Genomic DNA, 142,775 nt, shown 5'->3' with positions numbered 1-142,775 from the left:
TGGATTCAATCTAATTAATATGATATATAAACTCAACTGAGGATCGCGCTTTCTCCTGCTATTTTGGCGCGGGATGGCCCTTGCACGAATACGGAATTTATCAGTTCAATTTTTACAGAATACTTCACCACATTGCACGGCGCTATGCCTGTTGTCTAGATTACACATGTATTTAAGATTCTTAGAAGCCAGAGGTGCATGTTACCGCTCGTTAGTCTCGGCTTCTCGTTACCCTCGTAAATTAAATAGCATTTGGTTCAACCCACTACATTCAAAATTCCTGTAACCTTAATACATTTAACATCTATACCTACAGGACACCGCCCACGACGAATTTAAAATCCTAGAGAAAACGAGTTGAAACGGCACTCTTCCTAGCCATTGGAATCCACCACGGGCGCAGGCATCGGATTTTACTATAAATTTCATACATTTGTACTGCGGTGAATGCTGGAGTAATATATGACAATAATGATAGCAGCAAGCAGCTGTCATCATTTGACAGGGCAACTGTGAGCGTGACGCACAAGAAAATTTGGGCACAAATAAAACGCACTTTGTATTTGGGGATTGTTTTCCCCAAATAATTGTCTCCAAAGTTCGGGGAGGAGGGCAGACGGCCTTTATCCGTATACAACGATGTGAAAAACGCCGTACGCTTTGTGTAACTATGGTGGGAGAAGCCATATTTGACGGCGTAAGAAAATGTCTGCAAGGGCTGCCATATTCGTTAAAAAAAAAAAAGCGATAAATGTACATCTAACAGGATGTCAGGCAAGGTGACAAAATCTTTTCCGAAGTCCCTACACCCCGCAAAAGGTAATTAAAGGTTTGGATTGGGAAGGACTGGGAAATAAAGGAAACGACCTTGTTATAACCTCAGGACGTTATCTTGCTAAGTACATCAGGGAAGGAATTATAGCATTATAGTTTTAGGACCTAAATATTCCCTGCAGAATGGCAGGACAACAAAATGAACGCAGAGAAGACTATGGAGGTGTATAACAATCTTGAAAAGAGAAGGTTTCACAACGGGCAGCTAGTTATGGCAAGCAGTGACTTTTGAACTCGACTGTGAGGTGAAATACTGCAAGGAGAATAGTAAGTGAAGCCAGTTCCGTATACGACTGTGAGGTCATGTATACCAGCTTACTGACATCTCTCAAGATGGGAGTATATCATAGTTTTGTTTTGCCTGTACTCGCTTATGTTTAGTAACTTGGAAGCTAAAGGAAAGGCATACCATTAAATTGTAGGAAATACACCCTGTTATCGCAAGGGAAAGGGTATAGAGATAAGAAGTAGAGGACGGAATAGAGCGCAGCTTGTAAGGGAATGAACTCACATAAACAGCATCCCAGACAAAATCAAGAACAGAAGAGGGTACACGGCCGGGGCTTGCAAGATGGATAGTAGATAACCGATTGGCCGTTAGAGTAATGCATGCAGTGGGTTTTACGATAAAAAAAAATTCAGCAAAGAGCGGTAGAGAGTAGGATGAGCAGATTAGATAATACAGTTTGCGTGGATTCGCAGGGGGTGTAGGATAAGGTTAATTGGAAATCAATGAGATGTACATTTGTCCTTTCGTGGATGCAGTCAGGGTGCTGACGAGGACACCATAGTTATGGGCGGTGGATTTTCGCTGGTGTGTAGATAATTTCTAAGTGGATTGATTGATTGGCTGATTGATTGGTTGATTGATTGATTGATTGACTGACTGATTGATTGCTTGATTGATTGATTGATTGATTGATTGATTGATTGATTGATTGATTGATTGATTGATTGATTGATTGATTGACCTACTGACTGACTGACTGGCGCAGATATCGACGTGTTCAGCGCCTCCTGGGGCCCCTCAGACGACGGCCGCACCGTGGACGGCCCCAAGCGGCTGGCCAGCGAGGCGCTGCGACGGGGAGTGACCCAGGGACGTGGCGGTCGCGGGTCCGTCTACGTCTGGGCCTCGGGTAACGGCGGCGCCAAGGGTGACAACTGCAACTGCGACGGCTACGCAGGATCGCCCTACACGCTCTCCGTGTCCAGCGCCAGCCAGCGCGGACGCTTCCCATACTACGGAGAGAAGTGCGCATCCACCATGGCGGCCGCCTACTCGTCCGGCGCTTACACCGACCAGAAAGTGGTACATGCCGTGCATGCATCTTGCTTCGCGGAGAAAATAAACTACTTTTAGCAGGCGCTATTTTATATTTACCTTAATGACAAGATTATAGCTCGCAATCAATCGCGTAAACAGAAAGTGTTCGTAACATGAATCGAAGTCATTTCTGCCTTCGAGTTACATTACTCGTGCTTTTCAGAAAGGTACTTGTCGTTGCCTAACAGCAACAATATCTTCCTCTCTGCGGCAACATCGTCGACTCTGCGCACACGCCATAGTCATGTACGCCTGTGAACACCTGCAAAAATTTTCAACATGTTTACACGACAACGAGGGCAGCAGAAGAAAGCTGGGAGGTGTGGGGACATAGGAAAACATTTGGATATAATGACTACACGAGAATGCAGCTGCCAGCACCAGGACGGTTTTGTGAAATGGCAGTGACTCTGGGTTTGGCTCTAGCGTGGTCTTTGTTTTACATCCGGTTGTAAATCGTATGATGTTGTTCAGCGCAATTATCACAAGATGGCTCCACTTAGAATCCGATAAACATGGTATTTTTCCTTACCTGCTGGAGTCATTTTCTTCAGTCTTCTCATGTCCTTGTCCTAAATTTTCTGCATATTGTTTTTTTCTTCCTTCTTTTCTGTTTTCATCAGTCAAGACAAACTGCAGAACCACCTGATACACGCACTCACTCCGACCCAATTTTCCATCCCATTCTACAGTAATAAGCCTGGTGGAACAATACAGGCTAACCTTCTAACATCTCAAATCGCGCGGTTCACGCATTGTTACGGTCAGCTGAGTCCCTTTGGTACGCAGTAAAAACAAACACCGCTTGGTGTCTGCATCAGTCCGTGTTCTTTGTCGTGCGCTGTGATGAAACGAAGCATGTAGCGCCATTGCAACTTGCCCAGCAGGCCGCCTTAAAAGCAGTGCTCTAGCGGAGCGTTCCGCAGCCTAAGAACTGTACAGATAAAGTTGCTGTACGTTTAAGCGTAAGTTGTTCAACTTAGGATATCCTCCTATACATACGTCCTCTTTTTTTTTTAGAAAAATGGAAACATTTTTCATTGTTGTTGATATGTAATCTGAATGTAAATTGCCTGAGATTTTAATAGGCGCAGCTTCACATCAGTGGAGGAGGCAATTATTGCAAATCATAACCACGAAGGCAGTTTCTGGGTTCTTCGTTTCTGGGTTCATAAGCGCAAAGGCCGTGGCGCTGGGTTCATCGCTTCGGTAATGTCTACGCATCTGGTTGGACGATCTAGAATAGTAAATTAAGGCAGACAGAAACGCTTCTTAAAACTCGAGTGCTTTACACTGAATATGAACGGTTGAATTCAAAGGTATGATACCTCCATGTGGCGGCTACACAATGTTTCTCTCGCAGGCCACCTCGGATCTGCACAACAGCTGCACCACCCAGCACACGGGGACCTCGGCGTCGGCGCCGCTGGCTGCGGGCATCGTGGCGCTCGTCCTGCAGGCAAAGTGTGTGCGCAACTCGTTTTGTTCCAGTATCCACCTTTCTCACATAATTAACGCGACGTTGAGGCGATGATACGACGCTTTTTGTTATTGCAGGAGAGGGTGTTAAGGGTGGTGCAATGATTTCATTAGAATTCTAATTAACTCTGATTCTTTTTGCACTTCGCGGTTATACCGATGCTCACGCTGTCGCTAGGATATTGCAGTCAGGTAGAATCAGATGACAAGAATCGGTTAAGATTGGCGGAAAACAATTTGATGGCAGCGGCTTTACATTGCCTGCTTACGGCATTTGCAAACTGAAAGCACAAGGCATGGTTGATAGCATCGCGAATGTATACTTAATGATAAATAAAGATTGATTATTGATTGATTGGGTAATCGATAGGTCGATCGATTTATTTATTTATTTATTGAATTACAGTACAACCAAACAGGCAAACTCCTTATTATCGCCTCATGTACACATGATTAGAAATGTACAGTTTATTTAACATTTTCGTTAATAAGTTTTACGGCCGCAAAAAGGGAAACGGTTAAAGGCCCACTGTCCACCCTCCGGTCGAAAATATTTTCTTCCCCGGTGACTGTGAGACTTTGCCCCAAGAACGCAAGGCCGCAAAATGTTTTTGAAAAGAGTAACTAATAACGCAGTTACAGCCACCGCAATCACCCGATTCTGTCATGCTTCTCTCCATCCGTTCCCTCGCAAAGGTTTTTCACTCTCCTGCCCGAGGTCGTCTAGCCTCCGCAAGACAAATTCCCCTTCCTCCTCCGCGTTTGGCGGGAGGTGGGGCGTGGCACTCCGCGAGCGCGAAAAAAAAAAAAAAAAAAAAGGCCGAGGGAGCGCGCGCCGCTGGATTCAGTCTGACCGTGGCGAGGGAAAAGCGCGCAGCGAGCGGTAGACACCCATCCTTCTCCCGTCAGTCAGCGAGACGGACCAATGGACGTCGTTCGCGGTACGTACGTCATTACTGTAACCCGTCGGGCCAGCGCAGGAAACGGGGAAGCTGGTTTCCCAAAGGAGAGCATGAGAGAGCTTTGAATTGTATTTTCGATGCTTTGCGGCGCGCGTGTCACTGTAGCATTTTGCACAGACTATCTCCGGTACCTGATCGAAACACTGGGCTTCTTTGCTTAAAAGGGCCTTTAAGCATTAACATTTTACGAAAGCAGACGCCCATCCGGGTAGTCGCCTGGCAGACGCCGAAATGGGCCTATGAGACGGTCGACGGGACAGGATCGGCAACATTTGGTTGGTGATGCCGTCGGCACGTGGTGCAAACTGCGGTCGCAGGCCGCTCAGAGCTGTCTGAAGTTTAATCGCTCGCGATTTATAACCGCGCGCCCATTGCCACTGACTGTGAGTGTATTGCGTGGTGCCGGAAACGCCTTTGACAAGCTGGCGTTTTTTTTTTTTTTTTTTTTTTTTTTTTTTGCGCAGCCCGAACTTGGGCTGGCGCGACGTGCAACACCTGGTGGCGTGGACGTCGGACTTTGCACCACTCAGCTCGAACCGAGGCTGGAAGCGCAATGCCGCCGGCCTCCTCTACAACAGCCGCTTCGGCTTCGGGCTGCTGGACGCCCAGGCCATGGTGCAGGTGACGACTCCACTGGAGCTATATATAAAACCGTGATTTTCCACGGCCATTCTTATTTATCACTATGATCAACTAATTGCGCGATTTAATCAGGTTACATATAATCGTACAGCTGTAGCCCATTGGCAACTGAATATTACGATGATAACTTAAGGTAATAAAATAAAAAGAAAATATTGAAAATAATGTAATAAAAATTTAATATAATAGAAGATAATAAAGTAATCACATTAAGTAGTAAAAGTAAAGTAAAAATTACAAAACGCGGCAGCGCTAACGCTTTCGCATTCTACCAATGCAGTTTCTGCAGTTACCGTGCACTCAATTTTTGCGTAGCTGCGCGAGTTCAACGCGCAACCCAATCATAAAATCAGGGCCATTGAGCGTGATGCCGGATCTCTTGAACGATTCGTGTCGACGAGCCGACGCTCGCTTTCTACGAAGCTCGCCTGCTGGGCATACCGCTTTGACACACTCGCTGGTATACGCCTTCGCCCAACCAATCTCCTTTGCCTCTATGGTAAAATGATGCATTGACCGAGCCACTGGAGGCAACTTAAGTCCCCTTTCCCGCTCCAAATGTTGCATACTGAATCGTGTAAAAATGCCTGATGTGGTGCCGTTTGCACACCTGCTTAAATCGAAACCAATTTCTCACGACGTGACTGCATTAATTACCATCCGCCCCTCTACAACATTGGCGATACCAGAGAACACTTCCATTAAATGGCAGCAGATAAACTGAACTGAGGAGGGCAAAAAGCGAATTCCCATGGAATTCGTGCACTCTGGCCCTCACAGGCATTTTTACTCTGAGATCGAAGCACGCCTCCATATTCGACACTGGAAAGTGCGAGCACCTAGCTATTATCACGAGCTTATAAACTGCTAGCAGTTCCTGCATGATGCTCTCCTCAGAGGTCTTCACGCAAGAATTTCGCCGATTGTCATGGCTACGTGTGTGTTAAACCAGGCGGCGCTGAATTGGAGCAACGTGGGTCCTTCGGAGCAGTGCCTGCTGTTTCCCGAGGCCCCGTGGGCGTTGCCGCGGCCCATTATGTCAGCCCAGAGGGAGCTGCAGCTTGCATTCGACGCCCAGGACTGCCCCCTCGAGGCGCTGGAACACGTACAGGTGCATCTGGACCTGCAGTACTCGCAGAGGGGAGCCCTCGACGCCTACCTGCGTTCGCCTGCCGGTATGCTGCAACCACCCGCTTGTGTGCGCATGCCGACCTTCTGCTTCTTTGTTTACCCGTTCCTCGTCTTCACGCCTACGAATTTTAAAGGAGTATATGGCTGCCGCTGTCTAACGCCCCGAACACAACGATCCTTATTGCGACACCTTGCTTATCTGCCTTCGTGACGTCTCCAGTATAGTTGTTAACACATTTGTAATTGACACCTCCAACTTCGAAGATATCATGAATTAGCACTTGACGATTAACGATAAACGTACCTAACGCTCACTATTTTGGAAACAGTTCTGAGTACGGAAAACGAATACAATATATTTTCTATGGAGTAGAGGTCTACTGGGCATTCATGTGTTACAATGTCGGGAAGGCAAATAATAAAGCAAAAGGAAGTGTTGAACCTGTAGCTGAACTGAGGCTATGCATGAAGCAAACCGTATTTATTTCGACCATCTTTGATTCTCTAACTTGTTCCGAAACGTTGACATATGATTGGCATCTACAGATGGATTCACATCGACGATCTCGAGCATCGTCGTCTCCGAGCCGCGTGAAACATGGCGCGGAGGACTGCATCCTTCGAATGGTTTAAAAATATCGCGCGAATTTCGGCCATTCACCTGATTAGTGCCCCAATGATGGCGCGAAGCGGCAAAATTCGGCGAAAGTTTCAGCATACGCCCGGAGGACCAGCCAGGGCGACTGAGGCTTCCTAAGATGTTCCTAAAGCAGCGCGAAGCCATCATAGTTTTTTCACTCTTATCGTGCTGCTTGTCACATTCGTTCCCACCAGGGGCGTTAAAAACTGGCAGATAGTGTCAGGCTCAGTAGGCGACGATCGAATCTCGACAATTACGGAGAGCACTTAAGATTACTTACATGCCTGAATGCAAAAACATAAGGACCCCGATTCAATCCCGGCCGCGGCAGGTATATCGTGCGTTACAGAACGTTAGAGAACGCTGGTCGAAATTTCCGGAACCTTCCGGCCACTACGCCATTCTTTATAACATGAGCCTATTCGGTATGTTAAACTCTATAAAGCATGTCAAAGCTATCGTGAGTTATGTTGCGAGGTTCATTGACCCCACGACATACATATGAACCCCACTTGTTCTGAAGGCGTTGGAGCGAGCAGTGCGTGCTGTAGTCAGAAGCGTGCCTGCCTCTCAAAATAAAGGTCGTGGATTCGAATACCGCCTAAATTTTCGTCAAATTTATATTGCAGCGAAATTGATTATTTGATAAAGTAAATAATTTGAAATATGCGGTAACATTTAGTTCGCAATGCATGCTATGTTTCAATCTCTTTCATTCCGCTCAGAAAACAGATGCAGAGAAAATAAGCTTTCCACTCGGGGCATCACTCTTGACGTGAACGTTGTGAAGTGTTTGAAATTCCCGCGCGAGGTCATGTGACTGTGTTGTCGTGAGGTTTTCAATGACGATTTTTCCCTGGTGCGGAAGACAGATTTCGTGGCATATGGGACATATCATGCTTTAGCATTAATAATGTCATTGACTCACGCGAAAAACGTAGAGTTCCACTCCGTCTCCCTTGTGCGTGAGTTTTTTCGGGCATTCTTTCCATGGTATCAATATCAAGCACCTGCTAGATCGCGGCTAACGGCTACAGTAAAAAGGACTCGGAGTTCGGCAGAATGCCGCGCTCGAACATTCGCTCTTCATGCCGTGGTGTAGCTATCAATTAATCAAAACTGACTATTTCAGCTCCCCCTTCTCACAGAAAAGTTCGAAACTAATCTTCCATAGCTTCTCTTGTTCTTATCCTATACTACCGTATATTCATTGTTGTCTTCCTTATGTAGTAATTTTCAAGCTAAATTCACTTTCTTAGCTTTCATTTTGCAGCTTTGCTAGAATACAATAGAATTATCGTAATATTTTATTATTCGAATTACTTAAATTAGTAATGCGGACGGCACAAACGCACAAGCGATCATAGGATGAGATCCAATAAACCTGGTTTATAGCAGTACAGTCTGTTCGTTCTGCTTCTACAACGAGCACCGCACTTTCTGGTTGCGTCTTCGAATCCGCCTTTTTTCATATCTCTCAGGAGAAGCGGAAATTCGTCTGCAACTGACTGAAAACAAACGCACTTGTGAGACGCAGCCTTGACCCATTTCCATGAGGCGCGAACTGGGCCTGCGAAGATGCGGTGTGTGTTCTTTCACATCTGCCGCCACCTGTCGCCTAAGCCTGCCGCGATCATGAACTGAACATGGGCAGCTAGGACTGGCGGTTCGTTTTCAACCAGTGGATGAGCGCGCACGCGCAGAGCGACCGTATGAAAAAGTCGGATTGATTTTGCAAGGTCAGCTTTCATAGGATTGTTTAAGCCATATAACCCTGCATTTTGCTGTGTAATTTGTACCATCAGACGGAAGATCGTAATTAAGTAATTTAATTAAAATGGTTTTACTGCCCCCTGCCCACAGTGGCCGGTGAAAAGGGAGAGGAAAACTCGCCCTCTCCATATTTAGGAAATATGAGGAGGGGGAAAAGAGCAAGGGTGGTAGGCTAAAGGGGGCCCGGCGACTTGTTAGGTTGTGGTGGTGTGAGAGGGGAGGGATGCTCACCATGAAGGTGGCTGTTACGGAAAGAACTCGGGGGGTGGACACCGTAAAAGTAAGTGGTTGTGACGAAGGAAAAGGAACCTGCGCTATCTGAGTGACGTTCCACGACATCATTCAGGGCCGCACGGATAAACGAAAGCTGTAACTGCTTTAGCTGGTTGATGCGCTAAGTCGGTGGGCCTAACTCTACATTTTTTTTTATTTCCACTACTCCGTGAGGAACATGAGAGGGGGGGGGGGGGGGTGTTTAAATGGTGGAAGTGAGTAGATGGGCGATGAGAAGAGCATTCCAGAGCCGGTAGACGGGTGGGCTGATGGCGGGTGGGGTCTTCTGGACATGTTATGTTGAGGCAGAAAAGGAAAGAAAAATAAAGAGCCTCGGCCCGTGCCACTTAGTATAACGGGCTAAGGGTCTTCTGGACAGTCAAAATGTGTAGAAGGACAGTGAAAGGTGGAAGGACAGAGGACGGTGGCCTCCTGAGGGGAGCGGCAGCATCGCACAACAGGAAGACCAATTTTCGCAAAAGTAACGAACGATAATTTCTGCTTTATGTGAGAGACAAATTACTCATGTCCCATTGACAATACAGCGAGGACCAGCGAGACCGACGCGAGCATCCACATGCTGACTGAATTAATGTTTAGGTATTCTAGCTAACTTTGCTCGTGGCTGTCACCTCTTAGCCGAGGTGTACACCACATAGACTTCGACTGGGTCCTTCCCCTGTCGCATTGAAATGTTAGCTTCTCGGTTTCATTCGCCCCCGAAGCGTCGTGGTGACAGTCTGAGGAGAGCAATGTGTCACCCTGTGCGCAGGCACCGAGAGCGTGCTGCTGTACCGCCGTGCCAAGGACACCGCGGGACAAGGCTTCCGCAACTGGACCTTCCTCACGGTCCACCTGTGGGGTGAAAACCCGCGGGGTCTCTGGATGCTGTTGATCCGGGACAAGGTACGTGAGCGCACTGCTACCCGCGGCCCCCCGATCGTATGCGCACTGAATGTTCACCCCCCACATCTGTGCAGTTCGGACAAGACAACGTGGGACGGCTGAATGCGGTTTCCATGACACTGAGCGGAACGCGAGAGCAGCCCGCCTACCAGGCGGACAGGAACGGACGTCGACGCTATGATGACGAGGAGCTGGCACAGGTGGTCATCGACGCGTTTCCCGTACGTTTTCTCGCGCTGACTTGTGATAAAGCTCGAATTTCAAAGTTGGGGTGGCCCTTTTATGTGAAGAATCTTCGAGCCGTATCAGGTTTAGACATACATGCGTTAATTAACGCATCAATTGTTGTGATTAGAGAACAAGATGCCACAGCCGCTTTGCAAGCAATACATATCGCATCTCAACTCTATTGGTTTAATAACGAAGTTTAATGCATGGATACGTCTTGCTTTTGTCCTTCCTACTCTGCTCCTGTAAGTTCGATTTTGACTGTACTTTCATCATACCCTTCACTCTGAATGGCTTTGCCAGACTAAAATTTAGCGCTGACTTTTGCTTACCTTGCTATTTTCCACTTTTACCTTGCACTCTGCATTTGCTTAGACTTTTCGGACATTTCTTCTGATAAGCTTTGGTTTACTTTTTGTTGCAAAGCAGGTTGTGACATGTCATTCCAGAGAATCGATTTTTTTTTTCTATTGCGCCTTGCCAAAAGCTCCTTTTTTTTTTTCTTTACATCCACGGTATTTTTTTTTTCTATACTGCTGCTCGCTTTTTTTCTCAGTGCGTATCCGTAGCGTATTCAAAAATTAAAACGTTTTGATCGTTTTATTGGGTTGTAGTGCGGCGGTGTATTTAAGTGTGCGGATTCTTTGTAATTACTCCAGTTGGCACAGCCCGCTTCCTTGTCATTTTTACTCCCTGTCCTTGTTTCTTGTGGACGTTGCAGTTTTCGCACTCACGATGAGCAATCATGAATGCCTCATCTATTCTTCAGGCGGCACGTTCAGTTATTGGGCGACCCCTCTAGAATAGTCAAGGAACGACAGAAAGACGGTGAGATATGTCGTGCAATAAACGCATGAAAACAACTGGCAAATGTTCCTTCGCACTCGTTTCCGTAGCGTTTCACCTCACGTCTGGGGTGTTTCTACAACGACAGCCGTTAACGCCACATTTCTCGCTTGTGCGGCGTTTACGTCGATATATAGTACGCCCCGGCCAAGGATGATTGTTCAGAATTGAGAGACGTCAGACATGACGTTATGACCGCGCGCCGTGATTTGGATTACAATGAAGTAACATCACACACGACGTAATAACACGTCACGCTGAGTGGCCGGAGTATAGTGGCGGTACACATTTCGCCATGGCAACGCGCCACACTGACTGCTCAGACTGCCATCATTGATAAGGCAAAGCTTTCCATGAATATCCAATGGAAATGCAATTGCTCATCGGTGGCTAGTGTTTCTTATAGTTCTGAATGGCTTGGCTAAGCTCGGTTGTAAATGCCGATTCCCTATCCTAGCCGTGGTGGATATGGATGTGAGGTTAAAGGAACGTTAAAGGAAAGAAAAAAAGAGAAGATTGTGGGAGATAGAATGCATTCAAGGAATTAGTCTCACCTTTAGTTGAGGCCCGTGTCAGCCCCTCCATTGTTTGGAACAGGATTGTGTCGTTCTCTGAGCGTGCTCTAGCTTGAACTGACTGTTTTTTTGTCGCGGAGGGTTCTGTGTGGTGGTCCTAAATGTGCGTGGAGCTACACTGCAAACTTAAGTTGTTACGGCCTTAGTAATTCTGTTAGCTGTGTCAATGCCTCATGACGTCGCTAGGGGTGTCGTTGTAGTCGGAGCAATCAATGACTGACAATCGGGTCGGTGAGTGTTGCGCGTTGTTGAACCTAGTCTAGTAACATTGGACTAATCGCTTGACACTTGCACCTCGTGTCTGTCGCCAGTGTGACTTGAGCCGCTTATAAACGAAAATTGTGACCTAGCTGAAATAAAGGAAGTGGTGTGGTGCTAAAAAAATAAGCGGGTATTGTAAAAGGACGTGCAACACCCCAGCAACCGTCGTCCCCATGTATCGTTGTTTGATGCAGGAGTATGAAGAAAGCGAGGACGAGGAGGCCCAGCAGCGAGCGGCGGCCGTGCAGCATCGGAGGAGCCGCCTGCAGCAGTTGCTACTCAGTGAAAACTTCGTGCACTGAGCCTCGGATGTGACGACGCCTCCTACCAAGTACGCACTCCATCGTTCTAGACAGCGTATATGTGCGAATAGAGCCCGGACCAAGGAGCGAGGACGTACACCTGGAATTGCTTTCTGTGGCCCGACCCTACACATAACCGGCCATCATTTGGCGGGCTGAAATAATAATAAAAAAAAATTAGAAGAGTTCAACACTGCTGAACCGAATATTGAGCGAAAGCAATAGCTGCGGATGACCGAGCATTGTTCTTCTTCTTCTTCTCCAGCCCACACATAAAGCCTCGCTTTAAACAAGCCGTATGAATGTGCCTTAGTGGCCTAGAGGGGTAACGAAATGCCAAGGTCCTGGCAGGCTGATTCTAACATAAGCGTCCCATGTGAAACGAGAGACCCAAGTTGGCAGCTCCTGCCAGCTTGAGGTCGTCTACGGGGGTCGTCTAAAGGTCAATGGGGGTCACCGCCGGGCCACGGCGGCTCAAACTGCGAGCAGTATTGCTTTCGCAATAAAAAGGCTCGAACTCCCTGTGAGGAAATGAAAGACGCATAGCTCTCTGCCTCCTCGGCGGACACCTCAACTGCGCCTTGGGAGAAGGCAGGAAATGTGGGGTAAGAATAGAAAAATAAATAGGTGCCGCAGAATGGAAGAGATTTGGATTCATTTCATTCGTCCGGTGCTCTTTAGCATGCACTGACACTGCGCAGAACACAGGCGTATCTCGCATTTCGCCGCCGATGAAAAGCAACCTCCGTAGCCGGAATATATGCTTCTATCGAACGCCACACCACGGTGTCGCCGCAGCGGGTAGAAGCTTGCGTTATGGGCCTCCACGAGGCCGGAACAAAGAAAAGGAAAACACACATTAGAAGAGGGGAAAACAATGAGACGACACGTACATCGTGCTGTGCGTGTGTCATTCTTCTTAGTCTGTTTTCTTTTTTTTTTTTTCTTTTTTTTGCCGACTCCCGCTGTCTTTAAGAAAGTGAAGAACCAACAGGCCGAGTCATCACTCACAAAATGGGGTGCAGATTGGCACCCCATCTTTGTACGACGTTATACATGCTCCGCTTGGGTGTAGACAAGTGTGTTCTGGCCAGCTCATTATCACTTACTGAGAACGCGCAGCAGGGACATAATTTTCGTCATATTTTTAACGCACTAGCATTAAAGGCCATGCTCTTCGTAAAATTCGAGGTCGTCATCGTCGGCGTTGTAAAACAAAAATCACGGTCATAGTAGCTAGCAGCTGAGAAGTTCGGGCACTGACAGGTTGTAGGGTTATGTGACATCGCGATATATATATACATATATATACTTTTTCTTCCGCTTTACATTTAATATTCTTTATCCTTCAAATCATCGTAAGACTAATGCTTGTCAATACCAGCTGCAAAAGATAAAAATAAAATATTCCAAACGTTTGCCTTCGACGCGTAGACTGTTGGCTTCTTTAAATTTTCTCTCTCTGTTTATATATATATATATATATATATATATATATATATTACGACAGCTTGTAAATGAATATCTGTGGGACAATAGAGATAGGAATTAAACTATTACTGATTAAGCGAGTAGAATACTGCATGTATGCGAACGGGGATCCGCAACGGGAGCCAGCCCGCGGGAGCATTTAACGATGTCGCGTCATATACTTGAAGGCAGAGCTTATGTGTACCCCATTTTTTTTTCAGCAGGATATGAAATTATAAAACAGTTCGGATGCCATCACCTTCACATGAAATTTGGCTTCACGACTGAGATCAGCAGAGAGCATTGGCATATTCTTTTTTCTCTTTGTCATTCTGTTACTGTATGGTGTACAGCGAATGACAACCGAGTCATAGATTATCTGTCAAAAAATATTATAAGTTCAGCGAGGAAGAAAAATGTGGTGTTGGTCACAGATTCCCCCGTTAGCTATAGGGAAGAGACGTCAGCAGACTGTAAATACAACTGTACATTTAGATATACTTCATTGTGTCGGTTTGGCCTCCCATAGACACCCACGGGGAAACATCCAACCACCAGCTAGATGACCAGAACAAATAACTGGTTGTGACACCGAACTCTATGTGAAGCCATCAACACCTTCTAATTGTACCGCATTGCCAACACATAATGTAATTAAATTTCTTATGAAGAGTTCGCTCCATATATAGCATGAATTTCCTGTCGCAAGCGCCACATACAAGAGGCAAGCGAACAGGACGGTACAGCACGATCCAATCACTGCAATAAAGAGCTTGTCTTTGCTAACTCTCATATGCTGGAGAAAAACTTCTGAAAAAGATTTATGGGCAACTGCCGAAAGGGCACTAAGAGTGGAGGTTTTATGAGCGCAGGGAACTTTTCTTTATTTGCTAAAAACTTTTTTCTAATTCCTCATAAAATGTGCGGAGTCCCGTCGCACTCACTGCAGGCCAGGAGGTTCCCGATCTAATCAAGAACTCTGAACCTCAGTGCTTTCACCGCAATTAAAGATAACCTGCAAGCCTGCGCCGAAAAAGGTCAGTAATGATGAATGTTACCGATCCTGGGAATGAGAAAATTAGTTTTTCTTTTCTATAATTTGGTAGTATATATGGAATGTGAGTGCACTGGGGCAACGCAAAATGAGATTTACGGTTGAACATTTTTATATAAGTTCGTTACCAAAGCAACGCTGTGTTCCGCATCAGAGGATAATATATTCTGTAAGAACCAGGCCTGAATTTAGAGGAAGGAAGGGGTGGTCGCCAATTCCTGGAATTAATTTTCGTTAGAAAAGCCATAAAAACAATTTATTTTCCACCAAGAAGTATCAAGAAATGCATCGAGCAAATATAGGACCGCCCTTTACAAGCCACGCAATAGTCGAATTTGGCACTGCTTCTCTTTGCCGCGCGCCCGAATCGATCGGCAACCCAACTGAAACTTACCGACGGCCGACCGTTGGTAAACGCTTGGGCAGAACGTGGTAGCCAGTATTCTCGGCTAGCCAACGCAGGCCCGAAGGTGGTTCCTGGTTGGCTTCCAATCACGCTGGTTGTGATAGCTGGTTAAAACTTCCCAGGCAACAATCGGCAAATGGTAGGGAATGCGTCGGCGCTCAACGCTCGGCAGCCAAACGTGGCCCAAAGCAGGACCATGCATGGCTGCCCACGAGGTTGATCAAATGTAGCATGCATGTTTTTAGCGAATGCATTTCCATAAAGTTCGCACAAAGGCGGCAGAACAAAGTTTTTAAATAATAACTATTACCAACATGAGCTAGCCCTCTTATTTTCCATTTTACCGTCGCACACTTAAAAATTATTGAAATAACTTCCCTCGACTTGTGAGAGTCATTGGATATAAAATGAGGGGCTCATCTGGGGCATATTTAAGCTCGCTGAAATTTCTGTTCTGTGTGTGCGCGCAGAGCGGCTGTGTCTTCTGTTTCATAGTGTTCCTTTCGTGCGTGATTCTTGTACGATTCACATGTTCCACCTAGCCGACATGGAAATGTTTTTTAATCACCCGACTAAAAAAAAACATTGGCCCTGTGTTGGCCGACCTTGGTCCAAACTAGGTACACAAAGTTGGGCTGAGTTTGGGATTGGCTAATGGTCTTACGCTGACCGACCTCCGACTGCCGACATAGGGCTACGGTCAGAGGAATAGTTTCAGATGCTGAAACAATTCAGACCATGTTTTGTTTTCATAGGATGGATGGTGTCTGCACGGTCGGATACCAGACTTGGCCCGATGTTATTAACCGAACATTCATTCTTCCATGGTTCCGGTACGTCGCAGTGCCTGGTGTCATCGACGGTACCGGAACCATGGAAGAATGCAAACATTATCCTCATTCACAAGAAAGGGGACTCTAAGGACCTTAAAAATTACAGACCAATCAGCTTACTGTCTGTTACGTATAAGGTATTTACTAAGGTAATCGCTAATAGAATCAGGACAACCTTAGACTGCAATCAAGCAAAGGATCAAGCAGGGTTTCTGAAACGATACTCTACTATCGATCATATCCATACCATCAATCAGGTGATAGAAAAATGATCGGAATATAACCAGCCCTTATACATAGCATTCATTGATTACGAAAAAGCATTTGACTCAGTTGAAACCTCGGCGGTGATGCAGGCATTGCGAAATCAGGGGGTAGACGAGCCGTACGTGAAAGTGCTGGAAGATATATATAGTGACTGCACAGCAACCATAGTTCTGCATAAACAAAGTAACAAAATTCCCATAAAGAAAGGTGTTAGGCAAGGAGACACAATCTCCCCAGTACTATTCACAGCTTGTTTAGAGGAAGTATTCAGAGACTTGGAATGGGAGCAGTTAGGGATAAGAGTAGATGGAGAATACCTCAGTAATCTGCGATTTGCTGATGGCATTGCCTTGCTAAGCAACTCAGGGGATGAACTGCAAATAATGATCGATGACCTAGACAGGAAAAGTAGAAAGGTAGGCTTGAATATCAATATGCAGAAGACTAAGATAATGTTCGACAGCCTCGGGAAGGAACAGCAGTTTACATTAGGTAGCGAAATACTGGAAGTAGTAGGCGAATATGTCTACTTAGGACAGGTAGTAACCGCAGATCCGGACCATGAAAAGGAAATAACAAGAAGAATACGATTGGGATGTAGCGCATTTGGCAAGCACTCGCAGATTATGACTAGCAGCTTACCGGTATCGCTCAAGAGGAAAGTATACAACAGTTGCGTCTTGCCTGTACTCACCTATGGGGCTCAAACGTGGAGACTAACCAAGAGAGTTCTACTTAAGTTGAGGACAACCCAGAGGGCTATGGAACGAAAAATGGTAGGGGTTGTCGTGACGCTGGGGCTATGGCGACCCGGCCTTCACTTGGTAGCGTGCAGAGACTCCGGGTTGAAGAAGGACTGAATCTTCGAAGTTGGTAAAATATGTACAAGCAGGTTTACTGGCACTTTGAGAAAACGTATTTACAAGAATATTTACATGAAGAAGAAGGGTACATCAGCAAAATGACAAGCGTTAAGAGTTCATAGCGAGAAGCGACTGGATGAGCCGTTTACCCAGGGCCCAGAGCGACATTTCGTGCTCTGCAGCGTCCTTAAAACCCCCCTATGTCCAGCCCCTCTCTGAAGATGTTGACCAACCAAATCCAGGGCACGCCCCTCAGGTATCGGCATCCAATCGAACACATCACTGCACTGATGGTCTGAAGCACTGACTGGTCCGGCATTCATTCGTTGGGCGTGATCACTTGTTGGCGGGAAAAGCTTGGGAACGGCGAGGAGAGGAGGTACATTTCTATTCTTCAGCAAAGAAACCACAGGCTGGTTCTGGGGGTTTTACTTCTCAGAAACCCGAGTGCACGTGGCGCCGCATAGGGCTCCCAACATGGTCCCTTTTCGACAATTGCAAATCTTTCCTGCATTCCCGGGAAATCACTTAATGGCCGTATGAGTCATGCTCTTCTCTTGTCCTGCACGTCAGCGGACATGTCACTCTGTCGTCTCCTTTGGATAGGAGGCATTCATCACTGGAGGATAGCACTTCTCGACTGGAAGGGTGAACAAAAGAAAGCACTTCCTGCTATTTCCCGCAGGGGGACGTTTCTTTGTGTTTTTCCAGACGTTCTCTTGACAGGGCCAATTTGGCATTTGCAGGTTGTCCACAAAGCAAAACATGCTTACAAAACAGGATTCCTGGAAACAGGCTCACTTAGAGCCAATGGACCATCACCACATATTCACAAAACTTTTCCATGCCCACAGGCGAACAATAGAGCGCGCAAATGCGGATGCTTGGTCGTAACAGCCTCCTCCCCCGCCAGACGAGACTCGGAGGGCAGCAGCCGCAGCTGCTGCATGAAGAGACGACTTAATGGCCTGCACGTGAACGCTTGAAGCTCGCTGTTGCTTGTCGCGTTGTCTTGATTGTTGTAGGCCAAATTGCTTGAGCTATCTGAAACTCAACCACATGTCGAAGCAAGCACTCGGCTCCCGTCTGAAGAGACCAGGTCAAAAGAAAACTGCCATTGTTGTTCGAGAAAAGCCCACTCTCAAGACGTTCAGGACCCACGTATGCCTCGAAAACCAAACGTGCTGCTTTACATAGTCATCTATATTCAAGCGCACGAAAAAAAAAAAAAAACCTGATTATCAATTTGGATACATGGTGAGGAACATCTCGGACCGCTTAGAAAGAGCGGCTAAGCGCGTCCGCATTCCCATTTAACTTCCCCTTTTTGTATCTTATTTCAAAATTGTACTGCTGTAAAATCAAGCTCCACCTAAGAAGGCGACTGTTCTTCGATGTCGCAGTTTGCAGCCAAGCCAGGGGACAATGGTCCGTCTCTACGGTGAATTTGGCCCCTCCAAGATAGCACTGCAATTTTTGAATGGCCCATACAATGCAAGCGCATTCCTTCTCTGACGCGCAATAAGCCCTCTCTCTAGAACTCAGTTTTCTGCTCAAGTAGAGCACGGGGTGCTCATTACCGTCGTCATCTCTCTGGCAGAGAACAGCACCTAACCCTCGATCACTGGCATCACACTGGACCGTGAATTCTCGGCCATAGTCTGGAGCTCGCAATACCGGACGGCTAATCAGCACAGCCTTCAGGTTTACGAAGGAGGCTTCCTTTTGTTCGTCCCAGACTACATTTGTCGGTTCTGTCTTGCGGAGAGCGTCGGTCAGAGGGCTAGCCAAAGCTGAATAGTTAGGGATGTATTGATTGTAGTACCCAGTCAGACCCAGGAATGCTCGAATTTCCGTCTTCGTGCTCGGCCGCGGGTAGTCTGCTACCGCAGAAATCTTAATCTCGCTGGGTTTCCTGAAACCTTGACCTACATTGTGACCCAAGTAGTCCACGGTCGCCCTTGCCAGGCAACATTTCTCGGCCTTTACGGTTAGTCCAGCTTGACGCAAAAGGCTCAGTACAGCTCTTAGATGTACCATATGGTCCGCCCATGAGTCGGAAAAAACCGCAATGTCGTCTAAATAAGGCACCGCGAATGTTTCACACCCCTTTAAAACCCTATCCATGAGTCGGGAAAAACAAAATGGAGCATTTTTGAGCCCGAAACTCATCATTGTTGGCTGGTAGCTGCCCGTCGGAGTGACGAAAGCCGCGTATCTACTGGCGCGTTCAGTGAGCGGTACTTGCCAGTATCCTCGAGTAAGGTCCAGCGTAGTCACATATGCCGCTCTACTGACCTGTTCTACTCTCTCCTCAATATTCGGAATAGGATACACTTGATCCCTGGTGAGAGAATTTAGCTTTCGGTAGTCTACCACAGGCCTAGGGTCTTTACCTGGAGCTTCTACTAAGATCATAGGCGAAGCATAATCGCTTTCCGAGGGTTTTATTACTCCCAATTCCAGCATGCGAGTTACTTCCCTATCCAGAATTTCTCTTTGCCTTGGAGAAAATCGGTAGCACCTTGATCGCACTGGCACGTCTGAAGTCAGCTCAATATCGTGCTCAGTCAAATCAGTTCTGCCTGGCCTGTCCACGAAGCAGGCCTCAAACTCTGTTATTATCTCGCCCAGATCGGACAGCTGGGATTTCTTTAGTTCTCCTCTCTGCTCCGTCTTTTTGAGAAGCTCCTGAGCGTTGCTTCCTTTTCCGCTGAGGCAAATCAAGTTGTCCCCCATCTCCTCGGGAAGGTTTAACGTTAGATTTACCACGGCTTCCCTCTGCACATAAGGCTTCATAAGATTGCAATGATAAATGCGCACTTCTTTACGCCTACCGGGAATTTTCACTGCGTAGTTAGTGTTAGAAAGCTTTGCAACGACTTCAGCCGGTCCTTCCCACTGTACTTCGAGCTTATTCTGCCTTGAACTTCTCAGCAACATCACCTGGTCCCCGATACAAAACGTCCTTTGACGGGCTGACTTATCATAGTACACCTTGGAACGAGCCTGGGCTGACTTCATGCTGGCCTCAACGAGTTCCTTAGTGTTATGTAAGCGATTCAAGAGGTTCAGAATGAATTCTACTACTGTTGGGTCTTCTCCGCGCCCCTCCCAGGCTTCGCGCACCATTCGCAAAGGTGAGCGCAGTGACCTTCCGTACACCAACTCGGCTGGGCTAAATCCAGTGGATTCGTGCGGCACTGACCGCAAAGCGAAAAGCGCTGCAGGCAGGCAGGTATCCCATTCGCGCTTGTTTTCATAGCACAGTCCCCTCAGGACTCGTTTGAGAACAGAGTGCCATCTTTCTACGCTGTTGCTCTGCGGATGATGGATCGAGCTATGCACTACCTTAATGCCGCATCGCTCGAGAAATGAGGTGGTGAGGACACTCGTGAAAACGCTACCCTGATCACTTTGTACCTCGGAAGGGAATCCAACTCGTGCAAACACTGACAGCAGCGAATCCACTACACTCTCGGACGTCACCTCGCGCAGCGGAACAGCCTCTGGAAACTTTGTGGCTGGGCATAACATAGTGAGGATATAACGGTACCCTGACTCGGTCACAGGAAGTGGCCCAACTATATCTATTACTAACCGGTGAAACGGCTCGGTAATGATTGGTACTAACACCATCGGAGCTTTCCACTTATCTTGCGCCTTTCCAACCCGCTGGCACGTGTCGCATGACCGTACAAAATTTTCCGTGTCCTTAAAACATCCAGGCCAATAGTATTCTTGCAACAGCCTCTGCTTTGTTTTCTTTATTCCAAGGTGACATGACCACGAGCTGCCATGGGAAAGTCGCAGTAAGTCTCCGCGGTACTTTTGGGGAACGACTAATTGGTCCCGCTCTACTCCGCGCTTATCCTTGAATAAGCGATACAGCACTCCCTTTCTCATCTCGAAAGAAATATTGTTTGCTGTCTTAGTGGCGCGGTGGCGCTCCCTTATCTCCTGTATATTGGGATCATTGGCTTGCTCTATAGCTAAGTCCTCTCGGGTTCCACTTAAAAGTCTCGTGAGATTACTAGACACTGGCGGCAAGAGGTTACTCTCAAGAACGTCCTCATTCCGCGTCTCATCAAGCTCACTTTCAAGTTGACTTATCTGAGATGCCTCGCTCTCAAAGTTTTCTGACCTGCTATCTTCCGCATTTACCATTGTTTTAACTGCCGTTTCCTCCGCTGTGGATTTTTCTGGAATGAGCAGTGTAGCTAGTTCTCGCGCCTTTGAACGTGTTAAGGCTTGCACAACTCTGTCTCCGAAAAGGATGCCCCTCTTTCGCAGCAGCATGTCCGATTTGTTGGAGAACAAATACGGATAGCACTTAGGAAGCTTTCCTGAAACGGCAGCCTCGGTTGTTAATTCGCCGAAAGGGCCCTCGATGACCACGTTCGCGATCGGCAAGCACACACTCTGTTCCTCAACTACCTGTCGGATCCATGCACACTGTCCTGTATAGTCGGAAGGCGATACATACGCCGGATGGACAACATCCATCGTTGCGGCCGAATCGCGCAGTACCTTGCAAGGCTTCCCGTTGACTACTAGGTCATGCAGGTAGGGTTCTAAAAGCTGCATATTTTCATCGCAGTCCCTGACATACGAGAAAGCAATCTTTTCTTTCCGGCAGTTGACGGCAATGTGACCCTGCTCATTACACCTAAAGCATGTGAGCGGCTTCCTAGCCTCAAGCTTATTCTTTGTGTTCTGCACGTTGGTCACTTCCCCACTTTTCTCACTGCCGTCCTTTCTAGGGAATTTGCCTGAAGAAACCTTCATTTCTTCGTTTCCAACTCTAGCAAAGTGCCTTTCCTGACGGTTTTTCACACTGAACTTGGGATTGCGGGGCCTATCCACTGCTGGGTTGCTGAATTGTCGGCGCGAAGCATACTCCTCAATAAGTTCGGCAGCTTCAGTTGCCGACTTAATTTCGCCTCGGTCCTGTAACCAATTTCTTTCTTTTTCTGGGAGGCAGTTATAAAACTGCTCCAAAAGAATTTGCTCGACTACAGCGTCCCTATCACTGTAGGAATCTGTGCTCTTTAGCCACTCGCCCAAATTAACTCTTAAATTGTACAGGAATTCAGGGTAACTCTCGTCCCTGGACTTAGTAGCTTTCCGAAAACGTTGTCTGAACGCCTCGGCGCTAAGCCTATACTTTCTCAGAAGGCAAGCTTTGACCTTCTCGTAGTTGTCCGCGTCCTCCTTGCTTAGCCGCGCGACAACCTCCGCTGCCTCGCAGGGCAGAACCGTCAATAATCTCTGAGACCAAGTGTCTCGCTGGAAGGACAGTTTTTCGCAGGTTCGCTCAAAGTTAGCCAGATACAGACCGATATCCCCTGATATCACATATGGCTGCATGTACTTTGACATCTTGAAATCTGCCTCCTTGTTGAGAAGAGGTACCGCTAGCTGGGGACAATTGCCCGACCTCTTGCTCAACTCTAGTTCTAATTTCCGGAGCTCAATTTCTTGGTCCAGCTTTTTTGCTTCTCTTTCACGCTTCTTTTCCTCTTTTTCCCACTCACGTTCGCGCTCCCTTTCCTCTTTTTCCCTCTCAAGTTCACGCTCACGCCTCTTTTCCTCTTTTTCCCGCTCTTTCTGCTCTTTTTCCCGCTCCTTTTCCTCTTTTTCCCGCTCTTTCTGCTGTCTGAGCTGTTCCTTTTTTTGACCGATGAGGTTCCATGCTTCACTGAGCTCCTCATCATCGGCTCCCAAATCTGTGATTGCCTTTATAATCAAAGGTTTTCGTGCCAAACCACTTGTATCAATTCCCAATTCCTCACACAATTGCAACAGTTCCGGTTTCTGCAGCTTTTGTAGGTCCATGATCGCTCCGAGTGTCGGCTACTTCCAAAACAACAGTGCAAACTACCAAACCTAAAGGCGTTTCCACACTCTCTTTACCAGTTCTAAAATCTAACCCTGTTCTAGAACCTGGTCCACATCAGAAGAAAAGCCAAGCACTCACCTACACATGCGATCGATGTTCCGAGCTGCCCTCTTGTTGGCCGATTGTTGCTCCTGCTTGTTGCTTGAGATGCCACCTCCGATCACAAGGTGTTGTGGCTTGTAGCTTCAGATCCACCTCCAATCACCAGATGTTGTGGCTTGTAGATTCAGATCCCACCGCTGGTCACCAGTTGTCGTGACGCTGGGGCTATGGCGACCCGGCCTTCACTTGGTAGCGTGCAGAGACTCCGGGTTGAAGAAGGACTGAATCTTCGAAGTTGGTAAAATATGTACAAGCAGGTTTACTGGCACTTTGAGAAAACGTATTTACAAGAATATTTACATGAAGAAGAAGGGTACATCAGCAAAATGACAAGCGTTAAGAGTTCATAGCGAGAAGCGACTGGATGAGCCGTTTACCCAGGGCCCAGAGCGACATTTCGTGCTCTGCAGCGTCCTTAAAACCCCCCTATGTCCAGCCCCTCTCTGAAGATGTTGACCAACCAAATCCAGGGCACGCCCCTCAGGTATCGGCATCCAATCGAACACATCACTGCACTGATGGTCTGAAGCACTGACTGGTCCGGCATTCATTCGTTGGGCGTGATCACTTGTTGGCGGGAAAAGCTTGGGAACGGCGAGGAGAGGAGGTACATTTCTATTCTTCAGCAAAGAAACCACAGGCTGGTTCTGGGGGTTTTACTTCTCAGAAACCCGAGTGCACGTGGCGCCGCATAGGGCTCCCAACATGGTCCCTTTTCGACAATTGCAAATCTTTCCTGCATTCCCGGGAAATCACTTAATGGCCGTATGAGTCATGCTCTTCTCTTGTCCTGCACGTCAGCGGACATGTCACTCTGTCGTCTCCTTTGGATAGGAGGCATTCATCACTGGAGGATAGCACTTCTCGACTGGAAGGGTGAACAAAAGAAAGCACTTCCTGCTATTTCCCGCAGGGGGACGTTTCTTTGTGTTTTTCCAGACGTTCTCTTGACAGGGCCAATTTGGCATTTGCAGGTTGTCCACAAAGCAAAACATGCTTACAAAACAGGATTCCTGGAAACAGGCTCACTTAGAGCCAATGGACCATCACCACATATTCACAAAACTTTTCCATGCCCACAGGCGAACAATAGAGCGCGCAAATGCGGATGCTTGGTCGTAACAGGGTATTATTAAGAGATAGAAAGCGTGCAGAGTGAGTCAGAGAAATAACTCAAGTTACCGACATTCTAGTAGAAATTAAGAAGAAGAAATGGACATGAGCAGGACATGTAGTGCGAAGAGAGGATAACCGATGGTCGCTGAGGGTAACAAACTGGATTCCAAGGGAAGGAAAGCGTAGCAGGGGGCGGCAGAAAGTTAGGTGGGCGGATGAGATTAAGAAGTTCGCAGGGATCAAGTGGATGCAGCTAGCACAGAACCGGGTTAAGTGGAGAAATATGGGAGAGGCCTTCGCCCTGCAGTGGGTATAATCAGGCTGATGATGATGATGATGATGATGATGATATTAACCGAACGACGGTCGGTTTAAGGTAACCGATTCCAATCTCACCCAACATCGTTACTTAGCCCACGTCAGGGTCGACTTTGATGTCTATTGACGGTGGACCACCATAGGACAAGGGGTGACTTTATTCGAGATATTGCCAAGCTATGGCTAATGTTGGCAAGGGCCGGCATCTGTCGACGTCGGACCAACGTAAAACCAAGGGCGATTTTTTCAGCAGAGAATAGCCAGGGCTGCGTTTTCTTGCCTACCAGTGTCTGCGCAGTCCTTGTATAGGGCGATCCACTTCTAGCTATAACACTGTCACTGCTTTCAAAGCAGCATTGCGTCGGATGCAGGCGCTTATCGAAGCAAAGCGATTTATGCGCAGTGGGACGCGGAGGTGATGCTTCGCATGGCCTGCCGCCTAGCTTTATGGAATGGCCGGGTCGGACGCAATGATGCTTTGAAAGCAGTGGCCGTGTTATAGCCAGAAGTGGATCATCCTGCATGTATAATGTGTTCGTCGCAACTAACCTAAAAAAAATATATGCTTGCCGGTTTTCACCGTAGTTTTGTCACGCAGGGCTCCTCCCCGTGTGCCCCTGAGTGATCCCACTGCATGGCACTACTGGATAGCCGGTGTCAAAGCTACGCCCGTGCCGTGGCCAAGCCACCGCCAAAGGTCGCAGCAAGCTGTGATCACCGACAGAAGGCAGAGACAGTGTGTTGTTTCCTGTCCATGCGTCCGTCGCCACAAACGCGAATAATAAATGCAACGCTGTGCCCCTGTCACCCATTTCAGCAGCCTTTGTTAGACGCTTGATGTGGACCGAAAGGGTGGCCACACGAAAGACGTATACAAGAAAACATATAGAAGAACAACATAGAAGATGCGACTTCAGACGGGATTCCACTATTCCTTGTACCATCCGCTGACATTTTAAAGGACGACATTCTTTCAATTCCTTAGGGGGTAGTCGGTAGCTGATGAGGGAGTGTCCCCAAAAGTTAATAGAGCCGCACCCACCCACCACTTCTGCATTGCACTGGCAAAGATGCGCCGCCATCTTGTTCCGCGTAGTCATCGGAGCCATAAATGGCGTCACGGGGTCAACACAATGTACCATCTGACCGCCAAGCGCTTGGTGTCCGCGTATTCGACATTGACGGTTCTGTTCTTTCGAGTCATGTCATGAAATCAGGTAGCAACCAGCCTAAATTACCACGCTTAATTCCCATAAGATTCTTTCCGGCCGGTCACATATGTTCAATGCCAATATCTAATTGCCACTTGAAGGAGCCATGGAGGACGAGGAGGAGGCGGAAAAACTTTTATTGTTTATTTTCCTTGCACTTCCTGAGTGGAACCCTCAGTCAAGGGCTCCATGCGCCGCCACGATACTGCCGGCCCGCCAGAGCAGCTGTCGCTGGTCTTGGGGTTGTGGCTGGTCAGAACGGTCTCGGGAACAATTGTAAACAATCCATATAGCCCCGTTGTTCACAGCTATTCACTCGGTGCGCTCGATCAGCTGGCTCATATTCCCAAGATGAGGGAGTGGACAGAGTTATGGCCCTTGGAACACCACCGGGTGGTTTGGCAGTGTCATGACTTTGGTCCGTGTCCGGGTAACAAGGCTCCGAGTCCACAAGATGAGGTGAACGAGAGATGGTTCTATACATTATTTAGTCAAGGTACAGTGCACAAAAATATCGGCACGGGAGCCGAAAGCTACTGGCTACTCGCGACTGTCTTCGCACAGCGCCGGCCATGGAGGCTTCGCCACGTCCGCTCCAGGAGAGCAGCACTGCACCCGACGACGTTTATGACGGTCTCTTCTGACAAGCCTTCTTTATAAGCCACGAAGACCGTTGGCATTTGAGCTGTCCGTTCCGGAGGCAGGAGTTGGCGGCGGCACAAGAGGTCCAATAGGTAGCGCGCTGATCAAACGCTGCGGCGCGATGTGGAGAGGAGGGTGAGGCACAGGCGCTGAATTGTCTGGTCTGGCGCTTGCTGAGACATATGTCCGCCGGCGAGGCTTCTCAGTGCGAAGCTATGCAGCGCAGCACCTTGGCTTTTAAAGGGGAATCCGGCGCTCGCCGGCACCTGCTCGACTCTAGTCATCGGTCGCGGCAGGAGCCGCGCGAACCGCGGCCAGAAGCCCAGTCACAACTGCAGGTCTAGCCAGTATGATATAGTGTAGGTCGGTGTTGGCACGGAGGAATTGCAGTAAACATTGCCCCCCTAAACAGTCAGTCAAATTGCTTTGATGTAACTCTGCCCCGTAAGCGCTGCGGCCTTCAAAAGTGCTCATCCACATCCGCAGGGACTCAACATTCAAGACGTCATCTAAATCTAAACACCCTATCCCCTCCTCCCCCCCCCCCCCTCCCGGTGCTCTCTGTGACGTTGAAGCGCGGAGGGGAAACACCCACACTGCACCCCATAGCCAAGATTATTAATTGCGCTAGTTGTTTGCTAGGTTCGGACGTAGTGTATAGTGCACAAGGAACATGCACTCAGAAGGTAGGGGAGACTGTTCAAACATGTTTCGTAAGTGCAGTGGATGACGTAGCTTAACATGGCGAGGCAGAGCTAGTTCACCTACCTCCCATTTTATTAACGGCACAAACCGGCCGTTACTTTCTTTTTTTATTTTTTTTTTGGGGGGGGGGACTGGACGATAGCTCAAGGAAGTTACTTTTGCAACATGCGTCCATTTGAATCTATATTTTCACTGCACATTTCGCCATGACGACCGAAATGTTTACGAAAGCCAGACCGAGCAGGCGACTATTTTCTTCAATTTCAATGGTGGTGAACTGTGGTTTGAAACAAGCATGATCCTTATGAGCATACTCCGGACTGGGGCAGCCCGGTCGGAGGCATTAGCTGTGTTACGGAGAAGGGAGCAGACACAGCGTCTCCGAACTGTATAGTGACCGTATTCTCTACAACCGTGCAATTGTCGACAGTAATCTCTTATCTTATCGAGATACATGGCTAGGCAGTTGGGCAGGAACGCATGGGGGACGTTATATCGTACGCTTTCTCAGCATCAGGGAAGTTAACTTTTCTTTCCGCGCACTAGATTAACATATCAACCAGTCAGCGTTGACGTCGAGGGCGTTAGAACCATTTTTCTTCATCGATCCGCTGGAACGCACGCACGGTGTACGCAAAACAGCAATGGGAGGACTAGTTGGTTTACCATTTCAAGAATTTTCGCGCTACGCTATACACAGAAACCCAAGAAAGCAGGAACCACGTACACAGGACAAGCGCGCAATACAGTTCACAAGATAATACACCTGAGGAAGCGGTGGAAGGTAAGGAATGTTTAAGCCCGTTGAACTGGAAATAAGTGCAAGTAAAGCAGCAATGAGGGCTAGTTGGTTTTAGACTAGTTGGTATAGTTGGATCACGAACTCTGGTCACGGTGACTGGGCGGTAATTACTGATGTTTCTTCTGTCCCCGTCCCGCCTAGGCACGAGCCTGACCCTTGCGTGTTTCCCAACCTCCGGGATCGATGCTTCCTGGATACCTGTGAAGATGCCAGCTAACGGCCCTTCAACATCGAGACTTCCTGGGAGACTGGTTCGTGCATGATGTCATCCAATTGGCTGAAGACGCTGCCCGCACTCAAGGGCTTCGAGCCGTCGTCTAAGCGGATGGGTGACCCCATCCTTCTCTGCTGTAGAATAAAGTTATCTCAATAGGTCGTACTGTTGGTCATCCTGTGATTTGACATAGGGTTCCTCCAGTGATTTCTCGGATATAGACACGAACACGCTAACTGCCGAGGATAATTTTGGTCCCCACATAGCAAAACAGCTAAGACGCCGTAGTGATGTTGTCGTCCTCTAGCAAATGGGTGAATCCCCGCTGACTGTGGTTAAATAGACCGCAGGGCACGAACACACACAGGCAGTGCAGTTTATACAGGGAATAAACAGAATAAAAAGCACAAAAAATATTGGGATACTAAAAGAGCTATCAGCCCACATATCCAAGCCGTATGAATAAACATGCCTGCGTGGTCTAAGGATGAATGCAAGAGTCCTGGCAGGCTGGAATCACTGGAAATTTCATAGTACCGCATTCCTTTTCAATGCACCGCCGGTCCGTCTACTGGCTGATGCGGGTCACGTGACTTTGCGACGTCTTATCCTTTCCAAGCGCGCGTGTGGAATACGTATCTTGCGGTGGAGTTCCTCTTTTTTCCGGTACTTCGTCGAAGTGAACGAAAATTTTGGGCACACACAGACAACGGCAGCATGCCTGAATGCTGTGCCTTTGGGTGCGACAACAAGAATGAGTCAGGAAATGCGTTCTTCCTGTTCCGAAGGAAAAATTGATCTGCAACGGTGGTCACTGTGGATTCACAGAATCGGCCGGGAAAAATTTGTGCTATCAAAGATTCGTGCTTTTTTGCGAAATACGTGGCGGTTTCACATTTTAAGGTGAAATCCTTTCTAATATAATCATGGAGCTAAAATCTGTGCGCGGGATCTGTGCGTCGCCCCTGTACGCTGATATGTCACTCGCAAAGCGGACGTGTGAGGAGGGAGATCAAGAATGAAAACGATTCATGGTGATAGGTAACGAATAAAAGTTATAAACTGGCATTGGGATAGAGTGAATGAGCAATGCTGATGACTTTAATAACGATGATTAATATGATTAAAAATGACTTAAAGACCAATGTCAAACTACGACTTGTAAGACCGCAACTGATTGGAAATGAGTAAAAATGCTTAGCGATGAATTGTAACGACTGCAATGACTAAACATGCCTCATCATGACTATGAAACGACCAATATGTCAAATGACAACTTGAAATTACTGCAACTGTTTGAAAATGAGTAAAATGATTAGGCATGACTCATAATTACTGCTATAATGACTACGAAACGACAAATATCTCAAACGAAAATTTGAAATCAACAACTGACTGGAAACGAGTAAAAATGCTCAGCGTTGAGTGATATAATGATTGCAGTGACTAGGCATGACTCATCATGACAACAAACGAAACGACCAATGTGTCAAATTAACGACGACTTACGATAACTATAGGATAAAAAACGATAAAAGGCGAACGATGAGAGGCATAGAAGAGGAAAGGTAGGCTTTCGCCGTTCGAGACATCTAAGAGACCCTTAATTTTTTTTTTTTTTGCTTAGCAGCAAACTAAGCGCAGGATCACGCGCACAGTGCGCGGGATCGGAACAGGTATTTACATTCCAAAGCAGTGTGCCGCACGCGCGAAAGAATACGCCACGTCCATTTTGACTGAGGAATTTCGCTTAAGCTACCATCACCTTAAGTGACATACATATAGCCGGCTTGTAGAAGATATAAATATTCAGTTGCCCATAGATACTTATACTCTGCTCTTGCAGGCATCCGGTGGCATGCTCGTGTGCGGGTCGATGTGCACACGCATCCCCCCCCCCCCCTTTTTTTTTTTATTGTGAATATGAATGTACGCAAATTTTATCTGCGCAAATTCATTAGCTTTTTTATTTCTAGTTAACTGCTCTTGCGATTCCCAGCTTGCAGACCATAAAGATTCGATATTACCCTGATTTCTTTTCACCATGGAAATGGCTCACATCAACGCCCTTCACTTGATGACGGTGCTGCAAAATAATTAAGGTCAGACGAACAAATGCGTTTCAACAAGGCAGCCCAATAGAGCGTTCTTAGCGAAGCGAAAGCAATGCAGATATGCATATGTAAAGGAGGCTACGGCATATGATACTGAGATGATGAGATGATATCGTTTCCATATATGTATATATATATATATATATATATATATATATATATATATATATATATATATATATATATATGTGTGTGTGTGTGTGTGTGTGTGTGTGTGTGTGTGTGTGTGTGTGTGTGTGTGTGTGTGTGTGTGTGTGTGTGTGTGTGTGTGTGTGTGTGTGTGTGTGTGTGTGTGTGTGTGTGTGTGTGTGTGTGTGTGTGTGTGTGTGTGTGTGTGTGTGTGTGTGTGTGTGTGTGTGTGTGTGTTCAGACACTGTATGATCGTCCTGATTTATAACCTAAAGAAAGCGAAGGGAATTAACACATATATTTCGGGACAGTCGGTTCGAATATAAAGACTTAAATGCACGTTGTTATTCGTTAAGATTCATTACGGGCACATGGCGACAACGAAACAATTGAACATGAATTCTCAGCAGGAGTGCTGACGGAGTTACTCATAAAAAAATAAAAATTCAGGGGACACTTTGACGGTCTAAACTGCGCAACGAAAGCCCATTGCGCAATTGTGATGTCATATATTGCGCGTGCGCCTTTGTGGTGGCTGCTACTGCTCGGTGTCGGTATAGCTTATTCACGTGACATCATTTCAACTTTACTGGTAAAAAAAAAATAAAAAATAAAAGCCCCGGTGGGGCTTTTATTTACTGGTAACCAGGGCACGCACAGCGCAAAAAAAAAAAAAAAAAAAAAACTGATTTATGCCCCGCCGGGGTGGCGCAGTGGTAATACGCCCGACTACTGTGCCGGAGTTCCCGGGTTCGAACCCGACCTCGGCGGCTGCGTTTCGATGGAGGCGAAACGAAGAGGCGTCGTGTGCTGTGCGATGTCAGCGCACGTTAAAGATCCCCAGGTGGTCGAAATTACTCCGTAGCCCTCCACTACGGCTCCTCTTTCTCTCTTTCCACTTTCATTCCCATCTTCCTCCCTTCCCTTACGGCGCGGTTGCGGTGTCCACTGAAAAACAAGTGAGACAGTTACTGCGCCTTTCCCTTCCTATAAATAAATCAGTAAATCACGCACAACGCAACCTTCTAGGCACTATAACGCAACATCGTAGAGGGGGAAAGGAAGAGAGAGGGCCTACAGCGAATCATGACGCGGCGTCGGCGAAATCCGAGCTCTGGTTGGACGGCGTCTCGACTCTCAAGTGTCCGACAAATGAACGGCGCGCAGCAGGGAGGACGCCGGTAAACCAGCGCCGAAATGCGTCGGAAACATTTTTGTGTGCTTTCAGTGTCGAACCGCCCAACGTTATGGAGTCTCCACAATACAGGGTTGCCATAACTACTGCCTACTAAACGTGGTAGTAAATGAACACTGCGCATGCGAGTGCATGCGTTTAAGATGCCTCAAAGGCTACTTATTAACTAATTCTTGTTGACTGATTACCTAATTGTCATAAAAATAGTTAACTATAATTTCTATTTATTAACTGGTTATAATAGACTAACCAATCAAACGACTAATAACTAATTATCATTAACTATTGTTCACACACCTACACTAGTATATCATTGATTAACTTAGGCGGGTAGATATGTAGGCCAGTTGGTGATACATTTGGAAATTAAAAACAGCAGCAGACACAGGACCACATTGTGTCGCCGCCTCCCTGTGTCTGCTGCGGTTTTTATTTCCAAATGATTGATTGTAACTTTCAGTACTGAAACCATCCTAATCCTTCTGAAGATGATTGACAGCGGCCGCGGACACGCCGGTGAGTCATGAGCCATTAAAAGCTTTCACCTTAAAACTGCCCTTATTTGCGCAGTCGAGACCCCCCTATCTGCAAACATACGCTGATCTCCTAGAACACGGTTGATTCTCATATACGACGCAACGCTTTCGTTCCCCCGTTTTAGGACTCTAGCCTTGCCCGACAGACGCTACTCGCAAGCTGCAGCCAAGGCCATTGAACCCCACCCATTGCCCATCCCACCCACTCCACCTTTCAGGCTTAGTTTCGGTTTTGCTTGCCCACTCTTGGATATGGATTGGATACTTTTACATTCGTTAAAACGAGCCAAATTGTTTTGATTCTCTTTTGAAAACCAAGAACACCTCATTTGTGCTCATTTAGTTTATACTTCCACTATAAGTTTTGGTTCTAGGTTATGAATTGTGCTGCCCCCTGTCACTGTGGTACACAGCTGTGAAAATTACGTTGTTTCCCAGCCTCGACGCACGCATCGTCGTTTCGTATTCAGCCCGCACCCAATAGGATCTCTCCACGAAACAGGGAATACTCTGGAATCGGCGTGGTCGTGCCGGCGATGCGAGTCTGAGATGCATTTGCCAAGGATGAGGAGCACGCACAGGCTGCAGGTGAGAAGTCCTCATCGGACGCCTTCGTTGAACGCGGTCATCCGGCGATCAACCCTAGCGACGATTGGCGTCATGCCCCAGCAGACATTTCCTGTAGGGAGGCCGCGCCGCTTTGCCGCGACCAGCGTTGCTTCACTACGTGTGTTCCGTTACAATCGATTGCCCGTAAGTGGATGTAATTAACCGGCACCGAACCCGAGTTCGTTCGCCCGGGTCGCTGAGTGGTTGTTCTGTCTACCTCTCAACGGAATAGCAAGCTGAGGTCATACATTCGAACGCCTGTGTGCATGAGGCAGTCGGTCGTTTCCACTGCATGCTGTAAAGCCCGGTTGACTTCCGTTCAACTTAGATCACCGAAAGTTGGATTTCCATTTTGCAGGTGATGTATTTCATCTCTGCATTGCTGGTCCTTGCCCTCCCTGGATCGCTTGGCGTTCCAGAGGAGAAAAAGGTAAGTGTTGGCGCTTTTCTTTCATCCTCCCCTTTGCACCGTATTTCCTCTAGCGACTAATCTCGTTTGCACGGCCAGATAGAACGAACGTGCTTTTTCCCGGCGTTCTCTTGTTTATATAGACTGAGCCCAAGCCCGAGACCTCCCAAGCGGTTGTCTACAACATTCCAAAGCCTGTAGGATTTTCACACATAGCAGAACACTTCGATGACATCGACGCATTTAAAGAGCGGTAAGTGAATTAATTTGGCCTTTGCTTCTTCTAAACTCGTCTATTTTTTGGAGGTAGCTGCTACTCATAAACAGGTTTTGTCATCCGGAATGCCTGTTCCGAGTTTCGTCATGTGTGTGTACTGAGCGTGATTTTTTTAATCACACTTTGTCAGTTCATCGCAAATACTGTTAATTTTAACGGTGGATGCCGCGCAAAGGCTTTATGGACACATATATCCTGTGGTGCCACCGCGCATATTGGTGCTGTGTGGTCATAAAAATACCCGGGGCCGAGCCTTGAAGCACTTGATAGGTATAACCATGTTAGACTCTTACACATGCTCATAACTGCCCTATTTTTCGATTTTTTTTTTCCAGATGGGTTCTTTCTGAAGCAAAAAAGGACGGAGCTGAAGAAAGTGTAGCAAAATACAATGGTATGTGGAAAATTTCTCACTTCTTGAGGCATATTTAATACCGCTGTCACACGGGCATTTTGAAGGCCCTCGAACCGATTGTCTATCGGCTCGAAGGGCTTCAAAGAGCCAGCCGATGTTGCATATGCGACCCGCAGGTCGCTTTCCCGAGTTGGTCTTGTTTGATCTGGAACAAGTCTTCTCGATCTTGACTGTTCACCAGTGACTGATTCATGACCGGTTTGTGACCAGCTGTCACAAGGCTGAATTAAACGGTCTGCGACTGTCTCTTTATTTTTGGGCAATGCAACCATTTACGACAGTCTCATTTCAACCAAAACTCTTGCACAACCTCGGCGAGTCACAGGTGTGAACGGTCCTTTATGCATACGCAGATAGGTGCCTGGTTCAAGGAAGGCTGCTGACATGTGTTTCAAAGTGTTATGACAAATGACTGTATAGAAGAATGAGGTTTTATTGCAACAAGTTGCGTGTGTACATCTTAGCTGAAGGCAGAAAGGAAATTGCCATTTGAGTGGCATTGTAGTGACTTTGTTAGCACATAGAATGATGGAGCTTTAGGGTGACTCTGAAATCGTTTCAGGCAAATGGGAAGTGGAAGCCGCTTCTAAAAATCACCTCAGAGGAGACTTGGGCCTTGTTCTTAAGGTAAGCATTCTATAAGACTCAATGCATATTTTAACTTGAGGCGTTATACTGGCAGAAAATTTGTAGTTGGTGATTTTCAAAGCGGTAATGTCCTTATCTTTTTGCAGTCAAAAGCCCATCACCATGCCATTGCTGCGAAGTTGGCAAAGCCTTTTACATTTGATCACAAGCCTTTTGTCCTTCAGTAAGTAACCCTTATAAAGCACTAACTGCTTAAAACATTCAACATAAAGCTTTTTATTGGGGCCATTTGGTTATCTTTGTGATGCCCCACTGACCTTTATCTACATGATTACTGGATTTTATCTGTGGCAGTGCAGTTCATGAGATTGAGCTGCCTAACAGCAGTTTAGGATATGGCATGCTGATTTTGCCTACACTACTCTGGCTGGCACATTAGTAAATGGGGCAATGCTTTATTCCAGGTATGAAGTGCAGTTTCAGGAGGGTCAAGACTGTGGTGGAGCTTACTTGAAACTTCTGTCCGACTTGGAAGAGAACAAAGATCTGAAGCAGTTTCATGACAAATCGCCATACACTATCATGTTCGGGCCAGACAAGTGTGGTTCAGACCACAAGGTGAGTTTTCGAGACTATGCTTATCGTGCTTCTGCCAGTATAGTTGAAAACTGCAACATCACTTGAATACTTTAAAATGCACCCATCTCATTTGCAGCTGCATTTCATCTTTCGGCATCGTAATCCTCGCAACGGAAGCTATGAAGAGAAACACTGGAAGAAGTCTACAAGCATATCGAAGTTTGATGAGGTATTCAAGGACAAGAAGCCCCACCTTTTCACTTTAGGCAAGTGTGACAGCAGTTTTCCTGCCCGATTTTTTTTATTATACAGTGATTGCTACTTAGAAAGCGCCAGAAAGTTTTCTATTTAGGAAGTAAAGTGCAACTCCGGGCTTTTTCAAGGTTCACCCTTTGTAATGAAACTGTTGCTCCTTTCCTCCTAGTCTGATCCCATTCCGCAGTTCGTGATTTCTGCTTTTCATGAAACTATTACTGGTCTGATCAATTCTATTTTGTTTGGGGGCTGCAGTTAAATCCTGTATAAACCATTATTAACAGTTTGCCATTTTTATAGCCTCAGTTCAGGTGCTTTTTGCTTTTATTTTTCTATGTGTGTGTTACGCACAGCCTCAGTTTGTTGCATTCCTTCCATTGCCGAAACGCGTTGGCCGCGAAGTGCTTGAAATCATTAAAACTTGGCCTACTCTGCACAAAATGTCCACTGCAGGTTTGTTATGTCGCAGTCTAGGAAAATTTTACTTAATAAAAATGAGTTCAAACCATTATTAACAGTTTGCCATTTTTATAGCCTCAGTTCAGGTGCTTTTTGCTTTTATTTTTCTATGTGTGTTACGCACAGCCTCAGTTTGTTGCATTCCTTCCATTGCCGAAACGCGTTGGCCGCGAAGTGTTTGAAATCATTAAAACTTGGCCTACTCTGCACAAAATGTCCACTGCAGGTTTGTTATGTCGCAGTCTATGAAAATTTTACTTGATAAAAATGAGTTCAAATATACAGGCTTCTATTGGGGCTTCTTCCAGTGATGGAAGTGCCTACTTCTTTTGTTACATTCATTTCATTGCAAAGTGTTCATTATAGAAAGGTTTGACTTTATTGCCTCAACCATACGCAAATGTCTGAAAATCTTTTTCAATAAAGGCTATGAGGCCTTTATTTGACTTTACTGATGGAAAATTGGTGCAGTAATGCATGTTTTTGGCAGACTGTAGGAGATGGGAAAATTGTTTTGCTGCATACAATTGATAAGTTGATGCAGTGAACCTTTCTGTTACACTTTTCTATAGCTCTTGTGCTCGAATTAATGAAAACATATGGGGAAGAAATAATCTGCTGAAAACATGCAATATGTGGGTTGTCGTATTACCAGTGGTGGATGGGGAGGAGGCAGTTGCCCCCTCCCCTGCCCACAACTGGGAAATTTTGCATATTTCATATTATTTTTGGTGGAAAAAAGTTCAAATGGCTCCACCCCCCTCCGTGGGTCACCCGTAAAATCTGCCTCTGCGTGTGGCTGCCTTTCAATGTAATTAGCTGTATAGAGTTCAATCTTTGCCAGCACTATGGTTGTTCTTGCGATTTGTAAATTTCATTAGTGTGTCGGTGTTTAATACTGGATGTTTTTCATTACATCTGGGTTTAACAGTGGCATGGCGAATTTCACTGGCTAATCTAGAGCAGCTTTTTCTTCTCAGCAGCGAATGTTTTACTGGTTAATCTTGATTGGGGTCATGGGGTTTGGCGAGTCGCTTCGAACAACTATTCGAAGCGCCTCATTCTTAGGCAGAGCATTCTCTCTTGATCTACTGACCAGAGGTGGATTTAGCTGGAAATTGCCTCTGGACTTGCCAAGCCGCGTTTGCCCATTGTTAGCATTGCTTGAGACATTGCCAACAATGCTGGTTAACCCTATGGTGTTTGCGTTTCTGGTAACAGCAGCATGTGTCGTCAGATATAGCAATTACACTTCTCTCCTCATTTAATTTAGGAACCGGTTTTGCAAAAGCTGAGACTAGCACCAGTAGAAATGGCTAAATATATGTCCCCTGATAGATGTTTATTTCGCCGGCCATTTTGACGTCTCTTTACATGACTGTTCAGTGCTGGTTGTCGTTGAACATTAGCCATGGCAAAAAGTTGCGCTACGTTTGAGCTTAACCTTGAACTCTTTCAGTCCTGGTGGGATCATTTAACACTACGACACAAATTTTCTGCTCGTGCCTCAGCAACAAAAACTGTTTCTTTCTTGAAGTGGTTTCTCCAGGATTCCTGTTGCTATTGGAATTGCTGTCCTCACACTTCTGCCGAGTGTGCGGTTTGACAAACGAGGCGATAGGGGAGCCATGGTGGCGGAACAAGCCATGCTCTAACCAGTTTATTTATATCGTTCATTTATTTATGCTGGGATTTTTATTTGCTAAATGCCTTTCAAAGCTCATATCTGCCTTATAAATATGATTGAATGTGCAGATACTTCTTGGGCTACATTTGAGATTTGTGATTTTGACAACCACCAGAACTCCACGGTGCTAGGGGACTTCCTAGGGGCTGCTAGGGGAGCTATCCAAGGAAGAGCAGCTTGTCTTATTGCAGAGGAACCTATACTAAGTTTGGTTTACTGCGGACATCGAAAATGCCTCCTGACAGTTGGGCAAAATCGTGCGTTTTTGGTTTTGGCAAGAAGCAAAATGGAAGATTTGGCTATCATAAAAATAAAATTTGATTGAGCCATGCAGTGCCAATACACATTTTGGTGAATAGAAACAAGGGCAAGCAAACAGTGCAAATAAGCTGAGTGATGACTCCGAGCTTTTTTTTTTTCTCTCCCCTCTGGGCATTACCAGTGCACTGTAGGAAACAAATCTGGAATGCACACTGTAGCTCATGTACCTCGTGCCTCGGTGCACTGCAGCACCACTCGTACAGCACATGTAGCGCACCCTTGACACTAAGAAACAATACAGCGTGTTCGGCTACATTTTCTTGGAAATGCAGATACGGCGCACTCGCAAACACATTGCTATTTCCTGTTCGGCAATAGATACCCACGCTGCATATGGCTATGGATGAAGCAAAATTCCTTGTTACCTGTTCAAAAAACAGCATTTCATCGAGATAGCGAACTACAGAATATCTTTAGATTTGAGAAACTCATTCATTGTGGGAATTTGACTTGAAGTAGGAGTGAGCCAATTGAATAGGTCCCCATGAGCGGTGAGCATTTTTATACGCACAGCGCCATTCTAAACATCACTTACGCACTCTGTAAAGCTGGTAGAAAAAGGTGACAGCCTTTGGCACTATAGCACAAGTTTTGAACAGGACTATCATTGTCCTTACATATTATAGGCTGAAAGCTGAAACACTTGCCAGTTTACGATACGAGCTAGAAGAATCAATGCATTCAAAAAAAGGTGAACATGAAAGAGTTATATCTTTTGTGGCAAACAAGGTCCTTCTATCTGTCACAAAGTAAAGAAACTGCTTTAAAGGTCCTCCACATTTTACAATTAGATTTTTATTCACTTCTCCTGCGGGAAGGGAAGCGGTCCCATTCTCGTTTTAGACCCACTGAGCCCTGATGTCCTATATTGGTACTTCTAAATCCATAAATAAAGGCACAGTGAGTGATATACTTTTTGATGAGTGGTAATGGGACCTTAGTTATATAAAATGCAGTGTAAAAAAATCTGTAGCCAAAATTTCAAATCCAGGTCTTCACAGCTCCAGTTTGCCGCTTCCCATTGTGGATCTTGTTTTGTGCACATGCACTTCTTTACTCTCTTATTACTATTTTATATGCGCATCCACTATCCCGCTTATGCTCATTAGCATAGTCATAAGTTCCGACATTGTATGAAATACCACCAGGCATGATTGGTTTAACAAGGTTGACGACTGGGTGAGTTGGTAATCATTCATTTTAAACTAACCAAAAGACATAACACTGAGAATAGAAGCAAACGGGATGAGGCTGGACTAACAACTGAAGTATTATTGAATGAAAAAAGATGGCGAAGACTCTCGCCAAGATGCGCGCGTACAATACCCAAAGCAGTGAAGCGGCAGAAACAATTCAAAGTCATGGTCTAACTATCGAGTTATCTAAAAGAGCGAATTCTTTGCTATGCAGGTTAACCGATGGCTTAGTCACACACGTGTCCTTACCCTTAGCAATGTAAAAAGCATCAGCTATCTCCGGACAAATTTGTTTATCATTTGCTTACTCTCTAGGAGGGAAGGCGAACTCTAATCCGGCGTTGCACATGCAATCTCTGGAATGCAAATCTGAGGACGACGCGTCTCTTTGCACACCTGATTTTAGCGACACTTCTGCAGATTTGGTCAGTCTGGTGCAGATTCTGCACCAGACTCTAAATTGACTAGTGAAAAATTTCCATTAATTGGAATGCACTACTTTTTGTGATGCAGTGCTGACGCCAGACAACCGGTTCGAGATTCTTGTGGATCAGAGGAGTGAGGCCAAGGGAAGCCTTCTGGAAGACTTTGAGCCTCCCGTGAACCCTCCGAAGGAAGTTGAGGACCCTGATGACAAGCGCCCCGAGGATTGGGATGAAAGGGAGAAAGTGCCTGACCCAAATGCCGTCAAGCCAGACGACTGGGACGAAGATGCTCCACGACAGATTCCAGACCCAGATGCCAAGAAACCTGTTGGCTGGCTTGATGACGAGCCCAAGCTAGTGCCAGATGCAACAGCCGAGCGACCAAAGGTGAAGGCAGCAGCCCTTTGTAATAAATGGGCCGGCTACATTCTTAAATGGCTGCTTGCAGTAGCCATCTTGTAAAGTATGCAACAAGCTGCCATCACAGCTTGATAGATAACCGGACTGCTTATCTTAAAATGCGGGGTTAATTTCTGGCTGCAGCAAAAACCTTTACCACTGCAGAGAGAAGCTGTTCCAAAGCCTTGCCTGCATTCCCTGTTTCTACCTGTGCCACAGCGGTGTTGGTGATAAGTCGCATAACATTGTTGCACAACTCCTGTGCCAGTTGCTTTGTTTACTATGTGCATAGTAGGTGGTGCTATGCAGCCACTGTGGTGCACAAATTGTGGTGCTGTTGGACTGCTTTCTTTATGAATAAATTGCGCCTAGCATGCATTAGCTCAGCCAATACTCATTACATGTCACAGATGAGCTTGTTACACTGTAGCCTCATACAGCTGTCACATGTAACTACTAGCTGTAAGTTGAAGGCGACTGATGTTGACCGAAAGGCACAAACATGTTTTTCTAATTCAGGGGCATGTGTGGTTTTGCACAAACGTTACATGCACCATACCGGCTGAATACAAGGGCAGGCATTACTGAACTCATTGTCGAACAGGGCTAAGGCCCACCTGCCACAGCACAACTGGCAGTGATGTACATTTGCGGGTGGCAAAAGTTGTAAAAACGGGGAATTCTTTGCATCTATGAGTTGTAGCTTGGAACTAAGACTCTATGTAGTGTTCCTGTCAATTCTTGGACTTCTAGGAAAACCTTCCATAACTCCTTTTGATCTAAATTTTTGCTGATAGCTGTGCTTGTTGCTTTAAAACTATTTTTTTGCTCTCAGGATTGGGATGATGACATGGACGGTGACTGGGAGCCACCCTTGGTGAACAATCCCAAATGTGATGCTGTTGGATGTGGAGAATGGAAGCCACCCATGATTGACAACCCGCGCTACAAGGGCAAATGGAGGGCACCACTCATTGACAACCCCAACTATAAGGGCAAGTGGAAGCCACGCAAGATCCCGAACCCCAACTTCTTTGAGGACTTGAACCCCTTCCGGCTAACTCCAATTGTAAGTCCACCACTTGGTTGCATGACTGGCTAGCTTGTACTCAAGTGCAGACTCTCGCATACAGCGTACAGAGAGTTCCCTCCTTGTACGCTGTTTGCATATGATTATGCAGTACAGTATCAGCTCATCAATTCCTTCAAGGGACCAGAAAAAATGCTAGAAGTATTTTTTAGCCTCTTTTGTCATATCGTTGCAGGTAGAGCTTTTTGCATCCCCCAAAGTATGTAAAGTAATGGCAAATCTATTTTTCGTGCCCTATCTTTGATGATTGCCATTTAAACTGTTGCATTTTGCCACTTCCGGAAGATCTGAATTAAGCTCTTATTTTGTTGAGGCTGAAGCATGTTGTATCCCAACATAGCAAGGGTTCATTGGTTTGCCATAATTGGAGGGTCAACAAAGATTGTAAGTGTGGAATGAATAACCTCACATTTGTGCCCCACGTATATGGTCAAGATGCAAATTCATTGAATCATACAGCCAGAGTAGGCATTGCTGGCAAGTCATTGCCGCTGCAGATAGTCCCCTGCACAACTGCATGTGATTCTCAAGCAGAACAGAATGCATAACTGGTTTGGCATGATTTCAGTACCTTACGCTTATTGTGTAACAGCCAACCCACTGTGCTTCAAGTCTGGTCAGCCTTCTTTTAAAGGACAGTCCGAAATTCTTCCACTTCTCAGCACACTTACTGTTGCATACATGCCTGCTGAATTGAGTGCTTTCTCTTTTTCCCAGGGAGCTGTAGGCCTCGAGCTTTGGTCTATGTCTGATGGAATTCTTTTCGACAACATAATCATCACCGATGACCCTGTGGTAGCTGATCAGTGGGCAGCCGACACCTGGCTTCTGAAGAAGGAAGTAGGAGACAGTGAGACGGTACGTCTGTAATTTATTATTCCAGCACTGTCGTCCACTGAGTAGGTGTCCTTTCATACTGGTGTCATTGCAAAGTTTGCATTGATAGTGGAATCATTGGTATTGCTGCAGAAATGCGAAGTATGAGTAGCTGACTACAATAGACTCCTACTGAGAGGAATTTTCAGATAAAGTAAAGAATATGAAACCACCTTGTTGGTTTCCCATGGAATTTAATGTAAAAAAAGTGCACTTAAGAACTTTTGCAGTGGCGAGAAATGACAACCCTGCACCAGAGCACTCTGAGGCATCCACATCATTGTCAACATGGCACTGTCAAAAAGAACAAAACATAGCATGCTTTCATACAGAAGGCTAGAACGAGGGGAATATGGCTACACAACATGAAGGAGAACTGAACAAGGGTTGAGGGGCACCTCGGCAAGTCAAGCAGTTTCGATAAGGGGACTTGTCCCTTTGTCGAAATGTTGGCTTGCGAATTGAGGTTCCCCCTCAACCCTTGGAGCTTCTTTCGCACAACAATGCAATCCCCCTCTGGTGGTGTGGAAAAGGCAGGACACCTTCACGCCTGCCTGCACATTATATTTGACATGTCACTTTCCGCTTTGCATTCCGCTTGGCTCTGACCGACGAAAAGGAGAAGGTGCTAGGTGGTTCATGCCACTTCAAGCGGACTTTCTGCTTTAACATTTTGAAGCTGAATTTTCCAAGACTAACAAAATTAAGAGGAGTCTACTGTGTTACCTTGGAAGTAAATAGAGCTTGGTGGGAACTACATGTAAGCAGAAATCCGGTGCTTTCTGCACATATTAGTGTTGTGTGTATCAATACCGTATATTGCCAGTTATATGTCGACTCAGGTTATAAGTTGACCCCCCAACTCTCGACCCTCTTCGGGCAAAAAGAATGACTCAGAATTTATGTAGACACTGCCACACCCTGCGGTCCTAGCTCGCCCAAAAAAGTTCTTCAGAAGACCGAGTCATAAAGAAACATTTCTTCATTCATGAGACATCTCTGTCTCGTCGCTTTGAGGACACAGTCGCGATCATCTTATGAGCCACTGCTGCCGCTGGTCGTCAGAAGCAGTGCCGAGATGCCGCACGTGGAAAACGCCGCAGAGACCATGTCTGGTGTAGTCTATACCAGGCATCGTTGGCCCATTGCGCAACTTTGTCCAAAGAAGCTCATTTCAGCCAACGTGTTGGTCTCTTTGGGTTTTCTTGCTAGAACCACTCGTAGAATGCATTGATGCGGTCTCTAAATGGCTTGTTCAACGCCACATCCAGTGGCTGAAGAGCAGGTGTCAATCCACCCGGAATGATGACCAGGTCGCATCCCGCATATACTACCGTTTTTTTTTTCATACCCGCGGCAAGAGTCCAGGATGAGCATGCTGCGGGACTTCAGCAGTGCCCCCGGATGCCTGCACCACATGAGACGAAACCATTCGAGGACCATTTCATCATTAAAAAAATACCTTCTCATTCACCCGCACGATGGCTTTTGGTGGGAACTTTTCCTTCGTCAGGATAGTTTTCCTTTTGAACAGAAGGAATGGTGGTACCTTGTGCCCATCTGTCGTACAGCATAACATGACTGTGAAATGTTTGTGCGTGTTGCTCGCTGTCAGCAGGCGGACCTGGCGCTCCCCTTTTGCGGACACGGTCCTATTGCTAGGCATGTCAAACCAGACAGGAGTCTGGTCACCATTGCCTATTTGACCAAGCAGGAATGAATGTGTTGCCCTTACGTCATTCGCGTAGCGCAGAAAGGCGCTCCGTTTTTCTTCGTAGGCTTCAGGCAACTGTTGGCATATGGTCGTTCGTCGCCTTAGGCTTAGGCCGTTCCTCTTCATGAAATTCGTTCCCACTTCTTAGACATGCGGGTTGCACATCTCCTCCGCGACAGCGCATGCCTTTGTTTGAATGTCATTTTAGCAAACACTCAGGCTCTTACTTCTCTGGTCGCGAACCCAATCTCGAACCGCCTCTTCAACGGCAGGGTATCGTCTACACTTCGGCCCGCGAAAGGAATGGCGTGCAGCAGCGCACGCAAAAAGCTTGCTTCTTTGTTTTCTCCAGCCTCTCAGGCACTTTTCTGAGACGTCGAACTTCTGCTCCGCTGCGACCTTGTTTTTCGACTCTGCGTAGAGGATGACTTGCCGCTTGAAAGCCGCTCCGTACTGTTGCCGAGGTTGCGGTGGCATCTTGCAAAGAGTCCGTCGGGCAGTGACACAAACCACATACACCGCTGTTAGCTGTCACATAGGCTGTGCGACATGCAGAAATGGTGAAAGGCACACAACAACGTTGCACAACAACACTCAAAAATGCTTCTCGGCTCATGTGACTGGTTACGTGTGGTCTAGTTTTGGATTGGATTGGATTTGTAGCTGTCCCATTTGTATCGCATTGCTAGCCCGCCCGGCTTCGGCTGTTTTTCCGTGGAACGCCCGCGGTTTGTTGATAAGTTGCTATCGTATTAAAACAAACCTTTGGTGCATATCTCAATTAAATTCAAGTTTTTTTAAGCAGATTCATTTTCGCACCGTGTCTGACAACCGTTATGTAATTACGAGCGCACAGGGCGTGATATTATCTGCGACTCGATCGAAATTACTTTTGACCCTGCATATAGGCAGACTTTGACTCCGTGTCGACTCAGATTATAAGTCATCCCCCCAAGTTTGGAAGGACATTTAACAAAAAAATGTCTTATATGCGGCAGTATACGGTAATTTTATGGGTTGTGGTGTGATCCTTATGTGCAACGAGTGAGTGCTCTAATTCATGTTACTTTGGTGGGGGAGAAGGGAAGAACCTGCGCAGACCTGATGGATGAAGCAGATGCTTTTTTTTTTCTCGTTCTTCCAGCTCCTTTGAATTTAAGTTTAATCTGACGGTCATGTGGAACTGCTGCCTTGTTAAGCTGTTTAGCTCTTTGCTGACATACATGCTGATAGTGGCAAATTTTCAGGCTGGCTGACGGCGTAAAGAGTCCATCAGGGCTATGCTATGACCCAAGAAGATAGATTGCTCAGCCAGTGCCATACAAAAGATCTTGGATATTCCTGGTGTATTGGGAACCAATGAGTATGCCTATGGGCAAAATTGCTACCATTTTGCTGGCATTGTTTTGATTCAACAGCTTTGGTTTTGTGCCATTCCGTGTGGTTGAGTGTCCTCTTTACAGTCTTCAAGGCGTGGCTCCGTGTACCAGCGCATCGGCTGGTTTTTGTACCTGACCTACATTGGCCTACCTGTGGGACTTTACGCTTGGTACATCTGGGGCATGCTGCAAGAGGTAGCCCATCAGAAAGGCTGCATTTTTGCTGCTCGCAGGAAAAACGAAAAAAAGCTGGCTGTTGCGCAGTGCACCAGCTGGTGATTAGCAATGCTTGCTAGGCATCTTTCACAAGCCATAGTTTGTCCCCTGTAGCCAAGCCAGAAAGGGGACTAAACAAACATAGCTGTTTTCCCTTATCAGAATCTTGTGATGCCCTCCATGTTCATTTTGCACCAAGGCAAAAACTCGTAGCTGCCTTTGTACTCTGGTTTAGGAGCACTTACAAGGACCTCCAGTGGTAGCCCACAACCTTCCTTTGCAGCATGTGCTGTAGCCATGTAAAGTTGTGCATGAAGCTTGAATTTTTCTTTATTAAATTAATAGCAAATGCACACAGTGAGAATAGGGAGCAGACTGTAAAAAAAAAGGAACATAAGCCTCACAGTCTGCAACAGAGCACACTCTGATATCTGGTGTTAAGCATAGTAGCCAGATATCAAGAGTGTCATCCAGACTGAGTCTTGACAGAACTTCAGTGTGAAGACCTGATGTTCTATGTGTGGGGGTGCATATAAGAAAAGGTCTAAGGCGCATTATACACTTACAAATATCCTGGCTTGAAGTGAATGTGTCGTGATCATGATTGTATTAAACACGAGGTACTATATTCAAGCAGCACATACTGTTATAAAGGCTATTCTTCAGTGCCACATGAAACCAAGTGTATGCCACCTTGCTTCACGAAGTGCTAAGTGTCATTCTGATGACACTGGTGGGATTATGTGTTTGCAACAGCTTTAATGATCCCTGCCCAATGCGGCAGGCACCATTCTTGCTTTGCTGTAGAGGGCTGTCTGCCAGCTTATGCTTAGAAGCTTGCTGCTTTTGCTCCTTGTAGGATGGCATGTTCATGCGCCTGGTGAAGTACACCAACAAGTACCCTTGGCTGTGGGCAGTCTACGTTATAGCCCTGGGACTGCCTCTAGTGCTCATCGTCACCTTCTGTTGCTCCAGCTCTCAGGTGAGCTGCTTGGGAGAACAGTAGTGCATGCGTAGACTGAAAGAATGCCACACGCCTCCAGTGCCTCTGCAGAGCTGTTTGCATGTGCATGCACTGAAATGTATATCCCATTCATTCCATTTGCAGTTCAGGAGAGACAGGCTTCATGTTACTACTGCAGCCAGGCATATTAGTGTAGGGATAGCCCAATGGTTTTCGTAACTTACGACAACAAAGTTAACATCCAAGTTGTGAACACGAAAAGCAGATGAAAACATACTGTATAACCTTGGAAGCATGTCAGTCTGTTCTTCAGCATTAAAACTGCCAAATATACCTTATGCAAACACAGAGTGCAAGAATGTTAATACTACAGTATTCGCTTGCAGTTTTGGAGTCTTGTTAAGGCCAGTAGAGAAAAGGGCATGGTTTATGTCATTTACATTTAAAGCCACAAATTTAGCTTCTGCTCTTTAAATCATTGTAACTACTGGTTTTTGAAGTACATGTAGCCTACTTGCTTGTGGGTATCCCAGGATAAGAAACTGGCGGCAGCTGCTGCTCAGCACAAGAAGAGTGACGATGCCCCCGTGGCTGAGGAAAGTGCCGAGCCAGCTCCGGCTGAAGAGGAACCAGTGGCAGCACCCATTGAGGAGGAAGAGGAAGAAGAGGAGGAAGTGGCCAGAGGTGCGGATGCAGCAGCTGGCGACAAGGAGACCACTGCCAGTAGCAATGAAGAAGGTAGTGGAGATGGTGGGGTACGTGGCTTCTTCCACTTGCTTCATTTTCATTGCACATGAGCTGGCATATCAGCCAGCTGTGGCTAGAAAATGCCAATCATCCAGCGAGCGACGCCTTGAAATTTTGTACCTTAACAGCACTTGCCGTAGCTGAATTTCAACATATCTTGACCAAGCTTCGCAGTGTGCATCTTTTTTTTTTTTTTTGGTCCTGGCTTCGGTGTCTAGGTAACAGTCAGCCATAAGAATTTAAAGCAAAGAATTCAATCCATTGTGAATCCTAATCATAACTTTATTGAGTTAAAGCACTTTTGTAAAAGGCAACAGCCCTGTCATTTTCAATGACTAGACTTGCAAACAGTAACAAATGCAACAGTAAACGAGTCTATGACAGTGGTAACACTTCCTCCGCTCGAGGCATCATAGTTGATGTAAATATGTATTCAGAAAGCAATGTTCTCACAAAGTTACCACCCTCTGCTGGCTTTAGCAAGCTGCAGTTAGGAATGCTTTTCCTGGTGTTGACAGCATGTGACCTGTTTAGGCCTGTAAACAGTTCTTGTGGCCATTTAGAAACTAGCCCTCTTAGAAGCTTTTGAGCAATAGTACTTCTTTTGTATTTCTTCGCAGGATGAGGATGGAGCCGGAGATGGCAAGCGATCTCCACGGCGACGGAGGCCCAGAAAGGAGTGATGTGGGGGCTTCCATTGTCCCATAGAGAGAGAAACATTTTGTACTTTGCATCTTGCTCCCCGTGGCAGGACTGATGCAAAATGCTTCATAGCAGCTGCGGCGCTCTCCAACCGGACTTTTCTCCATGAGCATAAGGGGTGGGGGGCTGCAAAGTTAAGGCATCATCAGTGTGTGTGCATGAGTTGCCACAGTATGCAAGGCCGAGTGTGTGTGTTTGTGTATGTGGCTTTGACACTTAAGTTATTATTACTGTTTAATAAAGGTTGCTTTAGTTGTACTCACTGTGCCCTTCACACCATTCCTTGGAGCACTTGTTCTGCCTCCTCCTGAAGATCCTCCGCTTTTTTCAGTAGCAGCAGCTGTAATAGGTAATACACTTTGATGGGGGTGCAATACAACAATGCCCGTGTCCTGCGCAACGTCAATACACTTTCAAGAACCCCGCTAAATTAATAAAGAGCCCTCCTCTTTGGAGTCTCATGGCCTGTGCTCAGTGATACAGTTGTAGAGAGGAATGGCACTGTCTAATTTCTTCTGAAGCAATTCCCCATGTAAGCTGAGGAAACTGTTGCCCTGACCCTTATGCTGCAGCGAATGCTTTTGAATAGATAGGAACGAGTAATAATGCTAATGTGTGCAAGAAAGCCAGCACGTGATGCGTGGTTCTATTTCCTCTGGCTCAGTTTTGGATACCGATGACTTTCATCACTGTCCGTGCACTGCTCGCGAGCATTAAAAATGTCTAATATGTGAAATTGTTGTGACAGCACAAGACAAGACTGTTTAGGCCACCAACAACATACAATACTAAACATGGCCTTCTGGTTTAGGATCCACTTTGTGCTTTAAATTGTAATACTTGCAGGGAATAGGTGCTATGCACAGCCATTTTCTATTTCTAAAAGCAAGCACAAGGTAGGTCGAGACATGTTGTTCATACCTTGGCAGCAGCAATAATTTGGCGGGCTTGCCTACGAGAGATAGGGCCCACTTTCTCTACCAGCACACCTGCATCAGCACAGGCGACATCCATTATGGAGCGAAAGCCTGCCTTGTGAAGCTGCCTGGCACGACCCTGAAAAGAAAAACAGCTGTTGTGAAGCATGTCTGTTGGAAGCAAACTACCTATGCATACTTATGCATATGGCACTCGTGATGGCCTCGCTGAAAAGGACACCTTGCTACCAGTTTGAAGTGAATGCCTGTATATTTTGTGAGCACTATCAAAATGAAAAGGGCAAAATAATGCACTTTAAAGCGTACGGTATAACCTCAATAATGCGGATACTGGGCGCGAGGACATACCATGGCACCACCTCTCGGAAGCGCCCGCGTGACGAACTAAGTGGGATAACGTGCTTTGAACTGATGCTGTAGGACAATTTCCTAGACAGTTCAGTTGCGCGTTGGTTTACTTTGTTTACTTTCGTTTATTTATTTTACACATTGGTCTAGGCTGTATAAGCTTAATTTGAGATAGTAGAGCCATTCATTCGGCAAGAAAGAACTTCACCGTATCAAAGTTACCGAAGTTGGTGAGCTTTGACGTCGACGTGCACTGGCTGCAGCATTGCTGTTGCTATTATCGTAAAAAAAAAAAAAAAAAGCCCTGAAGCTGCCATGCAAGCGGTCATTGAACAGGTAATTGGATTCATCCACAAGATCAGCGGAGCTGTCAGGTGCCTAACAGATGCCTGATAGACCTTGGCAACAGCTTAAATAAAGTTCAGCAGCCTCAACAATGCAAAATCAAAAAGTGTAATGCTGACACTCGAAGCGGCAATTCGCCTGCTCCCTTGAACGCAGTGGAGCAGACAAGTTTTACTGTGGGGAAGTCTTGGATTAATTTGTATAGCAAGTGTGAAGTGTGTTCCACGCAGCGAACTCTTGTGCACTACGTCATTGGTGCCCTTGGTTCAAGCGGATATTTGTTTTCCCCGTGCAAAGTAGTTTTTAGAGCGCAGCTGTTTGGCGCCCATTCCTGGGTTTCGTGTCCGCGTCGTCGGCCTGGTAACCGTTCCGCCCCCCTTTGATTTCTGAGAACACGAGGAAAGGAGGGGGGTGTCGCCGGAGGCAGCGCTAGCAGCGACTGATGCCGCTGGCGAGTCAAGACAACGTGCTGCGTAGAACGCCTGTAGCCGCCATGCAGAAAGAGGAGGAGGCCCCCCCCCCCTCTTCCCGAGTGGCGGCAAGGGTGCTTTCCGAAACGCCGGCTCGTTAAACGGTGCGTGCATCCCGTTCTCATGGACCCATGCACTGCCTCCCGCAAACCTCCCAATAAATGAATTGCTCTCTTCATTTCTCCCACCACAAAGCTTCTTTCATGACAGCCAAGAACTGTTAGTGGAGTGTTTCCTGAAAGAATACGTGTGAAAAAAAAAAAAAAAAAGTCTGTAATTGTACATATGTGTCCTGTTCGAAATATTTGCCTCAATTTATCGAAAAGGTGAAACAGCTGATGAGCTGCGCTCAAATTTTGCATTAGGAAGTAACGCAATCGTGGGCAATATTTTGTTTGTTTTTTGCGCATACCTCAACATATCACAACATGCATGTAATGCTCTATCTTTCCTTTATTCACGTATTCTGTCATTTGAAATCACTACAGCACTGGAAACGCTGCCTGAGACAACTCTGCATGCATACCACTGCCCGTGGTGGCAGAATCTTCTAGTTCATTTTAGTGAAACTTCTGTGTCAACGCCTTCATTCTGAAGAATGAGACCTTCTGGCTTTCGCACGACTCTTCACTATTCTGGAAAGGTACTGCTCCGTGATGAAACCAGCATAGTTTCCATCCTTCCAGCTATAGGATCGTTAGCTTCACAAGTGGTAAGCGCAAACGCACGCGCCGTTCCTCCTGTCATTCATCGGTCTGTTTAGTGCCAACTCCACGTATGGACGAAATCTTTATGAAATGTCTGCTGCATACATTAGAATGACCACTCGCTTCTTTACCCATTCAAATCTTGATTAAGGATGATATGTGAGCTTATTTGTCGAGTAGCAATGGGAGCTTGCACCGGGTTCCGTCACGTCCTGGTACAGAGCAGCAACGGACTGTAGCGACAGCTTAAATAAACTTCAGCAACAATGCAAGATCAAAATGTGCAATGCTGGTACTCATTATCAACCAAAACTACAGAAATAAACGCGACTGCTAGCTTTTAAAACATGCAAATTCAATCGAGCGTCCTTTCCAGTAGCAGTAAGAGGAGTCACGTGATCCCACTTGCTCCCCTAGATCAACACTAGCGCCATTCGCTCCTGTGGTGGCGCTCGCGCCCAATAGTGGTGTTGTGAAAGACAGTCATCCGAAACAAAATCCGTACATGGAAGCATCGGAAACTTGCCCACGCAGATCTGTTTACGCCTCATGGTATTTATTTACGGCTGCGCGCAACTAGAGACAGCACTGCTGGTGACATCCGTGCTGTGCTTGGTGCTCGAAAGTGTAGTCGCACGAGTGTGCATTGGGAACACCAGAAATTTCTTCACATTTCATTTCATTTCATTTATTTGTCCCTTAAAGGGCTGAAGGCATTACATAAGGGGGGGCATAAATACAGGTTGGAGGGTAGTAGCAGAGAACACAAAAGAAATAAAGGGGGAAAAATACACGGGGTACCAAAAAAGTGTAAAATAATATACAAACTAAAAGCAAAAAATAAATATTCAAAAAGAAAACAAGGAACAGTTGGCACTTCGGTGTCGCAGTATGAATATGTTTATGAGAAGTGATTAGCCAGTTTCTCGCAGAAAAGGCGGCGATCGGAGCATGTAATTACGTTGTCGGGAAGGCCATTCCAGAGCACTATGGCGTCGGGAAAAAATGAACTGCTCATTGCGGAGGTGCGGGTTTTAATGCGTGCTATTGGGTTACTGTGGTTTAGGCGGGATGACGTACGTGGGGGTGGCTGCAGCAACAAATGTCTTGGTGAGCGATAAAAGAAAGAGTGAAAGAGGCATAGCCGGGAAATAACACGGCGAGTGTGCACAATGCAGTCTGCCCAAGGAATTTTACAAATTGATGCCAACCAAAGTCTCGTCGAGATTCAGCTGTATCACACAGCAGCTTGTACAGCGCAACAGTTGCAACAGATAACTTGCATTTTTCTCAGTTTCAGCCTAGTTGGTCATTTCGAAAAAACACTCCTCACTTGATGAATGATAGCTTAGTCTGCTAAGTCCCAGTGCCACAACCATGATCTTGAAAGTGAAAGTTTTGGACCCAAAGTATCTGGCCTGGCATCAGCAGTAAGCGGGAGTCTCGAGCCAGTGTTACCAGAGCTAATTAGACAACTTGGGCTAATACAGTGTCTATGAATCAAGTTTATAGGCCTCTGTGCAGATAACACAAGCTGCTGCCTAGTCACTGTGGCATTGCTATTTTTAGTAACTTTCGCAATGCGCACAGCCTGTAATAGGCATTTGATGCAGAAAGTATGTTTCTAGGTTGAGGCATCGCAACGTGACCATGTTTGGATGCACTACATAAAAACCACCCATGAGCACTTTACCAGCTGAAAAAGCATGTGCACTCACCTTCCTCACGCTCGGCAACTCCATGAGAGGCATCAGCTCCATTGTGACGCAGTTTGAGAGGCGCTCTGTGAACTCTGGCAATAGCACCCTGTAGGCCCACAGCTCGGGTAGTTCCTGACGTGAAGGGAAAAGCACTGCTGCAGTTTGCGGGGCACACTCCATTCCGGAGGGTTATGAAGTGGCATTAGGACTTGCACGGGACACAACCGATAGATAAGCAGGTGGATAAGATTGCTTCCCCTTATTAGCATACAGCCAGCTGCAAGACCTTCTCTTCAGACAAGGCTTTTGTATCCTACAATTTTCCTGGCTGCGCTGCCAAGCTATTGAGGTGAAATGAGATCTAGCTCACATTTCTGCTGTCTGGGCATGTGAGACATTAAAGGAAATGTGGCTGTGGCACTCGGTAACAAGCTGACTGTTCAAAGATCTGCTGGGTGTTCAGCTCAAGAATGTTTGCTACAGCTTCGACTATAAGCGGGTGTCACTGATTTCTGTGATGTTGAGGTCGACAGCAAATTTTAGCAAGTCTGGCAACATCACACGAGTATGAGATGATTCCAATTAAGTGAACAGCGCAATTTACACATGGCTCTAAGACCCCAACACGATGGTGCAGCAGTTACGGTGCTTGACTACTGTGCCCAAGGATGTGGTATTGAATCCGGGCCATGACGGCCGCTTTTCGGTGGCGCCGAAAAACGAGGCATCTGTATGCTGTGCAATGTCGGTGCAATGTCGGTTTCCGGAGCCCCCTACTACGGCATCTCTCATAACATGAGTCACTTTGGGGCGTTAACCCCCATAAATTCATTATCATCATCAGCAGCCTGATTATACCCACTGCAGGGCGAAGGCCTCTCCCATATTTCTCCACTTAACCCGGTTCTGTGCTAGCTGCATCCACTTGAACCCTGCGAACTTGTTAATCTCATCCGCCCACCTAACTTTCTGCCGTCCCCTGCTACGCTTTCCTTCCCTTGGAATCCAGTTTGTTACCCTAAGCGACCATCGGTTATCCTCTCTTCGCACTACATGTCCTGCCCATGTCCATTTCTTCTTCTTAATTTCCACTAGAATGTCGATAACTTGAGTTATTTCTCTGACCCACTCTGCACGCTTTCTATCTCTTAATGTTACCCCTACCGTTTTTCGTTCCATAGCCCTCTGGGTTGTCCTCAACTTAAGTAGAACTCTCTTGGTTAGCCTCCACGTTTCAGCCCCATAGGTGAGTACAGGCAAGATGCAACTGTTGTATACTTTCCTCTTGAGCGATACCGGTAAGCTGCTAGTCATAATCTGCGAGTGCTTGCCAAATGCGCTCCATCCCAATCTTATTCTTCTTGTTATTTCCTTTTCATGGTCCGGACCTGCGGTTACTACCTGTCCTAAGTAGACATATTCGCCTACTACTTCCAGTATTTTGCTACCTAATGTAAACTGCTGTTCCTTCCCGAGGCTGTTGAACATTACCTTAGTCTTCTGCATATTGATTTTCAAGCCTACCTTTCTACTTTTCCTGTCTAGGTCATCAATCATTATTTGTAGTTCATCCCCCGAGTTGCTTAGCAAGGCAATGTCATCAGCAAATCGCAGATTACTGAGGTATTCTCCATCTACCCTTATCCCTAACTGCTCCCATTCCAAGTCTCTGAATACTTCCTCTAAACAAGCTGTGAATAGTACTGCGAAGATCGTGTCTCCTTGCCTAATACCTTTCTTTATGAGAATTTTGTTACTTTCTTTATGCAGAATTATGGTTGCTGTACAGCCGTTATATATATCTTCCAGCACTTTCACATACGGCTCGTTTACCCCCTGATTTCGCAATGCCTGCATCACCGCCGAGGTTTCAACTGAGTCAAATGCTTTTTCGTAATCAATGAATGTTATGTATAAGGGCTGGTTATATTCCGAGCATTTTTCTATCACCTGATTGATGGTATGGATATGATCGATAGTAGAGTACCGCTTCCGAAACCCTGCTTGATCGTTTGCTTGATTGCAGCATAAATTAAACCAAACCAAACACAGCTCTAAGCACTGGTATTGTGCACGCAGTGGTACCATGGGGCTGTTTCTTTAGGCCTTCCCCTACAATGCAGTGAAGAAAGAAAAATTTAGGGGGACGCTCAAGCTACGTTGTAAGAGTAGACGCAGTAGGGCCTTTGACACCGCCTTTTCGTTCTACAAATTTTGTAAATATTTTTTGTTCAAGTTGGTTTTTGCGGACAAGGAGGTGTAGTGTAGTAAGGTGGAAAATCGGGCAAGCAGAATCTGATTCACGGTGAAGTTAGCGTAAAAAAAAAGGACCAAGGTTAGCCTTCGCTTTGTATCTTTCTCCGACCTTGGTCCTCGTTTTTTATGCTAACTTCACCCTGAAGCAGTATGTATATGTCATCAGTTTGAATCGCTATCACAAACTAACTTGACCAGCAGATGGATCCTAAAAGGGAAGAGAAATGGTGTGACACCACCCTGAACACTGAAGTAAGGTTGCGTCACAATTTTGATAAAAAATCACGCATGTATTTTACACGACACATTTGGAACGATGCTAAGTTTTCCCCCGGCCATAGCGACAGGAGAGGACAACACGTACAGCGCAGAAAACAAAGTCAAGAGAACAGCTGTACAGCTTTGGAAAAGCAGCTGAAGCAAGCAGAAAGGGGACGCACTTTTTAATGATCACTGAAGACATGGGACTAGAATATGCCTGGCAGAAGCAACTACCAAAGCATCATCATAAAACTTGACGTCCCATTTGCAACAAAGGCACATGACAACGGCCACAAAGCCTGCCTTCAACACACAAATGCAACAAGCTACTTTTTTTGTTTTTTTCTTTCGCAATTTGACTAGCGTGAAGAGTGCTGCAGGTCGTACCTTACAGAAGTGGGTCAGCGCGGAGGCGAAAGTGGCCGCCGATGATAGCAGTGTCTGCACTTGCCCTCGGTGCTCCTTGTACTTGGCGGCCACTTCCCAGACACTTCTCTGGTGCCACAGGTCGTTCAGCTGCATGGTCTTGTAGAAGTGCTGCAGCAGCTGTTGCTCGCTTGTCTGCCGAGAAGAGCAGGAAGAAGACAAAACTGCTGCTAACTGGAAACTGGGAAGCAAAGACCTGCTTCTCGAATTTTCGCATACAACTGCCTTTGTGCTAGCCTGCATGGCAATCGATAAGAGGCAGGCAGAGACCCTCAATGGCCGGAAAACAGAAAAGGAAAGAAAAAAATTGATAAAAAAGACAGAAAAGGAAAGCTGAACATGACATCTAAAAGGTGCATCCAAGATGAAAATGTGCGCATACTGCATGATTTCGAGGTATTTAGAGTGGCAGAGATGTAAAGAATAAAGCCTCCAATGATTGCATTTGCTTCAAAAGGGAAGTCAATAGGTCTACTTTATAATTTCTACCATAAGGAGCACTTCAGAAAGTGGATATTTTATTCTGATCCTGGTACAAAGTGTTCTGTTTTGCAGCACTCGTTCCTGTGTTCCCTTGACTGTTTGAATCTTTTTTTTTTCTGTTTCTTTTTATATGAACTGACAATAACCCAAACTGCGTACAAACAACACTCTTTTTCCCTCATCCACTATGCTAGGAATTCTAACTCAATATGTTGCCCCGCTTCTCAAAAACCAGTAACGGTTCCAGCTTTGGTCAGCCAGTTTCATAATAAGCCCCCTTATTCATTCAGTCACTGCAGCATATCCATGAAATAATCTTTTCAGGATACCCTCTCCCTTTCTTTCTGGACTACATATATGTGGCGCCAGCAAATAATTCTGCACTGAATGTTTGAACCCGACACGAGGGCCTAGAACAACTGCTATTACTCTCGTCGTGCAGGAAGAGCAGGGAGCCATAGAGAAGACCATGAGGTACTGCAAAAGGCTATCAGAGCTACCTGTGCCAGTTTATCATGCATACTTCAAAGAAATTACATCACCCCATATTTCACAATAAAGTCTTATTCATAGTATATACATAATGTTGCAATTGTCCAAGTACAAACAACTGACGAGCTCAGTTGTATGACATTGAGTGTATAAAACCACAGTTGTCTCAAGTCACAGACTACGGCAACCTTGAGGCATCTGGTAGCATACAACTGTTGCATGGTAGCCCAAAGAGTGACTGTCCAAAGCATTCAAAGTAACGCTCCGTTAAATCAAGTCAATGGGGCCATGAAAAATGTTTGAATTAATTGAATACAGCAAGAAAAATCAGATCCAGGCAAAATATTTCATTGCAAGATCGCACTGCGCATACACCATGCTTCATCCGGTCATCGCATTTTGCTCCGCATGGGATGACATCGTGAGACGCTCGCAACTTAAAGCAAGCAATTAAAAAACATGTTACAATAGCAGCAGAGATCAAAAGCAAAATGGTACTCTGTCCTGCTCTTCCTCACTCGATTGTGGCCTGAATGACTTGTAACAAATCTGCCAAGCTGTATAGTTTTGAATTCTACAGCATGCGCACGTGTCTGAAATCATTATTGAAATTAATAATTCGTTTATTATCTACAATAATGACAGTTGATTAATAGTAATAATAATTATTACAATAATAAAAATTAATAATTAAATAAATTATTGAAAGTTGCTCTCTGTACATACCACTTGTTCGCGAGAGTGACCGCTAACGCGAATGTGCCGGGCAAACAGCACTCGATTAGAATTTAGCAGCATAGCTGATTTGCACAAAAATTAACTCTTTTTGATGCGTGGGGTCCCGTGCATCCTGCTAGGAACAGGCACCGTCATGGGTGTATACTACCTGCCGCTCATCTAAAGCTGCCTTACATGCCGCTAACAGATCAGCAAAATTTTTTTCTGATTTTTCTGGTAATTTTTCTGAAAGCTGACCTTACAGAACAGTACTTAAAATAGCCAAGATGTTGGTAACCTAACCTTCTAGGCCAAGGCACACCATTAAAATAAACAGTGCAGACCACTGTATCCAAGATTTCAAATTACCAGAGTTCGAATTATCGTCGTTTTGCCGTACATAAAATTCAACAGATGGGAGACATAATGTTGTCTACAGTTGAGGGGCTTTTCTGGTTGAGGGGATTTGCTGGCTGGTATGGACACCCAGTTTTCCACTGTCATCATGTGAGAAAATGTGCCGTACACTAGAGAGCACTGCCAATCTATGAAAAAATGCGTAATTCAGTATGCATGAGAACTCGCACAATCTGTACACAAAACTGTTTTTGCTGGAATCGTAGCACCCACCAACACATATAGCATTCAGTGAAGTTGATGCCCAGGCTCAAAGAAACACCAAGGACAACACCAACCAATTAGTGTTCTCAACTCCTAGGTAAAGATCTATCACATCACTCTTTCTGGCTATGAGGCAAGGATCCGCGCCCAAAACATCAATGTTGACTTGACAAAGTTTACCGTGAATCCAGGCAGTGCTTGGCAACACCTGTATTTTACGTTTTGTTTGTTTTTTTTCCACATTATAGAAGCTCCATTTTCAGCTAAAGTGGTTGACTCAACACAGTCTACCGTGAATCCAGGCAGCGCTTGGCAACACTTGTATTTTATTTTTTGTTTGCTTGTTTCCACATTATAGAAGCTCCATTTTCAGCCAAAGTAGTCTTTGTTGTTAGATTGTGGCAACCTATCAATGCAGGCCAACTTTAAGGGGGGATGCGGGGATCAGATCGCGAAAATCGCGGAAAAAATCGATTTTTGAAAAGTGCGCTTTTCGGAATCTACAACATTATTTCTATGTTGTCCTGAAATATTTCACCAAAAAACAAACTCTAAGTAGTCTAAATAAATATATTTATCGGTGCCGGCGTCGAGATATTCTTCCCGAACCGCGAAAAAGCTGCCAAGTTCACGGCATGACTGCTTGACTTTCCCGCCACGGAGCGCCGCCATTTTGGCATCGTTGGAAAGCCCGACTCTTCAGCTCTTTGTCCCAACCCCTCCCTCCCTTCTCCGCCAGCTAGCAAGCGCACAAAAAAGGAATATCCGCAAGACGGCAGCACGAAGCAGCCAATGAATACCGCGCCCCGATTGGCTCTGCGCCGCGACGTGTTGCTAGGCGCCTCCTCATTGGCTGATGCCGCGGCAATAATGGCAGCCAGCGCAAGGAGCGTCTGCTTTGTCCGCCGCTGGAAAGCAATTCTTTTTCTTGCGTTTCGAGTCTTCGACCACGTGCAATGGATCAGCGAACGTTCGAAAAGAAGTTCCGGACAAAGCATGCTTACGGGAAGCGAAAACGCAAGCCTGTTACAGCAAGGAAGAAGCGGCGATCATCAACAGGTGGTTCTACCGAGCCGAGCGTCCGTTCGGAATCGGCGGAGTACGCGCCCAACGTGCTACGCGATCTCTCTCCCAATGTGCTGTGCGATCTCATGCCGAGTTGGGCACCAGCCAGCGATTGTGAGAACAACCAACAACGTGCTGCGCTGTCGAGGCACGGGTGCAATGTTACTTCACCAGCGACGATCGACATGCCAGTGAGCGTCGCCGCACACGTGCGTCTCGCCGTGCACGGACGTGCCACTGCAAGTTCGTCGGGTGAGGCACCAGCCAGCGAAGGTGAGACGGGCCACGATTTCTCGCCGTTGAGCCGTGGGCGCAACGTTAATTCGCCGGTGAGGATCGACACGCCAGTGAATGTCACCGTATGCGAGCGTCCCGGCACAAGCTCGTCGAGCGAAGTGGTCTTGCAACAGTCATCACCGCCTGACTGCACAGTGGAGACACGTTTCCGCGATGTGTTTTTCAACTCCAAAATGTGTCCACAGCCGACAACCGCGAGTGAAGGCAATCCTATGCCATCGACGAGTTACGGTGTTCGCGGGCGCGCGCTCGCTTTCGCGGACGCGCCGGCGGCCGAGCCATCGACGAGTTACGGCGATCGCGGGTGCACGCTCGCTTCCACGGACTCGCCGGTGGCCGATCATCGCAGTGACGAATATTCATCCAGTGAACGTCGCACTATTCAAGCTCACCTCAGAACACGATTTGTGTCCGCGGAAACGGCAAAGGTGCAAGCATCGAGTGTTTGCGAATCGCTTCGCGCGGTTTCAGCTACGGAGCGCAAGTTTGCGCTGACTGACTCAAGAGAAGATGCCATTTCCGCACCTCCAGAAGAGGAATTTATGCTTGTGCAAGTAGCAGCCTTGAACTCGCTGATTAGTTCCATGCTTTGCCCAATTTGTCATCAGCCTGGCCTAACAGTGCATCGGGAAACTAAATTAGGGCTAGCTGTGAAGATGGTACTTTCGTGTATTTCCTGTGGTGCCCTCCAATCTGAATGGTCTTCACAAAGGCAGAGTGGTTCTAGAGCCTTTGATATCAACATCAGATCAATTCAAGCGATAAAGAGCATTGGTAAGGGACCAACTGCTCTCAATGACTTCTGGGCCACCATGAATGTTTCACATAGAGGATTACACCACAAAACATATGAGGAGCATCTAAAAAAAACTTTCAAGCCTGCTGCAGAAGCAGCTGCAAACAACATCTTTGCAGATGCTGTAGAGGCAGTGAGAAAGGTGTACACAGAAATGGAAACTACCTTTTCGAAGAATATTACAGTCGTGTACGATGGTACATGGCTGACACGTGGCCACAGTTCTCACACTGGCGTTGGCTGTGTAATTGAGTTTCATACAGGGCTTGTGTTAGACTGTGTGGTTCTCTCGAACTTCTGCCTTGGGTGCAGCAGACAGCCAGCTGAAAGTGACCCCACTTATGCTGAGTGGAAGCAACAGCACCAGTGCCAGAAAAACACTGATGTGAATTCTGGACGAATGGAGGTGGAGGCTGCACTGCAGCTGTTCAGGCGCTCTTTGAGCAAGAATGATCTCCGGTACACAAACATAGTCTGTGATGGGGACAGCCGCATGTTCCGCACTCTGTGTGACGAAGAAGTTTATGGTTTTGTGCAGCTCTCCAAAGAGGACTGCATAAATCACGTGAAAAAACGGATGGGTGCTGCACTTCGCTCCCTGGTCAGCAAGGCTAAAAAAGGAGAGCCACTAGGTGGAAAGGGGGGCCTGACACAGCAGCTGATGAAAAAATTGACTGACTACTATGGCCTCGCTCTGCGGAACCACTCAGAAGTTGAAGAAATGCAAAGGGCAGTAATGTCGACCTATTATCATGTGACGTCGACGGATGGTGAACCCCATCATGAGCTGTGTCCCCCTGGCCCCCTCAGCTGGTGCAAACATCGATCAGCAGAGGCAGAAGGACAACCACCACCCCCTCACAAGTACAAGTTATCACCGAAGGTCGCTGAAGCACTTCTGCCAGTGTACCAGCGCCTCTCAGACCCTCAGTTGCTGGCCCGGTGCAGGGGAGGCAAAACTCAAAATGCGGCTGAGAGCCTCCATTCAGTGATTTGGTCACTATTATCGAAAGACCAGCATGCCTCACTGTTCGCTGTGGAAACAGCAGTGCACGAGGCGATTTTGAAGTACAACTCAGGCAATCTGAGAGCATATTCAAACCTGTGCACAACATTGGGCCTGCGCCCTGGAGCCCTTTCTCTTCAGCGGGCCGCCGAGAAAGACTCTCAGCGCATTAAGAAGGCGCACAAAGCCCATCTTTTGAAAGGACAAAGGTCTAAGAAATTGCCTGCTGCCAGAGACATGAAATTTTACAGTGCAGGAGCATTTTAGACAGTGTGTGCCAGTTTGGAACTTTCGAGCTTGTTTTCTCAAAACTTCGTTTTGAACTTACCACCTTGCTTGTGGAAAGCGCAGCATCGCAATGGGTGCATGGATTTTTATCCCGTTTGTCTTGTTGTAATTGCTGAAATGTGCTTTACATCAAGACAGTCTCAGCTTTGCTATTTAGGCTCACCATTTTTTTATTACACAGTAATTAGAGCACGATACCTTCTAAACATAAAGAGAAGATGTATAATAAGTCATTTAGGAAAAGAGCAGAGAAGTTTAAAAAAATTTAAGGAGAATCTTGACCTAGACCACACTTCTTAGTAACTATTAAGAACATTTACAGACCCATAGCCCATTTTGCTGTCATGCTAGGCTTTCCACGAGCAAGCAACATGTTACCAACATATAAACAATGGTAAAATAAAAACTACTGAAGCTATCATTTTGAAACTTTATATCTTTCTGTTTGATGCTATTTCAAGCCAGCCTACCAAATTTCATCCCTCTAAGTCAAAAAATAAAAAAGTTTGCTCCGATCCCCTCATCCCCCCTTAACTTGCCCTCAGAATCTGGTTAGACTTGCAAGCAACATTTCAACCCTTATATCGCACCTTCAGCATGCGTCCACTAGCCAACCTGGTCACGAGGGCTTCTGAAACCCCAATGAGTTCAGCCACTTGAAGCTCTTCTGGTTTCATGTCTGTGTACTGCAATTCAAGAAGGATCACATTATTAAGCAACAAGAGGAAATTCCAACAATGAAACTGTGCATTTGCAATAAACATGAGTAATTAATGTTGTTCATTGTGTTGTATACCCTCCCTGTGTCGACCCTCAAGCGAGGGTTAACAGTATCAATAAAGAAAACAACAAAAAAACATCAGAACAGGAATTGTGAGAGTTTCAAGCTTGGTCACTTTTCATTTCTCATTTCTGATGGGAAAAAGCATTAAGAAAGCAATTGGGAAGAACCATTCTTCTGTATTAGGAATGAAATAAAGAACAGCCAGTGATGTCATAATTTCAATAAATGTGCCGGCAGCTCTGATCCAATGCAGATGTTGTTGTGCATGAGATGATGATAATGATTGTTTACGATGGCGTCGGTGACTATACACACAGGTCTATCAGATAGTCGTGACTCGTGCACACAGCTTAATATTCCAAGAAAAATATCAGATTTTAGCTTTCGCAAAATTATGTGTTAGCAGCCATTTTCCTTTTTGATAATATTGTGCTTGTGGACATCAGTAGGAACAAAACAATAACTAATGATGACATAAGTTGAACTGTGCAAATACTCTTAACACAGAATATGATAATGAACAAAGTTTGGCCAATGCCTTGACATGCTTGCTCCCCCATCTGCTCAAACAAGCTAGCTTGTCACGCCTTATGGCTCTGGCAGCAATGCACCCACACATTTCAATGGGGTAAATCACAATACTTCCACGTGTTGAAAACAATATTACCATTTTTGCACAAATATAATGTTATCTATTTTCATTCATTAATCTGCTTCGAAACGCAACTGGCTTATATTTATAGTCCAAATTCCTTTTTGCTGCTCTTTGGTACAGTTAGACTGATCTCATTATAGGCGTGTAAGGTGCAGGGAAGAGTAAACTTCTCTCGTGGAAGCCAGTGAAGTCCCCACAGTACAGAGGCGAGTAAGCGTGTGGAGGCATCTCACTGTCAACAGGAGCACTAGCTGCCACATCATTCTGACCTGGTGTTGGCTATCCAACGCTCAAATGTGCATGTCCTCACTCAAGCCACCACGCAGTAGGGCCGGGTGGCCTAATAGCGTTTTGTACAGCCTATTCCAGAGCACAAAGCCACAATCAAAATTCACTTTAATTGTCGTCGATGAAATTGAGGCTGCTTCCAGACAAAGACCCTTAACCTTGGTTAAATTAGTCTTGTTTTGCACCAGCATTATTACGGCAGATCTTCCAAGCTTGTCACTGCCTTTCACTCAGCCTCCCCCAAATTCACCTCAATGCCATCCCATGCATTTTTCTGACTCCGCTCAGGTGGATGCGCGCTGCAGCCACCCTTTCAAGTGCTCACCAGCCGATAGTAGGTTGGAGGATCAAGCCTGGCACTGGGCAGCTGGCGGGGCGTGACCAGGTACAGCAGGTGCAAGTGACAGCGTAGCGAGAGAGATGACAGGGCTGCCCACAGTTCCTGCTGCAGCAGGCTGGCTATCGCTGGGTCCACAAAGCCTGCATGTGGTTAATGCAATGCATGTGCTCGCGCCCGAAGCTGGCAAGCTAGAGAACAGGGACAGAAATCTGGGTGGGTTGAGACCGCCACGCGTGGTGCAGTGCGAGGCACTCACTCGTCAAGAGACTGGCTCACAACTGTTGACCTTCAACTACAGTGTTCTAGAAGGGGGCAGTGGGCCGTATCCCTGCACCTGAAAAGCTTGTCTCACTTCGTGGTGATTTCGAATGCAAATACCACCGACCTTATATGCATAGCTGTATTACTGTGTGCTTTTTCTGCACTCCACAATTTTCTCAATGTGCACTGTGAGTTGGAATACATAGTCAACGTCAATTTTACTGTTTAACATCCGAATGCCGATGCGTGTGTATTGGGGGACGCCATATAGCAGAGGGGTCTGGAAATTTCAACCACCTGGCTGGGGTTCTATAACACGAACTAACTTTGCACTGAACGTAGCCGCCATGGTTTCACCTCCACCGAAAACAACCGCCACTGCCGGAATTTCAATACTGGTCCTTGGGTTCAGCATTCAAGCACCGTAATCACTTGCAACCACGACGGGATTGGTAAATGCTCTGATTGCTTCCAAAGAACTAGTCTAACGCTGATGTGTCTTGCTGCATCATGACAATGACAACCACAAAGAAAGAATTGCGGCTCTCGCACATCTGGATGTGTCGCATGAAAGAGCCTTGTAAAAATTAAGTGCTGGGAATGCATGATTGCTCTGACCGTGTCGTCTGAAGATGAGAGTATTGGGTCAATGACACGATGCAGGGCCACAGGCGGGCTTCTCTATTCATGCAGTGCGCTTTTTCTTTTGCGAGAATGCTTGAAGACTTATGTTTACAGAATGCTTCAGCAAGAAACAACATTCATGTTGATAGCATATTTTGGATTCGCTGAGCTTAGTGAAGGCGAAGTGCATGCTACAAAATGGGTACAGTGAGTATTTAGCTGAGCTTACTAATTAAGAATGCATTAACAATGAATACAGTTTTAAATCATATGTGCCTTTTCTTTTTTTTTTTACAAAATGAGCTGTGAAAAACATGAAAAAGAGAGGAACCATGCATTCAAAGATTGTGAAAGCTTCATGAGGTGTGCCTGCGCATAGCACGTGTTCTGCCAATATGTAAATATCTATATTTTAAGTATTCAACCTTTCCAGCCCAATTCTTCTGGTACAAATGCATGTTATTTTTTTATTTTCAGTATGAACACTAGTATTGCGTGAGCTTCAAGCTTCTTAGTTTTCTATATCATTTAAGACTAATCAGATCTATATATATAATTGGCTCAACTCGTGAAGCAGCAATGCACTAATGTTGAGAGCTGTGTGTGGTTGGGAAAAACTTTAACGTCCATTCCCACTGTAGACCGATAAGGGCAAAAAACTAATGTTAGTGTAGTATAATACATTTATTTAAGAAAATATGGTTTAGGGAATTATGATCCTTTGTGACACAAAGTCAACACTGCAGAGGGCCGGCCCACAATCCGCCCACGCTGTTTTTTACGGGGTATGGCTTGGTTTTCTTGGCCAGCTGATACCGTGGGGTAAAGGTTCATGCCGCAAAACTTGCATTAAGCTGGAAAGGAGTGTCTGCCAATAGTGTGCAGTCTAGGTAGGCTCTTTTTAAACGTATGAGGCGAAGATTTATCCAGTCCTTTAGCGGGTCCCAGAAATGTGTCTCACTAAGCAGTCATACTAAACTTCTACTCAGTGGTATTCTAACCGTGGAAACACAGTTGCTATGATCGTGAGATTATCAAAACCGTTGTGCACATTTTGACAGCACAGCTCACGCTGGTATGTGAGCTCTCCGCAAACACATCTGCATTGGAAAACAATGCTCATGCGCCGTAGGTCTCCCATAACGGTGTTAATTTTTTTACTGCACATGTTAAAATAGACCAAAATGACTATATAGCGCATTACATCTCACAAATATTGCATCTTATGGGCCAAATGCAGCAATGCACGGTACCCCTACTACTTCGCCGCGCTGTTCAGCATCAGCTGACGCTGCAAGCAGCGCCATCTGTTGCGGTTGATATGAAATGCACCAAGCGCAGTGGTATTCTAACCGTGGAAACACAGTTGCTATGATCGTGAGATTATCAAAACCGTTGTGCACATTTTGACAGCACAGCTCACGCTGGTATGTGAGCTCTCCGCAAACACATCTGCATAGGAAAACAATGCTCATGCGCCGTAGGTCTCCCATAACGGTGTTAATTTTTTTACTGCACATGTTAAAATAGACCAAAATGACTATATAGCGCATTACATCTCACAAATATTGCATTTTATGGGCCAAATGCAGCAATGCACGGTACCCCTACTACTTCGCCGCGCTGTCCAGCATCAGCTGACGCTGCAAGCAGCGCCATCTGTTGCGGTTGATATGAAATGCACCAAGCGCAGTGGTATTCTAACCGTGGAAACACAGTTGCTATGATCGTGAGATTATCAAAACCGTTGTGCACATTTTGACAGCACAGCTCACGCTGGTATGTGAGCTCTCCGCAAACGCATCTGCATAGGAAAACAATGCTCATGCGCCGTAGGTCTCCCATAACGGTGTTAATTTTTTTACTGCACATGTTAAAATAGACCAAAATGACTATATAGCGCATTACATCTCACAAATATTGCATTTTATGGGCCAAATGCAGCAATGCACGGTACCCCTACTACTTCGCCGCGCTGTCCAGCATCAGCTGATGCTGCGAGCAGCGCCATCTGTTGCGGTTGATATGAAATGTACCAAGCGCAGCCGCCATGTGAGCGCACTACAAATATTCTAGAACACTGTACTTTCAACTGATGCAAAGAAGTCAGCGTAAAAAGCACACAAGTTGAACATGACTGCACTCCAAACAGGATATATCAAGAGAACAGTCAACTATTCAGTTTTGCCACTGGGTGATTGTGTGACTGTGTAGTTATCTAACTTTGTAGTAGACATAAGTCAAACTTGATTAAGATGTACTCTTGGATAAAATGAATGATGTGACACCACTTGGTTGGTTCCTCATAGGATTCAATGGAAAAAAAATAGTTTAAAAGGACAATTTGATGACTTTTGTAGACCAAATTTTTTGTGGCAATCGAAAGCTTGTTACCAAAAAAAAAACATCTGCCTTCTGTCCAAAAGCTTCGTGCTTTTGGACAGAAGACCGGAATTCCTTGGATTTATACCGCTGAACCAGTCAAGCATTTCATTAGGCAGTCTTATTTAAACTAATACTCGTGGCAACTGCTAACAATGTTCTCTCATACCCATGCACATGAATGGAATCGTCGCAGGACAATATACCAATCGTGCAGCCGCGCATACGTTGGTCAATTGGTTGCAGTCAACGTCATTGTTGCAAAATTGGATGTGATCATGTCATAGCACGCGATACATGATGTTGAAATATATATACTGCGCTTACGCGTCTGCTAGGTTGCAGAGTCCTACATTTGCGTACTTGTTTTAGCAGCTGCCATCACACGCCAGTGTCAGAACTGGCACTGCACGCTCATGTGACCACTTGGTGCAGCACTTTTCAGAACTAGTGCAGCCAGTGCAAGCCAAATCGAAGAGACCTTTAGGCTTTACCCACTCTTCCATGGTTTTATCTGGTTCCATCTTCCGTCCCTGTTTCAGACGTACGCAGCCTTCAACTATGCCACTCTTTCGCGGAGGTGTCTTCTTTTTTTTTTTTTGGCCACGCGCTGTGTGCTAAGCCGCCAAGACGCGGCAGCGCGTAGTTCAAATTATCCGTAGCGGAACCGACTTGCATTCGAAATAACAAGCTTTTTCATATACAGATCTCTATAGGGCTTGGCTGGACCAATTGGTGTAGTTCAAATTATCTGAAAACGTGAATTATCCAGGTTTAAATTAACGAGCTTTCACTGTATATATAAAATTACTCCAGTTTTTTAAGCAAGTTCGATAATTCAATCTTTACTGCATTTTGAACATTTTTTTCTCATTCCTTGAAAGCCATATTAACGACATTTTACTGTATCAAACTGCCAGCAAAATTGTAGTTCATAATGTATGTGTTTGACTTAGCCAATAATCTATCTATTTATCTGTGTTCGATATATCACAGCTAGGCTGTACCTAAAACTATGTCCAAACTGCTGCACATGCAAAGTATTAGAAAGAAGAGGTAATGTGTGGATTACCTGAATTTAAACAATGACATTAAACACATGCAGCTAACTACAATAGAATGAGCCCACCAAAAGAATGAACACACCAGCAAGAACAGTGTAAGTTAAAGTTTGGAATGTGATAGTACTAGTTCCCAGTAAAGAAGGCAGAAAAATAAATTACGGCAGTTCTTACCCTACTTGTGAAGAGCTTGAGCGTGTGTGTGCCAGCACCATTTACAAAATATGCTACAAGCAAACTGAGTAATATATGCATCACTTACTTTCCAAATAAAAATTCAGCTGTTACTAGTGCCCTGCTTTGTGCTATTTGTTATATCTGTCCTGAAAAGCATTCACTGCGAAAGTGCAAGAAAGATTTACATCTGCCGACATAAGTATGCCATCAGCACATGCTTTGTTCAAAGTTGCGGTAGCTGTTCACCCACGGGCCGAAGATAAAAGCAGTTCAAACCTTTGAATGCAGCACGCCCCAGTGGACTGGTGCACAGCTCTCCGCTACGATTCTGTACAAGACCTGCAGCGCAGAGCTCATTGAGTGCCTCGTGCAGGGTTTGCAATGGATTCTTTCCTTCCTTTCGCTGCTGCAAAGCTAGCAGCGTTGAATCCATTATGGTGGCCAGAGAATCTTCAGTTGTGGATACCTATAAACCAGAGGTCCTCTATTAGTAGTGATATGACGTTCCAGGTCTTTGAGCATCAAGCAGCTGATTCTGATTAGCGACGCTGCAGTGGAGGGGTTCACATTAATATTCAGATGACCCATATAAGCCAACAAGAGGTACCCTCGTGTTTGAACGAATTAATGGAGAGATGGAAGTGAATAGATCAAACGAATGGCAGAAGCCCTTTCACACAGACATAGGTGCTCACGGACAAAAGATAGCAAAACACAGAGAAGGCATGTTAACCACATCACCATCATCTGTTGAGCCATGTTCACAGAACACTGAAAACCTGCTGTGATATCAAACTGCCTTCACAGTTGCCCAGCCAGTGCTTTAAATTCACCATCCCACTTGATTCCCTGCTGTTCTCTGCTTACATATCCATGGCACTCAAGCACAGTAGTGCATGCACCAGCTGCGTGTCTTACATGTCAGGTGTCTTGCTCAAGTCTGCTGCAGAGTCTGTTGGCCTAATGCATCTGTGAGCTCCCCAAGTAATTGCAGAACACCTATTTTCACAATAATGCTCTTGCACATACCGACGGAAAAAAACAGGCCTCTTCTGCAAGTCCACAATGAAAACCATACTAGGTGTGCCTGCTTGTTCAAGCTCTTTACCGACATCATGCAATCACCGAGCAACAGTGCAGTCACCGTCCTGGCCTCACCTTTCTTTAGTGACTGCCAGTCCATCTGACACAATTCTGTGGTTAGTTTATGGGAACACTTAAGCCTTAGAAGTGGAATACGACAGCACGTTATGTGGGTTCATGACATCACTCATCTCGCCTAGTATATCAGCACTCAGCAATCAGGCTACGTAGCCTAGTTACCTGACCGCTGAGTACCAAGAGGCTAAGCGTTGATAAATTGACAAGGTCACGTGACCTTTCGCAAACAATCAGAAAACTTCATCAAGGAGGACTCGAAGTTTCTGGCATGACGAAAATCCTAATGCTACTGCGTTAAAAATCAACTAGGTCAATTTCTATGTCAGTGCTCAGTCAATTTCAGACACAGTACATGAAAAGTTAGCATTAGAGTTGCCGGTCAACATAATCGTAAAGTAATACGGAGAGCCCAAACGAACATAAAAAACCCGTGCTTTAACAAGGTGTCAGCAGTGTAATGTACGAATTTAACTAGACATGAACAGATAAACCAGACAATTAGAACACAGATGAAATGTACTGTTCAACATGAGAACAGGGCTCAGCATACTGGCTATTTCAAATTATTCTTTACAGATTTTTCTTTGAAAAACCATGAAAACAATGCACGCAGGTGCAGTCTGCAGGCGGATTGCATGGCAGGGCAGACCTTATATCTGCATGTTAGAGAGAGCAATAAAATAGTGATCAATTAGGGAAAATTAACTAATCAACTTTTCATTTTCGTTAGTGCACAAAATTATATTGCAAAATCAAAGGCTATCACCATAAAAAGCGAGCCTTGATTTTAAAATTACAAAAATGGCATCGAAGTTTGCAGTATTGAACATTAAAAAAAAAAATGTTTTTGAAAGCTCAAACACATTAATAAAATGATGTCACTTGAATGAAATACAGATGCAGTTTCTGTTCTTTATGACATTGAAGACTTTTAATTGATTCAAGAGAAGATTCTATGCACAGGGATGCCGGTTTAGAAATGTACACTGTGGCAAAGCCAACTTGGCCTGCTACCAAAAGGGTGTTTTCCACGTTCAATATTCCCAACCATGATGCTGATTCAGACTCACCCATAACGTTGGAAGCGTTCAATTTTGCAATGCAATGTTATGCCGTAAAATCAAACATTAGAAAGCTTATAAGTTAACCTGCCTTAATCGTTGTTTAAGTGCATTCTACCGCACAATGCCCCCTTTGAGAATAATTTATGCGCACAGACTGCACTGCCTTTCATAGTTTTGAAGGAAACATCTGTACCGAATAATTCAAAATGCCCTGTGTATTTATCAGAACACTCCCTTCCCTTAAATATGTTGCTCTACCTTTGTCAATACGAGGCATAAAACATAAGCCCCTCGTTACTTGCCTGCAGTCCTATCAAACTCAGCAGCAGCATTTTCAGGGCCTTCTGTTCATCTTGGAGAAGGTTTGAGTAGCAGCTATCAACCGGAGCCTCAAGCAGCTTGCGCACCTGATGAACCAAAAACAAAAACTGACTGCACATATGGCACTCTACATACGCACAGTCCGCTGGCACAGAAGTGGAAGCCATAGCCAGTGCCAGCACATTGCAAAACAAATATTAGGAGCTTCTAGGGTGTTCGAATGGAAAATGACAGGTCTCTATCACATGCTGAATGCTACGACTGGTGAAGTGACGAGGAGTGCAGGTCAGTCACAAACTGCCCCCCTGCGCTTAGCCCCGCCGTGTACTCCAGCTGAGGGCCAACAAACTGTGAGAAAAAATACAGCCCTCCAATGTTTTAATAACACCAAGTCAGCATCAGTGAGATGGTCTTCAGCAAACCATAAGGGACCAGAGTGGCGGAATGGACGAAATTACCGGCTTGCGCACAGAGCGCTTGACAGTTGAAGCGTAGTCTGCTCAGCCATTCTACTCATATATAACTGCCTGCGTTCTATCTATCTGTTTCAGTTTTGGTCTTGTCCTGTGGATTATGCTCATGCTTGTGTCTTCGTCTCTGCTTAGATTTTGTCTTAACTGGTCACGTAAACCGAGTGTATTTACAGAATGCACTCGGAGAATAAACTGGCTTTGAAACATGGACACTTGACGAGCCTCTCAGCCCCCCTTTTCAATGGCCGTCTCGGCCGACGCAACAATAATCATTTTGCCACTGCAGCCCTTCACACATGGAATGCTAAATGGCTCAGAGCTGACTTGATATTACTAAAATACTGGAGAACAGTTAAGCCACCAATGAAACACGAAAGCTATGCTACGTTCAAGCAGGAACGATGGTCAACCTTTTCTTTGTCTGCACCAGGCACTACGAGGATGCTCTCTCCAGATGAATCAATGCCTGCCCTCCCAGCACGGCCTGCCATTTGCTGATAGACGCTGCGGGTTAGAAACTCAGTGCCTGTATACGGTGACTTGAGGATCACCCTGAAACAACAGACATTATAACCAGTGAAGAAAAGGCACATATACTTTCCCCATGAACAAGTCTAAAGGCACCAAATCTTGTTGAACAATCACGGTATTGCTCCCTGTGTCTCTGATTTTGTAAGAAACCCACACCACAAAGCATGAAGCATGCCATAGTGAAAGAGAAGTGCTTCACTATTGGGTAGATATCCCATAGTGACTAAGGACTCTGATGTACTTCATTTCATATTTTTTTTAAAAGTGATTTCAGATAACAAATGACATGCCTTTTTATTGCATCTTATTTAAATATACAGGGAAGTTCTACTGTATATGCACAACACTTTGTAAATTACCCATTGCCTTTAGGAGGTGCTAGGCTGAATGTAGACGTGGAATTTAAACGCACCACGAGCTCACAGCCTCAGCAACAAAATACACCCATGCCACATATATTAACAGATGACTATGGAGAAAGATAAAGGAAAGGGTTCAGACACCTTTTGGCAGGCAGGTTGACGCCAGCTGCCAAAGTGGACGTGCAAGTGAGGCAACAGAGCACCCCAGATGCATACGCATCCTCCACAATGCGGCGCTCTTCCACAGTCAGCCCACTGTGATGGTAGGCCACGCCAAGGGGCAGAGTCTGACGTAGGATTCGGCACACTTGCCCCACCTCAGTTTTGAATGTCTCCAGCAGACTCCTTTTCTCCTCAAGCCGATGTTCCCGTAATGACCTGTCACATTCATCATCAGCAGCAGCATCATGAGACTGCACTACATTCACTCTAGGACAAAGGCACTTCCCATATCTCTCCATCAAGCCTGTCCTGTGCCAGTTGCAGTCACCTTATCCTCTATTAACACGTGCTGCCCACGCCCATTTCTTCTCCTTGAATATCAACTAGGATATCACTCCCTCACATTTGTTCCCTGAAACACTCTAATATTGACACGTGAAATAACCATTTTTTTTCCCACAAATGCTTTCCAAGTTAGCAAACACGCAACAGACTGTATTGCACCACTGCAAAAGCATGCCCCACAATCTGTCCTTCTCCAGGCAATCAAGCATGAGCACGAATTTTGATGACGCACTCACAGTTGCCAAGTGCAACCTGTGACAAAGACAGTGTCATACATTATTCTTCACCAATGTAGACCACCAACAATGCTGCAAATACTGCTCATCTACTGCTTGTACAGGCAAGCCATACTGATCACTTCACATTTAAAACACAATGGCCCATGGCTATACAGAGCTCAAGGAAAGCACTCACTGTGGCAGAAAACGGGCCAGAAGTAGTGCTACACTTTCGCAGTTCTGCTTCGTAGGACAGAACACAAGGCACGAGTGGGCAGGCACGGTCTCTGACACCAGCAGAGACAGCTGCTCGGGGTCCTGCATCTGGTCTCGCTATAATGTGCAGAGAGGACATCACAAAAATGGCCAGAGAAGAAAGAAATCAAAGTTAACACACAAGCAGTGAAAGAAGTGTTGTGATCCAGCATCTCATCCTACATAATCTAACAGTTCTGCAAAGGACCTGTGATGGATGTGCACACCACACTGTGAAATAGACATGATGGAATGGTAACAAAGCTGCAAGAAGGTAGAGTCCATGACTGATATGGGAAATTTATGGCTATTCATGGACTCTGCCAGGCACAACAGCCTAATTCATCATGGAAACTAGCATTAGCAAAAACGTTTATTGAACTGGGTTCTTCTGTGCTAGTGAGTCATCGTTACAGCTATATTAAACTAGTGTTTTCAAAGTCTCATAAGCATGACTTCTTGAAGTTATTGGCACAACAGAGCAAAAATAACTGAAGAGTATCAGCCTGTGAATCAGAAGACTTGGCAGAGGAGCAGCATATGAAGTAAAATTTTGTTAATTCTACCCCCGTTTACTCAGAAATTCGGACAATTCGAACTAGAAGAGTGGTCTTCGCCAATGCTCATGTAAGTCCATGGCATCGGACGCTTGCTCATTCGAACATGGGTGGGCTCACTATGGTGAATTCGGACAGGTGATCGTGTCAAGGTATGACCCGCTTAGCCAGGATCACCGAAACAGACACCCCATGAACTTCAATTGCATAAAACAGTGGTACTCGCGCATGTGTGCGCTATGGCAGGCACGGCGACGATCGGAAGTTCACCATTTTGAAAATATAGCTCAGCGACATAGTTTCGGTTTCCTTAACTTCACACCATACTACGGCTGCAATTGGACATGCACATCGGTAAGTAAGTGCTATTTCAGATGCTGCTTGGAGCGCCATTGTTCTCATTCTGGAATGGCATCATGCTGTTCTAACGCCTACACATATATCCCTCGCATGTACCCGCATGCTGTTTCCAGTATGCTGAAACTGCGTGCTGGCCATGCGCAGTTTCATGGCACTGCATACTTAAATACTGAAGCATCCTCAAAAGGCGACAAGGGTGCTTTATGAAGATGCACCACTGCTACTGCGTCACACAGCGAAAAGAATAGCGGATACTTCTACGATTTTGGGGCATTTCAACAATCCCGACAGTGTGACCAAAGCAAAAGCACTTGAAGAAACCGGGGAAAAACCATTGTTCTCACTTGGGTTTCACCTCAAATGCAGACACACAGGTGTTCATTAGATAATATTACTGTGATGCAAATGGTTTTCTAATTTTTCATACCCATTTAATAATTCGAACTTTGTTTAATTCGAACATTTATTCTAACCTCTTGATTAACGAGAGTCTACCGTGCAGCATATAAGATTAAAGCACCTTTGGCAGCTTGCGGACAACTCGGAATGGCTCCTCTTCATGTTTTCCTTGTTGTTCAAAAATGTAATCTTCCACTTTGATGTATTCCTTCAGCTCCACCTATGTAAGCAAGAGAGAATGTATGAAAAAAAGTTAACGACATGAAAGACAACAAAATTCAAACAAAAAATAGCACAAGTTAGAAAACACGACAAAATCATAGATGAATGATCAATCCCAGCCACAGCAGCTTCTTTTCAGTGGAAGCAAAAAGAGTAAGCCGCCCATGAACCGGAGCGGACAAAAGTAGACGGAGCACGCTACTTTCTTCTAAAATTTTTCGCGCATACTATAATTTAAACTGGCAGTCATGGCATGTGCAAACTGGTAGTGAACACTAGTGTACTTTCACTTGTATAAATAATGCTTTCTTATCTCCAATACAGAAGGCATGATTGTAATTTGAACTGAAAAGCGTGCTCCGTTTACTTATGTCCGTACCTATACTGTGCAATGTCAGTGCATGTTAAAGAACCTCAGGTGGTAAAATTTTCTGGGCCCCACCACTACGGCGCCCCTCCTAGTCAAAGTTATTTTGGAACATTAAATCCCATAAACCTAAACCTAAACCTGGATGATGCTTCCCCTGGGCCCACCCATCTAAATACATGGGTATAAAGAAGTAGTTTTACTTGGCAGATGTAAAACTATTTTCATCAAAACTCTACATTTTAAAAATAATTCTATGAAGGAGATTACCCAAAAGCGAAGGATTTCAACATGCTGAGATTTCTGGCTGAATAGTATTTACAAATATGCAGCTCGGGAAGGAAGAGTGTACAGTACACAAGCGCTCAATATGAAAGGGAACCATTGATTTTCACAAAAGGAGTAATTTATTTTGTTTCTCTAGTAGATAATGAGTTGGATGTTATGCACCAAGATGAATTCTAGTCACAAAATAAGAAAATGCACGCTTTTTTGCACATATTTAAGGAGTAATAAATTACTGAACACTCAAACTTTGTTCCTTTCATATTCAATATGTCGGAACACACGGAGGAGACAAGATTTTTATCTTAAATCTCAATCCACACAGCAAAGTTATTATTTGAACAAGAATCCTGCAAAACTCGGATACCCAAGGAATAATCCAACATACAGCTTTGTAATTTCGGTACAGAAGACTAGGGTTAATTTGAATTCTCTTGATCTGAGCACCTGTGTTGCAAAATTATGCTTAAGTCGTATAACCATCAAGTGTATTAAGAATGTTTCCATTAAACCAAACCTTGCACAAATTACATTTTTGGTTCCTTTTAAGCTCAACTAATCAGAAGACAAATGTACCGTGCAATATTTATCAATCTTCTGCGCCATAATAAAATGGGAGCGGATTCAAGTACACTGTAGCAAGAAATTTGCTCTTCAAAATACACAACTGCCTTTTTCTTTTTTTGCTGTTAATAAAGACCAAGAAAAGCAGCATGTATTTAGTTCAAAGTCTTCCCTAGTAATTAGACACTCGATGCATCAGCAACACGCAGCTGTTTGTATAAACCCTAAGAAGCGTGCATGGATCATTCATAAACCCTCCTGTTGGAATGTACATCAATGTCGCAATGCACTGTGCCATCGCCTTTCTCTTGATTCTGTCAGCACAGCATCATGCTGGAGAACAAAGCAACAAGATCTTTTTACCAGCAGTCGATTATGAGTAAAAATAGTAAACTGGGCCCGTTTAACTGTTTCTTTCCCCGTCAGCTTATATGTCTAGCAGAGTTGGGACCTCCACCTACTCCATCTATTCAGCATTGAGGTAAAAAAGTTACAACTTAGTTTCAATGCTGTAGTGTTTGCTTCGAAATGTGAGAAACAGGACTTACAGGACGAAAGGAACCAACAAAGACTTCAGCTCCGAGAAATGAGGCCAGGTCATCCATGTTTCCAATTGTAGCGCTCATGCCAACAATCTGTGTGTGTGCTGAAAGTTCATAAAAAGAAAAAAAAAAAGATATAATTACTGTTACTTCACTTCAGTCTGCTTAAAGTTTTACAACACACTCGTGCCTCAACCAGCAACAGTACAACACAATCCGTCATCCTGAATAGAAAGCACTAAAACATAAGCATTGCCTGCAAAGTGGCTTGGTTGTAAATTGCAGTATTATACAGAATATACAGCCTGTATATGAACAAATTAAAAAGTGTATCCTGCACTCACATCTTGAGCTACGAAAACTACATGGGACCAAGCAGATTACTACAGTAATTTACGTCTTGTATGAGTATACAACCACTCCGCTGCAGTGGCTCAATGGTTAGGGTGCTCAACTATTAGGCCGGGAAACATGGGTTCGATGCCGGCCGCGGGGCAGTGTTTCAGTGGAAGCCAAACATAAGGGGCCAGTGTATTGGGTGATGTCAGTGCAAGTCAGAGAGCTCCCAGTGTTCTAAATTTCCAGAACTCTCCACTACAGCATATCTCATAGCTGATATAACTGTCGAACATTAAACCACAAAAAAAGCTAAGAAACACGGCCTATGACTATCTTAAAAAACAAAATATAAGTCACGCTTTTAAAAAAAAAATATAACGTGGCAAGTTGGCCTCCATTTTTTATTATGGTCATTGTCAAAAAAACTACAGGAGCCGTGCAAAGAAGGGCAGCTGAAGTCCATAGTCTTCATCAGCATCGCCATCATTAGTAATGTGTCACAGCAATATTGTGGCGACGCTAAATAAATGGCATAAATAAAACATTTAAAAGCGCAAACTTTATAATGAACGAATACTGGGCGACAACCCAACCACCCCAGCCAGATGCCTATGATGTCGAATGTTCTTAGCTGCGTATTGGCAGCATGGATATCTCCCTTCGAAGAGATGGTCTGTGAATATTTTAGAAAATGCAGTACTAGCGATGAGATGAATGGCACAGAGGACGATGAACTATGGGACATGGGAACCGAGAAGCAATCATCTTTAATATAAGGTTGTTATGCCAGCGCTTGCCATTCAGCACTCTTTTTTTTTTATATATATATAAATGTGCAACCCACGATCAAAAAATAAAAACCTCTCATTCCCACAGTCAACTACATTTGCACCACCATAGAAAAGATGGGTGATCATTCCTTTTCTGGCTTATGGAGTAAGTTACTTCATAAAAGAATGCCCAAAACGACAAATAATGATAGAAACTGCTTGAAATAAACAAAGCCTAAATTGTAAGAGAAAGTAAAAATTTGCTGCACATCATAGATAATGTAAAAACAACAGGAGGAGCTACAGATCTAACAGACCTTTACATGTTTCAATTGATGCATGCATATTAACTGAATGCTCCTATTAAGAGCTCCACATCAAGACAAGTCTCCCATGAAGTGCAGCCAGCAAGCCTCATGATGGCCTCATGCATCAACCTGTGACAAAAACACAAACCTGAGACGTATTTTATTTTAACCAATGTGCTTTCAAGTATGGCTCCTCTGCTGCTTCCAGCTCCCAGCATATGCAGCTGCACAACCATAAAAGAACAGATGCATGGAGAGATCACACAAGAAAACTCCCTCCAACCTCAAGCATTGTAACCCAAACATCTCTGATTAAAAAAAAAAAAAAGAAAGGTACTATTGCAACCGTGTTTACTTACATTGCTGCATGCAACTACTTGTTTTAAATTTATCATACATTTGAACCTCAATATAATGAACAGAGATGTTATGTTCTAACAACCACATTGAATTCATCCTAATTTCATCAAACACATGCAATTTATACTGCATGCATCAGAGTTTGACATAAATGGATGTGCCAAATTTCCCAGTGACAACGGCAGACCGCAGGTGGGAATGCAACCTAATTGGCATTTAGTGTTATTTACTGCTTCTGATCACAGTCACTGCCTTTGTAGCACTAAACCTTCAGAAAAGGTCTCTCCCCCTTCTCTAGCAAGGGTCGCCTCTGTTGCCGCTACTTTACAGACCTGCGTCACTTTTGTAGGCCTTCCCAAAGAAATTTTATAATTTGGGTGACTATATCAAGCAGTTTTATGATCTGTTTCCTCTCAGCTATGATGAGGTTTGACTGCATTTCTCTAAATCAGTGCTCACAGGTTCCTGCATATTTCTTTTTGCTTTTCCCTAATGTAACAATCCTGTGTGGGCCAATAAATTAAAAAAAAAAAAACGAAATTTCTAATCGAATGAAGTTAGCAAGCACAGAACAACAAAACAAGTAGGAAAAGAAGCTGAAAAGAATGGATAAATAGAAGGCCTGTGTGGATATTCGTATGAATGGTTGTATATTCGATATTCAATTCGAATGTTTAGTTATTTCGTAATCTCAAGGTATTCACTTCAAGTGAAAAACATTTGAGGAACGCTTGCTTCGTGTGGTTTCAGTTTAATGCACCTTCTTCAGGATGGCACTGCGATGCGTGTGCAACCAATGTCCCAGCCACACCGCTTCATGGACAGTTCTGAGGTGCACATGTCATGTGCCTAACTACCCGCATGTGCACTGGAGAAGATGTGTGTATGCATGTGTGGGAGATGCAGGCAGGTATCAGTGCAGAGCCAGTGCAGAACCGGTGCACATACTGTAACTGGCGCATGGCAGTACACACCACACACACCGGTGTGCACCAGCTGGAGGATGTAAGGGTCCTTTGAACTCCGTAGAACAAGTCTCAGCTGACCACAGTCATCACAATCGCTCACTCCTGCATGCAATTTAGCTAATCAAGCACGACAGTGTGAGCAGGACAGGAAGGGAGCACAAGACACACGGCAATGGGTGCTCGTTTACAATGCCTGATGGTTTAACACATTAACCCTGTCACAGAGATTGAAACCAGCAGTTGAAAGCCCTACAGGTCCCACATCAACAAATGCACCAGCTCCATGTGTAGGTCAGCTTACCCAATTTGCAATGGACACTTTCGCAAAGGTCAACACAACTTGAATGAGTGATAAAGCTTCAAGATGCACTTTCATTTTCTTGTGTGACAACATTGAGTGCTTCTTGTGCCAATCAATTTTTTTGCGTACAAGAAGTAATTCTAATTTCTGCTTCAAAAGTACTATATTTTCTAAAGTATAAGCCACGTGCCGAAATATTTTTTCCTGTATTTTTTGTTAGCAAGCGTTATAGAAAGGTGCAACTTATATATAAAAAAAAACTGACAGGCCATCGCGAATGCTGCCTTTTGCCATGCCTAATGAGTGGGTTGGTAAATAAAATCAATGTTTAAAAGAGGGAGAACATTATTGATGGAGGCGAGAAACAAACTGAAATTCTACTTTAGTTTCTATGTTGGCATCAGATCTGTTTTGCTTCATGAGCATGGTGCCTAGTTCTCAACATGAGGCCCCCTACTAGGAAAACGTGCTACAAAGTTAAATTTACGTTGTGTGCTGTACTGTTAGATATATATTGTGGAGAATGGGAACCGAGTCAGGGAGACAGTTCGACATGAGTGAAAAAGTGATTTGTGACACACAATCCCGTACGACCACTTCAGTCAATAAAAGAAAAGTTTTTTAAATCTCACAGGGGGGTCATGGAAATGGTTAAGCATTAGGGACAGTGTAAAGAAACAATTCAGAAACACTCTGTGTTCCCCACTGACCCCAGCCACAATGTCTTGGCATGCTTCCAAGTTTGCCAAAGACCAGACGCACCCTGCTTGCGTGAAAGCACTCTGCGCTGCTAATTGCACCGTGCCATTTTGGCATGCTGCCAAAGACTGTGCTACAGACGGCACAGGTAATGATGAAAAAAAGCAGAAAATTGAGGAGAGAACCAAGAGCCAACTTTCTAGGAAGCACAGCACGCTGCCCAGGAATCGAGAACCCTCTGCACAAGGCAGCTGCCACACGTCTTTTCCCACATTGACAAAGGGTCTCAATAGCGTTTTTAAGGAGCACCCCAAATGAACAAGTGCCTCATATGCTGGTGTGACTAACATACGATTACTTTTTTTTGAAGAAGAAGAAGAAGAAGAAAAAGTTTCGTTTGCACGAGGCATGACTTACATACAGGTATGAGTTATATACTGACAAAATATGTGACGTAAAAATAAATCACTTATTGAATCAGAAAACCACTATTCACGTAGGCCTTGAAAACAGAGATGGTGGTTTTGAACAGTGAATTGAACAGACTGGGAATAACATAAATAGTGCAAGTACCTATCTGAAGATGCTTCACTGTTGCACTGTATTCCAAAGTAGGGGAAAAGTGTTCAGAATAAACAATTGTAACAACTTTCCCTCAGGTTTTCCCACAGCGTACCAAATTAAAGATGAAAAATGTTCATTCTGAAAACAACCCGATAGCATCCATCTTGACAATTACATAAGCTTCATGGCTGCTTTTTAATACAAAAAATTCAACAATTAAACTTATCTGATTTCTGTTGCACTAACACAGAAAAAGAAAAGGAGCTAATAATTCATGTTTGAAAACAAAACACTATCTATTGATTCTGGTAATGCACAAAGGGCTCAGTTACAAGCAATGAAATGTAGACCTTTTGTAAGTAGGTGTACATTAATGTAAAGAATAAGAGAACAGTTTATTTTGAACCCAAATGAAGCTGCGTGAGTTATAGGAGGGCTGTACTAGACTATTTGCCTTACACAAAACAAAACATCATTTACGCCGATCTGTTAGAGTGCTACATTCAAGGCTAGCTTGCTTTGACACCAGCACATCTAGAGAAATATATTAATAACTATTCCTGCTTCCAGTATCAGCTAAGTGCACAATATTCTGTGTGCTTATTTGCCTGCTTTGCAAAACACATAAAAGCTTACAAGTTCATAATAAGAGTCCCCCCAAGACTTCATTTTTCTTAAAGGTCCTGCACACTAGTATTTGCAGTATAGTTGGGTACCCTACAAATAAATGTGAATGAAATATGCCGCAAACCAGTCAAAGCTGGTTGATGCGGATTTTTACGACAAAGAAACCTATATTGTAATCATTTTTCCTCTCATTAAAGGCTCTAAAGTTGATCAGTGTTCTTTTCTTTTTTTTTGGCATAAACTGGTTATAACAATTATTAAATATACCAGTGATAGTGTGTTAGCACTTCAATCTTGTCATAAATGGGTTTGACTGTAGTGTTTGAGCACTCTCTCTAGGCCACCTTTTGGTGTATAAAAGAGTACACCCTCAGGCATATGAAAATTGCTGCTGTAAAAGCACATACCTCGTCAACCACGACCAGGCCTATCTCACTCAGCCTGCTCTGTTCAATGAGTGAGTCCACCAAAAAGTGTGCTTTCTCAATGGTGGCAAAATAAACAGCACAACGCTGCCGTCTTTTTGGAGGTGGCAGAGCACCCCTGCTCCCTGCATACTCTTCGACCAAGAAGTTCAGGTCCACTCCAAAGCTTGACATCGCGCGCACCTGTGTTGGATGAGAAAGCCAAAATAACAAGCGTGGTATCTTGAGATTGCTGGCATGCATAATATCACCAAACTCTGGATATTCGTCCTGAATGAACAAAGCTGCTCAAAGAAAGTAAAGACATTCTAAGCAGCTGAACTTTTGTCACTGCGACAATGAATTTAGGTGCTGTGTGTAATCACCATCACCAATCACAAGCCCAGATATGTCACTAGAATAGAGTGGCCTCTCAGAAATATCCTTAATTAGCCCCTTTTGCCACAACTGCTGCATCCTTATCCATGAAATTTTTCAAATCTTTTCCTTCTGCACTCTATGTTCTCTTGAAATCTACTTTGTTGCCCTGCTTATACAGTGGTGCATTTTCACCAGAATCATGACAGAAATTTTTTTCTCACTTCAGACAATAACAATAGTTTTGATGATGCCAAATATGACTGGGTCATTCTTATTTCGAGCAGCGTAATTATTCAGTGAGTAAAAAAAATCAGGGACTTTTATTGGTGAAATGTCACTAAAATGGCATTCACACGGGGAGGTTACAGGGCAGACGGATGCGGAAAGGAGATGCACATCATCAGCCGACGTCCCCTGCTCCCAGACTCGCATATTCACACGGGTGACGGGGAGTTGCCGATAGTGATGAAGCTGTTTCCAGGAATAGCGAAATAAACAAGAAAGCCATTTCTGACTCCTAATGTTTCTTTTCCAAACAGAAAAACAACGAAGACTGCAAATTCAGTGAAAAAAAGCCTGCAAAATAAAATAAACAAACTCGTTCAAAAGAAAGGGATATGCAGAAGAAAAGTCGAATACAAAAGACCAAGATGGGGTAGATGTTATCTGCTTTGACCCTGCCATGTTTCTTTCCCTCCCCTCGAATAGTTCGGAAGTGTTCGTGCTGGCAAGCCGAGATGTTCCCCGCCTAAAGGACGACAGCGATGCAAAGCCAGAAGCTGTGTCACCGCATGGCCACTCATATGCCTGACACGTGCACAGTCGCCCTCGCTTAGGGAGGAATTCCATCACCCGTGTGATTACCACTTGAGCATGCAGGCAGATTGTTGCCAAAGCCAGAAGGCAAATGTACATACCTTTTCCTGAACAATGGACACATAAGGAAGGATGAAAAGCACACTTTTGTGACAGCAGAGAATCTCCTTGAATGCCAAGATTTCGGCGACAAGAGTCTTGCCTCCACTTGTGGGTAAAGAATAAATAAGATTCTTCCTCTGATTAAGGGCGGGCAGGCTCAAACATTCTTTCTGCCAGTCTGTGAATATGAAAAAGTGAAACCAACATGATTAGGTAGTGATTCGTCACTGTTTTCATTTAGAAAATCTACAGCGCCATCAGCTTTCTTTCAGGAAGCCACAAAAAGCCCACAAGTGACATACCGTGAAGCCTCTCTGACAGGTTTCAGATTGAGCTACCTAGCTTGCTTCACCACAAGAGCTAAATCAATCAATAAACCACACACAGACGTTAAAATGTACTATTTCACTGAAACCATAATCATCATGCAACATTCAACGGCAATAAACGACAGATGCCCATAAGTGGACTGGCTGTAAGAATAAGTACTGATATAAAGCATTTAACAAACATCAAACAGTGCCTGATACAAAGTGAATTTGCCTTTTTCATTTTTTTGTACATATCTTAATTAAATACTTAAACAGGCAGGTCCACACTTGGGGCAAATACACAAGTGATCACAGAGGTATACTCGTTAAAGCGCTAGTACATTTTACATGGCCGTGCATTGAAGCAAACTGAAACAGGTGAAAATGGATTTGGAAATGGTACTTCGCATCATCTGGCACTTCACTTCGATATGTGGTAGCAAAGGATGCATTAGTACTCTGAAGTGCATAGCTACACACTACCGTGTCCATCCTAAGAGTGGACTACCTTGTACAAACAGCAGCTACTTGTTTAACCCTTTGACTGTTTTTGCCGTCAAAGGGTTAAAGCGAAAGCTTCATTGACTTAGTTATATAGGGCCATATATATATAGGGTGTACAACGGCAGAGTTAAAAAAGAGTGAAAGCCTGGCAGAACACATGTGGTGAATGAGAGAGCAAAGTTTAAGCTGGCTACTACGGCAACAGAGGTGGCCATCATGTGGCACAGTACGTAGCACTACTTCGTGAAATGTGGTAGTGGTGGTGATGGAGGAGCAGTTGCAAGCAGCTTCTCCCAAGTAGTTATTACAGCTCAGTAATAACTAGATCATGCTGATGTAATGAGTGTTCTGTTTGTATGTTGTTGAGTTCCAACGCCATGGATGCCATTGCCTCCGAGAGCTGCCAAGATCAAAAGACGGGGACTAACGAGCTCAAAAGTAAGCACTACATTGAGGAATATGGTAGCGCCACAAGAGATGCTGCTATTGCCAACAAAGGCATGAAGCACAAACAAGATGCAGCTTACCATGCAAGGAAGCATAGGTGCAACTGCAAAAAGACATTGCACGATGCTTGAAGGCTCTACATTTCAGTGAAGATGGATTTTGTGCGCCTGGTTGGATCTTTGTATACACAAAATGTCTATATATATATATGCTTATGGCAGCACTACCATCCTTGTTACTTGCATCCGCAAGACTGACCTTACCGGCTGGGAGCGCTATCAAACCGAAGACTGCAAGCGGAACAGTGACAAGTACATGTCTACATAGGAACCCCAAAAGAAGCCATAAGGCGCCAAAATGAACCTGCCACACGAGACTACTTGCTGCTAATACCAACCAGCTTTTGCTGATAAATACACAGAATCATTAAACATAGCTTTACAAATGTTTTTCCCAGTTGTTAATGCGGGTCACAACCTGTGAACTTAAAAACTAGGAAGGAAGGCTCAAGTATGCATTATTCTAAATGTTTGCCCTCCTGAAAATGTGTGCTGACTGCTACTGCATGAGCATAATTTGCATACTAGATGCAGAATTGTATGCTCCTAAAGTAGAACTAGGGGACACACCAGCTCAGAACTGCTCCTGTACCCAGGCGGAGAACTGCCAAACTATTTTAATAAAGAACTAAAGTGGGATGCTGCAACCATCCAGGTCCCTTAACATGTACTGGCATCACACAGCATACAAGTGTTCTTGCATTTTGCTCTCACTAAAACGCAGGTACTGTAGCCAGAGTTTGATCCCGAGACCTTGGGTTCAGCTGCTCAGCCGCCAAAATGAATATTCATATCTTACTATACTCAGGTAATCAACACAGCACTAAGCAATAATTAACAGCAGACATATTCTAGTATTAAAAAGGCTCTTGAGTTTTGACAGTACATTTTGTAATATCCTCCTAAAGCAACTAAAACATTATAATTTTTGCATGAAAGTGTTTGATGTATTTTCAAGTTATAGCAACAACTATCAACAGGCAGTTGTAAAAATCTATGTCATCACTACTGTACGTTCATATGGGCGTACCTCTCACACCTTCCTCATTCTCTCTGTATGCGAATCATTTGCCTCACGTGCTGATTTTGTCCTGAATTATGATGCCTGCAGACAACACAGCAATCATGGTTACTAATGACGCTGATGAGTTAGGAGTGAATACAATTGTAGAATCAGAAAAAAATTCAAACTGGTCTCCTGCCAACAAATTCATCATTAATTCATATTAACACATTCCTGTTTGAACAAACAATTCAATTAACTATATCTTCATTACACCACATAAATATTCTTACTGGGGAATACTCACAGAACTCGTTGATTGTGCGGTAAAGCATCCTCAAAATCAGATGGGTCATTTTGTGAAGAGGGACCGCTGCTACTGCAACACACTGTGAAAAGGATAGTGGCTGCCTTCTCAAGAGTGAGCACAATGCGAAACACTTGGTGAAAAAGGGAAAAAGTTTCTTTCTTCGTTTTAACAAAGAAAAAAAATTTTATTGTCTCAGATGCAGGCAACCATAGTTCAGGTATTCATCAAATAAAGTATGTAAACGATTTTTGGGAGTTTTTTCAGGTCCATTTGATAATTCGAGCTTTCAGTTAATATGAAATTTTTTTTTATCCTTTGAAGGCCAAATTAACAACTGCCATGGTTTGATCCCAAGGTCTTGAGTTCAGCTTACTAAACTGCCAAAACGAACCTAACCACTCCATCCGGTTTCATGCTGGTCGATTCTGTACAATAAACCAGTATATAGAACCCTGTATAAGATTTATACTGATTTTTCCAGTGGGGTGATTTTTCAACATTTGAAGACATATTAAAAATTTCAATATTCACACACCCCTATTTTTCCACCATCATCCCACGTCACTAGAAACCTCTCTTAAGTAATTTCAATCTGTAGCCCGTTAGTAACGTTTATGGTGAAAGAATTCTGCAATTGATTTGTATTAAGATCTGGAACAGTCTCCCAAATGAAGGCTGTCCACTAGCACCATTATGTTCTAAAGAAACACGGCACTTGTTTGACGATTGTTTCAAATTTCGATATTGCTCTTTGCTAATGTGACTTGTGGTGTCCCGGGGCTGATTTCTTGCTTCAATGTAATTACATATAGTTCTTGACATATTTCTGGAATAGTTTTAGAACCTTCGACCACGTGCATTACACCAATTTCATTATTATCCTTGTATTGCATGTTTTTCCCGAGCTTTATTTTAGACACACAATTTGGTCTTCAGCTTTGACTTGTCTCTCTTGTACTTTCAATTTTGTTTGCTGTTACAAACTTTCTGTATTCTGCATACAGTTGTATATTGTTTGGCGTATATAGTAACTCATTACTTCACATTTTTATTTTAAATGATTTGTCTCATTATGGCCTGCCTGCAGTCTTTGTTGAAAGTTTAGAGCTCAAGGGGTTTGCCCCCAAACCTTTCAGTAAGGCTCCTTTAGCCTTCGTGGAAGTCCTACCTATCTGAGAGGGCAGGACAAAAAATCTTCTTACCTGCAGGCGATTTGAAACGACAGGAATGTATTATGAGCCACACAGTCCAGCTCGGGAGCACAGCCCTTGGGCTCTAAATTTCTGACAAAGACTGCACCTTCATGTTTTGGGCCCTAAACTAGCCAATGGGTTTGGATGCATTTCAAATTCTGTAAAAAAAAATAAATGAAAATAAATGATTAGGCCAATGCCCCTCAATAAAGACCTTCCAACTAATGGCATCGACCGATTTTTATGAGCCCTGCCATGGCGGCTCAGCGGTTACGGCACTCGAATACTGGACCCAAGTATGTGGGATTAAATCCTGGCTGCAACACATGAACGCTTTTGTGTTTCGATGATCCATCGAAATTTGATCGACGGACACAAAACATAATGTGTGTAGTTGTCATAATTTGATAGCACATTAAGGTACAGTGTTGTCCTTGCAAACCAGGCACACATCTCTCTTGCACATTTTCACATCTTAACATAGAGTTATGAACGTTTACTGGGTGCAAGTAAACATTCACAAAACAGTAAAATTGCCACTAATTTCCCAATGAGAGTTAATTGCTTTAGTTTCTTTTATATATACTAAGAGATATTGGCCCATCAATATTCTTTTTTTTTTTCTTTTTTACTTTTGTTAACAGTACCCTCTGATGATGAATGCCACGAGTAAGGAACATAAGCATGTTTGCAAGTTACATGTCCGAAAGTGAGTTTTGGTTCTTGCAGGTAGAGTGTTCATCGATGCAGCTCCCTACGAAGCACACCAATGCGCCCAAGCCAGCCGTGTACAGAATCGCGGAATAGCAGGCCATGCGAAGCACCACCTCCAGTTCCCTCTTGTACAGTACTCCGCTTCGATGCGCAGCCGTGTCGGATGTAACTGTTAACTTTTCAGTGAAAGTTGAAAAGGAAAGAAAGACAGGTGTCCGGCGACTTACCGTAAAGCTCGGTGATGCCATGGTGCAGTTCGATCAAGCTGCGCACTATCATCGGCAGACCAAAAAACGAATCATTGTTCTGCGATTGAGGCTCAGTTTGCTGCTGAGAGAGGGGCAGGCACAGCAACTTTCGTGTGTTTTCCCTCAGCTTCTCCTTCACTTTTTCGATGAGCGACACTGAGCCACTTTGGTTTAGTGGACTCAAACCGCTGAGGTAAGATGTGTTTACTAGATGCAGCTCCGTGTCGTAATCTGAAACCATGTGGTAGACAGTATAAGCGACGTGATATAATTACGCAAATAACTTTACCTGTATAGTTTATGCTTTTCTGTTCATCACGATGGCTCGACGGCGTATCCATCACGCATAGAATAAACAACGAAGGCGCAGTCAGTATCCTGTTAACAGAAAATGAAACTGAACGACGGACAAAAGAGCACCGAATACGATTAAAACTTTGGCGCTTTGTGCAGAGGGGTAGTGGAGAGGGAGAAGCGGGAAAACTATATTGTCGCAAGAAGGCAGCACTAAGCTTAGACAATACCACAAGTAAGCAACACTCGTAGAACTCAAATAGTTAGGTTTACATTTAATTGCTAGTTTATTAATGAATAAAACAAAAAAGCCTGCAGGCCCTAATACTTGATAGTCGCGTTGGTATCTCTTGTGTCGTCTGCTCGAGCAGACATGCACTTCCGAAAACGTACACGTATAAAACTGATCTAGGAGCTCTAGCAGCTATAGTTACATGTTAAATGTCACCTGAAAAAATATTTAGGTCTTGTTTTACAATAAATATGAACACATAATCATTATTTAAGGTGTAAATAGTGAGCATTGACGATGAATGGCGTAGCCAACGAGACCTTGGCCAACGTTCTTACGTGAAGCGCGCAGCTCAAGCAACGAACGGGCGCTTAAAAGCACCTATTACGCAGTAGTATTCCGATGACTGGATACCAAACTTAATATTAAAAATTAAAAACTTTACGTATATGTCAGCTGTGCGCATTCAAGGTGGAATCCCAGCTCCAAAATTGCGTGTGAAAGCAAACAGCAAGAGGCACAAACTAGCGGGCGCGCATCGAGGCACCCTAGCATGATGATGATGATGATGATAGTGTTAGCTAGTCCCTTTGTAACGGGTGGACACCAGATTGGTGTCCCAGCTAATAATAAAAAAAAAAACCACACACACACACACACAATTGTCTGAAGAGACATCAACATAAGAAGGTCACACGCAGCACTTCACCTGGACACACCCCACAACCGCGCCTACCCTCATGAAAGAGGCGCTACCTGCCGCAAGTCTGCATCGTAAGATATGTACACAGTTGTACAATACATGAACAAAATAAAATCATGAGTTATTATTATACTGCGTTGTTACTTCACTCAATGCAGCAATTTTTTGTATCATAATATACTGCCAGCTGGATGCACTTTAGTATTACAGCGACATCTAGTGACGCGCAAAGACAACTGTGGTAGGCCTTTGTATTTGGGTCAATATGCATCCGTACATGTGTATTATGGCGTGACATGGCCGCGCGCGGATTGTTGTGATGTTTTCACAGCTTCTGCTGTAACCGTGGTGAGCGGCTTGGGATCTATTCTCATAACCTAAACGAAGCAATTACACTTTTATTTCGTTTAGCACCCAAAGCTAACGACCCCGAATGTGGCGTTCAAACTTCAGAGGTGAGTTCCCCATGTTGCACGAGGGACTCGAGTTTTAGCACCGTTATCCGGACGAAAGCACGCTCTTTTTTACTGTTGCATCCTTTATTTTAGGTTTTGTGCGATGGCGACTGCGGAATCAGTGCAAACCGAAGTCAGAAGATTCTCCTGATAAGCGAGACACCCAAAGGTATGAGCTCCGTTCGTTTGAGTGCATGTGCGCATATGCGACGCCAATTTCGACAGATTGTCCGTTTGAAACTTTGTTTCCTGCTTCTACTAGATTCATTGTCCCAGCTGCGAATCTTGGCGCCAATAGACAGCGCCAGAATGAAGAACGAGAACGAGAAACTTGTCATGACGATGGACGATTCTTTACCAGCAGACCAGCATGCAGTTTCATGGAAACTGTCGGATGGGTGGTGAGTATCCATTGCTAGTTCGTCTGCCCTGGCAGATTGGATTTTAACCTGTTGCGGCACCCCCATGAGTTTTACTGACTGTCTCAAACGAAAAATGGACAATTGAGTATTATCTTTTTTTTATTATTATTATTATCAGGAAGTGATAGTCACCAATAAAACCACTAATTAGTAAAGTTATTGCATAACCTGGTTCCCAGTGCTCCGAGTTAAAGCCGAATTGAGCTTTTCTTCCACTAATGCGTGTGAAATTTTAATACAAAAAATTCCAGTACCCACTTAACCAAGCAGCATTGTAATCGGTGGTTACACCCAGCATTTCATTTGAATTGAAGCTAATGATGTTTCATTTAATTTAGCAAATCAGCTTTGAAACAGATAAGTAGTATTGAAAGCCACTATCGTCACACTCAAGACATAGTGACCCAATTGTTGTGTGGCATACATAAGTGCCAGCATACGTAACTGCACTAACCGTTTGCAGTAACTGCTAGTCCCATCAAAATCAGGCCGATGTCAACTAGTTCTAGTCTTCCTAGACACCATCATATGCAAGAAATATTTGAATCAAAGTGAAAAGTCTGTTTTCATTTGCATAATTCTGGCAGCAGTGTAAATTGAGCATGCTACAGTGCGCATGGCGTTGCTGGTGTTGAAAAGATGGACTTCTCAGTGACCATTCTGTCGGACGTTTTCAATGAAAGTCAGTTTTATAATTGCTGAAAGTTCCTACTTCTCAGGAGTATAGCACACTGCTACATCTAGTAGTTGCAGTCAGCCTACACTATAGTTTTTTTATGGTGTATGTGCTGCTAGTGAAATCCTTCTGCAAAAGCATCAGTTGACGCTGTGTGTGCTAGCCCTGGAGAAACTTTTCTTTTTTAACATAAAACCAGGAACTGTCTCAAAGTAATCTTGCACTGTGCCTTTGTTTATGTGAGACCAGTTTACCATTATGTCCACCTTGAAGGTACGGTTCAGGAACAATGGGTCAGCAGGGCTGATATATTTTTCACTGCTGAATTCAGGTGTTCTGTTTGCATCGTATAGTGATTCATCCCGATTTTTTCTGACATCATACCAGCACCGGCCATTTACTTTGTTAAACACTAATGGCAAGGAGGTGCATATGAGTAAGGAGGCACAACAGTGGTTCATGTAAGTGTCAAGCGTACACTGAAACCATTAACCTAGCTCATTGTTAATTAGGGCAGGTATGAAAAAATATGTTATCCTGGAGTTTTTGTCCTTGCATAAAGTGTAGAGAGTAGTTGTTGGGTGGTTTCAGGGGCTTCTCTTCAGAGATCCATTTCTTCCAGTACTCTGGAGCATAGTGGTAGTTTTTGTGCTTTTGTGGACTGTCTAAATGTATGAACACTTGTTCAACTGCAATGGTATGGCAGCATGCATAGATTGAATACTGATGTTGGCTGTCACACTATTATATCTAGAAGCTTAAGCATACAGAATTGCTGCCTTTCATTTTCAAGTAAAACCTTGTTCTGCCCTATTATTCTTGCAGTGAGAGCCAGTTTCTTGAAAAATGCATTCAACTCAATTTGTATAAAAAAATCCTACTTCTAGAAAATGTACCCTACCAGTGCACAAAGCTGAAGCCATTGCACCGAAACTGGCAGATACCTTGGACTTGTTTTGATAGCAATATTTTTTCTTTGTTTTAATACACCCTACAGCGTAATGTGAAGGGCAACTTGAATTAGCTATATTTTTAAAAATCCCTTAGCTCGTGTTACCTGGGACAATTTCGGAACATTCATTCGATCAGGAAGGGAAGGGTCAGCACACAGGTACTAGGCATGCTATCAACATTCTGCTCTAGGCTTCTAAGTGTTAAGTATAGCTGTCATGAAGTTCAGTTAACAGATCACGTGGGTATGGTGGTGTGCCTGGCCTGCTTTTTAGATGTGTATTGGGGTATTTGTATCAGCTGCAAACCTCAAGAGCTCTGTAGGGGTAGGTGAATATTAGAGGTCCTGTGTGCATAAATATAATGCTTGGAAAGAGACCTTGTGGCCTGGCAACTTTTGATTCACACTCAACTTGATGAGCTCTTGATTTGCTAGACAGTTTTTTAGAGCAGTCCATCATATAAACAAAATGCTTATGAAAATAACTAAAAGGGAGGATTTTATTTTGCCTAAAAATAAGTGCAGTAGTCAGTTGTTTTTGCTGCAGGGAATAAGTGAAAAAAAAAGAAAGCAAACAAACCCCATATCAGCGATTATTTTTCTAAATAACCTGATTTTTACCCTACGATTTGAACCAAAAAAAAATAAAGCCTAATTTTTGTGCTTTGAATGAAGAAAAGAGAAGGAAATTTCTTAATTTTCTTCAAATATATCCCTGCATAAAAGTCAGTGAGCATGTTTATTGCATAAACTTTTTCCAGTGCCATAGTACATATTCTGCATTAGTAGCATATTAGTTACAGTGCTTGTTTTTATTTATTTATTTACAAATACTGCTAGCCCCTTTGGTGTGTGTATGGAGGGGGGAGTGGTTGTGGCTGTGGCAGGTTTTCATTATGGATAAGAATGCACAAGAACATCAGTGTGGGATTTGCTTCTAGAATGTCGTTGTCATCAAAGCAGTGTTCCGATCGCTGGAACATAGCCCTTGATAGATGCTAGCTATGTTGCCACAGTATATTGTGATGACATTATGCACAATGTTTTACAATGATGACATCTGCTAGATCTCTGCAATCTGTTTCATTTATCTGTCCCACAGGGGACACTGCTTGCAGTGGGTCTCAATCTGCAATTGCACAGCAGACGATGCCTGTGGAGCAGTGACAAAGCTGGTCATGCCATCACCAGCAAGGATGACGTTGCCTCCAGTGAGAAGCGGCAGTGTTTCAGCATGTGTTATTTCGTACGAAACTTTATGTTTCGTTTTGTCATTGCCTCCCCACTGCCTACCTCAACAAGATCAATCTTGCCACGAGAGCAGTGCAGTTCGTCAAATTCTGCTGAACCATCTTCAGACGGTACCTGTTCAGCCCAGAATGAACCATCTGAGCCATCATCCGTGAGTGACAGTACTATTAATTTTTATATCTTGCTTGTTAAAAAGGTGTTTCATTTTTTGTGCCTTGCTTGTTATCATGAATGCCTCATTGGAATTTCTCAGGTCAAACTTGCCTTTTCATTTTTGTAGCCTGCTGAAGCAACTGAACAGCTGGTGAATGTGATGACAGAATACTTGGCCTGCCTGGAGGACATTAAGGGTGCTCAGCTGCTACCAACTAATGAAAAGAAGGCAGTGAAGAGCTTCAAGCGAGCACAGATGCTTGGGTCTGCTCGGGCATACTACAATTTGGGAGTCTGCTATGAGACTGGCAAAGGCGTTGACAAGGATTTGGACAAGGTAGTGGAGCACTATCACTTGGCTGTAGTGGTGCACAACTAGGACTCGCAGAGTGCATTTTATAACTTTGGTGAGTTGTTGGCTCTCTGGACAGCGCTGTCTGCTAGCAGCATTGTAAGGTAGGACTTACCACTCATCAGGTGTGTGTAAAAATTGCATTTCATGTTGAGATGGTTGGGACAGATGTGCTTTGAAAGAGGGGGAGGGAAACAGTACTAAAAACGGTGCTTCACAGATGACAACACATGTAGAGGGCGTTAATCTAGTCCTCCTTTTGCACCAGTACTATAAAAAGACCATCAAGCCATAATTAGAGCTGTTGGTCTGCTACTCTTCTTCAGGCGGTGATGCACTACAAGGAAGCATCCCTTCGTGGCCATCCTCAGGCCACGTACAACCTGGGTGTGCTCTACCTGAATGGCTATGAGAAGGGAAGCACTGAATCTGGGAGGAAGCTGCTGGAAAAAGCCTCTGCTCTCGGTGTTCCTCAGGTAGTCAAAACCTTTATAGTGTTTTCTGGCAGCTAATAGCAGCCTGCACAGAATTCAGCGGATAACACAGAAATCGCTGCGTGCTTTGCTCCTGGGTTACAAAGTGTATATATTTGAAAGGGCACATTGGTTTCTGGCTACGTGCACCACGCACACACTACCGACTTACTCGTGTACCTGTGCCGTGCATGTATTGCTGTGCTAATGTGCAGTCTGATTTAATTACACTTGCTGCATAAGCGTTAGGGATGCAACAACTTTAATTAATGGTTAGCTTGCACTCACCGAAGTGCTGCAAGGTGACATTAGTCATGCTCAAGGCACAGATGGTGGTGATAGGTCATTTCTTTCATGAAAGGGTGAGGTAAACATCTATACATGGCATCAGGTTTGTGAACTTGAGCAGTCAGTTTAAGCCCCATGAGCAGCAGGTCGGTGCTGGCCATAACAGCATTCTGTTTCACATGCAACACTTTACTGAGGAGAAAACTTCATTGGAGAGGCATATTTTTTTAATTTTTTGTTCCATATGTCCGCATTCATAATTGCAGTACTGCCCCATGAGCTTGATAAGCCTTAGCTAGACTCGGGATATAGGTAAAGTCCAAATACGAGAGGAATCGTGTAGAAAATTTGGCCAAAGCACCAGCATAAGCAGAAATCTCTACCGTGGAAGCAATTAATTACCTGCTTCGAGACCTTCGAACATTAGAGACTGCCTGTGCTACCAAAGCGCTGGATTTGCCGGTCTTTTCTGCCTTGAGAGAAATAATGGTAAACTTTTTGCGGTTACATTATCTTTGCAATAGCGCCTGCTGTCGAAAAGTGAGTGAGGAACTATTCTGTGATGGAATTTGGCAGGAAGTTGAAAGATTGTGCGCGTCGTGTCTGGAGCAAGGTAGTTTTGTTTACTTCGGTTTTGTCTGAATGAAAACTATAAAATAATTTAAGAGTAATTTCATTACTCTGTTAAAGTAATTGTAACATAATGTCATTACTTTTTGGGAGCAGTAATTAGTAATGCAATTAATTTCTTTTTGGAAGTAATTTTTCTATGTATGGCTGTATGCACTTGGTTACTTCTCCTGTCTGCTGACACTTTTACTAGTGTAGCTGATTGCACCTGCCAAGTAAGCTTGTTGGAATCATGGAGCTCATAACGTATGCACAGGAAGTAACGAGAGGTCAAGGATGGATGTACCATCTTTGCCTAATGTAACCAGGGTGCCCTTACTCTCATGCTCGCATGAAACTTTAGACAAGGATAGCAACGGCACAGGTTTACATGTGCCAGAACGGCCTTGCAAATGACAAGGGCTGTAGCGTCACTGCTGTGCCACAAGCCTGCTTCTTGTATGGTCATTGCAGCCTGGGGCAGGACTATGCAACAATCACAAATAAGACCATGAACTTGTGACTGTGGAGCCAAAATGACGAATCAGTGAAGCTTCATCACATGACTCAATGCTGAATCAGCCAATTACAAGACTATGCCAGACGGAAGAATAACTTACATGACAAAGAGTCGTATGCAAGCTTCTTTTTTTTTTTTTTTTTTTAGAAAGATGCAGTAGATAAAATTGTGTTTATTTTGCTGGGTTTAGCATTACTAAGAAAGATAGCACTCACAGCGTGTAATTCGATTTTCATTACCAACAGCTGCTTGAAAGTCTCTGGTGGCAAATAAGTGTAGTGAATCGCAACACTTGCCTCCGAACCGACAGCACACTCTTCCGCATGCCTCCCAGTTCATTCCATAGCCACCCCACAGTCTTCTTCTCTAATTGATATAGGCATTGAAACAGCTCACCCGTCAAGTCAAGTACATCTTCACACATCCTTCTTCGCTGCTGCTTGTAACGTGGCAGCGCAGCTGTTGCGGTCACATCACTACATACAGCACCACCATTTTCACTCACAACCAGAATAGACTGGCTCAAAGTGATCACAGAAGACTGTTCCATTCCACCTGCATAATTAGGTGCACAGCTCAAATGTCAATTGTGTTGTAAACCGCAGCCACCTACAATTCCAAAAATACAGTGTAGCCACCACTCAGCTTCAACCGATAGGACCGGGGCTAATTGATGGTTTGCAATGGGTTTTTATGATTTGATCATTGCATAACCAGGCCCCTGATTGCTTTTGGCAGACATGGTACATTACCCATAGAGTAGTCCTTGTAAATGCCCTGGACATGCAACTTGAAACACTCAGTGCCCTCCATCCATTGCCTTCCGTGTGTATTTCCATTATACACATCTGACAGAACCATTTAGCGCAGTACACTCGCACTTTATTGTTTTTTGCATGTTACCATTAGGCTGTGCTCTGTTTTTGAAATAAATTAAGTTCCATGAGAAGTGTATTTAGTGTTTACCACACTGCCTGCTTGAAGTGGCATAATGTGTACATGACAAAATTTTTGACGTTTCATTAATACACCTTTCCTCTGCAGGCAAAGACATTTGTTGCGCACAGGTACCTTGAAGAGGGAAGCTTTGCTGCTGCCTTACCTCTGCTGAAGGAGGCTGCCGCTTCCAAGGTAATGCTTCAGTAAGGTGAAATATGACAGACCTGCCTAAGCATATGTCTTATGTCCCTAGGATCCAGATGCACTGTTTTACCTGGGCCTATGCTTTGAGAAGGGGCTTGCTGTACCTCAGGACCATGCTGCAGCAGCCGACTATTATGCTGGAGCGGCCTGTCAAAACCATGTTGGTGCTTTAGGTGCTCTGGCAGCCATCCATAAAGCAGCAGAACCCCGTACGTCTCTCTTCGAAAATTTTTCTTTATCAGGTTGGGTTTAACAAACCTCGTAGCTGCAGTTTTCAGTAAGTTATAAATGTTCTCATAAGAGTAGCTAGTCATCTAAAATCAAGGAAAAAAAAAAAAAAAGAATTCAAACAGGCAAAAGTTGCGGGCCTTTCAGTGGTGCAAAAATTGTAACTGCACCAACATTTATGTAGTACCGCTATGCAGTGTGATCTGACTGAAGCGGCAGTCTACTTCTAGAGATGTACTACACCTGCCTCATCAAGTGACTGTACACTACTACAGTAGTAGCGTACAGTCGCTTCATGAAGCACTGTGCTATCTCATGCTGGCTATGACTTCAGTACAGTATGGTGAAAGCTCGCTAATTCGAATTGCATAACTTGATCCATCCAAGCTCCATTATTTTTTTAACCTACACCAGCTACACTAGTTTAACAAAAAAAACCATTGGAGGTATTGGAGATTTGCCACACTGGTGTAGCTTTTAAAAATGGCCCTTATGTTAACATAATCTGCATTACAAACCATGTGCCACTGCACTGGGACATACAGTAAAGCAAGGAATGCAGACGTTGCATTGCCTCTTCAAAGCAAGTGTGAAGAGGGGCAAAAGATGTGCAAAGCCAGCAAGTGGAGGCAGGAATGGTTGGATCATCAGCCGCAGCTAGCCTCGTGACTGTTAGATTTTGAGCCACTTGCATTTGGTGACCTTAAAGGCTGTGTTGTTCGCTTTTTCTGTTGCGCGATGGATGGCAAAATGTCTCTTGAGTGCATCGCAGCATCACCAGCACCCTAAAAACCACAGTTATGCGAGTCCTTTTCCCAGTGACGTCTACGCCACATTACTGTGCGATTGGTTGCTGGGACATTCACAGCGGTTGCCTTAAGCTAAGCCTGTGCAGTGGTATATTGGTTTAGAAATGTCCATTTGTGGCAGTTCTACAATGAGACAAGAGAACATTGAAACCGCACATTGAGTAAACACTAGACTGTAATAACAGGCCATTGCCAAGAAGCATGCTCATTCATTTAGTTTATGGTTTGCAACAACTCAGGATTGTAAGAAACTCAGGGTCACAAGGCTGAAAGATCAATCAACGCACTATTGTTCCTGGAGCTTTCTCTTTTCAGTGGTGCAAGACAAATTTGTGCGACCACTTTGTCCGAAAAAAGGCAATAGTGGCAAAGCTTAGCTTTTCAGTCTTGCAGCCATCCTCATGGGCGACTCTGATGGTCAAGTTTAGATTTACTGGATGCCGCCATTCTCCAGTTTTGGAGGTGAAGATGAGGCCTTCTGCATTGTTGAGGCTGCAGAACAGAAAATATTGACGGTTGCCTTCTCTCGGAAAATGGTCACAGAATTCTTTTAGAGCAGTTAAAAAAAATCTCTCCCCAGTTCTAATGTACCTTTCCTGCTCACTTTCACTAGTTCAAAACGTGTTTTGAACTCTGTACAGTTTGAATTTGGATTAACAATGTTAAACTGTTATGTTAATGTTATGCTTTACTGAGGAAAGGCTGTTCTGTTTTAACTTTTTCAGAAATGCAAGTGGGGCCTGTCAGCAATACAGAACCATCCTATGACATTTCACCTGTGGATCATCCCAAGTCTCTTAGTATATCTCAGTACCTGACTGCCTTATTGCCCAGTCTCATTCCTGGAAAACAGGAGCCAACACTGCGCATGTACTTAAGAGAGACTGACTACATCACCACATGCTCACCTCATACGGATGCTTCCTGCGGTGACCCATCGAAAGAAGTGTGCGCCCTGTGATGAAATTTGCACAGGTAAGGATGTTGTGCAATATTCTGCGAAGGCTACAGGGACACCACTGTACCCAGTTTGATGCCTGTTTGCCAGCATTGACAGATATGACTGTTCCGTGTCATGAAATAAGATGCATGCAATTTAGCATGACTTCACCACAATGAAAGAATTACAAAAACATTTTGTTTTTCCGAAATTCCAAATTCCCAGAGCGAAATTCCAAATCCTAAATTGGTGTGGTATGTTGTGATGAATGCTGTTTTACGGCTTCAAATGAAGCTGAAAAAGCAATGGGCCACACTTGGCACTTTGTTTGAACAAATGTTTAATGCAAACAGATTGTGTTGATCCACAGACTTCTTGCCTCCTCCCGTTTGTAGCACTGAAGTGGCCGACACTGCGAGCTAAAAGAAGCCCGACATGCTCTCGTCGAGGAAGTTCTTGTACACGGCCATGACCTTGGCCACAAACGCTTCCAAGTGGTAGATGGCCTTGCTCCCTAGCTGCAGGCGGTGCTCGTACTGTGCTGCCAAGGCAGTGGCCACACCCTTCAGCTGCCCGTCACAATTGGACACCACTTGCTTCAGCAACCCCTGCATGAAACCACCATGCTTTTGCTGCTCTGATCGAGATAAAGAAACCTCGCAATACCCTCCAGCTCGGAAAAAAAGCGCATTTAGTCTTGTTGGTTGTACACTTCAGTGATCTCACTCTGCATAAAATGACGAAACCTGGTAGTATACAGTTGTGAGCAAAAATGCTATACAACACTCAGCTGATGGCGGAGCTCAAGAAGACTGCCTCCTAACTTTATCTAGCAACAGCTATCTAAGATCAAGATAATAGTGGCCATGCCCCATTTTATCCACATGCTTGTGTCGCCGTCGCTGTCTCTTACGCTGCAGCTTTCCCGAGCTCAGTCACTGGCTGAGTGTTGTATACCACTTTTGCTCATGACTGTACCTGCTTTTTCCACTCAAGATTGTAAGCCAAATTACCTTGACCAAGAGGTATGCTAGCACTTACATGAAGGCCGAACGTTTTCTCAAAAATTTGCGGCGCAAATTCAAACCCCCTTTCTTATTTAACATATTCCAAAAAGAAATGCCGACATTCCAAAATAATAGCCTGCTTTGACCAGCAGCTACACACTGCTTCTAAATGCAACAGGCCTGATAAATATTGATGTGGGAGAAGATTTCTGTGTTTCCCGTGCATTCGAAAAAGAAGGGTGTATGTGCAGCTTTTTATTAGGAATTTTCTACACAGTTTACAACAACAAAGGTAGATTTATTTGGAGCAGGGCGAATGTAAAGGCCGTCCCCCTTTGGCAAATTTTTTTATATGAAAACCATGCTGAACCACATTTTATGGGCAAAAATAAAGCATGATTCAAATGGGGCTACCACCCTTCTTTAACAGTAACTCTTAAACCCACCCCTTGTTTACAAAAAGTGCCACAGTACTTCCTAGTAGTCAAGTTCACTGATATCTCTCGCATGGAAAGCTAACGGAACAAAGCTGGAATTTTGGGTTACTAGAGGCACCTTTCTCTCATTTGTAAATACATCCGTGCAGTATGACTTAGATGCTTGCAAAGATGTTCATATAGGAAGCGTTTGTAGCTTACAACGGTGAACCCTTTGAGTGTGATTTTGTTTTTTTTGTGTGTGTGTGTTAGGAGCAATGTGCCCACAAAGAGGGAGCACCTTCACCATCCCAGTAAAAGTAAATACAACAGCCTGCAAATGAACGCTGAAAGAGAGCCTATGGAGAGGTAGCACTGCAACCCCATATGCTTGGTGCCTCATAGCAGACAGAGCAAGAGAATGATTACAGTGTCAACAGATAGCAAAATCACCTTTGCCAATTTTTGACTGAAGCATTGCAAGAATAAAAGTGCTACCGCACCGTGAAGCTTCCACTCCTTTTGCTGGTTAAGTGCTGAGGTACTGTTGGTGCAGTTTCTGTAATATAGCCTTCTAGAAATATGGTACAGACAGTGACACCCTAGATTTGCGTTCCGGCACGCATTTTTGAATGTGGAGCTGACACTCCAAGGTTCATGCTTGTAGCACGCACAATGTGCAGAGACCAGTTTGAGATGTCTTGCAACAAGTCAAGTATTTTCATATTTTGAGTAGTTCTAACGAAACAGAATATCATGCATTGAAGATGTTAGCCTGCCTGAATTTGCAGGACAAGTGTGGTTGTTTTTCTGTTGTGCCATTTGCATTGCACCGCTTGTACAATATGTAGCAAGTTCTTGCAGTTTTGCGTTGACAGGGCTATTGCCAACAGTGCAGGTGAACTGTCTTGTAAATACAGAAGCACATGATAAATGTTACGTCATTGTAAGTGTATCCTGGTATATGTCCCTTGATAGGAATGTTCCCCAGTCCTGGCAGTATTGTGTACAGTACAAATAAACAATTATTCTACCATGTATACTAGTTCACTGTGCTCATTAGTTAACAGTGATCCAGCTTAGTAAACCTTATGAATTTCATACTGTTGACTGACAGCTTTTGACTGCTTGTAATGTAACAGCTCACCTTTAAGATGACATCTGGCGGAATGAGATGGGTGAGAAGCTCATACAGGCGAGCTCTTACCTCAGACAACCTGGAATTGTAAAACTGTCAGTCAGTATGTGCTAGCTGTTGTGCTGCACACTTGCTTACCTCTTCACGCTCTGTTCTTGAACAATCATCCTTGCTGTCTCTTCAAGGTAGACTTCCCAGTCGGGCTGGCGTACTTTCTGGTTATCTGAAAATGGATACCTGTGGAAGAGCAGCATATGGGAAGCCGTGTATGATGCACTGCGATCACATAGTTTTCAATTACTTTCAACAGAAAATTTCTCATGCGCTGCACGAGAAATTCTCATACACGACTCATTGCATACACAACTGGTGGTGTATGCAATAATGATGATATGCAGAAAGATATCACCAATTTCTTTTTTTTTTTTAACCACTTTGCTGTGAAAGCACACTGCGTTCATCTATGTGGTTGGTACCACCACCCATGAAGGAGAGCTAGGCATGTTCATGCATTTTTTTTTACCCTGCGCTTGATAAACTAAAATAAGTTTGATTGTCCCATGGTTTTAGTGCTACATATATGCTAGCATCAGCATATGACACTAGAGAAAAAGAAAACTTGACAGGCTGGCAAATCTGGCTGAAAATAGTTTGAATGCTAACAGGCAACTAGACATGGAGGCCTGCAGTGGGGACAGTTCTTGCACAGACGAGTTTGTCCAGAAAAACAGACTGAAAATGAAGGTGTGTCAATGTTTCCTCTGATTCAGAAACATATGAATCTCCATCGGACAGTAAAGTGATGCCACAGAACCATTGTGCTTCACTTTGGAGCTGACATTTTGTAAAGATGTTTTAGAATACCAACAGTAAATGAGGGTCAAAGTCTACATTGCACCACCTTTACCTCCTCATTTTTCATTTGGAAGCAGTCACATTTGGTCTTCAGGCCGAATGTAATGGAGATTCAGATGGCTGAAATGGGCAGCTTACAATCGGAATAGGAAAAATTGGCAGTGGTTTAACTCTGTTACACTTAGTGAGACGAGCGTACACTCTAGTTAAGCAGCAAGGTTACACATTGCTTTGCCTTGTTTTTATGCTGACGTTCCCTCACTAGGCCAAGCCTACATAGCTGCGTAGAGCGATGACTGGATGGAAGCGAGTGTAGGTGCCGCGCAAAAGCGGCGCAAAGGCAGCTGTGGCAGCGCGTCACGTGGTTAGTGACGTGATCAGGTGAGCGGAGGAGCAGAGCGGTGCCAGCTGGCGTAGCTGTGGCAGGTCACATGGTATGACGTCAGGTCGTTCCTCTAATTTAGAGGTCAAACGGCACCTTTCGTAACCTTTGAAGTTGTAGCTCAGAGTAAGAGCTTTGCTCTTAATTAAAAGAACAGTGTTGCAACAATTTCTTTCCAGGTGTAATGTACATTGCTTTTAGAAGTACCTATGTGTTGCTGCTTCACTTGCTAACACCAATTAGAGGATCACAAAACAAACAGCACCTAAAGAAAAAAAAGAATTGGTGTGGTTTAACTCTTCTAAACCTAGTTGCACAAAGTGAAAAGCTCTTCTGCATGATTGGACGCAACCTGACGTCGTCGCTGCTGCCGAAGAGTTGACGCACTTGGTCTAGCGTGAACCTCGTCTATGGCGAAAATGGAGCAGAAACCGCTGGCAAAAAAACTTGTTATACACTCTCCTAGTCATGAGATATTACAGCTATGAAGCCAGTGAATGCGAAGCAAAGCCATTGTTATACTCTCTCCTAGTCACATGGTATCACAGCAGCAGAGCTCAAAACAAAGCATCTAAAGGGGGAAAAAGGCTGGTGTGGTTTAACATGTGGTAATCCATGCAGCTCCCTACTTTAGGAGTACTAACCAATGCAACCCTTTGGCTGCCAGATCTCAACATTCATAGATAGTAATACTGTTTCCAACTACTTTTCTTGATACTACTTCCAAAAGAAGCTTTCCAAGTGAACAGCATGCGCATAATCATGAACGACTGAAAAATGTTTTGCAGTGAAGCCAAACTTGCACATATTGGTACAGATTAAATGAATTATATTAGTGTGCTATGCTTATATAAGCTGCCGTTTTTCACTATTTTTGTCCTTTGAACTTCCTTGCAGAACTCCAATGCAACAATCAAGAAAAATCTGTACTTCCTCATCACTTTGGAAAAATAATTTGAGTGGCAGTGGGTTAATGGCAATCTAATATGCAGGATATACAGGAGAGTGGGTGTGTGCATACACACCAAACATTATACGTATACGTAGTGGCTCTGTGACACAAGTGGTTAGTAAGGTTCCATGGACAATGCGATACTTACAACCTGTCAAAAACAAGCACAAAATAAACCTAAACGCAAGACATTGGCCAAGATGTGCGCACAAAAGGGAAGCTTACTGCTGAGCTCTGCATGCTTCCAACATCAGCACTGCTCGTCTCAGGTTACGATGACTCTGCGCTGCTATAGTTCGTGCAAGTGTGTCTGGAAGGTTGATGTTTTCTTTCCGTGCCACAAGGTTCAGTACTGTAATAATCTGAAAAATAAGATACACCTGCTTTCACACCTACAGTACTAGCATAAGTATGCAAAAAAAAAAAAAAAAAAAAAGCCTTTCGATCGTGCTTTAAGAATGACCACAAATAACTACCAATGAGACTTTTGAACTGTACACATAACAACATAGCAATCGCAAGTCGGAACCATCTTTGGATCTGACCTCGTATTCAAGGACCGCTGAATACAAAGTTGAAGATTCTCAGAGTAGACTAAGTCCGGTACTTGTTTGTTCATATACTATCATATTAACTTGTTTTTCACAGTGGAAGCAAATTCAAAGGAGGCAATTTGTCTTCAAGGGCCACTGTCCAGGGTATGACTTTTTAAGCAAAGGAGCCCAATGCTTCGATCAGGTACCAGAGAAGGTCTGTGCAAAATGCTACAGCGATACGTGCACCGCAAAGCAGCAAAAATACAAATGAAAGCTCTCTCATCCTCCCCTTCGGGAAACCAGCTTCCCCATTCTCTACGAGCTGCTAGGCTGACGTCGGAGTAGCGACGACATCCATTGGTTTGTCTCGCTGACTGATGGGTGAAGGACGGGCGTAGATGACTAATTGTGTGCGCCGCTCGCTGCGCGCTTTTCCCTCGCCCGTTTTGTTTTCACGCACGCAGAGTGCCACGCCCCACCTCGCACCAAACGAGGGGGGGGGGGGAAGAGGAATCTGGCTTGCGGAGGCTAGACGACCGGGCAGGAGAGTGAAAAACCTTCGTGAGGGAGCGGGAGGAGAGGAACACAACAGAATCGGGTGATTGCGGTGGCTGTAACTGCGCTAATTACTCTTCAAAAACATTTTTTTTGGTCTTACGTTCTGGGGGCGAAGCCTCACAGTCACGGGGGAAGAAAATATTTTCGACTGGAGGGTGGACAGTGGCCCTTTAAGACTCCAAATGCATCAAGAAATAATTGGGTGCCAAAGTACTTGGTCATCTTCAAGTGTAACTAGCCCAAGCTGCAAGTCTTGAGGCCATGACACAAAATTGATCAAAAACTATACAACAAGCTTCAGCTCTCGATGTGTCAACTAACTAGCCCTGTTGATTGCTACAATAAGTTCCCAAGAACACATGAAGGTGCTCAATAATTAGACAATGTGGTCAAGGCAGTCATCTATGTACAAGCACTTGTTTCTCCACTAAGTTGCCCTGAGAGTGTGCGGACTTGTAGACTTAGAAGCCAAAATTAATAGGAATCTTTTACTTTCGTAGGGAGACCACCTCGAAGACAAACTGAAATTGACCTGTATTGATAAGACTACTAGTACGCTACTTCCACTGGAAACAGAGTTTCTGCAAGATTGAAAAAGGCAAGAAATGAAATGCCACGGTCGCCATCACCGACCGATTTCACAGGTGGCCTGCAATGCAACTGTCACAGATATTACAAGATAGACTGCCCACACCATTTACTTCAAAACAATTTTCAGGAATTCACTTCCATCATGGGCTTCAATTGAGCGGTGAGAAAACATTTTAATGAAATTTTCTCAGCCATAAATATTGTCACAGAAGCCAGTGAAACCGGTTCAGCAGGTTTACTAGGACTAAGTAAAAGCACCGGCAATGTCAGGCACGGAACCGACTGGCGGGGCGAGCACCGAGAGCGAAGAAGACGAGCGCGTGCCAGTCTCCCGAGCTCGCCACATGGCGGCGCCAGTAAGATAACATTGCGGCATTGCCCCTCCCGGTGGAAAAGGCACCGTCCCGATGCCGAGTGGCGAGGTCGAGGATAACCGTAATCGGCGAGGATGCGCGTTCGCATCAAATAGTTAAAGGAAGCAAAGAAAAAAAAAACACATGTAGCTTGACCTAGCGGGAGTAGAAGGGCTTCATCCTGGCGACATGTACGACTTCCGATTGTGCTTGCCGTCGGGATGAACGAACAGTTCCTTGCGGGGTCACTTCGTAGGTGACGTCGCTGATTTTGCGTTGTACTTCGTACGGGCCGAAGTAGCGGCGCAGAAGCTTCTCGGAGCGACCCCGCTGGCGAACAGGTGTCCACACCCAAACCTGATCGCCAGGGTTGTAAATTACCTCCCTGTGACGAAGGTTATACCGTCGAGCATCTTTAACTTGCTGTGTCCGGACTCTCAGTCTAGCCAGCTGGCGAGCGGCCTCGGCATGCTGGACGAATTGGTCGGCACCGGCAATCGAAGGGTGGGCAACATCTGGCAGTAGCATTGCATCCAGCATGGTGACAGCTTCGCGACCGTACACCAAACGAAACGGTGTAAAGCGGGTCGTTTCCTGGACTGCGGTGTTATACGCAAATGTTGCATACGGTAGTATCTGGTCCCAGTTCTTATGATCTTCGTCGACGTACATAGAAAGCATATCGGCGATCGTCTTATTGAGTCGCTCAGTAAGGCCATTCGTCTGAGGGTGGTAAGCTGTTGTTCTGCGATGACAAGTGCCACTGAGCCGCATCACTTCCTGGGTTAGAGCTGAAGTAAATGCCGTGCCTCTGTCAGTTAAAACGATCGCAGGGGCACCGTGACGAAGGACCAGATTAAAGATGAAAAAGTTCGCAATATCGGTAGACGTGCCGGTGGGAAGAGCTTTCGTCTCACAATAGCGGGTCAGATAATCTGTGGCAACTATAATGTACCTGTTGCCCAATGATGAAGTAGGAAATGGCCCGAGCAGGTCCATACCGACTTGGTGAAAAGGTACTCGCGGAGGAACAATAGGCTGCAGCAGGCCGGCCGGCTTGACAGGTGGTATCTTCCGACGTTGGCAATCACGGCACGTCCTAACATAGCGCTGAACCATAGCGGCAAGCTTGGGCCAGTAGTACTTTTGTCGTACTCGTGCCAAGGTGCGCGAAAAACCGAGATGTCCGGCAGAAAGATCGTCGTGGCATGCCTGCAAAACGTCGGTACGGAGCGGCGTTGGGACAACCAGCAGATACTGAATGTCTGTGGAAGCGTAGTTTTTCTTGTAGAGGACGCCGTCACGCAAGCAGAACGACGACAGGCCACGCGTGAAAAGGCGAGGCGGCGATGAGGCGGTTCCTTCGAGGTAATCGATGAGGGGCCGCAGTTCGGTGTCGTCTCGCTGCTGTTGAGCAAGATCTGGCGTCGAGAGAGCGCCGAGAAAGACGGAGTCATCAGTTTCACTTGAAGAACACGGGATAGGGTCTCGGGATAGGCAGTCAGCGTCACTGTGTTTCTTGCCGGACTTGTACACAATAGTGACGTCGAACTCCTGTAAGCGGAGACTCCAGCGGGCTAACCTGCCTGAAGGATCTTTAAGGTTCGCTAACCAACAGAGTGAGTGGTGGTCGCTGACCACTCTAAACGGCCGACCATACAAATACGGCCGAAATTTTGTTACCGCCCACACAACTGCAAGGCACTCCTTTTCGGTCGTAGAATAATTCGCTTCGGAACGAGACAGGGTGCGGCTGGCGTAAGCAATCACCCGCTCAACGCCTTCTTGCCACTGAACGAGAACTGCACCGAGACCAACGTTACTGGCGTCGGTATGCAATTCTGTGTCGGCCTCCTCGTCGATGTGGCCAAGTACGGGCGTTGTTTGAAGGCGCTTGCGAAGCTCCTCGAAGGCCCTTTGCTGCTCGTCGGCCCAGATGAAAGGCTGGTCGTCCTTTGTTAAACGAGTCAATGGTTCCGCTATTCGGGAGAAGTCGTGCACAAATCTCCTGCAATATGCACAGAGGCCCAAAAACCGACGCACGGAACTTTTATCAGTGGGGGTCGGGAAAACAGCTACGGCAGCCGTCTTCTCTGGATCAGGGCTAATTCCCTCAGCACTCACGACGTGACCCAGGAACTTGAGCTGTTGAAATGCAAAGTGGCATTTTTCTGGTTTTAGTGAGAGTCCGGCCCCGCGGATGGCATTTAGCACGGCCGTCAATCGTTTGAGGTGCTCTTCGTAGGTCGCAGAGAAAATGACAACGTCGTCAAGGTAGACGAGGCACGTCTGCCATTTCAGGCCGGCTAGGACAGTGTCCATCATTCTTTGAAAGGTTGCGGGAGCGGAACACAAACCGAATGGAAGCACCTTAAATTCGTACAGTCCGTCAGGAGTAATGAATGCGGTTTTTTCTCGATCACGTTCATCGACTTCGATCTGCCAGTACCCACTGCGTAGATCGAGCGATGAAAAGTATCGGGCGTGGCGAAGTCGGTCGAACGAGTCATCGATTCGAGGCAATGGATAGACGTCCTTTTTCGTAATTTTGTTAAGCCTCCTATAGTCGACACAGAATCTGAGTGCTCCGTCCTTTTTAGCGACCAGCACAATTGGTGAGGCCCATGGACTTGTGGACGGCTGGATCACATCGTCGCGGAGCATTTCATCAACTTGCGCCCGAATAGCCTCTCGTTCTTTCGGCGATACTCGGTAGGTGTGTTGGCGGATAGGGCGCTCGGTGGGATCAACTATAATTCGATGTTTGGTCACTGACGTCTGTTTCACTTTGGAAGTGACGGCAAAACAGTCACGGTAAGTGTCTAGAATTGCTTGAAGGCGGCGTTTCTGGGTAAGAGACAAAGCTGGGTTCACGTCAGTTTGAACAGTATGTCCAGTGCTCTCGGAAGGGTTCTCGTTGGCCAGCGAAAGGGCGCAATGGGCGGATGGCGCACTGACTTCGTCAAAATAAGCGATAGCTGTACCTTGTGGTAAATGGCGGTATTCGGCACTAAAGTTCGTTAAAAGTAGTTCAGTTCGTTTATTTCTCAAGGCAAAGATCCCCCGAGCGACGCAGACTTGTAGGCTCAACAATAAATTCACGTTCGCGAGGCCTTGCAAGGCGGGGGGGTTGTCGCACTGCACTGTAACAAACAAGCTGGTGCGTGGAGGTAGAGTGACATGGTCGTCGCACACTCGGAAAATTGGCCTGTCTGTGTAGTCGTCGCTGTGCTGTCTGTACTCGTCGGCAATTGCGCGGTGAGTGGAGAAAGTCACCATGAAGTCACGGAGGTCGATGACTGCGTCGTTTTCTCTAAGAAAATCAAGGCCGAGAATCAGGTCCTTGGAGCACTCTGCTAGCACAACAAAGCAACACGAGAAAGTTACGTGGTGAATCTCGACGCGAGCGGTGCACACTCCGAGCGGCGTTACCACGTGCCCTCCGGCTGTCCTTATCGGGGCTCCGTGCCAAGGAGTCAGGACTTTTCGCAGAATGGTAGCAAGGCCATGACTCATAACGCAAAAATCAGCACCGGTATCTACAAGGGCAGTCGTGTTGTGGTTATCAACGACGATCGGTATCTCGGCGGAATGCAGCTCACCGTCGACAAAGTGCGGCGTGTCAGGGATCGTCGGGCTGACGGGTCGTTCGTTGCGTCGAATTACGGCGCCGAAGGTAAGCTTCTGTGATTGTCGGGAGGTCGTCGGACTCGTTGGTGGTGCGGTGCGTCGATTGGGGGCGTCGGAGGAAAGCTTCGGCGATCGTCGAAAAGTGGTCGGATTGTTCGTCGGAGCGAAGGGTCGGAGGTCGGTCTGTGTGATCGAATCGGTGAGCGGAGGATGTTGGTCGTAGTGTCCATCGACGGCGGCCCTACCCCCGAGGGTCGCCGTCTTCAGTTTTCCCGGTGCGGACTTGGGGACTGCCTGAGGAAAGAACGGCGGCTGGTGGAGAACTGTCTCGGCGGTGGTGACCTGGACTGGCGTCGCTGGAGGGACGCAGGTTGGACGTGGTCGCTGAGGTATTGGTCGATGTCCCGAGGTCGTTCGCCATAGCGCGGCCGAGGGGCATCCGGGGAAAATCCGCGCAAGCCCATCCGACGGTACGGGCAGTGGCGCAGAACGTGACCGGCTTCGCCTCAGTGAAAGCACAAAGGCAGATTGTTCGGCGTGCGCCACGCGTGTGCTTTGCGAACGGGTGGTCGCGCTTCAGGCACCCCAGTCGAAACTGGATATTGGGGTGGAGGACGAGCGGGAGGAGCAGGGTTGCAGGGTGCCAATGGTTCAGGCGCAGGGGTACGCAACACGTCGCTGTACGTCAGGATCTGTGGCGCAGGCGGCTGGGGCGACGGTACTGATGGTACTGCTTGGCGGAGCTCTTCGCGCACAATATCCGAGATGCCCCCAACACGTGGATGTTGTTCGAGAGAGGGCAGCTTTTGCAGCTCTTCGCGCACGATGCTTCGGATAAGTTCGCGAAGGGCTTCCCTGTCGTTTCCGACCATTGGCAAGCGGAAGTCTACGGCAGCGATGTTCGCAGAGCGATCAAAATGTACAAATCGCTGATTCAAGGCACGCTCGATGCTTGTTGCTTCTTTCGTAAAATCAGCAACAGTACGTGGAGGGTCATGTACAAGGCCAACGAACAGCTGCTCCTTGAGGCCTTGCATAAGGTAGCGCACCTTGTTTTGCCTCTGACGTGGACGGATCCGCCCGGTTGAAAAGGCGAGTCATTTCTTCCACGAATATGGCGACGCTTTCATTAGGCCGCTGTGCTCGGGACTGTAGAGCGAGTTCGGCCATCTCTTTCCTTGTATCGTTGCCGAATGTTGCGAGCAGCTGCCGCCGGAAATCCTGCCAGGTGGTAATGGTAGCCTCGTGGTTTTCGAACCACATCTTGGCGGCGTCTTCTAGTGCGAAATAAACATTGTGCAATTTTCGCTCCTCGTCCCACGCATTAAACACAGCGACCCGGTCGTAGCTGGTCAGCCAGTCCTCAACGTCTTCGAACTTGTCGCCATGAAACGGCGTGGGCATACGTGGAGTATGGCAGATCAGCTGCTGGGCACTCACGGGAAGCTGAGTGGTGGTCTGAATTGCCGCTGTAGTCATCGTGGTTCGCGGTGGGGAAACAAGAGGACCACACTCGGGTGCTAAGCCTCTCAAGCGACGGCTCGCCTTGTGCACAGGTGTCGTGTCCACGGTGTGTAGATGGGCGTAGGGGGCAGCCAGAGGCTCTTCGTACATGGGATCTACCCAGCACCTCCACCAAAAATGTCACAGAAGCCAGTGAAACCGGTTCAGCAGGTTTACTAGGACTAAGTAAAAGCACCGGCAATGTCAGGCACGGAACCGACTGGCGGGGCGAGCACCGAGAGCGAAGAAGACGAGCGCGTGCCAGTCTCCCGAGCTCGCCACATGGCGGCGCCAGTACGATAACATTGCGGCAATATGCTTTTTGCTGCAAGAATGAATTCTGCGTAGCCAGAAAAAGACGCACAACTTTATCAACGAGTGAAAGTTGCATGAGGTGTCCCCTCTAATGACTGCAATTTCAGGCATGGCCACTCCTACGAGCGATGACAAAAGAGGTTACCTCCTCAATGGATGGTGCAGCTACTCTGATGCCAAGGCATCTGCTTCTTATGGCTGGGATCACTTTGCTGCAAGAGTTGCAGCACAGGACCAACCGACAAGTTGCCATGTACTTCTCCATGGTGCGTCGAAGCGCATGCTGAGCATCCTTGGTCAATTTGTCCACCTCTGTCAGAACAACCACTGCACAAAACAGAAGATGTCAGAACACACGAGACTAAAAGATGACTCCCCATAAAGCTAAACAAAGTCAACATGCCTTTGAACTCTCTCTGGGTATTGTTCTCCAGCTGCCTGGTCTGCGCAACTGTTTTGAGCAGCTCCTGAATTACAACCCTGTCGTAGATGCCGGCCTCACTGGAAATCAATACCATAAAAAGTGAGAAAGCCAACGATATGCAGTGCAAGCAGATGGTATGCTCAACGGTTTTTCCACGCAAAACATCCCACAGATAAAAAGGCTAAATTACTGCAAACTTCGAGCTCCGTTGATCTGATTTGTATTGTTTTTTGTTTTACCTGTGTTACTATTGTATGTACTGCAGTATGTGGGGCATGAAGGCTCTATTTCCAAATACAAGGGCATTTGGTGTTTGATGCCAAAGCATCTCTGTTCAGCTCAAGCGTTCATGCCCCACACATTGCACCACCCAGTGGCAGTTTCCCATCTACTGCAATCTGCTAGGATAAAGTTCCATTATCAAGTGATGCACTGTATACTTTGCATTTTCAATAATTCAACTGCAAGATATATGCAGGACATGCTGAGTGCTTAGTGAGCCACTTAGTGGGGGCCACTTACAACAATGGCAGAATTATTGTTTGCACCTCTGAGAGCCTTGATAGCTTCACAGGCACCTTAAGAGCCAGGATGTAATACTGAAAAGCACATACTGTGTCCTGTAAACCTTTGATGCACCCTGTATGCCTCTCCAAACAAAGAAAAAGAGAACACAAAGCTCCGTGGAAATGCACACCAAAGCAGATAACAGATGATGTAACGCATGCAGTGTGCCTTGCTAAAACTTGAGGTCCTGTGAAAAATTACATAATACATAAAAATGTTCCATGCTTGTAAAAAGCCAATGTAGCAAATTTGGCAAATTTTTCTCTTGTCTGCTGCCTCAAGGCTGCCAACTCACAGCAACCTCAGGCAAAAATTTACCTATATTTTAAATTATACAGTAACATCTTGCATGTATAGGTATGCCATGTTGGAGCTTACAATTGAGTTGATAATTTGACAGGCCTCATGAAGCAGCTAGGGGCACTCACCTCGGATTCACCTCAATGTGGTAGTTGCTTGCAACAGTGACAATCTCAATCTTTTTCTTGGACGGAGTGACAAAGTTCTGGTGCTCAATTCTCAGCCTTTCGACTCCAGCACCATACAACTCTCTTAGGACACGCATAATTCTGGTTTTCTTGCCAGCACCAGATGGTCCGTATACAAGCAAGTGTGGAAAGTCACCCCCATGGACCTGAGAAAGTATCCGAAAAAGTGCTACAATTCCTGTCCTTTGTGATGCTTGTCAAATGTTTCAAGTTGGTTTGTACGGAGGGAGTGGCACAGTCAAGTGCCACTTTTTGGGTTAATTTATTAAATTCAATACCATTACCATTTTAATCAAAAACAGAGCAAAATGGAAAGGAAGAAGAAATGAAGCCACGCCTCGGAAAGGAGGTAGGAGACATGTTCAGGAAAAGGAAAGAAAAAACTCAGCCCACTAAGTAAACCACAAAAAAAAAAAAAAAAGGAAAAATGTTGCTGCACTCCATGTAAAACAGTCCTCAATATAACTGTCGAGACTGATAGGTTATTCTGATAGGTTAAAAAGAAAAGAAAGCACAGAGGCAATTGGGGACAAAAAATTCTCTATGGTAGCAATTGATAGGGAAGGGAGGCATTAGTCTACAAAAAGAATGCCCCAATGCTGTACAGGCACTTGACAGCAGAAAAGGTAGAGCAGAACAGCACAGTGAACTGTGCCACAAATCAAAGTCAATCAAATATGCTTAGTGTCAATCACAAGAGTTATATGAAGCCATCGGCAGTGATGCAAGTACAGTACCACATTACCACATGGTCAATCCACAAAGGAATCATGCAGAACATATACAGAAACGTTTACAATACAGGGCAGGCAAAATTATAATTGTAGGCATTGAAATATGAATAAAATTAATATAAAGCTCAAAAGGGTGGTAAAGGATCAACAATTCAATAGATTCTGAAGTAGCGGGGGAGCAAATATACTGAGATCATGGAAAAGAAATTAGTATGAAAATAATGCGTAGAATACACTGACAGAAAAAAGCCTTATCAAGGCTTCTATAAAGCCAGCGTAGCCGGTTAATAATAAACTAGGAGGAAATACTTTAGACGATAATGATGCAAGCTAAATTAGCACTGCAGTGCCTTAGCAATGCTAACATTGCTAAGGCACTGCCAATAGCTATAAGATATGCACCATGCAGCAATCGTTAGAAAGCTGCAACCTTAATGAAAATTCCAATTGCATAACCACTAGACTGTTTGCTCACCAACAACAATTAGGTGGTCGAATATGAAATGCATCAAAAATAAAACCAGGTAGGCTATTACTATTTGCTGTATTTCTTATTAGACTAATTACCTATTTGCTGTCGATAAGTGCATATGCTATTAGGATTCGAATGACGGGCAATTAGATTCCTTGATGTTTGGAAGCAGTATGCGCAAGCCTATCATGGTGGCATAGGTCTCCATTTGAAACATGCATACACAACGTCCCCTGGTAACATTGCAGCATAAGGATATGCAGAGCACACATTCTCTAAACTTGCTGTATTTAAATAGGCGGCCTTTGTTGGGTATTCATAGCCCCTCTGAACATTGAAGCCAGCTGTTGATCAGTGAAGCTATCTAAATAAATATTACGGCTACACATCTGTCATGTAAAAGCGAGCAGGGTGCGTATTCCGAGTTTGCATCTTTTTCAGGCAGTGACATATGGTCCCGGTGTTTTCACCAATAAGGTGACTAGAGGTCACAGAGATAACGACAACTCGGAATACAAACCCGGGTGCTTTAACCCTCTGTTAATTGAATACCGAAATAATTAATGACGAGCAAAGATGTTAGTGCTGTTTTCACTTTTATACCTCTGTCACACGGTCACTTTCGATCCTCATTAAACTCGATCTGCATTAAGGTTTTTAAGAAGGATTGAAGCATCCCATGCTACACGGACGTTTTCAATGAGCATTTAGAAACTTTCCTCATGTGCGCTACGAGGGTGTCGACGACCGCTTTCGCGTGTGCTTGAAATCTCAAGATCGATTGAGGAAGTAGCTTGAAGTCAAGCAGGCTCGAGCTCGGTTGCACTTGAAAGTTACCGTGTGACAACCTCGATCTGCACTGAGTTGAATTCAGCTCGAGTTCAATGAGGATCGAAACTGTCCGTGTGACAGGGGTATTGAATTGTTCAAGATTCTTGCTCTATATACCTTTGTCACTTTCGGTCCTCAGTGAACTCGATCTGCATTCAACTTAATACAGATCGAGGTTGTCTAATGGCAAGTGCAATCAAGCCGCATCATCAAGCGCTCTTGAGTTTTCAAGCACCTTCCAGGGCAGGCGCCGTCACCCTCGGCGTCACCTAATGCACACGAAGGAAACCTCTCAATGGTAATTCAAAACGGCGGTGTAGCACCGGATGTTTCAATCCTTAAAAACCTCAATGCAGATCGAGTTCAATGAGGATCGGAAGTATTCGTGTGACAGAGGTATTAGACTAGCATTCCTCTCATAGAAGACGCAGACATTGCTCCTAAGCTCACTGACTGCTCTGGGCAGTGGAATCCGGCACGTATTATGTTCGGTTAGTTCGCCATGTCTCAATGTGCAGTCGTTCCGAGGACCACGTATATATACGGCGTGTTTTGCTTGCTGCACAAGCATAATGGTTAGAAATTCTCACAGAATTAAAAAAAAATGCAATAATAAACAGATAGAGTCTGATCGTACGGATTATAAAGCCATTCTGGGCATCAAAGACAGACGCCGCGCAGCGACTCACCAATTTCTTCAAATATGCTGCCTGCTCTTGGTGGTAGTCGAGTTTTGAAAGGTTAGTCGGTCGATGTTTATCTACCCATAGGCTCATGTTTGCAGCACTTATATGCACGATTTTGATGGAGACACAGTTGTTCAATGCAAGACACAAGACACCCAAGAAGAAACGAAAAAAGCGCGCGATTAGCATCTACAGCGAGACGCAATTTTACGTGGAGAAGACGTGAAAATAGCCAGGCCTTCATAGTTACTAGCACATGTCCGTAGTTGCGCCGAGTTGCGGTTTTTTTTTATTATTATTATTTAGCACGTTTGTTTGTTTTTAAGCTCATATGCTTAACCCGAAGTTTCAATTAAACATGTACCAGTAGATAAAAATGTGCGTAATCTATGGATCTATAAAGTATTTGTTTCTTGTAAAATAATTGCGCAACCTAGCTATTTATTGGGTTTCGTTTTCGGTCCTGCTGACTTCGCGTCGGCGGATCTCAGTTATCTGTACGACGGTTCTAGCCACTGTATCCATACACCGAAGAAACTCTGGCGAAAGGAAAGTAAAAAATACAAGTTAAACGAATGCGCAATCAGCTTATGGTGGTTGGGGAAGGAAGAGAGAGATAGGCAAGGTTGGGTTAGCCTCCATCTTCATCAACGTTACTAGATACGTTGATCTTCATGTGATAGCACGTCGCTACATGTGGAACACTTTGTTGGCCATGCAGCAATCCAGGCTAATAAGAGACGTCGTAGTGGAGAGCTCCGCAAATTTTCACCACCTGGGGTACTTTAGCGTGCACTGGCATCGCATAGCACACGGGCGCCTTGCTTTTCGCCTCTACCGCAAAACGGCCGTCATGCGTCCTTCAGTACAGAAGTCGAATGCCACCACTACGTACACCACCGCGGCGGGGCTAGATTTCCATTGAAAAAAAAAAAAAAAACTGCATTAACAGAGAACGAACTTTAGCTTCTGGCTTATCGGCGCACATTTCCGTTGAGTCAGCGCGGCGTGAATGAAGCGCAAGCGTGGCGCGTCGCATAGAGAGTTCCAGAAATATTACGAGGGACTTTAGCGACTAAAGCCTGAGTGCCGCATTCTGCTACGCAACTGTTGCGCATGTAGAATGCTGCTACGAGTAAAGTGAGCGACTACTGTTTCACATTCTGCTAGAGCATCGAGCTGTCAACTGGTGACGAGTTTCGAGAACGTTCCAAGCATTGTCTACACAATGTCTAGAAACGTCTAAGTATAGATCAATAATTAGTCATTAATTAATCAGTAATCAAACTAACCAGTCATTAATTAGTAACTATTCATTAGTCATTGATGCGATAATTAGTGATTGCTTGATTACTTAGTTAATGACTAATCAGTTTAGAGCATTCAATATACATTCGTCATTTGTGAAATTAGTTAGTCATCAGTTTGATTATTAGTAATTGATAATTGGACATTATTAGTCATTTAGTAACTAACTATTGATTGGCATAAAGCCATATAAGACACGCATTCGCGCATACTGTGGTGGTGCTCTGATTGGTCGAGACCTCTATGACGTCATCCCCCCTCGGCCAATCAGCCGTCGCAAAAGCGGGACACATTTTATCCACGACAGTATGAGCCATTAAAGGCTTTTGCCTTAATATTGAAGAAAAGTCTTCTTTTTCCCGCGAGATGAGCTCGTAGCTTTGCGCGCATCGGCGTCACCTCCTTCCCATGACTCGGCGGCAACGGTTACTCACCCCACCCGACCGGAGAATCGTCCGAATTTCTCCAGAAGGTTCGGCCGAAGCTGACCAATGACGATACACGTCTCGGCGGGAGGAAGGGCGGACGCTTGCAGAGTAAAAGTTATGTGTATGCGCCCATCTGCCTTGGTGCATTGTAACAGATGCCGCGTGCCATATTTATTGAGGTCACGTTACTTCGGCATGTTAGTCATGTAGTGGTACAGCCAGCCAGCCAGTGTTAGAGCCAGTGTTGCCGCGAGACATCGAGTGCTACTGCTCAGCTCTCGGGGCCAAACCGCTGTTCGGCAAGCCCACTGATCTGCGAGGCGAGCGGTGCTCATCTACAGGATAGCCACATCGGGACTCTCCGGGCATTGGTCTGCGACAGGGCCCGGTGCACAATTTGGTGGTTAATTGTTGACTCTCTCATGTACTATTATGTCGTACAACCTCTGTGTTCACTGAGAGCATCTTTAGTTGCATGCTTTGCATTGCCTTTCTGTGAACCCCTTGTCTGTGTACTCTTGTTAGTGAGGATTCCTGTATCATCTTTTGCTGTATGAAGTTTGCTTTGCTTGTTTATTTACATGCACATAAATGAAATCTGCAGCTACGTATGTAAATATGCTGACCTACCAAATTTGCTTGCTGTAACACTAGTTGTTTTAGATTCTGCAATTCTACATATATGTTTCCACCAAATATATATAGCCAGACGAGTAATATAAAAGAACCAAAACTGCAAAATAATACCGCTTCACCACATGCTAATACAAGGCAGCAGATATTTGATGTTATACTAGCTTTGTGTTTTATTTCAGATCAGTAATTATCAGCTCATAGTCAGTTGATAGCTAAAACAATGGGTGCTGGGAAACAATGGTATTTCCCAAGAATGAAAGGCTTAAATTGGTGCAACCTAGGGTGCAATGGTGCTGCTCCATATCCCCTCTTCCTCTGCAATCATCATTTTGGAGACTGTGCATGTGAGCAAACGGGGATGCGCATTAAACAGCATGACAGTGAAGAATCATACCACAGGTGGCAGCGTGGCGTAATGCTCAAGGTATGACGTGGCTGGCTGGCTGCCTTTGAGCTTCTAATAGAAATATTTTTGCAAAGACCCTTATCACATGATTCAATGGTTGGTTTCAACAAAACTGCCTTCAAAAACTTCAACCATTCGCACAGATATCTGATGTACTTGTTTTTATTGCAAATGAATACATCTACAGGCTTTTACAAGGTCACAACAGTCTTTCCAGACTGGATATGAGCCACATTTAGACTTAAAAGAGTTGGCTGCAATTCACAAATAGAGCTTTAAACCAAAGCAGCATTGTTTATCAAATATAAAACAAATTGGTTTATTAATTGCAATACATTCCTCAGGACCCGAGGGTCGATTGATGAATCACATCAGACCTAGCACTCACACTCATATGTGAAGTGCTCCTCTGCGATTTCCCTATGCACAAATCTTAGGAGGGTGTGCGCATTCCCTTGTTTTTCTGAAGGCACCCTCTCAATTCCCGATGCTTTTTTTAGGGCTATTTTTATGTTGACCATAAAAAATAACCACCACTTTTCTTCTAGCCTCACCACCCAACACACACCAGGGCCCATATTTCAAGTTTGCGTCATTATCGAAGTGCCGCTGTCTCACATAACCTCTGGGCATCTGATTGGTGGAAACGCAGAAATTTGATGTAGCCACCTTTTCTGGTTCTGTAGTGGCAACACTCGGTTCCGGCGTTTCGACCAATCAGACGGCTCGAGATCACTTGAGATAGCAACACTTCGATTACGACGCAAACTCGGAATACAGGCCCAGGAAACTTAGACCCCACCCCCCCTACATAATTTCGATTCCTGGGGAAGCCCATGGTGCTACTTTAACCAAACATTCTCCGGTATCACAACAGGTGAATGAGGCACACAGGTGCAGTCCTTGCCAAAGTTTGCCACTTTTCTTAACCATGCAAGAGTAGCTGCATCCAAATTCCACTTCCACACAGAATGGCCACGAGCTACTGGCCAGTATCACGTATATATATCAGTTGCCCCTCATATGTTCTGGGGACTTCTGTCCCCAACGGTATATACAAAAAAGTGAGAGTGGAAGACATCCTTCAACAGCAACAGCCATACATATATCCTATATTTGTGACATTTACATACACCGGTAACAACAATGAATAACCTTTCATTCAATGTCAAAAGCAGAGTTAAGTGTTTTCCTTGTGTACTCGTAGGCAAGAAAAAGTGCTCCAGTAGCTGGGAACGTTCTCAGCAGTGTTGGTCCCAATCCATTGTAAAGCGCTAGAACCCCTGAAAGAAGAAATGAAGTCTGCTTCAAACGACACCCAGAAATATCCATTTACCATTGCATTACAATCATCCAGTCAAACTGCTGTAGCAGGCTGTCTACTGTTGTTAGAGATATATTCTACTATTAGCATAAACAGTTATTACTGCAGCTTTCGGTATGTGTACTGTTATGCACAGAAAATGCAGCTGGCTGATGGTTACCAAATTTGAAAGGGCATATAAAGGCTTTCTCTCTGTTAAAATGAAGTGACACAATTTATGGTGACAGTTACCCTTTTAACCTCCAAGTTGCATGAAAACAAATAATTCAATAGTAGTTAATCACTTACCTTCAGTGCGTATTATTGATTTTGCTACGGACAGAGCTGGTTCACTAGTTCCGGAGATCTGAATCCGGGATTTGATAACATCAGCAGGAAAAATTGAGATCCATAGGCACATGCCACCAACACCACCACTAACAATAGTCCTGGCAACACCTGTTGATCACAAGAAAAGAGGTTGCACAGGGCTAAGTTTTATTTACACAAAGGCAAGGCTTTCCATTATCTTATATGTTTAGTCGTTAAATTCTAATGTTTCATAACAATGTGCATGTCAGTAGCAGTGGATTAAAAAAGATAACTTGCCTATTTCATCTTTTGTCTTTCCTTTTGGAGTGAGTAAGTGACGAGCCCCTTCGTAGCCTCCAAAGAAGAAGAAATATCCAGGCATCTCTCGAACAAGAGTAGCTGAAAAGCCTTTGAAAAATCCCAAGAAGCCATTTTGCTTGTAGATTTCCCTTGTAAGCTGCCACGTGCCACTGCAAGTCAATAGTAGTAAGCTGTCATTGCACACATAAGATGAAAAAGAAAACTGCCACTTAAGTGTCTATGTGCCAGTACCCTATAGTGTATCTGATAATTCTTGGCTGTAGCAGGGAGGATATGAGTATTTAACTGAGAGCTGAGTTCTGCAAGCTCTATTTTTGCTAGCAAGAGAAAGGAAAACCAGTTTTCTCACACTGATTGTGTTGTTAGCCATGAGGAACAACAGCAAACGAATTTGCAGCATAAAATGAATCATATATACCCTTCCAACAGGTTTCAAAACAAGTCAATTTTCAAAACAAGTCAGCTTGGAAAATATCCCTCATAAGTATCCGCACTTGCACACCTAGCGTCAACAAAGTGCTTATGTGATAAACCTTGCGGGACGTTGAGGCAGTTTGCCTTCAAGCCTGCTTCAAAACAATGTTTTCATGGACCACAGTGGTTTCAATGTATTACAAAGCCACTGAATCTGAAAGCTTTGGTGTGCTCAAAAGCTTTATTCCCTAGCACAATGCTTTTGCTGGAAGAAAATTGCATTTATAAATGCAAGGAGTCAATTATAATTCCCCAAAGCACTCTAAATGAAACCTAAATGGCTGATTGTCCAGCCATAAAATTGTTTAAATTTTTTTCTTCAATGTGGTTTACCCTTAGTGCAACATCAGACTAACTGAAAACAAAAATATTACAGATTTTAAAACTATTTGTCTTGGATCAGAAGTAATTTGTACAGGAAGATACGATTACAGGTATGATGAAATGTCTAATATTTGCAATGATGCCTCTTAATCTCATGATGCAACAAACTGAAATATAAAAGCAAACATTCAAGAAAATGCTTGCATTTCAATACAACTCACATGCCTGCTTGGCTTGCGCCCCCTTTCACCTGAGCACTCTCACGCAACGACTGCAGCTTGCACTTGACCAGCTCTGTTGGGCACAGGGTAAGCGATGAGAAGAAAGCGGCAAGGAAGCCAGCCGATGCATTGTCCAATGGGCTCAGGTCCTGTACATTTGACTTGCGAACCAACTTCTGAACAACTTTTTGGCACACTCCGTAAGCACAGAAAAGGACTGAATTCTCTGCAATATTGGCCACCAGGGCTGGTATAGTTCCAGCATACAATCCCCGCACACCGTCCTGAGAGAGGGTTTTCTGAAAACAACGCAGACCGCTTGGGTACATTTCTGGAAAGCTCTGCATCTTGACTTTGACGGTGTCCAGTGGCTGACCAACTGCCACTGTGGCAGCACCACCTACCAAAAAACAGAAAAAAAAAAGAATGCACATTTAAGGTTTATTACCTTGGTATGGATGCATACAAGGTCATAAAGATAATGGTTTAAATTTTTGAGCATCAAATTGGGATGCGTTAGTGGTCCTCCAATAGTGTGCTGCGTTTATACTCATGTAAACAGCAAAATTGCCACAAACATAAAAAGGAAGCCAAAAGCCATTAACCTTTTTATGTTTATCGAAAATGAAGTCCCTCATTTGTTTTCAAAATTGTCACAACGTTAATAAGCTGAACAATCTAAAGTATCGCCAGCAACGTCTCGTCTCGCGAAAATGATGCGAGAACTAATTTTCGTTCTGCTTTCTCACAGAAACCCACGGAAACAAGAACATTTTAACACGTATCTCCACATATCTGCTTACGCAAGAAACGGTGCTCACAACTTGACTCAGTTTCATCGTCGACTGCAATATCGTTCGTTCAGTATTCACAAATATTTCGTGCCATACATATAAACAGAAAAAAATTACTTTCCGCGAAGCACGGAATTTTCGTCTGTCTGTCCGTGTGGCCAATCTATAAGCGCTGCACTTTAGCAACAGAGCCACAACATTTGCAGGCTCTGATATTTCGCTAAACGTCGTCACTGGAAAGTTGGCCTGAAGTTTAGAAGAGAACAGTGCTAGCCTAGAATACAGTTTGAAATCTCGATCGGGTTGCGCAAGCATTCCGCACAGGTATTCCGGCTTACCGGCGGTCCCGGCGACCAAATCGACTGCAGCTGCTAAATAATGTTTGTACACAGTTCCTCCGATCTCTGGGTGGTCGCGCAGCTCCTGAAGGTCGTGCAGCTCAGTCGGAAGCGGGTTGGACATCGTGACTGCAAAAGGAAACCGGAGATCACAGCCGAGACGGCCGAGATTCGTGCGGACACTCCGTCCGTGCCCAAATGAATTTAGAAGTATCTGGGCGAGGAAAGTACGAGGCAAACGAGCAAAACTTACGGTTTGTCTTGCAAGTTTAATGTTCAGCAGTGCATATAATTATTTCACTGGAATTTTACTCATGAAACGTGTTTTCCTCGCTACGAAGCACTTAATCGTCGCACCACTTCGACCGCATGACACCGGCGAGCGAACGAGCGAACCACATGCGCTAGGCGTGTTCACGCCCCAAGTCCTAGATGGCGCCTAAAGCGCTTCCTCCAGTGACTACTCTATTATAGTGCTCTAGAATATTGGGCAGTGTGACGACCGGCGCCGAAGAGCGGGCCGCTTTTGCGATGACAAGAACCGACTCCCGCGAGAGGGCGCGACGTGCAACAGGGGTGCCACGTTCGCCGCTCGGCGCGTAGCGGCCGCGGGATAGCGGGGGTACAGAGGAGGGTTGCGGTTCTCTTTGGAGCGATTTTCAGACGGTACGCAATTAGTGTGATAATTAATAAAGAGGCTACTTATTCCAGGTGCTTAAACTGATCCCTGCCACTCTTTTACGTCTATCGGGAGACATCGTGCACGCTTGGGTAGTACTTCGGAGCAGCGCGCGATGTTTGAATCGCTATCTGAAACTCTTAACATTTCTTCCTGCGGACAGTTACAAATCGTCCAGATGAGCAATTTGTACTTAATGTTTGCAATGAAGCGTGGTGTTTTGCATTCGTTCTTCCCGTAAGGGAATAAAGGCTGCTGCCCAGCAGTGCTATTAACACGCGGAGAAAAACAGTGTACATGCGAATCAAAGCTTGTGCTTCGTAAGGCCTCTTTAGGAACACCTATTTTTTACAAACCTTATTTACGAACACCTGCTTACATTTTGCAGCTTGCGCTTATTAATACATAACAACGTTTATCTTAAATCGTCAGTAATCTATAATATATCTCTTTAATCGGTGTTCTTTATGTGCCCTAATCACCGCTTATAGAAATTAATTATACAGTGTGCGAGCAAAACACATTTATTCACTACCGTACTAATTTAAAGCACTGTGGTATTTACCGGCAAGAAAAAATAAACAAGGTATACGCGACTCAAGCATTTATTCTTTCTTCGTGATTAACAATTACGTATATCGCGGACATTTGTTTGCGTGCCACTAACCAAAGGGTGAACCAGCTGCTTAGATGAAAAAAAAAAAGACAAAACGTCAAGTACAGCTAGGGAATTACTTTAAATAAAATATGAAAAATTAAACCCGTCACATACGTAATACGTTCATAGTGGGCACTTGAGTGCGGACGCTTTACTGGCATCAAATGGTACAGAGCAAACAAACAAAAAACAAAAATAAAAGCACTGATGATTGCGCGTCGAATTGGCAGGTATGATGCAGTTCTTGGCGCGCACCAAGAGAACGCGGAAAAATGCGAAAGAGATGACGAGCACCTAATACGCAAGCAAATAATATAATGCCGAAATCAAATGCGGACATAATGCGTGTTTATTCTTTAAGTGTGTGGTATGAAATATGAGTAATCGACTGGATATACATGCAACTACTGCTTACCGGACTATAAATAATCGGGCTACTTGCCGCGGGTGCTCTTTGCAGTACTAACCAGACTATAATTGTTAACAAGGTTGATATATTACACGTGAAATACTTCCAAGGGAATTTAATTATTTTCCCTTTGGGAACTCTTGTCGTGATTCGCTTACTTCGAAAAGAGCGAAGCCGCAAAAACACATCAAATTTCATTGCTTCAAGTGGGATCTTTTCTGGTGCTCCAAGTAGGTAAACTTTTTGAACCTTCACATTTTACAGGAAGTTTGCAAAATCTGAAGTGCAAAGCAGTCGAAAAAGACCGTGCAACCGAGCCAAATTTTTGAGTAAATTGCGACCTAGCTTCGAACCTATGGCGCTATTTTTTTTCGTGGTGAGAAACCGTGCCGACCTCACAACCTCTCTTTCGCAGAAGGATGATCTAGCGGAAGCGAATTAAGCGTACTTTATAGCTTTCGCGTCCTGTATTTTCCATCATTTCGTTTTCAAAGCTATTCATTTTTTTTGTATGTATACATAAAACAGGACTACAGAGATCTTCTAGAGGCAATGACTTGCATATTACCGGTGGCTTGCGCACCCTAGAATGGAAACATTTTCTGGAACAATTAGGTCATTGTTAAGCTATAACGCATTGAGATTAAATGTTTTAAGTATAGCGCACATCTCTGGGTATTTATAAAGCTACCCGTTACAACAATGTTTCAATTTATGGAGAGAAAAGAAAATGGTGTGTTCTTGTGCAGTTTCACAAATTGTTGTCTCTTAAATTTCGACGCTTATATCTTTATACGCGTTCGACTGCAGCCTGTTTGTGCAATGCTTTCCTCTTCCAGGGCCTTCATTTGGTTCTTATGCTCGGTTGTTTCCTCTTTTTTATTGTTTTTAATATATCTCCATTTTTCTTCCTCTTTAGCTGCCTGCTTTCTTCGTCGTGCGTTTGCCGTGCCGCACGAAAATTCTGAACCTTTATTCACATTCGCGGTCGCTCTTTTCACGGCGCTGCGTGCCTTCCACCAACCCCTTTCTCCCTCCCTGTTAGGCGACACGTTTCTTTTTATTTTCCTATGAAACCTTTACCTCCCACCTCTTCCACCTTTCCTGACCCACTGTGTTCCGTTATTCAGTAGCCAGATGGCGTGGTGTCGTTCGTTTTTCATGTCCTTACTTTACTATATCTCTACCTCCATGCGGAGTAGTCCACATTTAATTCATATCCAAGTGAATGCCGACTTCTCTTGTGGCTTCAGTGACGTACTGTAGTCGGCATAGTTGGCGTGAAAAACAACGGAATATACCATTTTGGACTGTTTTGATAATGGGGTTACTGTGACCAGTTTTAGACAGCGCTCGAACGCACGTGTTGTATGTTTCACTTCTTCCTACATCCTGCCTCCACACAGCCCTCTTTTCAAAACGACTACATTTCTGGACGTGAATTAGGTTCTTTAGGAATGCTAAAGCAAGCTGTACGGCGAGTGAAGCGTGCTGTGCGAGTCGTACGCCGGCCCTCTCCAAGCTTTTTTCTTCGGAGCCAACTCCTGTCATGTTACTTCCCCGAGGTGTTGCCGACGGCCAAAATGGAAAATAAATTAGGTGATTGCTAACAGTACTGAACACCGTTAACCGGCATATTTGTAAAATCTTGTCGCGAACAGCTCGAGACGACGCACAAGCAAACAAGAACATACAGTCCGCGCGGTATCCGCCCCGCCGCACAGCGTGCGCATAAGCGGGCGCCCGGGCGGCTGACACACCAGTTGCTGGTGGCGCCCTCTGCACTGCGGCGCCTCCGTCATCGCAAAAGCGGCCCCCAGCTCCCATGCATTTCGCGGCGCGGTCGACACACTGCCCAATCTTCTAGAGCACTATAACTCTATTCTTTTATGGCTTGCCGCGCGCGCTCTCCCCCGAGACCGGCCGTGCCCTCTGCTGCCTTCGCCATCTTAACACTCTTAACTTTTCCTAAGCGTGCACAAGGCGGCAGCACCGACTAAGGCTTTTGTTGACACCCGCCAAATTTGACTTTCGGGTATGCGCATAGTTTTGGAGGCGTTGGTCGGAGTCGCTTCGAGAAAACTTTTTGCTCCAAGTTCGGTGCAGAGATACATGATGTTCAGCCTTTCATCGGACATTTGTCGCCATGACCCAGGGGATGATTTAGGCGACACTCATGCAAAGGCTGGGAAAAGAGGAGCGGCAGGTGAAGGCGGAAGTGAAGGGGGAAGGGGGGGGGGGGGGAGGGGGTCACATATTTCTGGATGCCACATTCCCGCTTTACGATGCGAGCTCGAGTGAACTTACCTGAAGTTGTACAACCCGCCCTATAGACCAACACCGTGTTTACAAACAAAGGGGGCGCTCGCGGCGCCGCAGCCGACTGGGGGTGAAAAATAGGGTTAGCGTCCATAGGAATACATGGAATCGAAATATTCCAAAGCAGTTTTCTCATTTCACGGGGCACCTGTGATGTCGTTACTCGGTACAAAGCAACTGTGAACGTCTTAGAACAGGTCGTCAAAATGTGAAATCTCATTACCGAGGCGAAGTATTTTTAAGATACCGCGAAACATGTTAGGGTGCGAGTTGGGAGGGCGACCCGTAGAAATACATGTAAACACAACTTATCGGAACATTTTTCTCATTTCGCAGAGCATCAGAAGTGGTGGCCGGTCGTTAAACGTTGACCAGCGCTTTGAAGAAGTGTGTGATAAAGTATGGGGCGTCATTACGGAGGCAGTCTACTTTTAAAACTCCCCGAATAACCTGTGTTATAAATCCAGACACCGCCAAAAGGCAAGCTGGTTGTAGCGAATCGGGCAGTTTTGCTTACAGTCTGATATGCTGCCGCATAGGGTAAATAAACTTGATAATACTGTCGCTCCAGTGATACGTCCTAGACAGAATTACATTTAAAAAGCAGTTGTTAAACGCCATACGACAATATGAACCGAACGAGATTCGCGCATTATAGCAGACGACAGCGTAGCTGGTGATACCCACCGTGGCCGCCACCAGCTCCGGAGCGTCTGCTAGCGACAGCGGGTGGGGCATGGTGGTCTGCAACTGTGTGCGGTCAGTTTATCGTGCTGTGAGCGGTCCCGCCAGTCGCCAGACTTGCATTACTTGCAAGAGAATGTAGTGTGTCATGCACCATGACGTTGGGGCGTCGTACAAGACGTTCACCGAAAAATGAGAAAGGTTGAACGCTGCTGAACCGAGCAAAATGTTGCGTAAGTTGTGCCCCGCCGGGGTGGTGCAGTGGTAAGACGCCCGACCACTGTCCGGTGTTCCCGGGTTCGAACCCGACCACGGCGGCTGCGTTTCGATGGAGGCGAAACGAAGTGGCGTCCATGTGCTGTGCGATGTCAGCGCACGTTAAAGATCCCCAGGTGGTCGAAATTACTCTGTAGCCCTCCACTACGGCTCCCCTTTCTCTCTTTCCACCTTCACTCCTACCTTCATCCCTTCCCTTACGGCGCGGTTCAGGTGTCCACATAGCAAGTGTGACTGCGCCTTTCCCTTCCTGTGAACCAATTATTTAATTTATTTTATTTAAGTTGTGTTTACGTGCATTTCTTTGGATCGCCCTCTCAACTCGCACCCCGATACGTTTCGCGGTGTTTTAAAAATACTTCGCCTCGGTAATGCGATTTCACACTTCCACCACGGCCGCTCGATGGAAGCGCAGGTGCGGCCTGCTGCATCGCGCCGCCGTCAATGGGCGAGCGTGTCCTTGGGGAGTTTACAGTTGCGCCCGCTGTTTCTGCTGAGGGCGCCACTGTTCAGGGACACGTCACCGTCGGGATTGCGGGCTCGGGGCGCGCGGTTTTGTTGGTCTCTGGACGCGTTCGCCTCAGATCGGCGTAATCAACTCAAGTTTTATTGTGTGCGCGTGTGTGAGCTCGTTTACGTCTAGACGGGACGCGTTTGCGTTGTGTGCTGGGCTCGCATCGTGCTTTTTGCTGTGCGCACGTGCGGTGGTCCGTCTCACGCGTACGGCGCAATGCCGCGAAACTGCTGTGTGCCGCTCTGCGACACAAACGCGAGAAAAGACCCTACCGTGAGGTATCATGAGTTCCCATGTGACCTCCAGCGTAGGGAAGCGTGGCTCAAGAATATCTCCCGCCAAAGACAAGCGGGAAAAAGTAGAAAGTGGGCGCCTAGCTACAGGTCTCTGGTATGTTCCTTACATTTCACAGAGAATGACAGAGAGCTCTTCGAAATTCAGTCAGAGCTACTGGTTAAGCCAGTCAGGTTCCTTACTCATGCACACGTTGAACCAAACAACCTGGAGAAAATGAAAGTTTGCAGGGCCACTCAAATCTTTTCTCCGGCAGTAATAGCAACGCTACAATTTCTTCAAGAGAACCCGGAATGTCATCCTGAAGCATGCCACTTCAAAGACAGCTCGGCTACAATATATTTCATGCGAATGGTTGCGAAATGGTATGCCCTACATGATATCGGTGCAGTGAAGGCAAGCGGGATTTATGAGGAAGCATTCTTTTTAACAGATGATGAACGACTCTCCTGGCTGGAGCTAGATTTCATCTTTTACTTGGAAGACCTCCAAATGAATGCTGGGCGGTCGAGGCGAATCACAAAAGAGACCTACGAAGCCACACTCCTGACAACACAGTCAACAGTGGCACTGATTGAATATCTTCTTGACCACCTAAAGTAGGTTCTTTTTTTCTCGGCTCAGTTTTACGTTGTTTGCAACAGGTTACTCAAATGAATTTCATAATTGCAGCTTCCACTATGTCTTAACACGCGGGCTAAACAGTGACCCTGTGTAATCGCTGTTTAGCTGTCTTCGGCAGTTCAGCGGCGGCAACGACCGGGTGGATGCCAGGACTGCACTTTTGACAGCGGAGAAACTGCTAAAGGTACTTCTTAAAAATATTCCAAAGTGTGCTCATCAAGGTCACGTTAACATGGTGATCACTTGGGCCAGTTCTTGTGTCCCCGTGTCTTTCGCCGGTACAATATGCAAGGTCACATTCCTCTCTTTTTTTTTCAGGTTGGCATCCTTCAAGCAGCGAGAAGTGGCAATGCACCCACTTCTTCTGAAATGAAAGCAGCGCTGAGGGTAACAAGTCCAGACGCTAAAACATATGCCCTGCCAACTGCCATTGAATTTGCTACCAGGGAGCTGACCAGTGAACTCGGATCTTTAACGCTGTGTTCTGAAGCAGAGGAACACTTTGAGGTGGCACCAGTAGCGTTTCTCGCTGGTTATGTTGCGAGAACATGTCAGGAAAAGGTATGAGCTGTTTTTTTTTTTACATAAACATACACATTGTTTTAAATTTTCCTCTTGTCTGAACGGCCTTGGAAGCAAAGAAACCTGTGCATACAATATTTGTTTATACTCTTGAGATCGTCTGAGTAGGAGCCAATGCGATAGCGTTAAAAGCCCCGTTCCGCAGAAACAATGGTGACCGCCTTGTCGGCAAAACGCCGTGGGAACGTCTGTGCTAGGAGGTTTTTTACAGGTGATGTGGCCGGACCCTGATTGTTCGGCGGGATGTGTGGTGCAACGAGACCACATGACATGATAAAGTTGGCAGGAGCTGCGAACTCTGCAGCTTCATTAAGATGAGAGGGTGAGATGGGAATGGAAACCGGGATCCTTGGATCATGAGTCAGGCACGCTACACCGAGACTACACAGGGACGTTCGTATGACTTGGTTAAAGCGGGGCTTTATATCTGTGTCGGGTGGTATATTTCACATAATGTGGTTGCCTCCGACTGTATGCTAAAGAGTATGCATGAGAGGGATAGAGGCGGTAATTAAGGGATATGTTTAATAAGCGGGTAGCAAGTGCATGTATGCTAATGAGGATCCGTAAAGGGAGAAAGCTCCAAATTTGTCTACCACTATACCAAGTTGTTGGTTTATGTGATATTTTCTGATGGTTTTCAGGTGACGTGCGAGTCGTGCAAGACCCTGTTGCAGGAACCAGAGCCAACCGACCCTGTTTACGGGCTAATGAAAAACATGGACAACGGAGGCATGGTATACCCCAAAATGGGAGCAATCAAGCTTTGTCAGCTTACGTGCGTCTTCATTAACCGGATAATGAAATCTCAAGAGGTCCGGCGAAGCAGCAAGCTATGTGAACTGTTCATTTCAGTTTTGCTTCCGCACTTTACACAGTACCCGCAGCTAATCTGTGAAAAAAACAACCGTGCCCACACTGAGGAGCTTTGCAAGATATTCCTAAGTAAGTTGCTGCGCCCACTGATAGCGAACTGGGCCGGGAATCTCAACGCAACAGTGGAGCGACTTTTAAGGCTATGCCGTAAACCTCTCTCCAGGAAGGTTCTCCGTTTGTGAACGTCTTCTTCCTCTTTTTGTGTAACTGTGCAATAAATGTATCTAGTCTTGCTGAAGCAGTTTGTGGTTTCCTCGGCTCCAGTTGCGCTTAGAAAAATTCACAACTTCACTATACTAAATGCATTTGTTTTTCTAAATTAAAACAGTTTACAACCTTGATGTTCCACGGAAATGTGCTGAATATTAGCGAAGCATTAAGCAATTTTTCTGATCGCGGGTAAGCTAGTTTCAAACTGGAAGACTTGATGCGCAATCTTGAGACTAGAAATTGTTGAATGCTAGCTGTAAGTTGCACAGTAGAGTACAGTCGCCCAGTCACAGTAGGATCACATTTTGTTATTGGATTGCGCTGGCAGCATAGAAGAGGTTGACATCAATCTTTTGTATACGCGTTTTATGCAAGAATGAGTAAACGGTATGAAAATGACACGCAATGAATTCGCGACATTGTGATGTAAAGGATAATGCATTGTGCTACCTTGGCCGCTGAACAGCTTCCAATTGCTGACAGACGAGTGAAATTTTCATCTGACAACCAATTTGACCCGAATGCACATCACGGTAAAGCGCGAACTATCGAGCGGCTTTGAACTACCGTCACAATAAGTTTTTGGTGTACACGCCAGTATATACATCCTTGCGAAGAAAACGCGGTAGTGCTGACATGTTCACACTAGACATGACAGTATATACGAATTCATGTTTCAAAATTGTGTGAAACGGAGCTCTTAAATCCTTAAAACAGTAAGCTCCGACCGTACCGACGCCTCGCTCAAAGCGCAGCCGGGCGCAGCTCTCCGCGCGCGGCTGTCCCCGAACGGTGGCGCCGCGGCGGTGGCGACGGGAAGTAGGCGCCTCCCGCGGGTTTCGGGCGATGTAGCAGGCCGCACCTAGTGCGCGCTTCCATCGAGCGGCCGTGCTTCCACGATCTATTCCAGGGCGTTCATGGTTGCTCTGTACCGAATAACGACATCACAGATGACCTGTGAAATTAGAAAACTGCTTTGGAATATTTCGCTTCCATGTATTCCTATGGGCGCTAAGCCTTCTTTTCACCCCCAGTCGGCCCACGCTGGCGATAGAAGCGCCACAGCATCGTGCTTACGTCACAGATCGGTCCAACACCGATCTGTGACGTAAGCACGATGCGGTAGAGGGGGGCTGATGCGCGAGGGGAGAGATGCCGAAGTTGAGGACGCGCGAGCGACACACGACTGCTCAGTCCGCCTTCTCAATGCCGAGCCGCGCGACGCGCGCGTCGCCAATTTCTCTTTCTCCACTTTCAAGTTCACGAAGAGAGAGAGAGAGAGTGAGCGGCTTCGGGCAGACATTGACGAAATCCGTGATTGCGGCTAGTAGTGCTAAGCCCTAAAAAACCCATTCTGTGCTTAGAAGAGGAGTTTGCAGATGCGATTGTATCTGCAAATACTGGAAATTACCTATGTATACACTACCTGCTTCCTCCATGTCTATCGTGGACACCCTGTTCACCTTCAGACTGCGTTCAGTGGCCTGCTGCGCCGGTGAGCACCAGGCAAAGCCGCTGTTTTTAAGGGCTTAGAGAACTATGGCTTGTTACGACTGGCGTGAATAGTGATGATGAGAATAAGCTAGCTTCTTGGTCGTAGTTTCGCAGGCGACATTGCAAAGTACAATTTCTACACTAAACCCTCCATAGGAATCTCTTGGATGATCACGTTTAGATGCCATCGCAGACCGTTCGGCGGCCTTCTTTTCGATGCAGGCAAATCACAAGAACAAGAAGGTAATGCCAGCCTAATAGGCGCCTGTTATTAGCCTGCTTCTTGGCTTGGGAAGCGGTACCTTGGCTTCGTTTTTCTAATACCTGGGGAGTATTTTATATGTGAAAACATTTAAAAAATATTGTAGAGGTTCAACTATTCTTGAACCCAGTTTTAGGAGCATAAGGCATCGGCAACAGCCACATGCAGACGCAGCTGCCTCTTTGATCTTCGCTCGTTTCCGCGGTTGGCAAGCTTCTCGGTAACGGGCTAGCCTGGCTTATCTTTATTCGACGGTCTCGGCAGACTGTCTGGCACGGCTCCGGTCTGTCTTTAGCGAGAGTGTCTTCTAACTCTACGCCACGCCACCTCTTTTTGTCACGCCGCCTGGTCGATTCGCCCTATATTACGCTCCCAGGCCTCGGCCGCACTCACCCAGATGGCATATGAGTATAATGTATTTACCTAGGCTAAAAGAAGGAGTGGCGCAGATGATACTTTACGAAGACCGACAGTGTCTTGGAAAGGAAGACGACGATGTTTGTTGCACAACGTGAGAGTTCAAAGTCAAATGTTCAGAGACAGGTGACCGTAAAGAGAAGCTGAAATGCTTTTTTGAAAATTTCCTGAGATAAGCGCAATAGAATATATGAAACTTGTAGATTAAGTTCACGATGTGGTTTCAACACTGCCTTCTGCTATTAAAATTGCTACATTTTTTTCAGGCTTCTCCTCAAAGCAGTGCAGTATTGCGGTGAAACTAGACAATAACGTAATTATGGGATACGTTTCGGATATCAACAGCTTTCGCCCAATTCTCTCTGCAAGTCACCCGATGCTGCCGAACAACACCTTGTGACCTTTACCATCTTTGGCGTTGGTCTTCTACTTCAGAGCAAACGTTTCTGCATTAAAAATGCATCACCTCTACAGATGACATCATCACTTGTGTCACTACTTGTTACCCTGTTCTGCGGAGTAGCCTGAATACCAAAATAGTATCATTCAGCGATCACGTCGTGAAATTAAATGCTAGCGCAAACCGGGCTGGCATGATTTACCTTTAGCCTTCACACATTGGACTCCTTTAATTTAGTTGATCTCTAAAACCGCTTCAGTTGCCCTTTAAGGTTTCGCGTGAAAGCAGTAGAGCCTATGCTCTAATATGCACACATCATGCGGCAAAACTATCGGACGACATATTCAAGAACGATATATGGCTGTCTAAAAAAAAAAAATCGAATTGGTCACATATGGGCATTTTCACCGACATTTCTTTTTGCCGCTGCACATATCTCTCCAGGCTACTGGTAAATGTGAATATGTGTATTAGGAAGGGAAAATTATGTTTCAAATGGGGGTCTGAATGCCACAGTACCCCTGGTCCGCACAATGTACACCGTGCGCGCACATTTAATGTGATCCCGGCTCACATTCCCGGGACCCCTTGCAAAAATCGTTAAGTAGGCTTTCTCACGCTGCTTCTTTTCCCAAACATGGCGTCACTGGCCGCCAGAAAAACGGCAATATAGACCTGAAATCGCATGTTTCTTCTACACAAATGCATGTAGTGGTAATAGGGCAATTATGCGAATATCTTCTGATGCATAAATCATATGAATTATGGCCTTAATATAATGTTTTAATACATTACTGTTCCGCCATTAGTGGGGAAGGCAGCATAGAGGTGAAGCCGACTTAACATTTATGAATACACACTGAGCCACTGCAGCGGGTTTGAGATTGTGGTCAAAATTATTCCGTTGGTCATCACTAGGGCACCTTTTTTGCTCTTACTCCTTTCACTACCGCCTTTCTCCCTACCCTCACAGTGCGGTTCAGGTCTCCATCGAAAAGCGTGACAGATAATGCGCCTTTATTTTCCTATAAATCAATTTACAAGACTGAAGGCGTTTAACACTTCGCCAAATTCTGTGGCAGTTTTTCAGGGCAAAATCACCAAGCAAAACCTTAATAAACTGCGGTTTCGCATGTCTTAATTGGTGTAAGCGGAGCTAAACCCCGCCTAACATTTTTCCGGCATAAAAAGACGCGTTTATTGATGTCAATAAATTGTTTTTTAAAAAAATCTAGTCTCCAATCGACTCAAACTCGTGACGTTCTTGCCGAAATGAACCATGCAGTTGCCGCCAGGTTGAAGTGAACGGCAGTGTAGAGCGCCCGTGGGGATATCGCTAAAAAGAAAAAAGAAAATGATGTCGACGCAGGCATTCGATTTACTTGCGAAATTGGCTGGGGATGGGCCACCTGCACTTGGTTTTGAGAAAAAGCACTATCGTTTTTTGTTGTGTTGTTCCGGTGCCCAACGTTTCTGGTTCCTGCATTCATCCACTGAAATTACATACAAAGCTTTTCTCGGTGCTCTATAAATCTCGATATTAGTGTACACCTCGTCACACTTTCCTATTTTATAATCTCACACGCGCTCTATCTTAAGGACGACCAAAAATGTATCATTCCCCCCTCCCCTGCTTAACCCATCTATACATAACTCGATCTTCAGCAAGGGATGAAGCTCATTTGGCGAAAACACGCTTTGTCGAAAACGTCTCTTTCAGTCTCCTCCGAGCTAGGGCCGCTTCCAATCAGATAAAAGTATAAAAAATTATTAGGACGCTTGAGCTTTGTCTTAAAAGTAGACGCGATTATATTAACCATCATGGACTGAATTATTTCTAGATATCTAAGCATCAAACATTGTTAATGAAGTTAAAACACTTGGTGTAACATTCTTGGAAATCCTCATGCGTAGCTCTTAATGCGCTATTTTACGCGATAGCGTACACAACTGGTTCTGCCGGAAAGCCGTCGCCGTCGTTGACAGCAGTTGTAAAAAAAGCGTTGACACTTAATATATGGTTTGCATTAAAGTTCTGCCTTTAACTGTATAGTGTGGCAGCGGTAATGGCTTTCCAGGTAGCACAACCCATGTGCCCAATATTGGTACTGTGCTGGTAACGTCTGGCCCTGCATAGGACCAGTACATTATCAAAACACTATTGGGCAGATGGTTTGGGATACTTGGATTCCGTCTGATGGCTTCCCCTGCGTTTCCTCGTTCGCTTATATACATCTTTAAATAGGGTGGACAACTCCACGAGGTTTTATTGCGGAAGCAATACTACGCCAGGCCTAACCGCTCATCGCTGTATGCCGTGTCCGTGGTCCCCGAACCGGCGCTGCGCCTAACAGAAGAAGAAGAAGAAGAAGAAGAAGAAGAAGGAGGAGGCTCGGTCACCCGCAGCTAACGTTTGGGAGAAGCTCCGTAAACCCCGCTGCGCGCCCCTCCTCTACACCTTAGTGTACACCTCGTCACACTTTCCTATTTTCACGCCATAATTCCGAGTGCCTGTGACGTGACGTTCGATGCGAAGAGGCTTAGTATTAGGGCACCGCTACGAGCAGAAGGCGTGAATCGGCTAAGTATTGGGCGGCTAGTCCTCTTTTTTCTGTTTTCCCCTGCGCATTTGCGCTTTTCACCGTGTTGATAACGCTCGCAGAGAGATTGTAACTGTAAAGTGATGTCTACGCAGTCTCCCGGCCAGGGGCGCTCCCCCTGGTCGGCTTTCATTACTCCTCACGATCTACCTCTGGAAACGTTCCAACGATCTGGCGTTCCAAACATTCCTGTGGCGCTGGTGCCCAAGGATGGCGGATTTATTAAAATGAATAACCCTGGGACTGTTCGAGCTGCTCTCCAGGCAGCCTCTACCCTGTATGACTCGATCACAGAAGTGAGGCAGTTTGGGCGTGGCGGGATACTGTGCCGATCTCCAGACCTCAATTGCGTGAAGGATCTGCTTAAATGCAATTCATTTGGATCACTTCAGGTGAGCAGCTTTATCCCTACTCATCTTGCATGCACAAAGGGATTAGTCCGAGGAGTAGACTCTTCTTTAACTCCAGCTGAGACCCTCGACCTTCTTTCGGCGGCTGGTGTGGTAGCGGTGTATCGTTGCAGCCGGGAGGTTAATAATACGCGGGTACCAACAGAGTCGGTGATTGCCACATTTGCGGGAACTTCATGCCCGTCAGAGATAAAAGCATGGCCATTGATCTTCCGTGTGGATCCTGTTGATTCTAAGCCACTGCAGTGCACTAATTGCTGGCGATATGGTCACAGTGCTCGTGGTTGTAAGTCCTCCGTGCGGTGTTCCAAATGTGGCGATGGTCATCATTCGTCATCATGTTCACAACAACACGACAAATGCTGCCTTTGCGGTGGAGCCCACGCTGCAAACTCCTTGGAGTGTCCATCTCGAAAACAGGAGCTGCAAATTCTAGAGGTAATAGATAGAAAACGCTGTTCGCGTCGTGACGCTGTAATAGAAGTTAAGGACCGATTACACGGTTATGCAGGTGTGTCAGCCCGATCAGGTGTGCCTTTGGATGCATCAATCTCAAAGGCGATAATGACTACAGTGGAAGCATCAATGAATAAAATGGTCGACCGAATAGTTGCTACTGTCACAGAGTGTTTTTCTAACGTTCTGGCAGTTCAGCTAACGCAAGCCCTGCAATCAGGAACAGCCCCTTTCATAGCAAATATGCCCTCTGAAAGCTCTCAACTGCTTGAAAGCACTACTGTTGCTTCGCCTAACAGGGCTGCTCTCCCAGATGACGATGAAAACATTGGTGACGCAGAGATGGTAGAATCAGATGTAAGAATTCTAAAACGGTGTGGGTCTCCCATGTCCAATCATTCTTCTCCGCGGTCCCAACCAAAATCAAAGAAACAACAGCATACATTAAAGCCAAAGGATAATATTTTGGGGCAGGCAGTTGCGGCTGCCAAGATTTCACAATCATAGGGGCACTAAGAGTTATCCAGTGGAACTGTCGTTCAATTCTAACAGCTTCAACAGATTTAGTTTACATTTCTTCTCAATATAATCCACACATAATTATTTTGCAAGAAACTTGGCTAACAGCCGAAAAGCATTTCTATTTACAAAATTATCATTCATTCCGACAAGATCGCCAATCAAAAGGAGGAGGTTTAATTATATTTGTCTGTACAAAATTCTGTCACAGGGCTAAGATTTCTTTCCAGTTATCTTCTATAGATTGTGAGTTATTGGCCCTAGACTTTGAAATTCCAGGGCACTGTCCGTTTTCCTTAGTGAATGCTTATTTCCCTAGCGGTGTACAAGATACAAAACCTCTAGATCTGCTATTAGTTAATTGTCGAAACTCAGTTCTTCTGGCTGGTGATTTTAATTCGCATCATGTGTCATGGGGCTACAAGACAGATAGTTGTGGCAAGCGTCTTTGGGATTGGATAACAAATAATAACTTTTCCTGTAGAAATTCGGGTTCGGCCACATTTATAAGAAAACACAGTCAATCTGTGTTAGATTTAACTTTTACCTCTCCCAGTCTCGTCGTTAATAATTGGTCGACACTTGATTGTGGCACCTCTAGTGACCACATACCGATAGCGTTTGAGGTTAATCACCCTGTAACTCCAGCGACTTCTCAGTTGAAGTCATTTATCAACTATAATAACTTTCAGTCAACGTTACGCTCTAATCTTGAGTCATTGACTAACACGGATGAAGAAGAAAAATCAAAACGCTTATGCTCGGTGATTGAATATTGCCGTAAGAAGTCTGAGATCTTGGTACGGAGCTCAAAGGGGAATACTTCAGCTGTTTGGTGGAATGCTGATTGTTCCCGAGATTACAGACGTAGAAAGGCGGCATGGAAAAAGCTTCTCCACAACCAGTGCCCGAAAAACTGGCAGGATTACAAGTTCATTGCAGCTACTTTTAAACGTACAGTTGCAAAAGCGAAGGACGAGTATGATGCTAAGCATTTTGATTTCCTCTCTAAATCTGGCAATCGAGCTGCTCTTTTTGGTTTTTTACGCTCGCGGAAAAAGATTCCGCAAGCACAAAATCTACATTCCTTTATTTTGACTCCACAGGAAGCAATAGACACAATTGAAACAATTGCCAAAGGACTGGAGAAGCGTTTCTCGTCTGCACTTCCTTCGGGCTCGATACCTGTAATGCCAATGGAACCAGTTAATTATGATCCCCAAATTTCCGTTTCTGAGCTTTCTCCTATAGTTATGAGATTACCAGCCGCTGCTCCCGGTCCTGATAAAGTAACTTCAAAAATGTTAAAAATTCTTTTTGACGAGTCACCTGAGACGTTATTAGAGCTAGTAAATTATTCCATCAAACATGCTTGGATACACCCAGAATGGAAACTTGCCAAAATAATTCCTTTACTTAAGAATAAAGGCGGTGCCTTGTCCATTGATAATATTAGACCAATTGCATTAACATCAAACATTGTAAAATTAATTGAAAGAGTCATACTTATACGTGTTTCGGAATTCATGAATAAAGAAAATATCCTCAGCCCTTGCCAAATTGGTTTCCGCCAAAAGTGTTCCATCTGGAATGCGCATGCTGATCTCGAAAGTCTAATTCTTTTAGCGCGGCGCCAAAAAATGTACGCTGCCTTGATAACGCTAGATATAGCCAAGGCCTATGATAGCGTTGAGCATAGCATTATATTGCAAAAATTGAAATCTCTTCAGTTTCCACATTATTTAGTAGCCTGGATATCTGAATTCCTCAAAACCGAGAGTTTTACTGTGCACTAAATGGCGTCCATTCTGGCAGATATAAGCAAGCCAGGGGAGTGCCGCAAGGAGCAGTCCTTTCACCAGTCCTTTTCAACATACTACTCAGCTCAATACCAGTTAATCATGACGTTCGCACTTACGTATATGCGGATGATATTGCGTTTTTTGCAACTGCATCGGATATTCAATCCCTTTATCTCCACTTGCACACGTACCTAAACTCTATTGAGAATTGGTTGTGTGGCTTGCGTCTCACATTAAATGTCAACAAAAGCGCAGTCCTCGTATTTAACATAAAAGATTCTGTAAGTCTGTCTGTAATGTATCAGCAGCAAATAATACCACAGGTTAAATCATTAAAGTATTTAGGGGTCACTTATGATGATAATCTTTCATGGCAGCCCCACATTAACCATATTGCTACGAAAGGGGCTCGGGCCGTGGGCATGTTGCGCCGAATTAATCGTCCCAGGTCTGGAATGCGGAGAGATGTCCTTTTAATGATTTATGTTATGTATGTGCGTCCAATTTTAGAGTTTGGTTCAGTCTTGTTTTCTGAATTAGCAACTTATAAAATTCGACCGCTTGTTCTGTTGGAGCGAGAAGCACTTCGGTTGTGTCTGGGACTTCCAAAATTTGTTGCCAACAATGTGCTCTACCTTGAAGCCCGGATTCCACCCTTGATATATAGATTACAAATTCTAACCGTTCAGACGTACTTAAGGATATATGAATCAGAGTTTCACCGATCTATGTCTATTTTTTGCTGTCAACCGACCTCCTTTTTCGGTGTCCATTGGTCTAAATTTCACACCCCGCAGGTTGTTATGGTCAAAAATTTGCTGGACCCTTTAAATGTTTCCCTTCCTAGTATTCTACCCATACAAACCATCGGTTCATCTATTAAAATTGTCTTTGACGACATATTCCCGAATAATGCTAAAAACTTATCATCCGTCATTCTAAACGGATTATTAGAAGACCATTTAAGAAGTCTTTCTGCTAGTTTAGTTGTAGCTACTGACGCATCTCAAAGTAATGAAAAGGCGGGTGTGGGTATATATTGTCCATATTTAGACTGGTCTTTTTCTGTCCGGCTTCCGGACTTCACCCCAATTTTTGAGGCAGAGTTTCTGGCGGTGGTACTCGCTTTACGAAAATTAGACTCCTCTTTTTCTAAAGTGGCAGTAATTTCCGACTCTCTATCCTTGTGTTCATCTCTCTCTTCGCCGGTGGATTCTGCAATAGTAAAAACCTTTGTCTCCCTGATCCCTAGACATTTGAAAATTGTACGTATGGTATGGGTTCCAGGCCACAGCAATGTGACTTTAAATGAATATGCTGACAATTTGGCAAAAGAGTCCCTTAATGGCCCCGTATTATCTATCCTTCCGGCGACCGCGTACATCACCGCAGCGAGGTTTCGAAGAAACGTCCTATTAAATATGAAAAATGGACATCTTTTAAGATCTGATGACTACCTGCATCTAAATTATTCTTGGAATAGAAAATTATGTCATTCACGGCAACTTGAGATTTCACTAACAAGGCTGCGATGCCGTATCCCACCTTTAAATTTCTATCTTTACAGGTCTGGTTTGGCACTGTCTCCCGTCTGCGCATTTTGCGGTGAACAAGAAACATTATATCACTTTTTATTGTTTTGCCGCCGCTTTACTACGCTGAGAAAGCAGTTGATGGAAAGGCCATTGCAACAGCTTGGCCTTAGTTTAGCAGCCCTACATTGTTATCATTTGGCGCCACAATCCTTGGGCACAGTCACAGGTCTGTGTTTACCGCCATGCAAAATTTTTTACTGGACTCAAATCGTTTGCCTTGCTAAATATTTAAACATCACTTGTTCTAAAATTGTAGTGTCAATCTCCCGTGAGTGTTACCACTTTTCATTTTATATTTCACTTATTTCCCGTTTTGTTTCCTTTGCTCTACCCCTCAAATCATTTTTGTTTATGCAAGTATATTAAAAAAAAAAATTCTTTGCTACCCAATTCTTGGCCGATCCCCCTCTGTGGGTATGTGCCATAAGTTATTTGGACAACAACAACAACAACAACAACAACAACAACAACAACAACAACAACAACAACAACAACAGCTAACGCTTTCGCTCCGTGTTCGGTTCAGCAGCGTTGAACCCTTCTAACTTCTTCAACATTCGCATATTCCGGCAAGACTTTTCCTATGTATATGTTTTCCTGTCCATTTGGATTCAGTATATACATATTTGGAAGCAATGCGATAATTCATTCGTGCGCTACTCGATTTTATAAAGCTATGTTCGTAGCCTCAGTTCAGGCGATCTCTGCGGGCAGCCCTGCGTTTGCGAGGTCACAAGAATTAAATCAAAGTTACTTCCCGCTCCTCGCGTGAACAACAAATTTTCAGGCCTGAATTAGGCCAGCTTATGCATTTTATGAACTGCGCCGTTATTTCCCATTTCTAGTTCCGCCATTCTACGCTCGTGAGTCATGTGTTTTTTTTTTTTCCAATACTACGGGACGTAATCGATTCGTCAACCGTAACGTTGTTTCCCTTTTGTGTGTGTGTGTGTGTGTGTGTGTGTGTGTGTGTGTGTGTGTGTGTGTGTGTGTGTGTGTGTGTGTGTGTGTGTGTGTGTGTGTGTGTGTGTGTGTGTGTGTGTGTGTGTGTGTGTGTGTGTGTGTGTGTGTGTGTGTGCGCGTGTGTGTGTGTGTGTGTGTGTGTGTGTGTGTGTGTGTGTGTGTGTGTGTGTGTGTGTGTGTGTGTGTGTGTGTGTGTTTAAATACTCTTTATTTGAGTAAGAGTCCTAACTGGAGAGTATCGTTTTGTTTCCTTGATTTAATGCTTTACTTCTACATTATATGTATCGTATTAGGACCACAAACTTCAAACTTCTGCTCTTGAACTGTATGCGTAGAAGGACAGAGCCTCGTCAAGCGGCTCCAGTTCGGCTTCAGTCTTAATTCTCCCTCCCCATTGAGAGAATAAATAACAGTTCGATTTTATTTTATTTGATTTGATCTGGGCTACCGGAACGGGGTACACGGCGGCGACTTGGTGCGATTACTGGTTTCGCTTGGCTTTTCCGCATGTCGCATGAGTACGCTGGCCTATAACAGCTCACTCCTTGCCAGCACTGGTTAGGGCACTCGTGGTTAGGGTAATCAATAGTCAGGGCACTTGAATGCAGAACCGAAAAACGCAGATTCGATACCGGTCGTGGCGTCTCCTTTCCGATGCTGTGCAATGTCAGTCCAAGTGAAAGAACCCCAGGAGGTTGAAGTTTTCAGTGATCTCTGCTATACACGGCGTCTCTTACAGCGTGGGTAGTTTGGTATGTTAAACCTTATATTTTAGGCCATACCAGGGCTGATTAAAAAAAAGACAAACATTGAAATGCTTCGAAGACAGCGGATATCATGAAGCTTCTTTCTAATTTCTTTCGCGTCTGCAAGGACTGTCAACAGCGTACTCAATGCTACGCCAAGCTCCTTCACTATCTGACATTTCTTCGCACCCGATGCAGCTGCTTTGCCGCCGCCTTTCTTGTCACCGGAAATTTATCTTGTGCTTTTATTTGCCGCCGTTCTATGCGCCCGCGTCCTTGTAAATCCAGCGGGGAAATCAGCGCACCAAACGATTACGAGATGATCAATCGAGTACCACTTCCTGCGCAGAAATATGCTTGGTCACGCGCATTACTCTGCGCGACACAGCTCAGTGGGCCACATATATACCACTGAAATATATAGTTTATACGCGTAGTTTGGGCGTATATATAAACTATAAGCTTGAGTGTATAAACTACGCCTAAACTGCGATACGACTGTGTCGGAGTCCAAATTTATATCGCTTCGAAGGCGGCAAATCGTACGGATAAGCAAACCATTCGAGTCCCTAGAGGCGGGAACAGGTTTCCCCGTGTTTTGCGCTGTTCTCGAGTCTCGACATAGAGGTTTACGCGAGGAATTTCAGTTTGCCACTTCAAATAAGTGTGCAAGTTTTGGGGCTGTTAGAAATATATATTTAAATTTTTAATGTATAAGTAAAATCAATACAAGCGTAAATCTCAATGCAGACTTTCAAAGGAAACAGTCATGCACTCCATTATATTCGCTATTTTCCTAAACCTTCACACTATATAGCCAGGTTTCTTTAAAAGAATAGAAGCCACATTTGCCGATGTCGCATTAGGTGCCTTCTCCTGCTGGAAAAGGAAGTACATTTGTGGACTGATTTCAGGTGCTCTAGAAAGCATAACCAATGTCTAGTAGTGCTGGTTGTTTGTTCCCTGCCGTTAAGAGATCCTATTTCAGGACGCAAAGAAGAACATTTTTCAGATTTTCTAATCCCATCTTCCCTCGACTTTATATATTGGTATTTTTAGGTGTGGTGTTATTAAATTGGAGCATAGTGGGAGCCAATTCCTCCTTTCAGGAATCAACTCACGTGCCTTTAAGGATTATATATATATATATATATATACAACGCGACAAACGCGACAGAGGCGGCCGACTCAGGCGAGGGTCCGAAAGATTTGGCAATCTGACTCGAACTTCTGTGCTATGGTGTTTCTATATATATGGTACATGAGACCCAGAGGAAAGTTGGGATCAAATCGCGGCCACGCATTCACATTGGAGTCGAAATACGCTCAGGGACTGTTTGATGAAGTGCCCGGTCAAAGGCCTCAGGTGATTAAAATTAATCAGTGCCATCCAGTATTGTCTCTCCTCAGCCATTGCACGCATTCCGGATATATCTAACTTGAAGGAGATATCGAAATAGTACAATATATTAATAATTTAATATATAAACTTGCCAAGAGATGAGCTCCTTTGTAACCTAGAAGCGTGAATATACTGTGAATCCATATTAGCGGCACGCTTGCTGCAGCAATGGGCTGCCCACCTGCGTACTGCAGACCAACCGCGATGCACACGCGCGCGCCTAGCGTCCAAAAAGAAGGGCGCATCTCTACATGCCTCTCCATGAATACGAGCGCATGCTCCAAATATTTGGTAGTCACAGATCGGATCGTTGTAACTCGGGATGCTCGCAGCTTGCAGTTGCATCTCGCGTCGCAAGGCGTGCCATTGGGGATAAGGTTCACATGAAAGCAGCTGCGGATGGTGCTTTGGGAAACGCCACCGCTAATCATAATGAGAGGCCTATTTCTGTTACAGGGAAACTATAAACGCAATTTTAACTCAGTTAAAATAGGGTGCAGCCTTAACCGTTTCCTTCAGCAGCTAAGCAGGCCATGCTAAAGCCGCCGCGAGCCTTCGGTCAGCAAGGCTGGCTTCACCGCACAGTAACTTGTGCACCCAACGAAAGTTTCCCCGCATGACAGCAGTGCTGCGTTGAAAACGAGCACGATGAACTTAAGGACACTTTTAAGAGGACTCAGCGTTCATCTCGTCAAGCGGTTTTACAGCTTTAGCGTCGCCAGCAAATGTCCACGCCTGCAACTGACCCGGCTTCGTGCCCGAAAAATGATCGTGAGGGTGCCATCAGGAGAGGCGCACCTTGCAGGGGCGGGGTGCGCAGTTCAATATACCGAATGTTTCGCTCAACGGAAGTTCGATAAACGTGAGCATCAGTTCTATCCTTTTGCATAGAATTTTCAAGGGGATATTCTGAGAATTCAATATAGGCAATAATTTGATATATCGGGGATCTACTATACCAAACCAGCCTATACTATTGATGATACTTCATCTTGAGCGACTTCCATAAATT

General features: G+C 45.0%; 8 protein-coding genes across 9 annotated transcripts in view; 5 read left to right on the top strand and 3 right to left on the bottom strand.

The window, feature by feature from the left end:
* The window catches only part of LOC146190906 (neuroendocrine convertase 1-like), a 41,784-nt gene extending 29,575 nt beyond the window's left edge, over positions 1–12,209 (top strand). The window contains exons 9-15 of the mRNA XM_084599857.1: positions 1,830–2,146; positions 3,525–3,625; positions 5,067–5,223; positions 6,197–6,419; positions 9,834–9,967; positions 10,042–10,188; positions 12,072–12,209. Of these exons, the coding sequence (XP_084455983.1) occupies positions 1,830–2,146; positions 3,525–3,625; positions 5,067–5,223; positions 6,197–6,419; positions 9,834–9,967; positions 10,042–10,188; positions 12,072–12,179 (1,187 nt within the window). The 3' untranslated portion in view covers positions 12,180–12,209. The remainder of the gene's footprint in view (positions 1–1,829; positions 2,147–3,524; positions 3,626–5,066; positions 5,224–6,196; positions 6,420–9,833; positions 9,968–10,041; positions 10,189–12,071) is intronic.
* Positions 12,210–32,489: 20,280 nt separating this feature from the next.
* On the top strand, positions 32,490–47,623 carry LOC146190905 (calmegin-like). Of its 2 annotated transcripts, none has more exons than XM_084601290.1 (14): positions 32,490–32,646; positions 33,026–33,097; positions 33,220–33,329; positions 33,689–33,747; positions 34,331–34,395; positions 34,503–34,579; positions 34,821–34,974; positions 35,072–35,201; positions 39,367–39,665; positions 40,513–40,746; positions 41,485–41,625; positions 45,812–45,934; positions 46,450–46,671; positions 47,284–47,623. In XM_084601290.1, the coding sequence occupies exons 1-14, from the start codon at positions 32,608–32,610 to the stop codon at positions 47,344–47,346; spliced, it is 1,788 nt and encodes a 595-aa protein (XP_084457416.1). In that variant the 5' UTR covers positions 32,490–32,607; the 3' UTR covers positions 47,347–47,623. The 2 variants fall into 2 exon arrangements, with proteins under 2 accessions (XP_084457416.1, XP_084457415.1); XM_084601289.1 differs by lacking the exon at positions 32,490–32,646 and adding an exon at positions 32,701–32,811.
* Positions 47,624–47,627: 4 nt separating this feature from the next.
* mus301 (mutagen-sensitive 301) lies at positions 47,628–87,381 on the bottom strand. Its single transcript, XM_084601288.1, has 18 exons — positions 87,059–87,381; positions 86,749–87,000; positions 81,980–82,158; positions 80,685–80,885; positions 76,907–76,982; positions 75,348–75,445; positions 73,483–73,581; positions 71,987–72,123; positions 71,207–71,443; positions 70,583–70,724; positions 69,681–69,785; positions 67,430–67,619; positions 62,634–62,788; positions 61,172–61,267; positions 54,778–54,951; positions 51,892–52,005; positions 48,287–48,421; positions 47,628–47,705 (listed from the first exon to the last, which is right to left on the bottom strand). The coding sequence occupies exons 1-18, from the start codon at positions 87,108–87,110 to the stop codon at positions 47,637–47,639; spliced, it is 2,511 nt and encodes an 836-aa protein (XP_084457414.1). The 5' UTR covers positions 87,111–87,381; the 3' UTR covers positions 47,628–47,636.
* LOC146190904 (uncharacterized) lies at positions 57,561–60,668 on the top strand. Its single transcript, XM_084601287.1, has one exon. The coding sequence runs from the start codon at positions 58,086–58,088 to the stop codon at positions 60,558–60,560; it is 2,475 nt and encodes an 824-aa protein (XP_084457413.1). The 5' UTR covers positions 57,561–58,085; the 3' UTR covers positions 60,561–60,668.
* Positions 87,382–88,258: 877 nt separating the features above from the next.
* Positions 88,259–97,800, top strand: LOC146190902 (uncharacterized). Its single transcript, XM_084601284.1, has 10 exons — positions 88,259–88,453; positions 88,547–88,622; positions 88,716–88,854; positions 91,606–91,905; positions 92,035–92,244; positions 92,586–92,735; positions 95,194–95,280; positions 95,342–95,501; positions 97,055–97,304; positions 97,665–97,800. Exons 1-9 carry the CDS (start codon positions 88,432–88,434, stop codon positions 97,288–97,290), a joined length of 1,380 nt encoding a protein of 459 aa, XP_084457410.1. The 5' UTR covers positions 88,259–88,431; the 3' UTR covers positions 97,291–97,304; positions 97,665–97,800.
* RfC38 (replication factor C subunit RfC38) lies at positions 97,593–113,944 on the bottom strand. Its single transcript, XM_084601286.1, has 8 exons — positions 113,711–113,944; positions 110,925–111,130; positions 109,909–110,006; positions 109,651–109,832; positions 102,245–102,381; positions 99,969–100,067; positions 99,840–99,909; positions 97,593–97,877 (listed from the first exon to the last, which is right to left on the bottom strand). Exons 1-8 carry the CDS (start codon positions 113,894–113,896, stop codon positions 97,689–97,691), a joined length of 1,167 nt encoding a protein of 388 aa, XP_084457412.1. The 5' UTR covers positions 113,897–113,944; the 3' UTR covers positions 97,593–97,688.
* Positions 113,945–116,631: 2,687 nt separating this feature from the next.
* Positions 116,632–120,979, bottom strand: LOC146190900 (mitochondrial ornithine transporter 1). Its single transcript, XM_084601283.1, has 6 exons — positions 120,826–120,979; positions 120,573–120,701; positions 119,441–119,840; positions 118,398–118,570; positions 118,098–118,247; positions 116,632–117,768 (listed from the first exon to the last, which is right to left on the bottom strand). Exons 2-6 carry the CDS (start codon positions 120,694–120,696, stop codon positions 117,644–117,646), a joined length of 972 nt encoding a protein of 323 aa, XP_084457409.1. The 5' UTR covers positions 120,697–120,701; positions 120,826–120,979; the 3' UTR covers positions 116,632–117,643.
* A 6,156-nt stretch (positions 120,980–127,135) lies between these two features.
* Positions 127,136–142,775, top strand: part of LOC146190899 (uncharacterized) — a 16,335-nt gene continuing 695 nt past the window's right edge. The window contains exons 1-3 of the mRNA XM_084600254.1: positions 127,136–127,213; positions 127,348–127,590; positions 128,256–128,556. Of these exons, the coding sequence (XP_084456380.1) occupies positions 127,399–127,590; positions 128,256–128,556 (493 nt within the window). The 5' untranslated portion in view covers positions 127,136–127,213; positions 127,348–127,398. The remainder of the gene's footprint in view (positions 127,214–127,347; positions 127,591–128,255; positions 128,557–142,775) is intronic.

This window comes from Amblyomma maculatum, chromosome 4 (genome assembly GCF_055883805.1).
Source record: "Amblyomma maculatum isolate TAMU_Amacu chromosome 4, ASM5588380v1, whole genome shotgun sequence".
NCBI classification, from domain to species: domain Eukaryota; kingdom Metazoa; phylum Arthropoda; class Arachnida; order Ixodida; family Ixodidae; genus Amblyomma; species Amblyomma maculatum.
This window is presented reverse-complemented; position numbering and strand designations above follow the sequence as displayed.

What these genes read in the sequence shown, in the direction of transcription:
- LOC146190905 (XM_084601289.1), top strand. Translation starts at nt 32,719, where the DNA reads ATGCCCCAGCAGACATTTCCTGTAGGGAGGCCGCGCCGCTTTGCCGCG. An exon ending in CAACAGCCGAGCGACCAAAG is followed by an intron (nt 39,666 to 40,512) that starts GTGAAGGCAGCA and finishes TTTTGCTCTCAG; the next exon opens with GATTGGGATGATGACATGGA. An exon ending in AAGTAGGAGACAGTGAGACG is followed by an intron (nt 41,626 to 45,811) that starts GTACGTCTGTAA and finishes TGCTCCTTGTAG; the next exon opens with GATGGCATGTTCATGCGCCT.
- LOC146190904 (XM_084601287.1), top strand. Translation starts at nt 58,086, where the DNA reads ATGGATCAGCGAACGTTCGAAAAGAAGTTCCGGACAAAGCATGCTTAC.
- mus301 (XM_084601288.1), bottom strand. Translation starts at nt 87,110, where the DNA reads ATGGATACGCCGTCGAGCCATCGTGATGAACAGAAAAGCATAAACTAT. An exon ending in TAAAATAAAATACGTCTCAG is followed by an intron (nt 75,446 to 76,906) that starts GTTTGTGTTTTT and finishes ATGAACTTTCAG; the next exon opens with CACACACACAGATTGTTGGC. An exon ending in TTGTCCGCAAGCTGCCAAAG is followed by an intron (nt 72,124 to 73,482) that starts GTGCTTTAATCT and finishes TGCACATTATAG; the next exon opens with CGAGACCAGATGCAGGACCC.
- LOC146190902 (XM_084601284.1), top strand. Translation starts at nt 88,432, where the DNA reads ATGTGGCGTTCAAACTTCAGAG. An exon ending in GTGGCGTTCAAACTTCAGAG is followed by an intron (nt 88,454 to 88,546) that starts GTGAGTTCCCCA and finishes CCTTTATTTTAG; the next exon opens with GTTTTGTGCGATGGCGACTG. An exon ending in CTGCTCTCGGTGTTCCTCAG is followed by an intron (nt 92,736 to 95,193) that starts GTAGTCAAAACC and finishes TTTCCTCTGCAG; the next exon opens with GCAAAGACATTTGTTGCGCA.
- RfC38 (XM_084601286.1), bottom strand. Translation starts at nt 113,896, where the DNA reads ATGCTAATCGCGCGCTTTTTTCGTTTCTTCTTGGGTGTCTTGTGTCTT. An exon ending in CACATTGAGGTGAATCCGAG is followed by an intron (nt 110,007 to 110,924) that starts GTGAGTGCCCCT and finishes ATTGATTTCCAG; the next exon opens with TGAGGCCGGCATCTACGACA. An exon ending in CAAGAACAGAGCGTGAAGAG is followed by an intron (nt 99,910 to 99,968) that starts GTAAGCAAGTGT and finishes TTACAATTCCAG; the next exon opens with GTTGTCTGAGGTAAGAGCTC.
- LOC146190900 (XM_084601283.1), bottom strand. Translation starts at nt 120,696, where the DNA reads ATGTCCAACCCGCTTCCGACTGAGCTGCACGACCTTCAGGAGCTGCGC. An exon ending in TTTGGTCGCCGGGACCGCCG is followed by an intron (nt 119,841 to 120,572) that starts GTAAGCCGGAAT and finishes GTTTTTTGGTAG; the next exon opens with GTGGTGCTGCCACAGTGGCA. An exon ending in AAAGACAAAAGATGAAATAG is followed by an intron (nt 118,248 to 118,397) that starts GCAAGTTATCTT and finishes TGTGATCAACAG; the next exon opens with GTGTTGCCAGGACTATTGTT.